Source organism: Apodemus sylvaticus, chromosome 21 (assembly GCF_947179515.1).
Source record: "Apodemus sylvaticus chromosome 21, mApoSyl1.1, whole genome shotgun sequence".
In the NCBI taxonomy this organism is placed as follows: domain Eukaryota; kingdom Metazoa; phylum Chordata; class Mammalia; order Rodentia; family Muridae; genus Apodemus; species Apodemus sylvaticus.
The window spans coordinates 17,714,013-17,851,215 of NC_067492.1; the positions used below are offsets into that span (position 1 = coordinate 17,714,013).

Consider the following 137,203-nt stretch of genomic DNA (forward strand, 5'->3'; position numbering starts at 1 on the left):
TCTGCGTTAAGCTGGCTAGTGACTGCCCGGAGAGAGCTGCTTCTCAGAGAGCAGCCCAGAATGTATACTACAGGGAGCTCTTAAAGACAAGGAACACAAAAAATCTGCATCCTGGTTGGCAGTTGCAGGGGGAAGCAAGCAAACAGTTTAACAAGAACAAGAAGTTATCTGAGACATTTCAACCATGGGTTTCTAGAACAGGGTTGGGTTCTTTCCTATGGGACTTTGCAGGGCAGGAGGCAGAAACCAAAGATGGCTTCAGCCGAGACAAAATGGAGAAACCTTGGTCCTGTGACACTGCCTCCATCTCTTGAGTGCTACAACTGAAGGCTCTGCCTCCACATCTGGTTTATGTGGCGCTAGGGTTTCGGGCAGGCTGTGCAATTATGCTACCAACTGAGATGCACATCCCCCCTTCATCTGCCAAGCTACAGGTCAGGCCACATAAAAATCTATTTCTGCCCCTGCTGACAATATGAACATATTTAAAGCGCTAGTTTTATCTACCAACCAATCAATTAATTTATCTATTATCTATCTATCTATCTATCTATATATCTGTTTTTGAGGTGTGGGGGGGGTCTCTCTACATAGCCTTGGCTGTTCTAGGTCTCACTATGTAAACCAAGTTGGCTTTAGACTCAGAGATCTGCCTGCCTGTGTTTCCTGAGTGGGATTAAAGACAACTAAACCTTAATTTTATTAATGGGCAGCTCGAGAGTGACCTTCACCTACTTAGGCAAATGTAACAAAATGCCTCAGATTGTGCCTGTGTCATTTTTTCTCATAGCTGTTCAGAGAAAGCAACTTAAAAAGGAAGGAGCCAGGACTGGAGAGGCGGCTCAGAGTTTCTGAGATGTGGTTTCATTGTGACAGAAAGGTCATGGTGGAACAGAGCAGTTCACCTCAGGAAACAGAATGAGGGATACTCCATGGGTCAGACCAAGGTACGGCCTTGTGTAGTTTGTGGGCCTCTTCCAGCTAGCTCCTACTTTTGATGACTTTCCGGTAATTCCATCATATTGGGAGTCATTGAAGCTATTCATTAGGTTAGAGCCTTCATGGTCTAATGGTCTCAAATAAAGCCCTCACATTTGTACCCTGGGGTGTACAGACACACCCAGAGGAGTGCTTTACTAATCCCCTACCTAATGCTCTACCCAGCCAAGTTGATCTTGACAATCCATCAGCACAGATTGTGTAATTTATAAACAATCGTAAAGCAGCCCGGGGCGATGAGTCAGTGGTTAAGAACAACCGCTGCTCTTCCAAAGGACCAGAGTTCAGTTCCAGCACCCATGTTAGGTGGCCACTTGTAACTCCAGCAACAGGGAATCTGGCCTCTCTGGGCACCCACACTCACGTGCGCATACATATAATTAAAAGTAATATAAATCCAAAAAAGAAAATAAAAGACACAGTCAGACACCTTCCAAAAAAAGAATACCACTTCCACAAAGATAGCACTTGTAGTTCTGTGATCAGCTTGTAGGAAGAGGTAGGGAAGCTCTCCGAGGCCTATTTATTTTTGAGACTAGAGATTGTTGCATATTAAAATAAAACCCTGCCGGGCAGTGGTGGCACATGCCTGTAATCCTAGCAATTGGGAGGCAGAGACAGGTGGATCCCTGAGTTGGAGGCCAGCCTGGTCTACAGACTGAGTTCCAGGACAGCCAGGGCTACACAGAGAGACCCTGTCTTGAAAAAACCAAAAACAAAAAACAAAAAAGAGAAAGAGAGAGACTGAAGCCCTCACAATGGTCCAATGGTAGGTGTCCCCTCACAAAGCAAGTTTGAAGCTGGATATGGTATGCGGGTGCATCACCACCGCCCGGCTTTTAGTCTACCTAGTTGTCCCTCTACAGTCTGCCTCCTAATGCCACCACCTTGGAAGTTAGAATTTATTCTCGCTAGCTCTCTTTTCTTCTCTGACGGCTCACTATGTTGTCCGAGTCACATGTTTTATTGATGGTGTGATAAGTAGCATACTCTATTCTATATGCTTTCTATAAGATTCATTTTTCTCTGATTCTGGAGGTACTGGGGCAGCTGATTGACCGTGGCTTAGCTTTCTGCCTGGAAAACACCACAGGCAAGCCTTGGGGTGAATCCTGGACTCTTGTACATTGGGCATTCAGAGCAAGGCTCCGGGTGAGTCTCCTGGCCCAGTAGGTTTCAGTCAACCCTCAAAATCAACCCAGATGGGGTTCAGGATAAAGGTTGAAGGTGGCCTGGCTGACTGGGGACAGCAAAGACAAGTCTGGGGACCCAGAAGCAATTATTATCCTGTCACTCTGCCAAAGTGTAGTCATCACTGAACAACAACTCAGCCTTGATTGATTGGCAGTGCCCTGCGAACACTATCAATGATTATATTCACACTCTGCAACATGACTGTAGCTCCTGCTACTAAGAAGATGTGCCTTGGGCTGGTGAGATAGCTCAGCGGTTAAAGAGCACTGACTGCTCTTCCAAAGGTCCTGGGTTCAATTCCCAGCACCCACATGGCAGCTCACAACTATCTGTCACTCTAGTTTCAGGGGAACCAGTGTCCTCTTCTAGGCTCCATAGGGACTCCAACACATAGTATTCATGCAGGCAAAACACACACAGATAAAGTAAGAAATAAACAAATCTTTGGGAAGAATGCAGGTTAGACAGTTCAGTAACTAAACCCATTTGCTGTCAAATTTTGGTGAACTGAGTTTAGTCTTCATCATCCAGGTTGTAGAGGAAGATAACCAATTCCTGAAAGTTGTTCTCTGACCTTCATCCTAATGCTGGTGGCAGGCACACACACACACACACACACACATTCACTCACAGAATAAATTAAAAACAAATAACCAAGCAGGGTGGTGGTGGCGCACGCCTGTAATCCCAGCACCCTGGGAGGCAGAGGCAGGCAGATTTCTGAGTTTGAGGCCAGCCTGGTCTACTGAGTGAGTTCCAGGACAGCCAGGGCTACACAGAGAAACCCTGTCTCAAAAAAACCAAATCCAAAAAACCCAACCAACCAACCAACCAACCAAACAACCAACCAAACAAAAAAACTAAATAACCAAAACCCAAAGCAGCAATTCTCACACCTCTATTGTGATGCAGTTGATATACACCAGTCACACATTTTCATGTATAAAACTTGACTGGCTGCTGGGCTGCTGGGCTGTGGTGGTGCACACTCCTTTAATGCCAGTGTTCAGGAGGTAGAGGAAGGTGGATCTCTGAGTTCGAGGCCAACCTGGTCTACATAGTGAGTTCCAGGACAGCTATACACACCTGTCTGGAAAAAAACAAAACAAAAACCAACCAGCCAACCCAAAAAGAAAACAAAACCCAAAGTACCTCACTGGGTTGTACATTTGCGTATATGAAGTCAAACCACCACATTCAGATTCCAATATGAGTCACTACTATAATTACATACAGTTACATGTGAATTCTTTCCCTATGGCTTCTGGATTTTGTCTTTTTCTCTGAAGTCTTTATCCTGTTCAAGATTATAAACATGCCTTTATGCTTGCTTCCTGGGCGTTTTAATTTAGCATTTCCCACCAGCAGTCATAATGATAAGGGATCATATTCCTGGCCAGAATCAAGTCAGAGGCAGGGTTACCCGACCCTTCCCAAGCAGGAGGCCTTTGTCACACTGCCCTCTACTGACTGATCTGATCTCTTCCTTTTTTTGTTTGTTTTGTTTTGTTTTTGTTTTTTTTGAGACAGGGTTTCCCTGTGTAGCCCTGGCTGTCCTGGAACTCACTCTGTAGTCCAGGCTGGCCTTGAACTCAGAAATCCACCTGCCTCTGCCTCCCAAGTGCTGGGATTAAAGGCATGCGCTACCACTGCCGGGCTGACTGATCTGTTCCTCATGGCCTCTGTTCCTATAGTTTCTTCAGTTTGAACTGGAATTTTCCTGGCCCACACATCTACCCCACTGAAGCAGATTAACAGGACAATTTGTTTGTTTGTTTTTTGAGACAGGGTTTCTCTATTTGGCCTTGGCTGTCCTGGCACTAGCTCTTTAGACCAGGCTGGCCTCCAACTCAAAGGTCTACCTGCCTCTGCCTCCTATATGCTGGAATTGAAGGTGTGCACCACCACCTCCAAGCCCTAACAATATTTTCTTTTTAAACACAGAGCCTCATTGTATATCACTGGCTATCCTGGAATAACCAAGCCGGGCGGTGGTGTAGCATGTAGATCAAATTGGCTTTGAACTCACAGAGATCTACTTACCTTATTTGGTCTCCCAAGTGCTGGTATCAAAGGCGTGTGTTATCAAGCCCCACAAACTATATAGCACAGGTTGACATCCAACTCCTGATCCTTCCGCCTCTGTTTCTTCAGCATATCCTATGAGCATGTGTCACCACAATTGACTCTTTATGATCTCTATGCCCAAATCAGATGGGATATCTTTACCCTTATAAGCTATTTGATTTAGCTTTAGGTACTACTTTCTCCCCAAGGTCGCCACCCCCCCTTCTTTCAGCTTTATTTGAGAGATGGAGAGATGACTCAGTGGTTAACTGAGCACAGGCTGCTTTTCTAGGGGATCTGGGTTTGATACCCAGCACCCACATAGCAGCTCACAGCTGTCAGTTTCAAGGGATCTGACACCCTCCCATGGGCACTAGGCACACATGTGGTACAGATAGGCAAAACATTCATACACATTTTTAAAAAATGCCATTATGGTGGGCGGTGGTGGCACACACCTTTAATCCCAGCAGTTGGAGGCAGAGGCAGACAGATTTCTGGGTTTGAGGCCAGCCTGGTCTACAAAGTGAGTTCCAGGACAGCTAGGGCTACACAAAGAAACCCTGTCTCAAACAAACAAACAAACAAAAAATCAAAAAAATAAAAAAGCCATTATTACTGTGTGCATGCATATGTGTGTGCACATGTGCAGGGGCAGGTGTGTGTGTACACTGTGTGTGCAGGTGTGCGTGCATGTGAGCATGTGCATGCATGTGTGTGTGTGTGTGTGTGTGTGTGTGTGTATACACATTGGTTCATTCATGGTCAGAGGAAAACTTAACATTGTGGAGTTGGTTCTCCTCTTTCACCTTTACATGGGTTCTGGAGGTCAAATGCAATTGAATATGCTTGTGTGACTAATGTCTTTATCCACTGAACCATCTCATTGGCTCACTCTGTAGACTAGGATAGCCCGGAACTCACTATGGAGCCCCAGGTTGACCTCGAACTCTTGGTTTACCTTTCTGTCTATCAGCTCCTATAAATTCCCTTTCTCTCTCTCTCTCTCTCTCTCTCTCTCTCTCTCTCTTTAAAGATTTATTTATTGTAAGTACACTGAAGCTGTCTTCAGACACACGGGAAGAGGGCATCAAATCCCATTACAGATGGCTGTGAGCCACCATGTGGTTGCTGGGAATTGAACTCAGGACCTCTGGAACAGTAGTCAGTGCTCTTAACTGCTGAGCCAACTCTCCAGCCCCCCTTTCTTTCTCTTTCCATTCTTTGCTTTCCCAGTCATTAAAATTCTAGTAATCAAATTGAAAGTAATGTCATAGATAGTCATTGATGGCTCATGCCTAATCTCAGCAGTCAGGAGGCAGAAGTGGGCAGATCTCTAGGAGTTTGAGGCTAGCCTAGTCTACAGAGTAAGCTCCAGGATAGTCAGGGCTGTACAGAGAAACTTTGTCTTGGAAAAAAGATTCTAATGAGCTATCTCACTAAAGCCCTTGAAGGAGAAATGCTGTGTGTTTTGTACATGATGCTTCCTAATTTAATGTAAGTCAGTTCTTCACTGTATAGGTACTGAACCAGTGTATGATTTTACCATCTCACAGGAGACCAAGGTTTTTTTTTTTGTTGTTGTTGTTGTTTGGTTTGGTTTGGTTTTTGGTTTTACCAGACAGGTTTTTTGTTTTGTTTTGTGTGTGTATGGTGTGTGCCTAGTATTTTCCACTGTGTAATTTTTTTTTTTAATTTATTTATCTTATGTGTGTGAGTACACTATCCTGTCGCTGTCTTCAGACACACCAGACGAGGGCATCAGATCCCATTACAGGTGGTTGTGAGCCACCATGTGGTTGCTGGGAATTGAACTCAGGACCTTTGGAAGAGCAGCCAGTGCTCTTAACTACTGAGCCATCTCTCCAGCCTGTAAATTTTTTTAAAGGTTTGTTTGTTTATTTTATGTATAGGTGTACACTGTAGCTGCCTGCATACACACCAGAAGAGGGCATCAGATCTCATTACAGGTGGTTGTGAGTCAGTGCTCTTAACTGCTGGGCCATCTCTCTAGCCCCACTTCATTGCTTTAATGAATAGTTCTCTAGAATAAATGGATTCCTGAGCCAGGGCCATCTCTCCAGCTCCGCACAGTGTAACTTTTGAAGTGATTTTATTGATCTATTTTCTTGTCTACACTAAGCTCTTGTATTTGTGTGTGGGAGCAGGTTAGAGACACATGTGAACAGGTACTGTCAGAGGCCAGTAGAGGGCGTCGGGTCCTCTGGGTAGTTACAGGCTGCTGTGAGCTTCCTGGCAGATCCTCTGGAGGAGCCGGAAGCACACTTGATCACTAAGCTACTTCAGGCCCACTCTGCACTTATCAGTAATCTTCCGATCCCTCCCCAGATCTGAGATTACAGCTATGCTGGGGCCATTCTAATCTCTGCGTCATTCCAATTTTACCTATGTGTTGTGCAACCAGGTTTTCTCTCTCTCTCTCTTTCTCTCTCTCTCTCTCTCTCTCTCTCTCTCTCTGTGTGTGTGTGTGTGTGTGTCTGCCTGTCTGTCTCTCTCTGTCTCTCTCTCCCTGTCTCTCTCTCTTGTTTTTTTTGAGACAGGGTTTCTCTGTGTAGCCCTGGCTGTCCTGGAACTCACTCTGTAGACCAGGCTGGTCTTGAACTCAGAAATCTGCCTGCCTCTGCCTCCCAAGTGCTGAGATTAAAGGCGTGTGCCACCACTGCCCAGCCTCTCTCTTTCTCTTTTAAAAGGTAACAGAAGCCAGACATACTTTGCACAGAAAGTTGCAAGTCAGCCAAAACAACATAGCAAGACTTCTTCACAAAACAAACTAACCAAAAAGGTAATAGAAAGTGTGGGAAATAAGAGAACTGGATGACTAGGAAAGGCAAACAGTCGAAGGCTCAAAATACATTTTCCCTTACAAAATATCGATTCTTTGCCTTCTAGGCCCTTCCACTTTGCTGTGAAATCAACAGATTTTCATTTCTTTATAGGCAATCTACAGGTTGTCCTTAGAGTTCTTCTAGGGACCTTTGTGCAGTTCTGGGGATCAAACCCAGAGCTGAAGTCATATGAGGCAAGGCATCTGTCACAGAGCTATATTCCCCAACCTAACTTTTTTTTTTAACTTTTCTTTGGGAGGGAGATGAACAACATCTGGGCATTCCTTGGATACAGCACATTTATGAGAAAAGGCTGTTGGCATTGTTCACTCTAGCATGTAAAAACAACGATCCTACAAAATCTAAAATGCTGACAAGATGTCTAAATCTACTAAAAAAAAAAACCCAGCTGCTTCAAAAGGTTTTAAAATTATTTATTTATTATGTGTATTACTCTGGATTCTCTAGAGGAAGAGAACTTATTCATATTTATTAATGGATATGTTAAATTATATATATATATATATATATATATATATATATATATATATATGATTTAAAGATGCTTGCAGGCAGCAGTCCAGCTAACCCAATAATGGAAAGCCCAAGAATCCAGTTGTTCAGTCCATGAGGCTGGATGACTCCGCTGGTCTTCAGTAGACACTGGAATCCCAAAACAGGCTCTAATGCCAGTGTCTTAGGGTTTTACTGCTATGAAGAGACGCCATGACCAAAGCAACTCTTTTTCTTTTTAAACATTTTTTTTTTTTTAAGATTTATTTTTTAGCTGGGAGGTGGTGGCGCATGCCTGTAATCCCAGCACTCTGGGAGGCAGAGGCAGGCAGATTTCTGAGTTCGAGGCCAGCCTGGTCTACAGAGTGAGTTCCAGGACAGCCAGGGCTATACAGAGAAACCCTGTCTCGAAAAAACCAAATCCAAAAAAAAAAAAAAAAAAAAAACCCAAAAGAAGATTTATTTTTTATTTTATGTATATGAGTACACTGTCGCTGTCTTCAGACACACCAGAAGAGGGCATCGGATCCCATTACAGATGGTTGTGAGCCACCGTGTGGTTGCTGGTAGTTGAACTCTGGACCTCTCCAAGAGCAGTCAGTGCTCTTAACTCCTTTCTCCAGCCCAGCAACTTTTATAAAGCCAAACATTTCATTGGGGTTGGCTTACAGTTTCAGAGATTCAGTTCCTTAACTTCATGACAGGAAGCTGGGCAGCGTGCCTGCTGGAGAAGGAGCCAAGAATCTTGATCCAAAGGCAGCAGGAGAGACTGTCTCTTCTGCACGGAGTGGAGCTTGAACCCTAGGAGTCCTCAACGCCTTCCTACCCAATAACACACTTCCTCTAACACGGAAGGCCACGCCTCGTCCAACAAGACCACACCTCCTAATAAGTGCGGCTTCCCATGGGCTAAGCCTATTCAAACCAGTAGATGGCGTGGTTCTGATCAAAGGTGGATCTCCCACCTCAAAGATCCAGCTTATGAGTATTCCTACTTTAAATCCCTCAGGGCTTTAGCCAGCCGTTGGGGTTTTAGTTCATGCCAGATGTAGTCAAGTTTACAACCAGGATTAGCCATAGCAATATGTGTGTGGGAACCTGTGCCACGGAGTGTGAAGGTCAAGGGACAACTTGCAGTTATGGGTTCTTTTTTTACCATGTGGGCCCCTGAGATGGAACTACGTGACTAGGCTTGTGAGCAGGTTACTTGCTGAGCCATTTTGCTGGTCCCAGAAGGTCTTTTCATTTCAGCTCTTAAAAGTTTCAACTTCAGTGACTTACAAAATTTCTGGCCCATTTTTAAAGTCTTATTTTTGAGTGTTGGTTGTTTAGAAATTGAACCTACAGTCTGTTTTGTTTCGTATTTGCTTTGGTTTTGATTTCGGCAGAGTTTCTCTGTGTAGCTCTCTGGCTGTCCTGGAACTCTGTAGACCAGGCTGGCCTTTAACTCAGAAATCTACCCCCCTCTGCTTCCTTGAATGCTAGGATTAAAGGGGCACACCATTACTGCCCAGAGAATCTACAGTCTTTGACACGCTAAGCAACTGGGGTTGGAATCTAGGGTATTGTGCAGCGAGGCTGGCTCTCTGTCAGTACATATTCAGCCTTACAGAGAAATTTGAATAGACTATTCGTCATCTCATTATTTATTTATTTATTTATTTGTTTGTTTGTTTGTTTGTTTGTTTTGGTGCTGTATCTTTTTTATACTATTTTTTTCAATTTATGTGAGTGTACGTGTACAGTACACGTGTGAAGGTAGAAAGAGCCAACCCATGGGAGTTGGTTCTCACCTTTCACCGCGTGAGTCCTAAGGATAAAAGGCAAATCCCTCATGCTTGGAGGCAAGCGCCTCGCCTCTACCCTGAGCACTCTCACCGGACTTGTCCTACTTAAAGGTGGCATTAAAGCGAAGTGCAGAGACCAACACACCCAGATGGAGCAGAAGAAACTTGCCACTAGGGGCGCAGCATGTCCGGGGTTTCTCTAATCGAACGCAGCGCCAGGGGGCGGGAACAACCGTTACCCCGCCCCCTCCATCTGCGGCGCCCTGTGATTGGAAGGAGAACCGATTACTATAGCAGCGCCGTTGGAGTGGGTGGGAGAAGAGGGCCGGCCAAAGGTGACGCCGTGGCTGTGGAGGTGCGGTGCTCCACGGCGCTCTGGGCTGTGGATGGCGGCGGGATGGAGCGCGAGGGGAGCGGCGGTGGCAGCGCCTCAGCCGGGCTCCTGCAGCAGATCCTCAGCCTGAAGCTCGTGCCGCGGGTGGGCAACGGGACCCTGTGCCCCAACTCCACTTCGCTCTGCTCCTTCCCAGGTACGCCCCGCCCCGCGCCTGCGCACTGCGCACCTGTCGCCTGCCCTCCCAGGGCGAGGCCGAGGCAGTCCTGGAATCGCACTGGGGCGACGGCTGTCCTGTCCTAGCGACTGCTTGTATCCTTCCTCTGAGAGCCTGTGTGCTGACCTTGTCCTCTGACTCTGTCCTACACCCATCTCCCCACCAGCTTGTCCATGGAGGAATCACTTGCTCAAACCTGTTGCGGGATTCCCCACCCGCACCTTGAAGAACTTAAGACACAACTTCTAAAATGCTCTTAGCTCCTACAGGAGTTTCTCCGCCGCCTTTCTGCTCGGAGGGCTTTTCAAGTTACAGTTACACTGTAGAATTGCTACAGTTCAGAAAGTTGTGGGGAGGAGAATTGCCTCCGCTGGGATTATTAACAAAGGCCTTCAGGGGAGGGTGTGATTACTTGCTTTGGATTTTTGAAGGCAAGATGACAGGCGGAGGGTTGGGGGTGAATTAGGACACTGCAGCAAAGAGAAACTAGCCCAGGGACGATGTAGAAGACGACGGGTGGGACTGCTGACTGCAACCTTCAGCCAGACACCTGCTAGTATCATGTACTTACTGGGCAGCGACTGCCAGGCGCCTCTCGGTAGACACCTGGGACCTGCCTGTGTAGTAGCTGACAAGGTGATTATCTTTTTTGTTTTGTGGCAGCTGAAGATGTTAGCTTGTGATCCTGCCCACCAGGGGAGTCTGGAAGTTCAGATACTTTCCTGAAGTATTAGTGTCCCACCTGACAGTGATTAAAAATAAATACATATATAAATAAATCTGAAAGTGATCACAAGTAAACACACACACATCATTCTGGAGACTCTCCCCCAAAAGATGAAGGGTTCATACTTTTCTAGAATTCAATTAGTCTATTTTTATTTATTTATTTATTTATTTATTTATTTATTTATTTAGGTTTTTTGGATTTGGTTTTTTCGAGACAGGGTTTCTCTGTATAGTCTGTCCTGGAACTCACTCTGTAGACCAGGCTGGCCTCGAACTCAGAAATCCGCCTGCCTCTGCCTCCCAGAGTGCTGGGATTACGGGCGTATGCCACCGCCACAACCACCCGGCTGTTAACTCATTTTCTTATTTCTCTCCTAACTATTTGGGAACTTTCAAACCTGAGAACGTGAAACACAGACTAGCAAGTATCCATGTGTTTAGGTGGGTGGTAAAAGACACACACCTGCTTAAAAGCTGAGGCTCATTAGGCAGTTATGAGGCGGTCATAGGTAGAGTTAGGCAAGCCTAGATGGCAGGCTACTTTAATTATGGGGCCTAATGAAAAGTCAGATGTTGCTGGGTGTGGAGGCTCACAACCAGAACCCCAGCACTCGGGAGTCAGAAACAATCAGATGTCTGAGTTGGAAGTCAGCCTGGTCCACATAGCAAGTTCTGGGTCAGCCAGAGCTACATAATAATAGAACCACACACTGAATTTGGTTGTCTGGCACTTTGGTCTCATTTACCCAAGAACAGCTCTTCTGTTTACTTCAGCTTTGTTTTGTTTTGTTTTGTTTTGTTTTGTTTTGTTTTGTTTTGTTTTGATACTGACCTGGAACTCTCTGGGAACTGAACTCAGGTCCTCTGGAAAAGCAGCTGGAATTCTTTATTTGGAATTCTGGTTATAATGGTTACTTGATGTTTTCCCTGTTTGAGACACTAAGACCCTCTTACTAGGAATCTTATTCAGGGTCCTGAGCCTGGTTCCCTTTTTAGTTTGGTCACATGGAAAAGGTTACCTTGTACTTTATGCAAACTCATGGCAGATCATTGCCCTAAAATATTCTGTGGTTTCTCTGCACTAAAAAGCTTTGAATTGATTTTTTTTTTTTAAATCCGCTTTTGCAATTTGGACATCTAGGATTCTGCCAGATTCTCATTCTAACTTGCTCAGATCTCTTTCGCTGTCTCTTTGTGTTTGTTTGTTTGCGACAAGGTCTCACTGTGGAGCTGAGGTGGTCAGAGAACCTGAGCCTTCCTGGTGCTAGTGCTGAGAGTCTAAACCTGCACCGCCAGGACTGACTTTTAGTTGTCATTTTCAACAATTGGGAATGACAATCATTTTCCGAACATAGGGTTTCACTAAATTAATGTCAAATCAAGCAAACCCAATAGTATTTTGATTGTGCTTTTGCTGATGTCACAAATGCATCCAACTTGGACAAGTCAGTTATTCATTTACTAAATAAGTGGTGTATCTTTTTAAGATTTTTAAAAAATACTTATTTATTTATTTATATGCACACACTACAGCTGTCTTTAGACACACCAGAAGAGGGCATCGGATCCCATTACAGATGGTTGTGAGCCACCATGTGGTTGTTGGGAATTGAACTCTGAACTTCTGAAAGAGCAGTCAGTGCTCTTAACCACTGAGTCATCTCTCCAGCCCTTCAAGTTTATTTTTATTTATGTGTATGAGCATATGTGTATAGATGCCCACAAGGAACAGAAGAGGGCATTGAATCTCTGGGAGCTGGAGTTACAGGTATTTGCACGATGTGGGGTTTGGGACGTGAACTTTGGCTCTCTGCAACAGTAGCAGTGGCTCAGAGTGCTGAGTCTTCTCTCCAGTCCTGTTGTGTTGGGGTGTCTGTTCGAAGGACCTTGACAGACAAAACAAAAGTCCTCCCATATGGAACAAGTGATCCATGGAGACATGGGGAAAAGGAAGGACACCATGTCTGGGAGAGACAGGAGAGAGGGCAGAGGAAGTGGTAGAGCGTGCCAGGGATGGTGTGTGCCAGGGACGGAGTGCTGCTTTCCACCAACTGATCAGGTACGATGGCACACAGCTGTAAACACAGCGCTTGGATGGCTGAGGTGGGATGGTTGTGAATTTGAGGCCAACCATCCTGGGCTCAGGCCTGAATTCAAGGCCAGCCCTGGCTATTGTTTGAAGAAGAATGCCCTCACCCTTGTGGGCTCATACGGTTGAATGCTTAGTCCCTGATTGGTGGAACTGTTTTGGGAAGGATGAGGAGGAGGTATGGCCTTATTGAAAGAGGTATGTCATGGGGTGGGCTTTGAGGTTGCAAAAACCCACATCAGGCCCTGTCTGTCTGTATTTCTATCTGTCTGTCTGTCTGTCTCTGTCTCTGTTTCTGTCTCTGTCTCGGCTTAGCTACTGCTCTAGTGTGCTTCCTGCTGTTGTGATAATGGCCTCGCCCTCTGAAATTGTTAATGTGCTTCCAGTCCAATGCTTTCTCTTAGAAGAGTTGCTTTGGTCATGGGGTCTCTTCACAGCAATAGAACAATGATCAAGACAAGCAGAGTCATCCCGAGAGTAAGTCATTGTTAGGGCCGAGGAGATGGTAGCACCTGGCAGACAGGAGACAGTCGGCAAGCGAGGGGTGCACCATTGACTGACGCAGACTGATGGGCCAGGAGCCTCCAGGCGGCCCAGCTCCAGCAGGAGTCACAGGAGTAGGCAAGACTCTAGTCCTTTGGGGACAGATGTGTTTCTTACAACCCCAGCTTTACAGAGGTTCACCCAGCACGGGAGTGTACCCAGCTGCAAGACCGGGAGCGGAAGGTTGAGAAGAGCCAGGAGAAAGGACGCCCGCTGGCTTGCCTGGCCCTTCCTGTTCCTGTTCTTTTTAGACTGGAGTGATCTTGGGGCCTGATGACCCCGGTTTGGGGGTTAAAGGCAGAGCGCTAGTCATCAGCAAGCCCATTCGTTAATTCAGTATCATCTGGAGGACACAGCTCTCCACGTGAGACTCTGCTCTTCCATTGTCTGAAAGCTCTGTGTATATGTACATGTATGTATCTCGCTCAAGATTTTGATACCACCGGGTCCAGAGTTTGAATCTCCAATTCTGATATAAATGCTGTGTGAGCATGGCAGCCAACTTGTAGTCCTGGCATTTGGGAGGCAAAGAAGGGATCCTCAGAACAAGCTGGCCAACTAGACGGGCGGAAGTGGTGAGGTTTGCATTCAAGAGATTCATCAAAGAGGCACCCAATGGCAAACTTTATCTCCACATGTGTGCCCATACACTTGTGATCTCACACACACACACATACACACACACACACACAGGGAGAAGGAGAGGGAGAGACGGGAGGAGTAAAAAAGAAGGCCCCCACAGTCTTGGACTTCCCAGTTCACAGAACCTTGAGCCAAAAGATTGTGTTACAGCAGCAGAAAAACCAACAATACAGCTGCCAAGGAAGACCCAGCTGATACTGCCCTTCGGTTTGAAGCAGTGAACAGGACATGCCGGAAGACAGAGAAACATTTTTGGCAGTGTGTTGAGCCAGGGAAACAAAAAGCACTCTACATTGATCAATAAATAGCTGTTAAACAGTTGGCAATTTAAGGTGCAGTAGATTAAAAAGAAATCACTTAGGTTTTTTTTTTTAAAGTGTTTTATATATACAAGTTTGTGATAGCTTTTAAAGTCTCATAAATACTCTGATCCTGAGAGTATTTTTAAAAACTACTCATTTAATATATATAATATTTAATATAATCAAGGCTTCTTTCCCCCTCAGAGTGTTTTAAGTGGTACTGAGGTAGCTAACGCATATGGCTGGAGTGGCGGTAACACATAGGATGAGGGTAGTGAGGGGTAGGCAGGCAGGGTTTGGGGGTAAGGGAGGGTAGGGGGCGGGATTTGGGGTTTAGGGAGGATGGGGGCGGGGTTTGGGGGTTTAGAGAGGATGGGGGCGGGGTTTGGGGGTTAGGGAGGATAGGAGCAGAGCTTGGGGTTTAGGGAGGATAGGGGGCGGGGTTTAGGGTTTAGGGAGGATAGGTGGCAGGGTTTGGGGATTAGGGAGGATAGGGGCCGGGGTTTGGGGGTTAGGGAGGATAGGGGCCGGGGATTGGGGATTTAGGGAGGATGGAGGCAGGGTTTGGGGGTTAGGGAGGATGGGGGCGGGGTTTGGGGGTTAGGGAGGATAGGGGGCGGGGTTTGGGGGTTTAGGGAGGATGGAGGCAGGGTTTGGGGGTTAGGGAGGATGGGGGCGGGGTTTGGGGGTTAGGGAGGATAGGGGGTGGGGTTTGGGGGCTAGGGAGGATAGGGGGCGGGGCTTGGGGTTTGGGAGGCTAGGGGGGTGGCTCATCAGGTGTGCTGCACTCCACAGCCTAGAATGGTGCCAACAGGATCCTGATAGCCCGTCCGCGGGTAGGTGCTGTGCTTCTGTGTGGGTGTTTGTTACAGCCAGGCTGCTGTGACAAAACTCCAAGGCTAGACCGTTGAAAGAGCTGGTTGTTGGTCAGTTTTGAGGCTGCAGGTCAGATCTGCGTGCTAACCAGCAGTCAGATTAAGGTGAAGACTTCCTTCCTACCTCTCACTCTTCCTGACTTGTTACTGTGTCTACAAGTCCTATTAATGAGTCTAAATAAGTCCCGCTGTTTAAACAGCTGATCGCCTGTGAGTGGAAGTTTCTGAACCCTTTAAAAACATAATAAAGAGCCGGGCGGTGGTGGCGCACGCCTTTAATCCCAGCACTTGGGAGGCAGAGGCAGGCAGATTTCTGAGTTCGAGGCCAGCCTGGTCTACAAAGTGAGTTCCAGGACAGCCAGGGCTACACAGAGAAGCCCTGTCTCGAAAAAACCAAAGGAAAAATAAAACGTAATAAAGCTTAGCATGGTAGTAGATGCCTATAATACAAGGGAGGCAGGAGGATCAGAGTTCGAGGCCCGCTTCGGATAGGTACTGAGTATGAGGCTATCCTGGGCCACATGATGAGACCCTGCCTCCCAATAACAAAAACAAGGTGCTAGGGAGGAGGCTCATAGGTTAAGTGCTGCTCTTGCAGAGGACCCAGGTTCAACTCCCAGCTCCCAACTGGTGGCTCACAACCATCTGTAACTCCAGTTCTAGGAGTTCCAATGTCCTCTTCTGACCTCCATGGGCACCAAACATGTATGTATGTACATTCGTACATACAGGCAAAACACACATACAATAAAATGAATAAATCTAATAAAAAAGAGGCTTCTCCATCCAACTTAAAAAAAAAAAACCAAATAAAAACACTAATGGCAAAACCCACTATAGACAACTTCCTGCAGACAAGAATGGGAAGACCGGGTGCAGGGGCGGGGACCGGGCCCCTTGGCAGCGCCCCACTGGGAAAGCTGGTGGCTCCAGCATTGCCTTTCTCTCCCCTCACAGAGATGTGGTATGGTGTGTTCCTGTGGGCACTGATGTCTTCTGTGTTCTTTCATGTCCCTGCTGGCCTGCTGGCCCTCTTCACCCTCAGACATCACAAATATGGTAGGTTGGTGTCGGTCAGCATCCTGTTCATGGGCGTCGTGGGACCAATCACTGCTGGAATCTTGACAAGTATGTTAGACGTTAAAACACCATCGAAAACTTGTAATGCGGTTACTCACCTAGTTTTAGGACTCATTTTAGAAATGGGCGGTGGGGGGTGCGGTGGGGCTGGGAACTTAGCTCAGTGGTAAAATGGGTCTTAGCAAGCACAGAGCCCTGGGTTTGGTTTCTAGCATGGGGTTGGGGGGAGTGTGTGTGTGTCTGTTTGTGTTTTCATGTTTACACACACACACACACACACACACACATATATACAAAATGAGTTTTAAAGTGTTAGCTTTTAAGTGTGGATCTTATTTTTTAATATTATTCCTTTATTGGGTTTTAATTTGTCTTTTAACTCTCAAGCTCATTCCCTGGCCAATCTCTTTGACTTTTTCTGAGTCAGATTTTAAATGCTTTGAGATGGGCCACTAGCAAAATAAAAGCCTTTCCCTGTGGGAGTCCCAGCACCTCTCTGGTCCCCGTTCCCTTGACCTGGGCTTGGCAGAAGGGCTCACTGATCTCTTCCACTCTTTCTGGTGTGATTCCTTTAGGGATAGAGAGTAAATCTGTTAAGGAAGATGATTGAGGGCTAGGCGTGCCAAGCAGCAAAGCTGACCTAGCACATCTGAGGCCTGGGTTTGACCCCAGCACCGTACACAAAGGAAGTGAAGTGTCTGATTCGTGTTTTTCAATCCACTATGTTCTCCACCCCAGACTTCCTGACTCGAGACTGGAGTAACATGGAAATTAGAAACTATTTTTAAATCTGCTTCTTTCTTTTGTCTTTGTTTGGTTTGTTTTGTGTTCTTGACAACTAGAGGAAGAAAAAATGATAAATCATTTTTAAATTTATACTTACACAGAACAGAAGCATGTATATTTATTTTCTAGAAATATAACCTTAAAATAAAATAAAAATAAAAATCATACTGTGCATTAGTAGGCACAGGTTGTATTTTGGTGTGTGTGTGTGTGTGTTTTAAGTAATTATTTTTATGTGCATTGGTGTTTTGCCTGCATGTGTATGTCTGTGTGAGGATGTCAGATATTGGAGTTGCTGACAGCTGTGAGTTCTCTTGTGGGTACTGGGAATTGAACCCAGGTCCTCTGGAAGAGCAGCCAGTGCTCTTAATCACTGAGCCAACTCTCCAGTCCCAGCCATTTTTAAATATATATTATATACAATATATTTACATTATAAAATATATGTTTATATTACACAAAATATAATCTATATAAAATTATAAATGTATTTATAGAACACAGGAATGTAACATTCCTAATTTGTCGTCTATTTATTTTTATGGTAAATTTAAACCCTGAGCTTTGAGCAGAAATGTTCATTTATTTGGTCTCTTTGATTGGCTTTCTTTCTTTTTGTTTTTTTCCTTCCTTCCTTCCTCCACCTCTCTCTCCCTCTACTTGATGCTGTAACTGTTTCTCTGTGTTCCGTGTCACTAAATGCTGCAGTATCCACAGGGACTTTCTGGCCCCTGAGACAGTAGAGCCTGGGTGGAGGAGCCAGCCACACCCTTGGGTGCCTAGGGGGAGAGGCCCGTGTCTGAGGACCTGGTGCTGTAGTTGGCGCACAGTAGCTGAGCAGTGCTTCCTTTTCCTGCTCTCCGGGATTTTCCTTGCTTTCTTCCTCATTGACTCTCGGGAGGAGTCAGGTCAAGTTCCTCAGGCTTCTTTCTTTTCTTTAAGAAAGCTCAGTTACAGAGGCTCTATGAGACTTGTGCTCTGACACCTTGGTGACACTGATGGCCCCTGGAGGCAAATATCTAATATGGTTTGCTTCTGAAAACATGAATAACGTCTCGTGTCACATTTTAAGAATGTGTAGTCTTTATTTTGAGGTGCTGAGAATGGAACCCACAGCCTATATCCTAAGGACATGCATTGTCATGGAGCCACACCCTCTACTTCCCTGTAGATAATTGGATTTCAATGACTGTGTTTCCTGAGTATCTGTGACTCTCAAAGGGATATCTGGGTCAACACAGGTCTGGGTGTAGAAGATGAGACAGGGTGTCTGGGTTGGCACCAGTGTTTCTGAGATGGGCTCCTGTTCTCCAGGAGGTTGTAGTGACTATAGAAAGGGAAATAGCAACCTGGGAAACAGAAGGGACCCTGTGTCCTCTGTGACCCGTGTCCTTTGAATCCCATGTTGATTTCTCCCTCTTTTCTTGAGTGGAATCCCCCATTTAATAGCATGTGGAGCTCGGATCCCCTGTGCCCTGGAACCATTTCCTGATCTGTCTCAGTAGATTGTCATCCATCGCCAAGAATGTATTTGGTGACCATAGGCATGTGGTCAGCTAGCAAGAAAAGGAGGGAGGGGTGATGCTGTTCCCGAGAGGGAACTGCTGTCTTGTCATCTCAACTGTCACTTCAGATCATCCAGTAAATAGGAGATGCCCAAGCTAAGGGAGTCCAAATCTAAATGCTGACTTGCAAACCTCACTAAGAAAGTTAGCATGGTTACCAAAAAGCTCAGAGAGCACAAACTTTCCGTTCATAACTAAATAATAAAAACACTATCTCTGGACAGGGAAAATTTTAAATCTTCTATTTTGCGATGTCATTAATCTCAGGTTTTGTTGACTAATTTTTTTTTTCTCTCTCTCTTTCTCCTTCAACATGCTTGAATTTGAACCAGGCGCAGCAATTGCTGGGGTGTACCGGGCCGCGGGGAAGGAGATGATCCCCTTCGAAGCCCTCACGCTGGGCACCGGGCAGACGTTCTGTGTAGTGGTCGTCTCCTTTTTACGGGTTTTAGCTACTCTATAGCATACGCCCTTTCACTGTGATATGCCATCCCTGAGTTTTATAGACTCCTCAAAAGGAATGGACGGTGTCATGGTTTCTTCATTCCTCAAATGGAAGCAACTAGAAGGTGTGAGAGTGTGAAGATCGCCACAGACCTTTCTTCTAGTCAAAGCTCCAGAAACTGAAGACCCTTGTGGACACCAGTCATTCCCAGCCAAAGCAAGCTCCTTGGCGTCTCTTCTCTTGTGGCAACTTAAGAAGTTTTACACGCACACACCGTCACCTAAGCCATCAATGCCTCGGAGTCTGCGTCCTTCCTGTGCAAAAATGTATCGTTGCTGTTTCCTAGCAACAGTGGAGCATGCTGCTTGATTTCAAGGGGCTAGGCTGCTCTGTACTGAAAGCTTAGGTCCTGGCAGGAAAGCCAAGCTGGCTTGGGCTAAGCCAACAGACTGGTGGAATGTCCCAGGAAGAAGTGAAGTAGAGTTCAAAGCAACAGCTTTGGTTCCACTGTCAAAAGTAGGTGACCGCTGAGAATGTGACGTGTTATGGATAACTATCTTGACCTCTGATTATTTAATATGTTTCAAGAGATGTGAATTTTATCATTTGATCAAAATAAGCTAGCTAATTGAGTTTTTTTTTGGTTTTGGGGTTTTTGTTTTTTGTTGTTGTTTTTGTTTTGTTTTAAAGACATGAGGTCTTGTTTTGTTGCCTAAGCTGGTCCAAACTCCTGGGCTCAAGGCATCCTCCTGCCTCAGGCTCCTGAATAGCTGGGACAATAGGCATCACTGTCATGCCTAATCGAGGTTCCTTTTCCCAAAGAATGTCCATGACACCTTGTTATGTTTAATACTATCCATCTTAAACACACAGACTTTCTTAAATGGCTTGACTTGACCTTCAAAACCAGGTAGATTAGGATATTCTTTGGACATTCAGGCACAGATAAGATACTTGCAGGATTCTGTTAGAGTTTTTCTTGGTGGTTTTGTTGATTGGATGAGTCTGTGCTTGTGCAGTGTGCTGAAGGGTTAGTGGCTATTGGTTTTCCTCACACCGTGTTTACCTAGCAGTGGCTCCTCAGCCCGCCCTTGCAGTATTTGAGTATCCATTCCCAGAAAGTGCCTAACACTTCAGACATAACCCCGTCCAGCCTTCTTATTTTTCTTCCAGAGAATTTATGTCCTTAAAGAGTAGTAGTAGTTTTTAACTTGATTTTAGCTATTTTAATTTTTAACTCTACTGCCTAACTTTGTTTTTCCTTAAAAAGGCCTCTAAACTGTGACCTTCAGAAAGGAAAGGGAGTGTAGAACTTAGGCACCTTTCTTCAATTCAACGGTTTTGTAGAAACTACAATAAAATACAACAGCCATGTTGTAACCTGTTTTAAAAGTAGCTTCTGGTGATTAACTGACATTTTTAAAAGAAAATTTTCATTGTGAGATTAAGACTCACAACCTATGAGGAAATAAATTTATCTTAAAGCAATATGCTCTCAGCTTCTGGTTAACAAGCAGCCAGGAGGTCTGGCAAGATCTTCAGCAGGTTCTCAGGGTCCGCGTGATGGATCCTGAGAACCATCTCCTGCCCTTGTCTCTGCTCTCCATGTGCTGTTCACATGTATACATAAATACATAAATGTAATTAAAATTTCTCTTTAAATACCCAAGAGGACCTCTGGCACTTGCACCCACATGCACATACTTCCTGTCCCCCATGTACACGTGATTTTAAAGTTTGGTAAAATAGCTGAGCAGATCAATTTGCCCAGTAATGACATCAGGGGAAACTGTAGGAATGGCTCCAAAAATAATTGGCTCTTTCCTTTTGACCACCGGTTGTCAAAACTGTGGTGGTGATCAGATCAGATTTGGTGGGCAACTAAAATGCAAATAAATGGCTTTTTATAATCCCCAGCAAAAAGAGCAACTCTTTCTTCTGACAAAAGATTTCCATTTTCAGTCTGAGGGACTTTGAGTTTGGAAACCACCCCTTCAGCTGGAGAAACTGGAATGTTGTACTGGGCCTTGTGGGAGCTGGTAGCATCACTGGGAGGAGGCCTTGTGTTACTAAGCATTCTTTGGGATGTAATTTTACACACTAAGCACATAGGTGAATAGGTCGTTGACTGTTGCCCTAAAAAATAACTCGTGAACATATTCATGATTAGAATTTTAGGTTGTATTTACAACCAAGATACAAAAGTTAGGGTGTTTTTGTTTCCATATGTTTCATCAGCTTTAAAAACAAAAACTTGAAATGTATCTTCAAATTACCAAGTGTTTCATCTATCCCAATGTGTGAAGCATTTTTTTGTGTGTGTGGGGGGGTGTTTTGTTTTGTTGAGACAGGGTTTCTCTGTGTAATAACCTTGGTTGTCCTGGACCCACGTTGTGGATCAGGCTGGCCTGGAATTCATACAGATCCACCTGCCTCTGCCTCCCAAGTGCTGGCTAAACGCATGTGCCACCATGCCAGGCTGTGTGAAGTGTTCTTTTGTGCATAAATGTACATAGAGTCTACAGACTGAGCTCTGCGGCTTGAAATGTTTTTCGGAAGAAACCATTTGAACGATAAAGAGTGCGTTCCACTTGGATCGCTTCTCTTCCTCCTCTTGTCTCAAACTCCAGTTATCTGCCTTGGTGTGTGTTGAACACATCACCTTGAGGAATTTCCTCCCAGTAAGGACTTTCTTGGGCCCTGATTCCTGAGTCTGTGTCCCCCCTTCTCATCCTCTTTTAAGTTCTTAGATAGAGAGGCGACCCCCAACCCAAAGCTGATTTCTTGACGCTTTAATGGGATTCTGGGGTAAACATTTAAGTTCATGTGCAAAAGTGTAATGATTGTGAGCAGATGCATCTCTGGGTTGCACACTTCCATTGCAGCAAGACTCCACTTGGGAAATGCTGGGAGCATCGAGCAGCACTTCGTGCGAGTAATGGCGTCCTTCCTGTGTCCTTTAGGTTTTTAAATTGTATGTTGGCTTTCTATTCCAATGTCCTTTGTGACTGCCCTGGTTTCCCTTAAGTTATTGTGACAGTGCAGGCCATGCCAACCTTCCCTAAGGAACTCTTTCCTGGAATGTGAAGCCCCGGTGCCATTAATGGTCCACGCGCAGAAGGTTTTGTGAACTTGTATTTCTTTCTTGTGGACTGTGTAAGGCTGGTTATGACCAAAGTCAGTTTAACTTTTTATATTAGGTTATTGCACTTAACTGCTATAGTCAAAATGATCAAATCTTTGTACATTAGAGATTTATTTAAATATTATTTTTCTACTGACATTTCTAATGCTAGTATAAATGTTTATTATCAATAAAGAATTACTTTGAATTCTTTGAGTTAGGATCGTGATTTTTTGTTTGTTTTTGTTTTTAGATTTTATTTGAGGCAATGTCTTGCTATGTATCCTTGGCTAGCCTCCAACTATTCATGAAGCTGGCCTTCAGTTTGTGGTAGTCTTCCTGTCTCTGCCTCTGAAGTCCTGAGGTTACAGGCCTGCCACCACACTTGGCTCTGGAGTTGCTTCCCTCCCCCCGCACCCCACCTAGTACTATTACTGCTGCTACTGTTACCACCACCTCCTCTTCCTCCTCCTCTTCCTCCTCCTCTTCCTCCTCCTCTTCCTCCTCCTCCTCTTCCTAACTTTAGTTTTGTTCTCTAATTATATTTTTCTGGACAGGACCTACTGTGCAGCCATGACTGGCCTGAAACTTGTTTAAGGCTGTTCTGGAACTAAGATCTGCAGGCCCTAGCCTCCCAAGTACTGGGATTAAAGGCACGTGCTACCATGGCTGGATTCCTTTCCCCCAACCCCCACTTTTTTTGGTTTTTCTTTTTGTTTTGTTTTGTTTTGTTTGTTTGTTTTGTTTTTCTTTTTCTTTTTGTTTGTTTGTTTGTTTTATCGAGACAGGGTTTCTCTGTGTATCCCTGGCTGTCCTGGAACTCACTCTGTAGACCAGGCTGGCCTCGAATTCGGAAATCTGCCTGCCTCTGCCTCCCAGGTGCTGGGATTAAACGCTTGTGCTACCAGTGCCCGGCAAGGACAGCCATTTTTAACCACTGAGACATCTTGCCAAACCCTGGAATTGTATTCAGTTGTAATCTTTTATAATGCAATTCTACATGTTTAACTGTATTTCTCTTATGTTCAACTTTATAATAATTTATAACTAAATTATATTTCAGAAAATGTGGTGAAGCTGTGTGCTTTAAGTGAAAAATCATTAATTCTACTGATCAGGTCATTTATTCATATTAAGAAGCTTTGTAGCCGGGCAGTGGTGGCGCATGCCTGTAATCCCAGTACTTGGGAGGCAGAGGCAGGCGGATTTCCGAGTTCAAGGCCAGCCTGCTCTACAGACTGAGTTCCAGGACAGCCAGGGCTATACAGAGAAACCCTGTCTAAAAAAAGAAGCCAGAGAGAGAGAGAGAGAGAGAGAGCTTTGTATGGGGCCTGGAAAGATGGCTCAGTGGATCAAGGATTTGCTGTGCCAGCAGGAGGACCAGAGCTCAGATCTCCTGCCTCAACTAAATAAATCTAGTGTGAGAAAGACAACTCTGCCAACTTCTGCCCTCCACATGAATATTCGCCTTCTCACACACACACACACACAAGAACATACATGTACACCATATATGTGAAAAAGGCTTTTATATGATCCTATACTAGGATGGCCAAGTAGTATGCAAATAATTTACAATTTCAATGGTCTACTGGAAGAACTCCACAGATTTCTGTAATTTAATGTCCTCAGTGGCTAATATGCCTCTCTTGTTTTTAGCAAGTTTGGTTACTCAGTTTGGGCTAATTTTTTTTTTAATTTTTTTAATTTTTGTTTTTTGGATTTGGTTTTTTCGAGACAGGGTTTCTCTGTATAGCCCTGGCTGTCCTGGAACTCACTCTGAAGACCAGGCTGGCCTCGTACTCAGAAATCTGCCTGCCTCTGCTACCCAGAGTGCTGGGATTACAGGCGTGCGCCACCACCGCCCGGCTCAGTTTGGGCTAATTTATCATCCATTCTTTGTCTTGTAAAAAAAAAAAATATTTTTTGAGACAGTGTCTCACTGTTTTCTTTGGTTGTTCTGGAACTCACTGTGTAGACCAAGCTAGTCTCAAACTCAGAGATCTGCCTGCCTCTGCTGAGATTAAAGGTGTGCACCGCCACACTCGGATGTAATGTTTTTGGATTTTTTTTTTCTTTTTTCTGAGACAGGGTTTCTCTGCATAGCCCTGGCTGTCCTGGAACTCACTCTGTAGACCAGGCTGTCCTCGAACTCAGAAATCTGCCTGCCTCTGCCTCCTAAGAGTCCTGGGATTACAGGTGTGCGCCTCCACTACCCGGCTGGATGTAATGTTTTTAAGCAGTCCGTTTGTGTACAGTAAGGACACGAATGTGGACTTAGAGCTTGGTAAATTTTTACGTGTGTGCACCTATGTGACTAGTGGTCAGATCAAGAGACATGCTTCTGTCATCCTGGAAGGATTCAGGCCATTAGGTATGGATTGTGAGGTTTCGGCCAGAGATCCCCATGTGTCTATGGACCTGAGACATAGGAAGGGATTTCTAGTTTCCATAAGTCACAACCCACACTTGAAAGTGGAGGCTGGAAGATGAAGAGTTAAAGGTGCTGAATTTGGCAAGATGATCCCTCAAATTATTGCCAAGGCAACAGTGAGTCAAGCACCTTCCAAGAGTCAGAGAGTGAGCACTACTCTAACTGTGTTGCCCCTGAGTAGAGGGACGCCTGTTGCCTGTCTCTAGCCTATTTTTGTCCTGCTGGATGATGACGTAATGTTACCATATTTAATCATATTTTTAAAGAGAAGCTGAGACTCTAGACTGTTTGAAATCCATCCATTTTTAAGTGCTGACCCCTTTTCTTTTGTTTTTCTTTTCCTTTCCTTTTCTTTTCTTCTTCTTCTTCTTCTTCTTCTTCTTCTTCTTCTTCTTCTTCTTCTTCTTCTTCTTCTTCTTCTTCTTCTTCTTCTTTTTTTGTGCTATTTGAAAGACAGGGTTTCTCTGTGTGGCCCCGGCTGTCCTGGAACTCACTCTGTAGACCAGGCTGGCCTGGAACTCAGAAATCTGCCTGCCTCTGCCTCCCAAGTGCTGGGATTACAGGCATGCACCACCACCGCCCAGATCCCTTTTCTTTTTTTCTTTTCTTTCTTTTTTTTAAAATACTTATTTTATTTATTTTATGTATAAGTACACTGTCTCTGTCTTCAGACACACCAGAGGCATCAGATCCCATTACAGATAGTTGTGAGCCACCATGTGGTTGCTGGGATTTGAACTCAGGATCTCTTGAAGAGCAGTCAGTGTCCTTAACCGCTGAGCCATCTCTCCAGCCCCCCCCCCCTTTTCTTTTTTTGATCCTTTTTATTTTTGTTGCTAGAGATCAAACCCAGAGCCTTGAACTCATTGGCCTTGAGCTACACACTTGAATGCTCCTAGATGGACTATCGCATGTTTCAGAGCTTTAGTGAACTTGCCAAGCACCACTTTAAAAAAGCATCTGGAAGCTGGGCAGTGGTGATATGTGCTTTTAATCCCAGCACTCTGGAGGCAGAGGCAGGCAGATTTCTGAGTTCGAGGCCAGCCTGGCCTACAGAGTGAGTTCCAGGACAGCCAGGGCGACACAGAGAAACCCTGTCTCAAAAACCCCTCCGCGCTAAAAAAAAGAGAGAAACAGTACAGAGAGCATGACACTGTACAGTTCTCACAGTGAGCACAGTGGTATGCACAAATGGACTCCAAAAAAAAAAATCAAAAGAGTAAGCACTTAAAACTTTATATATAAAAACAACGAAAGTTCGCTGTTTGCTGGTTCAGTGGTTAAAAGCACTGGCTGCTCTTCCAAAGGTCCTGAGTTCAATTCTCACCAATCACATGGTGACTTACAAACAACCACCTATAATGGGGTCGAGTGCCCTCTTCTGGTCTGTATGAGGATAGCTACAGTGTACTAAAATAAATAAATCTTTAAAAAAAAAAACCCTCCATGTAGATGTTCGGCCATACTGCAGGATGCAGTGGGCTAGGTAGCTCACCGTGGCTAACCTGCTCAACTTTGGCTTGCCTCCTGAAAACCAAGGGGCATATAGATGGGGCTTCGTCGGCAAGAGAGGAAGAGTGGCACAAGTCAACATCCAGCAGTTCTACCCCAGGGATTTTGTTCTTATGTCTTGATGGCGTGATGTGATGATTTCCCCCTCCCTATCTGTCTTGAAAATTTGCATTATTTTCTGATTTGTTTCCTGCCTCATTCCTTTATCTTTTCTTTTTTTTTCTTTGTTTTTTTTTTTTTTTTTACTTCTTTTTTAAAAATTGAGTATCACAGCTGGGCAGTGGTGGCACAAACCCAAGTCTTTAATCCCAGCCCTCAGGAGGCAGAGGCAGGCGGATCTTTTGAGTTCACAGCCAGCCTGGTCTACATAGTGAGTTCCAGGACAGCCAAAGATACACAAAGAGATCCTGTCTCAAAAAGTCCTTTACCCCACCCATCCAAAAAGAGTATCACTATGTAGTGTTGACTGACGTGGAACACGTTATGGAGACCAGACTGGCCTTGAGCTCACAGAGATCTACCTGTCCCTGTCTCCTGAGTGTTGGAATTAAAATCGTGTGCCACCACACAGGACTTTCTGTCTCATTCCGTTAAGCATCTCAGTGTAAGGGCCAGAGGAGGTGAAGAGGTTAAATTTGAGGGCACAATCAAGCTTGGGGCACATTCTTTTACGTCACCCTCCCCAGCCCCCTTTAGACAGTATTCCACGCTGATATTTTGGGGGTTGTGAGCTCTCAGTCTGATTCCTATTGCTATCCTCATGGCTGATTCCCACCATGTTTTGCCCACTCATCCAGCGCATTGGTTGGTCCTACTGATTTCTCTGCTAAGGTTTCCTCCACATTTTCCTCCTTCATGTGCTCCAAGACTTCAATTATTTTCAGTACAGTATGCATTGCATTTTTACCACAGTGTATATATATATATATATATATATATATATATATATATATATATATATATATATATACATATACATACATATATTGTTTAGCCCTGGCTGTCCTGGAACTCACTCTATAGACCAGGCTGGCCTTGAACTCGGAAATCCGCTTGCCTCTGCCTCCCAAGTGCTGGGATTAAAGGCGTGCACCACCACTGCCCAGCATGACTTTGCTTTTAGTGACTGACTTTCAGAAAGTAATTCATCGTGGTGGTTTTCTTGTTGGCCTTAAGAAACCCTCCAAAATGAGCTGGACATGGAAGCAAGCCAAAGTTGAGCAAGTTAGCCAGAGTGGGCTGCTAACCCACTGCATCCTGCAGCACTGCTAAACAGCGAGCTGCTTTTTTTTTTTTTTTCTTCGAGACAGGGTTTCTCTGTATAGCCCTGGCTGTCCTGGAACTCACTCGGTAGACCAGGCTGGCCTCCAACTCAGAAATCCACCTGCCTCTGCCTCCCAGAGTGCTGGGATTACAGGCGTTCGCCACCACCGCCCGGCTTGCTTTTTTTTTTTTTTTTTTAAATCCGCCCACTCGGGAAGCAGAGGCAGGCCGATCTCTGTGAGTTTGTGACAAACCTGGTCTACAGAAAGAGTTCTAGGACAGCCAGGGTTACACAAAGAAACCCTGTCATGAAAAGACAAGAAACAAATCCTTTTCAGATTTACTATAAAGCTTCCTTGTGTCCTATGTCTTGAAAGTTGTAATTAGGCCTGGCGAGAACTTGGGGGGCAGAGGCAGGTGGATTTCTGAGTTCGAGGCCAGCTAGGTCTACAGAGTGAGTTCCAGGACAGCTAGGGTAACACAGAGAAACCCTGTCTCGAAAGAAAAGGGGGAAAAAAAAGTATTTATACCTTGACCAAGATGCTGGTTGAGAAAGGTGGTGTTTGAGGCATAACAACGAAAAATTGTTTGCCTTTCAGCTTCACCTTATGGTTTCCTGACAGGCCACCTCACGAATCGACAAAGTTTTCAAGATTTTGTTTATTTTTATTTTATGTGTGAGTGCCTGCATGCGTGTGTGTAAGTGCACCTCGTACATGCTTGGTGCCCATAGAGGTCAGAACCAGGGCAGTAGTGAACCACCATGCTGGGGATGCTAGGAACAGAACCTAGTTTTGCTGCAAAAGCAACAAGTACTGTTAACCTTTGGGCCTTCTCACCAAGCCTCACAAATTTAATTGCTTTTCCATCCATCTTTCCCGCTGTTTCACTTGCACTGTAAGTATCAATTTAGCACTTTGTGCAGTGCCTTCCTTCACAGATAAGCGCATTTCCTTTTCTCTTTTAGGTGATTACCGGATTGTTGATTCATTAATGTTGAACTTACTGCCAACAGTACTTGTAACTCAGGCCTGAATGTAGCTTTCTTAACAGGCATATTTTCTCAGGAAAGCTCATCGCTGTTTTCTTGCGCTTATAATATTAGACAGAGTTTTGGTAGTTCTTGGGATCCATTTTAGGCAGCAAAATCACCCAGAAAAAAACAAAAACGCATGGGTAAAGATACTAAACTGCATTAAAGGACTCGATTCTAGCGAGAGAATTGAATCAAGAAGGCGGAGCCTCACCCTTGCTCAAAAAAGTTGATGGAAATTTTAACATCTCTTCGACTCTCAGCTTTTACTCTCTACGCATGTCCTGGAGTGACATTTTAATCACTAATTTTAGAGTTACAAAAAATATTAGCGAGTGAGCAAATTTGAATATAAAAAGACAAGTATAAAGAGAAAACTATTTCCGCAGATAAGCCAGTCTCCATCAAGGATGCAAAACAGCGTTGAAAACTACAAGCCCCAGCATGCATCGCTTCCGGAGGGTCCGGAATCCCAGAAGGGCCCATGTGTAAACTGACCAACCGCACCAGCCGGAAGTGTCGTCTTTGACCTCGTGGCACTGTCTGCGCATGTGCGCTCGCCTTTAGGGCGGCCCTAGCTGCTGGTCCTGTACCTCTATGGTCTCGCCCTAGAGTTTCGCTATTTTGGGGCAGTGGCCGCAGTCGTGTCGGTAGCAGGCCCCAAGTGACAGCAGTATGGAGGAATTCGACTCCGAAGACTTCTCCACGTCGGATGAGGATGAGGACTACGTGCCGTCGGGTGAGCGATCGGCCTGAGGCGAAAGGAGGGTGGTTCCCACGCTTCACACCTCACTCGGGACTCTCGAGGTCCCCAGGGCGTGGGCCTCGGGGTCGCGAGGCTCCCGTGGCTCGAGGGCTCCGGGGGTTCAGTCCTCAGGACTCTGGCCCCCAGCCGGCCTGGAACACGCGTGTGTCGGTTCTGCACAGCTGCTCTCCCGGGCCGCCGCCCCCTCGGAGCGCGGGAACAGGCGCGTGAAGCTGGCCGGCTGAGCGTACTATCTATCGCTCTGAAACGTTCTGAAGCCGACCCGGACATTGGAGGCTGTTTTAAGGAAATTGCCAGCTTCCTCCACGTCCGAGACTGAATTATCCGCCTCTGGGTTCAGAGGGATCGACTTGTTAGAAATTTCCTGTAATAATGTATTTTGTCACTTTGCAGTAGCTGCCCATTGCCCTCTTTTAAGGACTTTTTTAAAAAGTTTTACTTTTAAAGATTCATTTTATGTCATGTATATCAGTGGTTTTCCTGAATGTATGTCTCTGTGCATCATGTGCATGTCCAGGGCTTCTGGGATTGGAGATACAAGTAGAGCTGAGCCGTCTCTCCAGCCCCTTATTATTTTTATTTGTGTGTTTATGGAGTGTTTTCAGGTGACCAGAGAGGACAGGAGAGGGTATTGGATCTCCAGGTGAAGGAGTTACACTCAGTTGTGAGCCGCACAACTCTGGAACCAAAGTCAGATCCTTTGGCCGTGAAACACACACTCTTTAATGGCTTAGCTGGTTTCTTTTCTTGGGGTGGGGTAGAGGAACACACTAAGAATCCAGCTTATGCGAGGTCCAGGCAAATCTTTTTTGAAATTTTTATTTATTTTATCTGTATGCGTGTCTTGTCTAAATGGACATCTATCTGTACATTACTTGTATACGTGGTGTCTAGAAGAAGGCATTGGATTCCCTGGAAATCGAATTATAAACAATTATGGACCCTTGAACTGGGCTAGAAATTGAAAGTGGCCCTTTGAAAAAAAGCTGCCTGTATTCTTAAACCTGAGTTGGCTCTCCAGTCTGGTACGTCTTTTTTGGTTTTTTGGCTCCCCCCCCCCCCGCCCCCCCCCAGACAGGTTTTCTCTGTATAGCCCTGGCTGTCCTGGAGCTCACTCTGTAGACAAGGCTGGCCTCGAACTCAGAAATCCGCCTGCCTCTGCCTGGGATTACAGGTGTGTGCCACCACTGCCCGGCTTAAGACTTTTTTTTTTTTTTGTTTTTGTTTTTGTTTTTTAGATTTGTTTTTTTTCGAGACAGGGTTTCTCTGTATAGCCCTGCTGTCCTGGAAAGACCAGGCTGGCCTCAAACCCAGAAATCTGCCAGTGCCTCTGCTTCCCAGAGTGCTGGGATTACAGGCGTGCACCACCGTCGCCCGGCTCAGTCTGGTATGTCTTAATTCCAAAAGATAGCCCCTCCTCATCTTGTACCTTGCTCTGGCTTAACCATTTCCTTAAAATTATTTATTCCAGTATAGTTGCTTAGGTGAAACGCAACTCTAGGGGTTGTGGATGGGGAAGCTAGCTCTACAGCTTAAGATCCTGGGTTCAAATGCCCAGCATCCACATGAAAGCTGGAGGTATCTTGTGGGGGCCTCTAACTGTGGTGTGTTGAGTGTTGACAGCAACAATCCTGGGATCTCACTGGCTTAGTGAGCTTCTTGTTAGTGAGAAACACTGTCTCAAAAAAATAAGGTATAGAAAGTTCTCTCACAAAGGTGGCTGAAGAGCACCTAGACACAGATGTTTATATTATAGTTTATAACAGTAGCAAAATTCAGTTATAAAGTAGCAACAAAGATACTTTTATGGTTGGGGGTCGCCACAACATGAGACTCTTTATTAAAAAAGGGTGGCAGCCTTAGGAAGACTGAGGCCCTAGAACAAGATGTCCACATCTTCCTTTAAACACACACACACACACACACACACACACACACACACACACACACGTCATTTTTATTTATCCATCCAATCAAAAAGTTATGTTGTGCCAGTTATGGTAGTATAAGCCTATAATCCAGAAACTTGGTGGGTTCTGAGGCAGGAGGGTTGCTGTAAGTTTGAAAATAGCCTGCTCAACATTGTGAATTCCAGACCCGCCAGGATAATGTAATAAGTTCCTGTCCTGGGAGAGGAAGAGAGTCTGGGAGGATGCTTCAGTTGGTAAAATGTTTGCCTTGCAAGTATGAAGACCTGACTTCAATTTAACAGATTTATGTGGTAAACGTGCCTGCCGCAAATGCTCAACAGTTACATGATACTAGGAAGAGACAGGTAGGAGGATGCCCTTCTGCAAGCCATTCTAGACATTCGTGAGCTCCAGCCCAATGAGAGATCTTTCTCAAAAGAGGTGGACACTTTCTTATGAATGACACTGTAGGTTGGCCTCTGCCACTACAGGAAGGCATGCACATGAATACAGCGGGGTGTGGGGTATGCAGGAGGAACTTTAGCATTTACTTTTTAAATTTCATGCATGTTTGCATGTGCGTGCGTGCGTTCCTGAGGAAGCAGAAGAGAATGTCAGATCCTCTGGACTTAAGAATTACAGGTGGTTGTCATGGGTGCTGGAAATGAAACTCCAGTCCTTTCTGTAATAGCAGCAAGGTCTCTTAACTGCTAAGCCATCTCTTCAATATCTTTCTGCCAATTTTTAAAAAAAATATTAAAATTTATTTTAATTTTTAAATTGCATTTTATGTACACGCGTGTTTTGCCTGCATGTATGCTTGTTGAATGTGATGTCAGATATTTCAAGTCTGTTTAAGGAAACTGCTTTCTCCTTTCACAGTCTGGCTTTGCTAGTTTCTTTTGACTTTATTCATACGTACTGAGTCTCTTTTTAGCACTCAGGGTTCCTTCTCCTGTTTCCACCGTCCACTCTTCAACCCCTAGGCCCTCTCCAATTCTCCTACCTGCCACTGTACCTGTCTTGATTAGATAAGTAGTCCATGGTTTTCTTATTGCCTACTGTATGGACAGCTATGTAATATGCTGTGCTTGCTTTAACTGGACCTCTTTTCTCTGATATTAATGAATGTTTTGTTTTACAAGTTTGTGTGTGTGTGTGTGTGTGTGTGTGTGTGTGTCCAAGTGCATGCCAGAGTGCGCATGAATGAGTTAGAGGATATCACGAGGGAATTGGTTCTCTCCATCCACTATGTGGCTTCCAGAGAGAGAGCTTGGGTTGTCAGGCTTGGTGTCAATGCGTCTATCCACTGTGCCATCTTACTGTTCCCGTTTTAACTCAGCTGCCCATGCGCTTACCACTAATCTGACTCTAGGCTTTCAAAATTTCCCAAAATCATCTCCCAGCATACTTAGGTTCCTTGGGTTCTTATCGCTGTCTCTTGGAAATTGACCTCTGCCTTGGCCTCGCTCTGTTTTGGTGTGGTTTTCCTCTGCCCTTTGGAGCTTTAAACCTCAGGTCTTTCAGCATGGTTCCTACTCTTTCGGGTCCTCTTTATTCCTTCTCTGTATTCCCAGGTTCTCTCTCTGTCTCTGTGTCTGTGTCTTTGTCTCTCTTCGTCTGCTGGCCTGTCTCTGTCTCTCCCTCTGTCTTTCTCTCTCAAAGGGTGTCATGTGTGCCACGCTGGCCTTGCAGTCCGTATGTAACTGGTGTGACTTTTGAGTTCCTGATCCTCCTTCTTCCACCTTTGCAGTGATTCTGGGTGTGTGCCTCCATGCCAGCCTCGGATCTCCTTGTGTCTGACCACTCTCCATGGTCTTGTTTTTTGCTTTGTTCCACCAAAATGAGAAGAGAATATGGAGTGGCTTCCCAAGGAAGGGTGCATTGCAGAAGCATTATTCTGAGACCTGGAATGTCTGAAGGTTACCTCAGGCCAGTTTGATGGGTTGTTGTTAACAGAATTCTAGGATGGAAGCAGTTTTCCATCAGGATTGTGACAGTGTTCCTTCACTTGCTTGATGCCTGTGTTGCCATTAAGTCTGTCTTGTGGTCCGGAGGCAGCTCAGAGACAGAGGGCTTTGTCTAGCATGTGCTGTATCTTGGGTTTGATCACCAAGGCATCTGCTAGTCTCAGAAGGAATCTTCCCTTTGCTCCTATTTTCCTGATGGAAGAGGTCACCATAATTGCCATCACTGGACACTGACTGACTTTGCAGTCAGAGAGCCTGACTTGCCTGGCTTTTGTTTCTGTTTTGTTTCTCTGGAATCTTAGGTTTGTTGTTATTGTTGTTGTTGTTTAAAGATTTATTTATTTTATGTATGTGAGTACACTGTTGCAGTCTTCAGACACCAGAAGAGGGCATCAGACTCCACCTATTACAGATTGTTGTGAGCCACCATGTGCTTGCTGGGAATTGAATTTAGGACCTCTGGAAGAGCAGTCAGTGCTCTTGACTACTGAGTCATCTCTCCAGCCCTGGAATCTTAGTTTGATCACCAAGGCATCTGTTAGGAATCAAGGAATCTTCTGAGGCAGGTTTTCTTACGGCCCATGTGGCCCTGGGTGCTCCTTAGATGCTTGCATGGATTTTGTTGGGCATTGTACTGAATCTGTAGGTCAGTCTGGGGAGAACTGATAACCTAACAATCTTCTCTACTAGTCTGAATGCGGTGTCATGTCCATGTAGGTCTTTTATTTCCAGTTGCTTGTTGGTTGCTAGAACATGAGAATGCAATACTTTGGCATGCTAAAGTATTGCATTCTTCAAACTTGCTAAACTCATACATCAGTTCAGGGGATTTTATAGATTCCACAGGATTCTCACGGTAGATAATGATGTCAAGGTTGAATTTTTTGTGACACTCTTAGGTTTCTTTTGCTTGACATGTTGTACATGGTACTTCTACGATGATGTTGAGTAGGAATGATGAGAAGGAACGTTCTTCTCTATCTCTGCTCTCAGTCGTAAGGAGGCTCAGAGAAGGACCTCAGTTATTCACCATTTAGTAAGAGGTTGGCTAGCTCCATTCGCAAATGCCCTTTATGTGCACATAGCTTTAAAACACTTCAATGATAACTCACTACTAACTCACACAAGCTTCAAGATGTGTGCTTTTGTACTGTCCATTTTACAGATGAAAAGGTGGAGGATCAGAAAGCATAAGCAAATAGTCGAGGGCCACCAGTCTTGATTGTTGCTGAATGGCGGTTGTGGTGGCACATGCCTCTGATCCCAGCACTTGGGAGGCAGATGCAGACAAGACAGGCTCAGAGATGAATTTGACGCTAGCCTGGTTTACATAGTGAGTTCGAGACTAGCTAAGGGTGCTTAGTGATGTCCTGATAGAGAGAGGGAGAGGGAGAGGAAGAAGAGGAGGAAAAGGAGACAAGGAGACAAGGAGATGACACAGCAGCAGCAGCTAAGCTAGCTGAGTAGGTGTTCCCTAGGTGTCTTCCTGTAGTGCTCCTCACAGGAACCTTGTAAAGACTGTGAGGTAAGCAGGGCTGGAGAAGGCCGAGAGCATGTGCCCTGGGGATCCTTTCACTTCCACACACTCCTTGAGCCTGTGAACTGACAGCTTTATGTCAGCCACAGCCATAGATAGCAGCGGGTACCACAGCAACAAGATGAGAAGGGTGTGGAGAAAGAGCATGTGTCTTAGATGACTGCAGACGAGCGGTATGAAGAATATTTATGGGCTGTGCGCCTCTGAACCCCGTTCTGTTGTGGGAGGGCGAGATGAAGGATGAGAGCCCAGCTGTGAACAGTAGAAGCGGGAATGATGGCATGGGAGAGAAGCTGAGGATCCTTGCCTGCGTCACACCATGGAACAAACTCTTGCACCCAGTTTTTAGCCTAATGAGTCCCATTGACGACATTGAGAAGAGTCTATTGTGAAGAAGCTGGGGACAGTGTTACTTGGCTCCCAGGTGTGATAACACACTTCTGTAATCTTAGCATTTGCGGGATAGAGGTGGGAAGATCAGAAGCTCAAGGCCAGTCTCAGCTGCATTGTGAATTGAGGCAAGCCTGGGGTACATGACTGTCTCAAAAACAAGACCAAATCCAAACAGAAATATTCTTGGAAAGAAGGCAAACAGAAAGAAAATGTGTAGCGAGAAATGTGGATTTTATTGTTACGGGACTTTTTGTTCTGCTTCGTGGAGTTCTCTCTTCATTTGTTCTCTGTGAATGACTGTACTCTTTTTTGTTTGTTTGTTTGTTTTCTGTTTTTTGGATTTTGGTTTTTTTGAGACAGGGTTTCTCTGCGTAGCCCTGGCTGTCCTGGAACTCACTCTGTAGACCAGGCTGGCCTCGAACTTAGAAATCTGCCTGCCTCTGCCTCTCAGAGTGCTGGGATTACAGGCGTGTGCCACCTGTACATGACTGTACTCTTAGCCCTGTTCATCATGCTTCTTTGCTGGTTTTATGTCAACTTGACACAAGATGAAGTCATTCAGGAAGTGGGAACCTCAATTAGAAAACTCGCCCAGCAGATCGATCTGCTGGCAAGCCTGTGCACTTTGATGGTTGGTGGGTGATGTGGGTGGTGGTTACTCCTGGACTGGCGGTCCTGGGTGCTGTCAGGAAGCAGGCTGAGCAAGCTGTGGGAGCAGAGCAGTAAGAAGCATTTTTCCATGGTCTCTGCATTGGTTCTTGAACCCAGGTTCCTGCCCTGACTTCCTTCACGGTAGACTGTAAGTTGTAAGATGAAATAAGCCCTTTCCTCTTCAAGGTGCTTTGGTCATGGTGTTTTATTTATCACAGCAATCGAAGCCCTAGTTAAGACAGCTTCCAGGGCCAATCAGAAATGTCTGTCAGAACCTAAGAAGTCTCCTCTGAGTCTGGAGAGATGACTCAGATCAGGAAAGTGCTCTCGAGGTGGCCCCAGGTTTGCTTTCCAGTATCCACTAGGATAGTGGATAGCTAGCATAGTGGATAACTAGCATAGTGGTAGCTAGCAGTCAGCTGGGCCTCCAGCTCTGAGTTCAACAAGCATCGGCACCCACCTATGCAGTAACCCTACTCCCACACACAAACATACATTTTAAAAAATCTTTTTAAGAAGTAATGTGTATGATACTACATCTAGAGCTTTTGTCCTTACTACTTTTTTTTTTCTTTTTTTTCCTTTTTTTTTTTTTTTTTTTTTTTGGTTTCTCGAGACAGGGTTTCTCTGTGTAGTCCTGGCTGTCCTGGAACTCACTCTGGAGACCAGGATGGCCTCGAACTCAGAAATCCTCCTGCCTCTGCCTCCCAAGTGCTGGGATTACAGGTGTGCGCCACCACCGCCCGGCTTATCTAGAGCTTTTGATGTGCCCAAATGCCAGCAATGTTGACTTTTGTCAATGAATAATAAATTTGAAAAATGAGTATGATTCCTATTCATACTTCATATTCACTTTTCTGATTTGTTGTCATCTGACAGCTTGATATAACTGAAAATTTTACTTTTTTAGAATTTATTTGTGTGTGTGTGTGTGTTTGTTTCTCTGAGTTTGGGTGTGTTCACAGCAGTATTGGTTCCCATATGGGCCAGAGGAGTTGATTTCCTCTGGATCTGAAGTTACAGGTGGTTGTGACTTGGACGGGTCCTGGGCATTGAGCTCGGGACTTCTGAAAGAGCCGGCTATGCTCTTAACCCCCGCAGCCTTCTGTCTTTCTAGCCCTCTTTTTTTCTTTTTTTTCTTTTTTTACTTAATTTTGGAATCTGATATGTGATCTTATGATTTTGTTTTCCTTGAGATGTTTTGTTTCCCTTGAAACAGAGTCTCTCTACATAGCCCTGGCTGTCCTGGACCTCTCTCTGTAAACCAGGCTGGCCATGAACTCACAGAGATACACCTGTCTCTGCTTCTTGAGTACTGGGATATAAAGGTGTGCACCACTTGCACAGCCTTGATTTTTAAGTTTTGTTTTGTTTTGTTTGTTTTGAGTTTCTCTGTGTAGCCCTGGCTATCCTGGAACTCACTCTGTAGACCAGACTGGCCTCAAACTCAGAAATCCGCCTGCCTCTGCCTTTCAAGTGCTGGAATTAAAGATGTGTGCCACCCGGCATGTTTTGTTTTTTGAGACAGGGTTTCTTTGTATAGCTATGGCTGTCCAGGAACTCATTCTGAAGACCAGGTTAGCCTCAAACTCATGGAGATCCACTTTCCTTTGCGGCAGGAGTGCTTGGATTAAAGCCATGGGCTGCCACACCTGGGTACAAATATTTATCTTAAAAGGGGGTTTTTGTTTTGTTTTATTATTTCTGTTGTTTTAGGATTGTTTGTTTGTTTAATTAAGACAGGGTCTCATGTAGCCCAGGCTGGCTTCAGCCTCACTTGGTACCAAGCACAGGTTTGAACTACTGAGTCTCTGGCTTCCTCCCCTCCTCCAAAGTGCAGAGCGTCAGGTGCACACACCTGCTTCAGATGTCATTCTTAACAGTTTGTGACAAATCTTCTTTCCAATCCTCTGACTGCCCTGTTCTGTGATTTCAGGTGGAGAGTACAGTGAAGATGATGTCAATGAATTAGTGAAGGAAGATGAAGTGGATGGTGAAGAGCAGGCTGAGAAAACCAAAGGGAAACGGAGGAAGGCTCAGGGCATTCCAGCCAGGTGATGCTGCCCTGAGGGGGCTTTCACGATACACCTGTCTGCCTTGTTTGTTTGTTATTTGAGACTGGGTTTCTCTGTGTAGCTATGCATGTCCTGGAACTTGCTCTGCAGACTTGGCTGTCCTTGAACTCACAGAGATCCATCCACCTATCTCTTCCTCCTGAGTGCTGGGATCAAAGGCCTGTGCCATCATAGTCTATCCTTCCCTCCCTCCCTCCCTCCCTCCCTCCCTCCCTCCCTCCCTCCCTCCCTCCCTCCCTTTCTCCCTTTCTCCCTTCCTCCTTTCCTCCTTTCTTCCTTAACATTGTCTCTGTGCGTGCTGTGCGTCAAACTGGTCTGGAATTCATTGTGTAGCCTAGGCTAGCCTCCAGCTTCAGCCTCCAGAATTTTAGGGATTATAGGCATGAACCATTGCTCCTAGCTTTAGTGCCAGGGTTTTTAACCCCTTCCTGTATGAGGGAATATTTGTTGATACCCTAAAATTAAAATCAAGGCCTTCAGCTGGGCGGTGGTGGCGCATGCCTGTACTCCCAGCACTCTGGAAGGCAGAGGCAGGCGGATTTCTGAGTTCAAGGTCAGCCTGGTCTACAGAGTGAGTTCCAGGACAGCCAGGGCTACACAGAGAAACCCTGTCTCGGAAAAAAACCAAATCCAAAAAAATAAATAAATAAAAATCAAGGTCTTCAACCAATTTAAAAAAAGTTCTAGGCCTTAATTTTAAAATCACTAAGTAAAATGTGCATGTGGTTAAAGCAGTCTTGTTGCTATAGGATATACCCTCTGATCTTACCCTGAAAAGCTGTTACCTTAGATGCTGTTGTACTCAGTGTGGGTACATATATTTCCTGCTCTCTTTGTTTAACAGTAAAAATGGTAGCACACTGTATATCATGCTCATGCTCACTCTTGGACAGGTCTCGCTCTGTTGCCCAGGCTGGGCTACTCCTAAGCCTCTTGACTGTCTTCTGAGTAGGGGTGTGATTCCAGTGAGGCTTTACTGTGTCGGGTCTCTCTTAGCCCTTCGCTTTAAAGGCAGCATGGCAGTCCATTTGACACACCCTGTTCTTTCAGGGACTGTAGTGTTACACTTTATGAGCAGGCCTGGCTAGAGTTAAGCATCCACCTACTAAGGAACAGTTAGATTGTACAGCATCCACCTACTGAGGAATAGTTAGACTGTACAGCATCCACCTACTGAGGAACAGTTAGATTGTACAGTCTTTGCTACAGCAAAAGGCTACAGAAGACAATGTTAGAGCATGTTGTTACATACTGGTACAAGGGTTTTTTGTTGTTGTTGTTGTTTTGGTTTTTTGGATTTAGTTTTTTCAAGACAGGGTTTCTCGGTATAGCTGTGGCTGTCCTGGAACTCACTCTGTAGACCAGGCTGGCCTTGAACTCAGAAATCTGCCTGCCTCTGCCTCCCAGAGTGCTGGGATTACAAGCGTGCGCCACCACTGCCCGGCAGTTGTTGTTTTTAAAATTTTATTTTATAGCTGTCCTTAGACACACTAGAAGAGGACATCAGATCCCATTACAAATGGCTGTGAGCCACCGTGTGGTGCTGGGAACTGAACTCAGTCAGTACTCTTAACCACTGAGCCTTCTCTCCAGCCCATGGTATATGGATTTTTGTAAGTCAGATTTAAAGGTGTAGAACTGTTTGATCTAAGGCTATATAAATTAAATTCTTTTCAGCTGAACTTTTTTTTTTTTTGGTTTTTTGGTTTTTTCGAGACAGGGTTTCTCTGTATAGTCCTGGCTATCCTGGAACTCACTCTGTAGACCAGGCTGGCCTCAAACTCAGAAATCCGCCTGCCTCTGCCTCCCAGAGTGCTGGGATTACAGGCGTGCGCCACCACCGCCCAGCTCAGCTGAACTTTTAAATAACTCCCTATCCCCAAACAGGCCATGTTCTGAATTCATGATGGGTTATAACTCAGATGAAGGCATCTTCTATAGAACTCTTCTTGCTACTATAGTTGCTCTTGTTACTGTCTTGGGCATTGAAGCAGAAAGCAGATTGCAGTTTTTGAAAACAGAGAAAGTGAACATTAAGTGCTATATTATAGCCACAAGTTGGAATAGTAGAAATGTACTCTTACAAGCCCTGGGCCCCATTATCTCTCTCTATGTTAGGATTTTTGATTTTTTTTTTTTTTGCCAGTGGCATGAAAGTGCTGTATTGTTTAGAGTGTTTGGAAGAAAATGGCAACAATGAACTTAAGAGTCTGTAGACTTTGTTTTAAATGGAGTAACTTTTAGAAGTAAAAAATATTTAGCACAGATGTCTGTAGAACCCCCCCCCCCCCGCCACCCCCCCCCCCCGAAAAGATTAATGACATAATTTTAGGTATTTTCTTTTTAGGTGTTGGATTTTTTGTTTTGTTTTTGTTTTTTGTCTGTCTGTTTTTGTTCTTAGTGTGTGTAGCTTTGCTGTCCTGGAACTCACTATGTAGACAAAGCTGGCCTTCAACTCACAGATAGTCAAGCCTTTGCTTTCCTGCATACTGGGATTAAAGGTGTGCACCACCATGCCTACCTTGGGTGCTTTCTTAGTAAAAATACTGGTCTAGACATAGGATACTAAATATAAGTTTCGAATGAACTCAACCACCCCCATTTAATTTACTATGGGAGCAGGTAATAAAAAGACAATGCTTGCTACAGAGTTACCACACACAGTGGAAATGGGCTGTGTGTCATCTAAGTCCTTCCATTCTCTCAAGGATGATACACTTGTAATGCAAAGTAACTCCTTTTTTTTTCCTAAAGATTTATTTATGATAGATGGTTGTGAGCCACCATGTGGGTGCTGAGAATTGAACTCAGGACCTCTGGAGGAGCAGTCAGTGCTCTTAACCTCTGAGCCATCTCTCCAGCCCCTGCAAAGTAACTCCTTAACGGGGAGTGTCCAAATATGAGTTTATGAGGGGCTGTGAGACCTGAATTTTACATTTTCTTTTTTAAAGATTTGTTTATAGCCGGGCGGTGGTGGTGCACGCCTGTAATCCCAGCACTCTGGGAGGCAGAGGCAGGCGGATTTCTGAGTTCGAGGCCAGCCTGGTCTACAGAGTGAGTTCCAGGACAGCCAGGGCTACAAGACAGAGAAACCCTGTCTTGAAAAACCCAAATCCAAAAAACCAAAAAAAAAAAAAAAAAAAAAAGATTGGTTTATTATATATAACTACACTTTAGCTGTCTTCAGAAGAAGGCATCAAATCTCATTCTAGATGGTTGTGAGCCACCATGTGGTTTCTGGGATTTGAACTCAGGACCTCTGGAAGAGCAGTCAGTGCTCTTAACCACTGAACCATCTCTCTAGCCCAAATTTTAAATTTTCATTAAATATTCCTACAGGATATAATTAGACTTTTTTTTACTAGAATCAATGGGTTTTATTATTTAAATAAGAATTTTAGCTATTCAAATTATAGACTGAAGATAGTTAGAAATATGTTTAAAATGCAATATTTAACACTCTGAGAATGCCTAGGGTATTGATTTATTGTTCCTGAGTCTCAAAGAGTAACATGCCAAGAATTTGAAAACACTGAGAAACTTGTGGGTATTATTTTCACTGTATGGTATAATTCTAAATTATACCTTTGTGACTGAATAAACATACTTAAAAACAAAGGTAGTCAGGGCTGCAGAAATGGCTCAGTAGTTAAGAACAGTTACTGCTCTAGCGGAGGACCTGGATTCAGCTCTCAGCATCTCTATGGTGGCTTGCCAGTGACCTTAGTTCCAGGGGAGTTGGCACCCTCTTTTGATTTCCACAAGCTTATGTGTATATAGTGCACATACATGCACTCAGGAGTACACACATACACATCAATAAATGAGTAAATATTTCTTTCTTTTTTTCTTTCTTTCTTTTTTTTTTTTTTTTTTTTTTTTTGAGACAGGGATTCTCTGTTTTTCTGGCTGTCCTGGAACTTACTCTGTAGACCAGGCTGGCTCGAACTCAGAAATCCACCCGCCTCTGGCTCCCAAGTTCTGGGATTAAAGGCGTGAGCCACCATCGCCTGGCGAGTAAATATTTCTAAAAAATTAGATCTCGGTTTACCTTCTCCATTTCTTACTGTGTTGTTAGTAACCCCAGATGTAAACTTTCAGGTATGTAAGGTGATTCACGGATTAAGAGAGGCAGTGGATGACTTTGCATTCTGTCTTGTCTTCCTTTTTCTGGGTGGCTGTTGGTGTATAGGAAGAGGAAACAAAGTGGCCTCTTGTTAGACGAAGAGGAAGATGGCAAGGAAGACTCGGGAGGCAGTAGTGAAGAAGATGAAGAGGAGCAAGAAGGAGGCCTTGGGTCAGAGAATGCAAGGAAGAAGAAGGAAGATGAATTGTGGGCCAGCTTCCTTAATGATGTAGGACCAAAGTCAAAAGCAGCCCCCAGCTCCCAAGCTAAGGTAAGCCTCGCGATTGACGGGATAAACATGTCTTCAGAAACTCCCTCAGCTCCCCAGGAACCTCCTGTTGTCTTAATTTGCAAACTGACTTGAGATTGAAATAAATAAAAAAGCAAACTAGATATCTTTTGATAATGACTTCACTAAGGGAAAAACAGTAGAAAAAATGAGCTGTTTTAATCACGTAAGTTTCCAGCAGACTTGTATAAACTTCTTTTTTGTTTGTTTGTTTGTTTGTTTTCGAGACAGGGTTTCTTTGTGTAGCCCTGGCTGTCCTGGAACTCACTCTGTAGACCAGGCTGGCCTTGAACTCAGAACTATTCAAATTATAGACTGAAGATAGTTAGCGCCTGCCTCTGCCTCCCAGAGTGCTGGGATTACAGGCGTGCGCCACCTCCGCCTGGCTTCTGAGCTTAATTCTTAGCACCCAAGTTAGGGAGTTCACCAAAGCCTGTAACTCTAGCTCCAGGAGATCTGATGCCCTCTGCCTTCCAAAGGCACCTGTATACATGTGGTTTACCATCACACATACATCTAAATAAAAATAAGTAAAAATTTACAAAGATTTGCTTGTTATTATTTTGATTATGAGTATATGTGTGGGTCTGTGCATGTCAATACAGGTGTCTGCATTGGCAAAGGCATCAGCTCACCCTGGAGCTCGAGTTACAGGCAGTTATGAGGTGCTAAAAACTGAGCTCAGGTTCTCACTGAAAGTTTCTAACTGCTAAGTCATCTCTCTCTCCAGCTTCTCCAGTATATCTGTTTTATTTTATATTATCTTTTATGTGTATAGATGATTTACTTGATTGTATGTCCATGCACCACATGCATGTAGTACCCGTGATGGCCAGAAGAGGGTATCAGAGTTTTTGAACTGGAGTTATAGGTGACTATGGGTCCTGGAAATCTAACCTGTGTCCTGGAAGACCAGTTAGTGCTCTTAATCATGTTGTCTTTCAGGCCTTCCAGTAGTGTTGAACTGACTGGAGGTGAATCATGAGAGAACAGCTCTAAGCAGCATGTTCAGACAGTTCTTGTAGTTGTACACACTGGTGAATGTTATCTCTATCCATCTTTTATTTTATTTTTTTCAGGTAGGGTTTCACTGTGTAGCCCTGCTCAGCCTGGAACTCTATGTAGGCCACATTGGCTTCTAGCTTAGAGATCCTTGAGTCTCTGCCTCCTGGGTGCTGGGCTTAAAGGTGTATGCTACACAGGGTTGATTCCATTTCTTACTCTTTTTTTAGGTAGCAGAGGAGACTGAAGAGACTAGTTCAAATAAACCGTTGGTCAAAGCAGATGAGCTAGAGAAACCTAAAGAATCAGAAAAGGTGAAGATTACCAAGGTGTTTGACTTTGCTGGCGAAGAAGTGAGGTAAGAGGATTTCCGTGGTTGGAAACTAGTGCTTTTTCAAGGCAGTGCTTCAAGTTCTGCTTCACACCTGTCCTTATCCCCACTCGCCTTACTGTGTTGGCTGCGTCCGTGCATTTGGAAGTTTGTATTTCCGATGCAGTGCCATGCTTTGTGCTTCAAGTAAATCTTTTATCTCCTTCCATTGCTGTGAGATCGCTTAAGTCAGCCAAGATTGAAAGTACTAGGAGAGAAATTTAGTTTCCTTATTATTTTGTCCCCTTAGTATTGTTTGAGTTGGTTTATGGGTTTATCTTAATTTATAAAAGCAGTTTATTTTAGAGGCTTTTGAATAATTCAGCCTCCTGGATGCTTTGTTTAGAGGCAGGATCTCATTATGTAGCCTTGGCTATCCTAGAACTCACTATGTAGATTAGGCTGGCCTCAAATTCACGGAGATCCACTTGCCTTTGCTTCCTGAGTGCTGGGATGAAAGGCAGGTACCACTAGGGCCAGCTTGTTGGTATTTTGTTTGATTTTTTGGGGGGGGGGATTATTGTGGCTATTTTAGGTAAGAACCACATGCCTAGAATTTTCAGACCCCTCATTTATTTAAAATTAAAATGTAAAAGCTGTAGTTCTATAATTTAGAGGTAATGAGAACAGAATTAAAGTAATAATTTTGTAATAATAATTATGTAAGTTTATTTTCTTTGACAGTAACAGATTAGACTCAGATGTGGTCTGATAATACAGTTTCCTCTGTGTTTATTGCTCTCAAAAGTACTACCTGTTTCCCAGTAGTTGTATTCTTCCCTCTGTGTGGGGGCTATAGATCATAGAACCCCTTGATGATGCTAGATTCTTATGTGCCATATATAAAATGGAGTGGTGTCATTATATAACCTATACACAACCTCTTTTGTACATTAAATATCTGATTTGTAATACTCAATAATGTAAATCCACAAAAGTAGCACAGTATGTAGGGACTAGTGAGAAGAATGATAATGTGTGTGTGTTCTATACAGATATATTTCCCCCTAAATGTTTTCTGCCTGCATTGGTTGATCCATAGAATATAATCCACTAATACACAGTGTTGCCTGTTTTTGTCCAATGAAAATGCTTTTTGAAAAATTTAAGCTTTGTATTTTTGGCTTTATAAATAGTATGGAGCACAACTTTTAAAATTTGTTTAGACTGGGACTCAGTGTAGCCCAGACTGTTCTGGGAATTTACTATATATCCCAAGGTGGATGAAGTTGTGATATTCCATCTGCTCAGCCTCCTGAGTGCTGAGACTAGTGCATAAGCTGCTGTGCCCAGCAACATAATTACTTTACGTCTGGGTGTATGTCTGTGTGTCATGTACATACCTGGTGCCTGAAGGTGTCAGAAAAGGGTGTTAGATCCCCTGGAACTGCAGTTACAGATGGTTCTGAGCAACCATGCAGGTGCTGGGACTAGAACCCAGGTCCTCTGGGCGAGCATCCAGAGCTCTTAACTTCTGAGTTATCTCTCTAGTACCAAAGTCACTTATTGAGAAAATTTTTTTCTCAAAAACATTTTCTTGTGTGAAGTATCTTTAGAGCAGTGTTGTAAGAACAGTATTATAGTGAACACCCACACAGTTGACACTCTGTCACCCATGTTCAGTGTTCTGTGCATCCTTATGTGAGGGTGTGGGCACACCTGTCACAGTGTGTGTATGAAGGCCAGAGAACAGCTTGTGACTGTTGCTTCTCTCTCCATCATGGGGTCCTGGGGAGTAACTCAGTTTGCCAAACTTGGCAACCTTTGGCTACTGAGCCTTCTTGGCAAATCTTGAGATAAATGACTCACCTTGACAACTGGACTGATCTCTGATCTTTTTAATGCAGTGATTATAATGCTAAGTATGAATAATGTGACCTGTTCAGCTGATGTCCCTATGCTCACAGTTATTGTACCTCTTAGGTCAATAACAGGTGGCTTTTGTTTTTTAAGATTTTTTTTTAATTTTCACCAGTAACACGTAGTTTTGAAGGCCATATTTTGAGTAGATCTATGTATGATTCTGCTACAGCCCTTTAGGCCCCAGTTATCCCGTTGATATTCTTTCTAGTTGTTCTTACACAATCAGGACCCAGTTCAAGATTAAATAGTGCACTTAGTTTTTTAAGGGTGCAGATCATTTGTATTGGAGAACACACTTCAATTTAGATTATTGCTTGCCTTGTATGTTTAGTTTCCAGTTAATCACCTTAGACTAGAAGTTCTTGGCCTTCCTGGTGCCATGACATTAGGAATATAGTTCCTCGTGTTGGGGTGACTCTAAGCATAAAATTATTTTGTTGCTACTTCATAACTACTGTTGCTACTTTATGAACTGTAACATAAATATTTAATATGCAGGATATCTGATATGTGACCCTGTGAAAGGATTGTTTGACCCCATCCCCCACCCCAGGGGTTGTGACTCATAGGTTGAGAACCACTGCATTTAACAAAACTATGTTGGCAGCACTAGATATTCTTCAGGAACCCAGCATTAGTGTTGAATTGAAGGACATGGGCAGTGTCTGTCAGAACTCCCCATTGTAAGGCACTCCTGGTAATTAGTCACTTTGAGATCTATCACATAATTATTGATGATGTGAATTAATAATGGATTTTGCCTCCAAAAATCATATCCAATATGGAATTGTAGAACATTGACAGTAAACCATCAATGTTTAGAAATCGGTCCCAGAAGTGGTGGTATATACCTTCCTAGCATTTGGGTGGCAGAGGCAGGCAGATCTATGTGAGTTCAAGACCAGCCTGGGGCGTGGGAGGGCTGGAGAGATGTTTCAGCAGCTAAGAGCACAGACTGCTCATCCAGAGGTCCTGAGTTCAATTCCTAGCAACCACATGGTAGCTCACAACCATCTGTAATGGGATCTGATGCCCTCTTCTGGTGTTCTGGTGTGTCTGAAGACAGAGACCGTGTACTCACATATATAAAGTAAATAAATCTTTAAAAAGAAAAACAAAAAAAGACCAGCCTGGGGTACAGAGTGAGTATCAGTACAGCTAGGACTATGCAAAACACCCTGTCATGGTAAACCAAAAAAGAAAGAAAGAAAAAGGAAAGAAGCAAAATTGTTTTGGACATAGCAGGGCATTTGCACGTGTGAAGTTACAGCAGCTTTGATAGTATGCACATGACCTGCACAGGATCATCCAGTCAAAGTCCCGGCGTGGGAAATGGGTGACAGAGTTAGTTGAACTAGCTAAGAAGCTGTTGACCATTGATGGCTGCTCAGAGAGGGAGGGTCAGTTTTCTTTAAGGACATGGCCCATGTTCCAGTAGGTTCCCCACACCCAGGCTTACATCACAGCCCTGAGTGAACTCTGTGGGTTTTAAGAAAGAAAATATATATATACACAAGGAAATTGGGAGTGGATATGGTAGAGTGGTGGTAAGGGAGATGTTGGAAGAGAGAGAGTGGGGATAAACTTAGTCAAATCACATTCAATGCCTGTATAAAAATGTAGAGAGTGTACTAGCATACTGCAGAAAATATAAGTTAAAAAAGCAAGACATTTAGACTAGGCAGGGTTGAGGGCCAGCGAAGTCTATAGAGCAAGTTCCATCTAGGACAACATGGTGAGACTGTCACAAAGCCTGTACTGGCTTAGATCACTTCCCACATGTAGAGAATCTACAGGACGGTCTTCATAAAGAACAAAATCAGCTGAATAGTTGCTTTGAGAAATCAGTAAATTTCTGATAAAATTATGAATTTCATAAATGTGTTTATAAATATTATCATTTACTATATCCCTGATTAATTTTCTTTTCTGAGATAGAATCTAATGTAGCCCAGGCTGACATTGAACTGACTGTCTGGCCTTTTACTTCCCAAGTATAGGGATTGCATTCATGTGATACTACTCTTGACTGTTTTGTGTTTTCCAAGACAGGGTTTGTCTGTAGCCCTGGCTGTCCTAGAACTCACTCTGTTAACCAGGGTGGCTTCAAATTCAGAGGTCCACCTGCATCAGCCTCCTGAGTGCTGGGATCAAAGGTGTGCTCTCTCATTCTGCACTTTGTAAATATTGATGTACTCAGGGAACCTGCATGTGTACAATGTGTCAGAAGGGGGCAGCACAATCTGTCACATAAAACAGGCTATGAGCACTTTCTTTTCATTAACTACACACTCAAAACATGCATCTTATTATAGTTCTCAGTAAAACATGATAATTTTAAAACATTATATATTATTGAGATATGTAACAGTAAGTGTCTTCTCAAACTCCTTCCCCATAAAGAATACAAAAGCAGGCAGGAGAGATGGCTCAGAGGTTAAGAGCACCAACTGCTCTTCCAGAGGTCCTGAGTTCAATTCCCAGCACATGGTGGCTCACAGCCATCTGTAATGGGATCCAGTGCTGTTTTCTGGTATGTCTGAAGACAGCGGCAGTGTACTAATATACATAAAATAAATAAATATATCTTGTAAACAAACAAACAAAAAGACTAGAAAAGCTTGTTAAGGCCTGCGGTGGCCATACTCCTGTGTATCAGCCCTTGGGAAGAAAAAGCAGGATGGTCGAGGCCAGCCTGGGGCATGTATGTATAATTGTTTATATTCAGATATAATATATACAATCATATGTTATATATGCTATATTATATATTTAAACCTGTTAATAGTTGTTATGTTGGCAAGACTTTGTTCGTTTGTTTTTTTGAGACAAGATTTTTTAGGCTGGCCTCAAACTCAGATCCACTTACCTGTCTCCCAAGCACCAGAATTAAAAAAGTGTGCCACCACTGCCAGGCTATTGGCAAGACTTTTTTTAAAAAGCACATTATTTAAGATACTGTAAGGAGCTTTCTTGAAGGATCTTAGGAGATTTGAACTTTGATTACCCAGGCACAAACTTGGTGGTTGTCTTTGAGCATATTTTTTAGTTTCTTGACATTATTGTTTCTTTCCTTTTTTGTCTTTGTCTCAAGAGCATCACTATATCTTTAGGAAATGTGAAAGAGCTAGTGGGAGAAATGTCTATAAGTGTGAGAATGAGGTAGTGTTAGCATGAAGCTAGCCTTTTTAGTTTCTCTGACTTTGTTGTAATGTTTTGTTTGTCTTTCCTCTGTGAGAGCTATGTAATTTTTTCAGCCTTGGGAAAGGGAGGAAGATGACCGATCTTACCCTTTTCTGTGGCAGAGCCAGCTGACCCTGTGAGCTCAGACTTTCCTAAATGATTCACCTTTTGGAAAACTCCAGTCATGGAAAAGTACCATCCAAATAAAGGCATTTCAGGAAGTTGAGTGAGTGAAAATGAAGTTAAAATGGAATTTCTGTTGAAAAACAGGTGAATTAATTATTGCTAATAATAGGCCTTTTCCTATAAGGAGTCCCTCTCATGCATGAGATGTTTATAACCATTCTCTTACTTAAAAGTACTATGATAGCTAAGTCCTTCACTGCTTCCTATAAGTGAAGTTACTTTCTGGCACCTGGGGAGGCTGAGGACAGGAAAGGGCCAGCTTGGAGCTTATATGAGAGCCTGTCTTGGAAAACAAAATGCAGAAAGAGCGGAGTTGCTCTAGGGATGTCACCAGCAGAGAGCAGTCTACTGTCTCTTTGTGTCAACTGTCAGGTTCCATAAGAAGTACCTCAGGCTACGTAGTGTTTCCTGATGGGTGCTATAGACACTGGCACAGAGATTGAGAAGGGATTTCCCAGGGGTTAGATTTTCCCACGCTACTCTGTGCCTTGGTATGTGTCATGGTTGTCATGTCACTTTTGTTGTCACTGTGTTGCTGGACTGTAAGTTTATAATGGCAGAAGCCTTATCATGTTCCTTTATGTGACCTGTTGCATCTGGGATGCTTTCCAGAACATGTTTACCTAAGTGTGTATCAGAGTCTTGTCAGTCCGGCTATAAAACAAGAACAACAAAGTTTGTGATTGCTGCTTTCTTCTCTGTTACTTGGGCCACTTGTTCTTCATATCCAAGCATCCTTAATGTTCAGCTGTGATACTGATCCTTAAAGTTGACTGTCGGTCAAGCATTATGTGGCTCTTTGCTGAAACTTATCCTTCGGGTCTAGACTTTTTTTTTGTTGTGTTTTTCCCTTTTCCTGAAGTGTGTATTATTTGATTTTAGACTAGACTGTACTATAGTTGGGCAACAGCTGTGCCTCAGTAGCAAACAGTAAAGTGTCTATTTCTTAGTAGTACTGTGACCATTATGTGTTGGTTAGCACTTGGCCTCAGCCCTCTGGCATATACAGCTTTTAAGGGTGACTTTGCACTTACGCCCTTTAATTTCAGGATGGGACTTTGTTCTTCATGCCTGTTCTTCTTTGGTTTTCATTTTCCCTAAATGTATTGGATCCCTCTGGATCCACAGTGGTGCGACACAGCTTGTATTTTGATGTAAGAGAGGCTTTGTGGTTCCTAATGCAGACTTTGAGCTGGTTGTGGCTGCCTGCACCTCTCTCCCACCTTTGATCATTAAATTTAATTAGCCTTTCTAGGGTTCTGTTAAACAAATCAGCTTTCTTGTTGTCATCCATTCCACATGGCTACAAGCTTCTGAGATGGGGGAAACCAAAGCCAGTCAGTCCTTTCAGACTCGCTGCTCTTCTTTGAGTCAGAACTCATTTAGCTGAGGATGACCTTCAACTCTTGCCCTCCTGCTCACTGTCTGAGTGTGGCGATGTCCCGGGTGTACCACCATGCCCAGCTGCTGTGTTGCTTTCTCAAAGTTAGATGGCCGTCTTTCTCTGTTGTCCCTTTACTTACTACTGTTGTGGAGTTAGTCACATATATTTGTCACTGTTATAGGACCTTGGTAGGAAGTGGACAGTAAAGTATGTGTTCTTCATTAACTTCACCAGTCTTCTACAGATTCTGTACAAGAAAGGGAAACCTAAAGGGTCTGCTTTGAGTCTAGTATTTTGAGTTCAGCATTAAGCACAAGATTTTGGTGCAGGTTTCTTTGGGTATTGATTTAGCAGTATAACAGATGACCCAGAAATTTACTAGCTTGTGTGAAGCAGCTAGCTGTTCTGCTGTAGTTTCTCACAGTTCCGGAGGCTACTAGTCCAGGTAGGCAGTTGCTCAGCCTCCCTTGTTCCCTTTAACTAGTGTTGGGACCATCTTAAAGACCACTTCCTTCTGGTCCTGATGCTTAAGAACTCAGATACCTTGAGCTAGGAATGCTTCCTCAGACATCCGTGTCTGTGTCTTTCCATGTGATCTATGCTGTAGAGTGGATGGAGTTCTAAAAATATATTCTCAGAGATGAAAGGCTTCAGAAGGCCTTCAGTAGTTCAGAACTACTTGTACAGCCACTTGCACAGAACTCCCTTAGGTGACACAGTCATAAAACCCCATTCAGTTTGAAGGAGTTTGCTTAAGGTTCTGGAGGAGCATATGGGACAGGAAATGTGTGACAACCAGCTTGGAAAATACCATCTGTTTGCAGAATTTTCACTAGCATTGCTGTGTAGACTCTGGATATTTGAATAAGCCAGTAACTGCTTAGATTTTAGTTTTAATCCTTAGCGCTGTAAATGAGCTTCCTGTCCGATGACAGTGCTGTAGAGCAAACCTGCCCAGTATCAGCTGTAAGCAGCAGCAGGTCAGCATCGGAGGGTTGCTGGTGTGTTCTGCTTTAGCTGGAATTTGGAATTTGTCTCATCTTGGCTCCACACTTAACTTTGTGCCACTTACATAATACACAGTATTAAGTACAGCAGAGAGGTGGCCCTTTGTTAGAAAATTTATCCTTGAAGGTGGTAGAGATTAGTATACCCTCACAGCTGGGCTTTATAGGGTTTATTCTATCATTTTTGGCTAATTTTTGGTTGAATATTTATAATACATTAACTGTAGTTTTGGATCTGCTGACTGGTAGATTGGAATTTAAGCAAAATTCTTCAAATGTTTTTGTTGCTCTGGCATGTCAAAACAGGCATTACATATTTCTCCTCTTCACCTGGAATATGGGGCACCTTAAGTACCTTTATTTCTTCCTTTAGCACTCTTTATCAGATGCAGTTTTTCAGTGTGAAATGAGGTAGGGTTCTGTCACATTCTGCCACTGCTTAGGCAGTTCTAATCTGCCCAGCTTAAAGAAAGGGCATTTGTCTTGGAGTTTTAGGTGTAGAGCAGGAAGGAACCTTCTGTGGAATATTTCCATTTGTTTGCTTTTCTTCTTGAAATGATGGCAGTGTCTTTGTCTGTGTCACATCTCCATCTCACTACTCATTGGCTCTCCGAGTCAGAACTGATCTGGGTCGTGAGGGAGAGTGCAGGCAGGGTCTCTGTAGGTCCACATTAGTAGTTAGTAACCCAGTGGGCTGAGGTGGGATGGGGGAGGGTGGTGCCAGAGTCATCATGCTGCAGATAGAATGGGAGAGTTGAAGGTAACCATTGAAAAACACTGCTGTTTTGTTTGTTAACATCAGTCTGCGAACGTCAGTCTTCGAAAATGCCTATTTATAGAATTGTTAGAGTGAACTTTAATCATCAATTAATCCCAGTGGCCAGAATTTATTGAAAACTCAGTGGTATGTTCCTAGTTTTCATTTATTTCATTTGTTATGATTTTTGCTTCTTTTTAAAATTTTTGTTCATTTATTTTTAATGTTACGTATATTGGAGTTGCCTGCATGTGTCTGTGTAAGGGTGGATCCTCTAGAGCTGGAGTTACAGACAGTGGTGAGCAGCCATGTGGGCACTGGGAATTGAACCTGGGTCCTCTAGAAGAGCAACCAGTGCTCTTTTTTTTTTTTTTTCAACCAGTGCTCTTAACTGCTGAGCCCTCTTTCCAGCCCTCCAATTGTTGCTTCTTATCCCACTTATGAGTTGTCTCTTTCCTTGAAATAGGGTGACTAAGGAAGTAGATGCCACATCTAAGGAAGCCAAGTCTTTCCTCAAGCAAACAGAGAAAGAAAAACCGCAGGCTCTTGTCACTTCAGCTGCCACACCGCTCCCTGCTGGGTCAGGGTGAGTATTTGCCTCAGTCCCAGGTGTAGTTGGCACACTGGGAAAACAGTTCTCTGTGTGAAGACCGGTTTCTAACTGTAGCTGTCTCTACTGCTTTGTGACATAGGGAATGGAGCTCTGCCTTGTCAGAAGTATTTATTTACCCAGATGGAGTTGATAAGAAAAATTAGCATGGACTGCTTATTTAATAATCCCAGCCTGAAGGAAGTTAGTCACAAAGCTGAACATGTAAATTGCATACCTAAAAATTACTATTTTTGCATGATAATATTAGCAGTTTATCAGAATGTTTAATACATTTTGAATTGAGTACTTAGTTTCAGCCCCCCTGATGGCAAAGGATATCAATCAGAAGGTCAGGTGGGCACAGGGATCTACATCTGTAGTCCCAACTACTTGGAGACTGAGATAGGTAGATCACTTTTGCCAAGGAGCTCAAGGCTAGCATCAGAGTAAGCCCCTGTCTCAAAGAAAACAGTCAAAAATTATTATTTTTTTTAAAAAGACACTGTGATAGTTTACCTCTTTTGATCTTTCCATACTTTATTTTTAGCTGAAGATTAGAATTCCTTTCTCTTTGAGAAAGCAAAAGTTCCTGTCTTAACATGTAAAAAGTAAATAAGAAACCCAAGACTGTAGGCTCTAAGGAAATGACCATAGACTTCATCATAAGGGCATTTTTGACCAGCCAACAGAGAGTTCTGGGTAGGCCAGGCTCCTAAGCTGATTTCTATGACCTTTTAGATGGGGGACTGTCACCTCATTAAAAATAGTCACCTCTGTTTTGAACAGGAAAGTTGGTGTTTGTTTGGTTTGTTTTTCTTGTTTTAAGACAGAGTTGTACTACATAGGCATGGCTTTGCTTGGAGCTAACTATGTAGACCAGGCTAGTGTCAAACTTATCAAACTCTCTCTACCTTTTACTCCTGACTGTTGGGATTAAAGGTGTGTGTCACCATGCCTGACAAACAGGAAAGTTTTATTTTATATTTTTTCTCCCATTAAAAATCCACCAGGTTATCTTTTTCTTTCTCTTTTTTTTAAAGATGTATTTATTTTATGTATATGAATACACTATAGCTGTACAGATGGTTGTGAGCCTTTATGTGGTTGCTGGGAATTGAATTTAGGACCTCTGCTTGCTCTGGTCAACCCTGCTCTTTCCAGGGTTTCCGCTCGCTCTGGTTAGCCTTGCTCTCTTAGTCCTTGCTTGCTCTGACCCAAAGATGTATTTATTATTATAAATAAATACACTGTAGCCATCTTCATTTTTTTTTTTTGTTTTTTGGATTTGGTTTTTTTGGGGGCAGGGTTTCTCTGTATAGCCCTGGCTGTCCTGGAACTCACTCTGTAGACCAGGCTGGCCTCGAACTCAGAAATCTGCCTTGTAGCCATCTTCAGACACACCAGAAGAGGATATCAGATCTCATTATGGATGGTTGTGAGCCACCATATGGTTGCTGGAATTTGAACTCAGGACCTTAGGAAAAGTAATCAGTGCTCTTAACCACTGAGCCATTTTACCAGGTTTTCCTATTAAACTTATCTAGGCACATTTTCATCCCTCTTTCTTTTTTTTAAGATTTATTTATTTTTATTTATATGAGTACATTGTAGCTGTCTCAGTTATGCCAGAAGAGGGCATCAGATCCCATTACAGATGGTTGTGAGCCACCATGTGGTTGTTGGGAATTGAACTCAGGACCTCTGGAAGAGCAGCCAGTGCTCTTTTTTTTTTTTTTTTTTTTTTTTTTTTTTATAAAAACTCTCTGTGTCTGTCTGTCAAAGATTTATTTATTTATTATATGTAAGTACACTGTAGCTGTCTTTAGACACACCAGAAGAGGGCATCAGATCTCATCATAGATGGTTGTGAGCCACCATGTGGTTGTTAGGATTCGTACTCAGGACCTCCGGAAGAGCAATCAGTGTTCTTAACCACTGAGCCATCTCTCCAGCCCGCAGCCAGTGCTCTTAACCACTGAGCCATCTCTCCAGCCCTTCATCTCTTTAGCCTGGCTCTGAATAATGGTATTAAAGCGGTGTACACTGTAAGTGACTTAGTAGCAGAATTCAAGACGAAGGTTTACGTGCTAGCCATTTATTTATGTGAGAAGTAATTCCAGGGAGACCAGGAAGTGGGGTGATAGGAAGAGCACCTCTCTTAGATGCTGCTAACTGCCTTTTCAGTTACATATCAGTGGTACTGATTGTCCTGAAGACTGGCTAAGGCAGACTCTTTGTAAGCAAATCTGGGCTGATGGGATACCAGCACAGGACAGTCTCTTTAGATTGACTGAGAAGGGTTCCTCCCAGACCTGAGCTGTACAGTCCTGGCATAGGCAAGTGTCCACAGGAGGCTCTGTTGAGAACAGGGCTGAGAAGCAAGCGTCTGACTACAGGAAGGAGGGGGTCATCCTCAGGCTGCACAAGAGCTCCTAGGGTGGGGGCAGCTGGGAGAAGGTGCTGTTATGGGTAGTTAGTCTAGTGAACTGCTTTTCAGTAGATTAATGACCCACTGACTCCCTTACAAAAGAGGTACATTAAATCTGTGCTAATCAACTTCTTTGAAAGCTTTAATGGAATATACCAGAGTATAGAATATCTAAGTATCTGAGTAAATTTCCATGAGTATGGGTATTTAAAATCTCAAGTAGCCCTTCAAGGGTAATCTCCTTGTTTTTCTGACCTGTGTCTCAGAAAACTGCTTGGAATGCCAAAGGAAATCATCTGTTTTGGGGTTTGAAAGTAGACTCGTTTATCATTGAAAACGTTAGAATCTGCAACAGATTCCACATGTATAGAAGATCTTTTCAAGGGAAGAATTTGCAGGAGTCATCTGATACATAAAAGAAAAGTAATATAGTAAAATATTTATCCTTCCCTCTCCCCCTCCCCCCACTTTGGGAATTGCTTCAGTTTATAGAAACTGTGTGTTTTCATTTTCTTTAAACAGATTTAAGCAATACAGGAAAACCGGTGCAGAAGAGTAAAACATCCTGTCCCACATCTTTCAGTAACAAATAAGGACAGATGCAGAGGAGCCAGTGTTTGTAACTGAAAATGCATTTCCTCCACATGTTTAAAATAGCATGCTGCTTACGCTATAAAAAGCCAGAGTTTGTGTTTCAGGAATGGAGCAACCCTCTTTTAATTAGAGGACAGCATCGGACTGTTACATTTGGTAGCGGAGAGCACAATGCTTACTGTGTCTGAATTCCCATGGCTCCAGCATCCAAGCCTCTTGATCTCTCTCTTCCTCTGCACACTGAATTCTTGCAGCTAGCTTCTACCAGCTGTAGCTGGCTGGACTTCAATGCCACACTTGCTCTTTTCTTCCACTCTAACAGGCATCACTCCTACTCTGTTAGTCTCATCAGAACTCGTAGTCCTTGCTATAAGCACTGAGTTAATTTTCCCATGTGACTTTGTCTTGTCTTGCCTTTGGACAAAAAAAAATCTCAACCTCCTGGTGGTATCAGATTAGGCAGTGTTTGTCCCAAAGACAGAAAAGATTTGTCACAGAGCCATATGAAGATTAAATCTCAAATAGATAAGCTGGGTAATGGACTGTAGTCCTAGTAGGGAGAAGTGAAGGCAGTAGGATCTGGGAGTTCAAGGGCAGTCTTGATGACTCTCTGGCCCATCTGGACAGCCTAAGATTTTTTCACTGAAAACCAATATTAAAAAACGCCTGATGGGCCGGGCGGTGGTGGTACACGCCTGTAATCCCAGCACTCTGGGAGGCAGAGGCAGGCAGATTTCTGAATTCGAGGCCAGCCTGGTCTACTGAGTAAGTTCCAGGACAGCCAGGGCTATACAGAGAAACCCTGTCTCGAAAAAAACCAAATCAAAAAAAAAAAAAGCCTGATGCGGTGGTCTGTCAGTTGTCGGTGTCTTTGACTGTTCCAGGAACCTCACATTTGTGGATAGTTTTCTGTTTAAACAGCTAATGTGATCTTTCCCAGAGTTCTCAGAAGTTGGTAATTATGAACATAGCTTATTTTTAGTTTTTAAATAAGCATAGTCATTGAGTTTTGATAAAGAGCAGTGACCATTTCTCTCAAAGTAATAAAAATCAAACAGCCACAATATTGGGAGGAAATGTTTCTAGAATTTCACTATCTTAGTTGGCTTATTTTTTGTTTTGTTGTTTGCATACGTTCGTATTTTTTTTCTCCCATGACATGTTTACAGTTGAATTAAAAGCCTGCATACACTCCAGAGCTGAGTCCTTTGAGTTTAAGAAGACTTCAGCAGGGTCCCAACAGAACTGTCTAGGATGTCATAAATAAAAGTTTATTGGTACTTACTAATAATAGAGGAAAATAGGTATTTTAGCAAACATGACCTCTGATTATATGAGAGATCAGAAAGTGATTTTCTGTAAGAAAACAAACAATGCATTGTTTGTTTGGAATTGTGTAGTTGGAATATTGATTTATTTATTTTATTTGCAGAATCTTACTATATAGGTAGGCTGCTCTCAAGCCTGTCATCCTCTTGCCTCAGCCTTTGAGTGCTGAGGTTCCAGGTGTGTCTTACCAAACCTGGCCCAAAACAAACAGCAGTGAAAAGCTTTCATGAGACTAAATGTGACACTACGTCATTTATCAATTTGAATGTTACCATTTATTAATTTCTGGCACACACAGAATCTATTCATAGTAATGGGCAGCTGCAGCACTAGATCTGTACCAGTCACTCTGTCCTTATCCTCAACCCACTCATGGGCTGTCTGAGTCCAGGTTTGTTTATTTAGGCATTTCCTGAGTGCAATCCCAATATTTCCTTTTTTTCTCTTTAAAAGATGTATTTATATATTTTATATGTATTAGTCTTGGTCTGCATGTATGTCTGCATGTGTGTGTATCTGTGGGAGCTAGAGTTGGATCCTTGGAACTGGAGTTATGGGTGGTGACGAGCTGTCATGTGGGTACACAGAACAGAACCTGGGTCTTCTGTAAGAGCAACAAGTCAAGCCAGGCGGTGGTTGCATACCTTAATCCCAGCACTCAGGAGACAAAGGCAGGTGGATCTCTGTGAGTTCGAGGCCAGCCTGGTTTTGCAAACAAAACAAAAAGCAACTAGTTCTTAGTGGTTCTCTTAACCACTGAGGTTCCTCCCCAGTCTCTGTTCTGGCTCCTCTGACTTATTAATAATATTTTCAGGGTTTATTTATGTTGTAGCATCTCTCTGTAATTTACTCTTTTTTTATTCCCCTTGTGGATTTATGTAATTGTAAGATTATACTCCATTTTGTTTAATCTTTGTGTATGGGAGTTTTGCATGTATGTGTTTCTGTGTATCATGTGCCTGGTACCCACAGAAACCAGAAGATGTTAGATTCCTTAGTGGGTGGAGTTAAGGAGATGGTTATGAGCCACCTTGTAGGTTCTAGGAATTGAACCTGTGTCCCCTGCAAGAGCAGCCAATGCTTTCAACCACTGAGCCATCTCCAGCTTCTTTAGGTGCCTTTAAACTGTTCTTTAAAGAAACAAAACAAACAAACAAAGACTCTAGCTGGGTGTGGTGACTGAAGTCTTTAATCCCAGGGTTTGGAAGCTAGAGGCAAAAAGGTAGATTGCTACAGGTTTGATGCCAGCTTGATCCACATAACAACTTCTAGGCAAGCCAGGGATGTTAGCAAACCCTGTCTTAACAAAATAACACCACAGCGAAAGATCTGTGTCTGAAGTCTTCAAAAAGTGAAACTAGAGAGCTGGAGAGGTTTCTCTATGTTATAGACTATTTTTGTTGTATTTTTATGGTCTTAACTGTGCTATACTTATCATGGTGTGAGAAATAGTGAAGTGCTTTGGAGCCTTTCTGCATGTGTAGAACAGGCATGTGAATTTACTGCGCTTGTAGGATTCACTCAGCTTTGTGAAGAAGGAGGTGAAGGCCTTCATTAAGAGAGCTATAGTCATCTAGGGATGCAGTAAAGTCTCCAGGTTAGTGACAGCAGTGGACGTTGAGCATGCACTAGAGGGCAGAATTAATCCTGAGAAAGCAAGCACTGAGGCGCACCAAGCAGCTCTGAGACTGGATGGTGCAATATATTTTTGTTTGTCTAATTAGATTAGTCTTTGATAAGAGAGTTCTTTGTTCTGTTTTCTTTATTTAATATATCTAGATATAATAAATTACAGTTTGGTTTGTTTTCAACTCTACTTTGGAAAATTATTTTTCCTTCTCATTTTGTAATACAAACTTTTTTTTTCTTTTTTTTTTTTATTATTCGATATAATTTATTTACATTTCAAATGATTTCCCCTTTTCTAGCCCTCCCACTCCCCGAAAGTCCCGCAAGCCCCCTTCTCTTCCCCTGTCCTCCCACCCACCCTGTAATACAAACTTTTATTTGTGGAGATTTTTTGTTAATTCCATATAGATGTGCTTACAGATAGCACAGCCGCGAAGGTGCTTGGTGCCAAGCCTCCTGAGTGAATGACCCCACGAGTTATCCGGTGGCCTCCATACACAGAAAGGTGATGCTTATGATCGTCTCCCTCTCCCCCAACAGAAATGAATAAATATAAAAAAGAGAGAAATTGTGAGCCACTTCAGGGACTGTATTATTGATATTGATCCTTTAAAAATACTCTGTGCTGGACTGGAGAGGTGGCTCAGCAGTTTAGAGCACTGACTGCTCTTCCGAAGGTTCTGAGTTCAAATCCCAGCAACCACATGGTGGCTCACACCATCTGTAATGAGATCTGACTCCCTCTTCTGGTGCTGTCTGAAGCTAGTTACAGTGTACTTACATATAACAATAAATAAATCTTAAAAAAAATAATCTGTACTGCTTGTTTCGGGCTCTTTGTGTGGAAGTTACTGTTCTCATCTGTTCCCATCTGTTCTAATGTCAGTGAAGTGTTGGAACATGACAGTCTGCATCTATGTTCTAACTAAAATTCTGGTAAAAGAATCTTATCTATTTTGTGGATGGTTATGAGTATATAGCAAGATTCACATTTATTAAATTTGTAATTTCAATTGGGGATTTTTCTTACAGGAGAGGCTGAGTAGTTGTGTTCTAATTATTTTATTTGAGGATGAAAACCAGGCTGACCTGCATTTGCTGTATCCGGTTACATGGTTTGGGGTTCTTGCCAAAACCCTACTACTCAAGCAAAGCTATTATAAATGTAAGATGAAATAATTTAAAACTTTGAAAACAGATGATCTAGAAAAACCTAAAGAAGTGAAAGGATGAGAAGATGACAGAGTCTAAGAAGCAGATGTCTTTGAACTAGGAATCCTGAATGTTTAAGACCATAAAAGCAAAATTTGCTTGTTGACTGTCCCTGACAGTATTTTGGCATGGACTGACTTGAGGATGAGTGGGAGGCCTGTGCCTTGCCCTGCCTTCCATTTTTCAACTGAGAGCCCTTCCCTCACAGCAGCTGTTTAAGAGCGTGGAGGAGGAAAAAGGAGTTTACCCCATAGTCAAAAGTTTGAGGACAGTCTCTTACCATTGTTGGTGTTGGGTGGATCCCTCACTCCTGTCTCTTGGTGAGCCGTGATGTTATGCTGACAGCCTCCTTCCAATCCAGCAGTTCCACCCACCCACCCATCCTTTCTATGTGTTCCGGGACAAGGGGCGTGCACACTGTGCTCCTGCTCACTCGGGCCCAGGCCTCACAGTTCTTCGTCCTCTCTGCTCCACCCTGCACCCAATCCAGTATGGTCTTTTAATTTTGTCCTTTTAAAAATCATTTTATTTACATTCCAGTTATTGCCCCCCCCCTTTCCAGTGCCCCTCCCACTGTTCTTCATTCCCCTCCCCTTCCCCTTTGCCTCTGAGAAGGTGCCCCCCTGCCCCTAGGTACCCCCCTTCCCTGGGGCCTCAAGTTTCTACATGATTAGGCACATCCTCTCCAATTGAGGCCAGAAAAGGCAGTCCTCCACTACACATGTGCCAGGGGCCTCAGACCAGTCCATGCATGCTCTTTGGTTGGTGGGTTAGTCTCTGGGAGCTCCCAGGGAGGGATCCAGGTTAGTTGATAATAGTTGGTCTCCCTATGGGGTTGCTATCCTCTTCAGCGTTTCCAGTCCTTCCCCCAGCTCTTCCATAGGGGTCCCTGACCTCAGTCCAGTGGTTGTCTGTACCTGTATCCGTCACAGTCAGCTGCTGGTAGGGCCTTCTCAGAGGACAGCCATGCTAGGCTCTTGTCAGCAAGTACAACATAGCATCAGTAATAGTGTCAGGCTTTGTTGCCCTCCTACCCCACAATGAGATGGATCCCAGGTTGGCCCAGTCACTGGACATCTTTCCTTCAGTCTATGCTCCATTTTTGTCCCTGTGATTCTTTTAGACAGGAATAATTCTGGGTCAGAAATTTTGATAATGGGTTGGTAACTCTGTCCCTCCACTTGGGGTCCTATCTACTGGAGGTGGTCTCTTCAGGTTCCCTCTCCCCACTACTGTTGGACATTTTGGCTAAGGTCACCCCCATTGAGTCCTGGGAGTCTCTCATATACCAGGTCTCTGGGACTTTCTAGAAGGTTCCTCTCCACCCTCCCGCCCAGAAGCTGCACATTTCCATGTATTCTCCTGGCCCTCTGGTCTTTTCTCCTGTTTCCATCCCCATCTCTTTTCCCCTCCCCCTCCCCACTCCCACCCAGGCTCCTCCCTCCCTCTGCCTCCTGTGATTATATTGTTCCCCCTTCTAAATGGGATTGAAGCATCCTCATTTGGGCTTTCCTCCTCGTTAAACTCCTTACGGTCTGTGGATTGTATCGTGGGTATTCTGTACTTTTTGACTATTATCCACTGGTCAGTGAGTATATACCATGTATGTCCTTTTGGGTCTGGGTTACTGCACTCAAGATGATACATTATTATCTTTCAGCTTGGGTGTAGATTTTGCTAGAAAATTCTCTGGCATTCTGACTATTGCTTCTTTTGTGTTCTGTCTCCTGGTATTCCTGTTAGGCAAGTAGGTTTCCTTTCTGTCTGAATCGGTTAACTTCTTTCTCTTTGATGTCCACCTCCTTATTTCTGAACTGCCTTTTGTTTGTTTCCTGTGTCTTCACTGTTTCTTCAACACAATCTTAATTTCAGTGACTGGTTTTCCTTATTTTAGAAATCCCTGTTTAGTTTTTTTAAGTTTGCTTCTTTTTCGTGGGATCGTAATCTGTTTGTTTTTGTTCGAAACAGGGTTTCTCTGTGTAGCCCTGGCTGTCCTGGAATTCTTCGCTCTGTAGACTAGGCTTGCCTCAAACCACCTGCCTTTGCCTCCCAAATGCTGAGATTAAATAAAGGTTTACGTCACCATTCCCAGCTAGAATCTTATTCTTAAAGCCTTGTTTTCTGTGTGTCATCAGTTTAAGTATATTTCCTTTGTGACTTCTTGCTGAGGGTTCTGTATTGGAAGGAAGTTTACGATGGTGCTCTTTAAGGTGAGGGGTTAATCTGCATTTTTCAGAACTGGGTATAAATTTATGTCTCTTTGATGCCCTGGTTTAAGCTTTGGCTTAGGCTATTTTTGAGTATAAATTTGTAGTTTCAGAGTCCCTAGAACACTGAGGTACTGTAGTTAGGATTATAGTCTTGAATCCCCAATTCATTGCTGACATAATTCATTGTGTCAGAAGAGACACATCTTCCTACAGCCTGAGCAGAGGTGAGCTCTTTTCTGTGCTCCCTGCAACAACTCATGAGCTTTGTCTTCAGTCCGTCTTCTCGCTGTCATCAGGGCTTCAGCTTCAGCTCTCTGGCTCTGTAATACCAAGACAAGTCACGTTTTGATTTGGTTTACAAAACCCAGGCCCGGAAGTTATTAAAACCCTCTCCCAGCCCTCAGTCATTCTGTCAGATCATGTGCACTACTGCGGTTTTCACTTCCTCCTTTGAGTGTATGGGTTCCCTTTCTTTTTGGTGTGTTTGTAAAATAGTGATAGTCTACTATTTCTAGGTCATTATGTGGCAAATGTTTAGTTTGTCTTAGCTGTCCCTCACAGATGCCTTGTTGGTTTTTCATGTTTCTGAGTGTCTTAGGTTTCTGTTCTGTAATGAATAATGTCCTGACCACAAGCACCTTGGGGAGGAAATGGATTGTTCTGCTTATACTTCCATGCCACACTGTATCATGGAAAGCAATCAGGAAGGAACTCTGGCAGGAAACTGGAGGCAGGAGCTGAAGTATAGGTCTCGGAGAAGTGCTGCTTACTGGCTTGTTCTCCGTGGCCTGCTCAGCATGCGTTCTCAAGTTCCCAGAGCTACCTGTCCAAGGTAGCACCGTCCACAGTGGTGTGGGCCCTCTCACACCAATCATTAATTGGAAGTGCCCTTCAGTCTTGTCTACAGCCTGATAGTAGACATCTTCTCAATTGGCATTCCTTCTCTGATGTTTCTGACTTGTATCAAGTTGACACAAAAACTAGTCAGCACACTGAACCACAGTACAGAGTTGTGAATTGCATTTGATGAAATTGGATGTGATCAAAACAATCTCCCTCTCTCTCTCCCCCTTCTCTCCCCCTCTCCCTCTCTCCCTCTCCCCCCCTCCCCGTCTCCCTCTCCCCCCTCTCTCCCCCTCTCCCTCTCTCCCTCTCCCCCCTCTTCCCCTCTCCCTCTCCCTCTCTCTCTTTCTCTCCCTTTCTTTCTCTCCCTCTCCCTCTCTCCCCCTGTAATACATACATATATACATAATCTTCAACATCATGTTTACAAAAAAGCAAGAAGTCCCTGGAGACTTGCTGCTATCCTTTATGAATGTCTAATGAAAGTCTATTCTCCTCTTAAGTGTTGGTCATGTCAGCAGGTTGGTGTGGGTTCCACAGCTTGTGTCCGGCAAGTAGCTAAGTGTGAAACAGTTGGCAGTGCCAGAAATGCCTTGTAACGGCGCTCAGCGTAATCCCGGAGTTCAAGCCTAGGCACGTGCGCACAGGCCTTCTTTACTCGCCGCACAGGCACGTGCGCACAGGCCTTCTTTACTCGCCACACAGGCCTATTTTGCAATTTCTGCTATTTCCCTTCTTTCATATCAACTTGTCTCTGTGGAAGTGTTGTTTCCACAGTAACATTTAAAAATGCACATCCTTACTGGGATTCACAGAAGCCCTGCCATGCGCCTGGTAGCCTTGTTTCCCAGCCAGGAAACACATGGTCTTCCGTCAGCCTTTCCTGTGCTTAACTTGGACTGCCTTGTGGACAACAGGAAAGCCCTTAGGCTGTTTTCTCCCCTTAGCACAGGTTCCAGATTGAAGTGTGCTGAAGGGATTTTGATGTGTAATGCCTCTTTACCAAAGTGTTTAGGCTGTGAGGAAAAAGTCATTGGGATGGTATAGCTGTAAGGGATATAAGCTAGAACCTCATGCTGCTTGGTCTGATGGTTCCTGTCTTATCTCCATTGTATAAATGTAACAGACTGTGACCATCCATCCTATTGGTAGGCTGGCTTATGGGGATTTTGGTTTTTGTTTATAATGTTTTAAAATTTCCTCTCTGCGTGCATATGTGTATATACACCCTTGTGGAAATCATAGACAACTTTAGGGATTTGATTCTGTTTTTCTACATTGTGGGTTCTAAGGATGGTTTTTAAATTGTCAGCCTTACTGGAAAGTGCCTTTACCCACTGAGCCATCTCTCCAGCTCATGGTTATTTTAAAATCATTTTTGGGATGGGGGTGGGGAGTATGGAGATATGATTGCAGGTTGTTTGTTGTTACCTTGGCAGGATAGGCCTTGACTGCTCCTAAGCTCCTGGGGTTCCAGTCATGCACCACCATATTCAGCCTCCTGGTCTTATCTTGTCTTTTCCTTCCTTCCTTTCTTCCTTCCTTTCCTTTTTAATTTATGTATATGAATACACTGTAGCTGTACAGATGGTTGTGAGCCATCATGTGGTTGCTGGGAATTAAACTCAGAACCTCTGTTCACCCGGCCCAAAGATTTTATTTATTATTATATATAAGTACGCTGTAGTACACTGTAGCTGTCTTCAGACACACTAGAAGAGGGTGTCAGATCTCATTATGGATGGTTGTGAGCCACCATGTGGTTGATGGGATTTCAACTCAGGACCTTCGGAAGAATAGTCAGTGCTCTTAACCTCTGAGCCATCTCTCCAGTCCCCTCCTGGTCTTTCAGAGTCACAGTTTTGCTTCCTTTAGATAAATACTTAGGAGTGGGCATGCTACATTAGATTAAAAGTGTTAAATGTTACAGCAAACAGTTCTCTAGGACGCTAGTCCCATTTTATTTTGCCATTGGCCCGTGAGAGCTCTGACTGGCCATATCCTGTCTGCATTTGGTGTGGTCTGTCTTTTATTCCAGTAAGTACACAGTGGTATTTCCTGTCATTTAGCTTGCATTGCCTTGACATTCTGTACTGATGATGCCTGTTCACAAGACTAGCTGCCATGCGTTCATATGTCTGTCTTCTGGTCTTACTCATCTTTTTTATTTAATATTTAATTTTAAAAACATTATTAAATTTTAGTGTTATTTTATGTGTATGAGTATTTTCCTCCATGTACGTATGTGCACCATGTGCATGCCTGGTATTCCAGAGGCCAGAAAAGGGGGTCAAGTCCCTTGGAGCTAGAGTTGTGGGTAGTTGTAGGCTACCTTATTTTAGGCCTCTGCTGTCTGATGTAGTGGTCTCTAAGCCATGTGTGGCTGTGGAGCATTGGGAAGAGGTTAATCTAAAAGAGCCAATGAGAATAAGCAAGTCTCAATTTTTATAGTGATGATATTGTTAATATAATATTTTTAGATGTATTAGGTTAAATAAATAATTAAAAATAAGGTTGTTACTTTAGAATGGCTACTGTCGAATTTTGCGTTACATTTCTGTTGTACATTTCTATTCTAGACCTTCTGTGGTGATTTGAATAAGTATAGCTCTGTAGACTCGTGCGTTTGAATGTTCGGCCCACAGAGAATGGCACCATGAGGAGGTGTGGCCCTGTAGGAATAGGTGTGGCCTTCTTGGAGGAAGTGTGTCACTGGAAGTGGGCTTCGAGGACTCTCCTGTGCTCGAGCTCTACCCAATGTGGCACATAGTTGCATTGTGCTGCTGGTGGATTAAGATGTAGAACTCAGCTTCGAACAACCTGTATGCCTGCTTACAGCCATGTTTCCCAACATCATGACAATGGACTAAGTTTAAAACTGTAAGCCAGCCCCAATTAAGTATTTTCCTTTATAAGAGTTGCTGTGATCATGGTGTTTCTTCACAGCAATAAAACCCTAAGACATCTTCCAATAAGCATTTAGTAATGAATAAATATCTATATGAATTATTTTATTTCTCCTGCACATTAAAGAAAGCATCTAGCCACTCTATTCAGAGAAGGATTCATAGGAATGTGGGTAAGAATAGATGAGGTGAGGGCAGGAAGTGGGCATAGCAGGTAAAAGACCCCCTCTCTAGGGTCCGCATGGTGGAAGGAGAAAACGGAGTCCTGCCGGTTGTCATCTGACTTTCACATTTGCACTGAAGTTTGAGCACCCACAGATAGATACACGTGCAGGCACGCAAGTATGTAATCAAAGAATGAATACAATGAGATTACTTAGATGTTAAATGGGGCCTGTGACCTAGGAAATATGCTTGCTTTTTCTCTCAGCAAGTGTAGCTGAGTAAGCCCAGGTGGGAGGGGCTTTAGAGCAAGCAGTGCGCGTGGACAGCTGAGAGAGAGCAGCGGCTGCAGAGAGGCGCGCCCAGCACAGTCACTGCTTCGCCTCCAAGCCGGACTGTCTGTTCCCGGGTGGGAAATTAAGCCTGTGGTCTGATTTAAACAGTGAGGTCACATTCTTTCTCTTACATTGATAAAGTTAATTTTCATCTTTAGTTAGCAATTTGCACATAGAGGCATTGAAAATAAAATGTTCCTTGCTGGAGATTTTATTCTTTCTACTGTGTATTCTGGTTCTGGTTGGATCTGGAAGCCTTCAGTAGGTAATTGTGCACTACTTCCTTAGAGAACTGATCTGTGTATTTGGAGCCAGCTGACTGGTTTGCTGAGGTTGATCAGCAACCATCTTGTGAGCACTGGTGTGTTCCCAACCTCAGTGTAAGACGGCCATGCACACACAGCTGGTGCTGCCCCTGCAGTGTTGAGTCTTACTCACTGGGTTCTTAGACCTGGTCACTGTCTAGACTGAAATCTTGGAGCTGTTGTTGTGGGCCCCTTGGACCTTACAGTAGAGGGAAGAGTATGCTGTTGCTGCTTCCTTTGGAAGCAGGGAGAGTATAATTTTTATGCTTTGGACTGGATAGACTTGCCTGGTTCAACTCTGCTTGATTTCTTCCGATGAAAAGATGAAATCATAATTCTCTACTATCATAGAACTGTTTTGAGAATAAAATGAGATAGGGTATCTTAATATACATTGTGTTCCAGAAGAGCTCAATAAAAATTTTTTTCTGTGCCAGCAAGATGGCTCAGTGGGTAAAGGGGCTTGCTGTCAAGCCTGACAACCTGAGTTCAGTCCCCAGGAAGCACATGGTGGAAGGTGGGTAACTGACTCCTGACAGTTGTCCTCTGAGCTCTACATATTGCTGTGGTACACACACACACACACACACACACACACTCTCATATGTATGCACATCTATACACGCACAAATAAATGTAGCTACAGGTTTTTTTTTAAAGAATTACTTTTGTAGTTGGATGTGATTGTACACCTATAATCCCAGCACTCAGGAGGCAGAAGGATCAGGATCAACAGTTCAAGGTAATTCTTCACAACATAATAGCTTCTGGCCTGGCTGAAAGCAAAGGGCTGGGGAGGTGACTCAATGGGTAAGGTAAGGGCACTGGTCCCTAAGCCTGAGGACTTGAATTTGAATCACCAGCATCCATGCAAAAGCAGGAATGACCATGTAACCTAGCATTGGTGGGTAGGGACACATAGGCCCAGGAAGCCTGAAGTCACGAGCTTCAGGTTCAGGGAAACCATGTTCTAAGGAGATAAGGGGATAGGGTGACGGGGACGGACTACCAGCACAGAAATCATAAACCACACATTCACATTATTTTTTTTAAGATTTATTTTTAATTTATTTTACATATATGAATGCTCTATCTGCATGTATATCTGTGTGCCAGTAGAGGGCATCAGGCCCCCTTATAGATGGTTGTAAGCCACCACGTGGTTGCTGGGAACTGAACTTAGGACCTCTGGAAGAGCAGCCAGTGTTCTTAACCACTGAGCCATCTCTCTAGCCATATACATTATTTTTAAGAAAGAAATTTTTTTCCTAGTTTCCTGTTTCCTAGTTAACATTAGATAACAAAATTGGGAGCAGAGTTAGTGTGTCTGTGAGGCTTAGAGTAAAACTCATGTGTTTAGTGTTTCCAGCCCCTTCCTCCTGGATTAGGCCTGTGGTAGAGAACACTGTGGAACACTCTAAGGCGCTTGCATTGCCTTTCCTTCCTCTGTTCATTTGTAGCCTTGTTTGAGTTGCTTTCCAGGTCCTTCAAATGTCCATTAGCTAGCATTTATATTGTCTGAGAGGGTAGTACAAACAGGTCAGTAGATTACTGTGTTCACAATCATTTCTTTCTGTACTCTCCCATCATAGAAATGTATTTGATCTTACTGTTCAATCACAAGTTACTGCTTTATGACATAGCTCTTTCTGAGATTAGAGTAACTCTACACATTGAAGCACTGAGTACTTAAGATAGTTTGGGAAAGTAACACAGCAGCCTCCGCCTTAAAACTTGTGTTTATGGACAAATAATGCACAGCACTGTATAGCTGTGGGTAAAAGTGGTTTCCTTCTTAGCGCCTGTTAAAAACACTCATAAACATTACCAAAATGAGGCAGTAGACACTAGTGTTTAGCAGCATTAAAAATAAACAAATGGCCGGACTTGATAGTGCATGCATGCCTTTAATCCCAGCACTCAGGAGGCAGAGGCAGGTGGATCTCTTGAGTTGAGGCCAGCCTGGTCTACAAAGTGAGTTCTAAGACAGCTAGGGCTACACAGAGAAACCCTGCCTCAAAACCAAAACTGAAACAAAAAACCAAACCCCAACTGACCTATTCCTGTTTAAGTGTATGATACAGTGTGTGTACGTGCACCTATGGAACTCAGAGCAACTCGTAGAAGTCACTTTCTCCTTCCACCTTCACATGGGGACCATACTCAGATTGCCAGGGTTATATGGCATGTGCTTTAGACCCACTGAGCCATCGTGCTAGCCTTTCTTTGATGGTTTGGTTTTGTTTGAGGCAGAGTCTCAACTTATAGATCATGCTGTTCTCAAACTCACAGAGATCCACCTGTGTCTGCCTCCCAAGTGCTGGCTTTAAAGTATTGCTTCCCCATGCTTAATTTTTGTGTCTTGACACAAGGTCTCTTGTAGCTCAAGTTGGCCTAGGTCTGCTGATCTTCCTGTCTCTACCCTGAAGTGCTGTGATTACAGGCATGTATGAGGCCTCTTGGCTTAGCATACACGTAAGTGCTTAGGGACTAGGGAGATGGCTTGGCAAACATAAGGATCGGAGTTGGGGGTTTGCAGAAAGGAAGGCCTGCTACAGTAGCATGCTTTTATAATCCCAGCTCATCTGTGGCCACCTGCACTCACACACTCCACACACACAGTGAGTGAATGAATGAGTGTGTGCGTGTGCGTGCATGTGCTCGCGCACCTATAATATAATGCTTAGGTAAATATAAATGCTTAGGTTAGTGGTTCTCAAACTTCTTAGGTCTCCTTTGTATTCATTCATATAGATTGTTAAGGACTCCTATTAGGACACTTACTATATTAAATTAAAACAGGAAAATTTAAAGCATTATTTTGTAATAAAATGGTAAACTCATCCCCTGTTAATGTGGCTAGCATAATTTTGTGTGTATTTTGTAAAGCAAAAAGAACTCTAGTATGAACTGAGGCATTTTATATTTTTAAAATCTTAGTGTCTGTTTGCATAGAGAATAGTTCATTCACAGCTACCTAGCATTTCCACTAGATGTCAGAGTTATATGCTCTGGAAAATGCCAATATAGCTTGTAAGAGAAGAGGGGAAATACTGTCTAATTGTTATAGAAGTGATTTTAACCTTTTCAACTCCTGGGAAGATGTGAGGTCTCTGTGGGTCCCTGCAATACTGAGAACTGTAGGTTTAATGATAGCTCTTGGAGGCCTCATCAAGGTAAAGGGTCCTTCGTTGTTTCAGAGGCAGCAGGGAAGAGAGTGCACACTTCCTTTCAAATACCTTTTGAGTATTTTGTTTGTGTATTAACAGTCATTTTTAAGGTTAATTATTAAATAAACCTTTATCTTCTGGCAAAAAGGTGCTTTAAGTAATAGATTGATGCTTGTGGAAGTGGTACTTTGTTGATTTGTTTGATGCTTTGTATTGTTTTGTTTTGTTTTGTTTTGTTTTGTTTTGTTTTGTTTTGTTCTGTGAGACAGCATCTCACTCTTTAGCCCAAGCCTACCTGTAACTCACTGTAGTTCTGGCTAGTCTCAAGTGTGAGGAAGTCCTCCTGCTGCCCCCTGACAAATGCTGAAGTTGCAACATTGCATCATCAAGCTGGGCTCCAGCCCATTGTGTGGCTCACAATGCTCCAGCCTTTGTTCTTGTTTCTGCCTTGGTCCTAGATGAGCATTCAGGGTTAACTGTTGAAAGTGACTTCTCGTGTAATGTGTGAAGTCTTTCTTCTGTTGTGAAGATTGTATGGTCAATTTTTTTGGGGGGGGGGGCATTGAAGTGTTTTTTCCTAGATGAACACAGTGAACATTTTCCTTCCTTTCACTCTCCTCCCCTTCTCCCCTTCTCCCCTTCTCCCCTTCTCTCCCTCCCTCCCGCCCTTCTTCAGACTTTAGCTTTGTCAGGGCTATAATGCAGAACATTGTTCCTAACACTGTATTCCTGAGTACGGTGGCCTAATGCTCTGTCTTCTTGTGATTCCTGAGTATTCTAGCTGACATTGCCACTGGATTGCAGAAGGTGAATGGCTAGATTTCAGAGCCAACAGTTTGCACATGAACTGTAAGATGTCCATTGCCTCAAGATCTATAGCTGCCATAGTAACAGATCTCAGCTGGACCTTTTGCTGCAGCCTTTGAGGTCCACTGAGAAGGCTCCTGCCCTTGCCGCTGCTTCCATGTAGTATCTTTGTTTAAAAGAAGAATCAGTTAGCACTTGTTTATAAAACGGCCCTGTGGGATAGAAGTTTGGCTCTCAGAAGTAAGTGGGATTTGTACCTAGTTACTCAGGCCCACAATCCCAGCGTTCTGGAGGACCCTCAGTGGAGAACTGACCTGAGTTTGAGGGCAGCCTGGGATACAATAAGACCTTGCTTAAAAACAAACAACAACAGCAACAAAATAAACTCACACAAAAGTATAAAGGTCCACAGCAAGCTACAGTTTCCTAGTAAGTGATTGTTTTGACAACACTGTAGCATGTAGTTGTCTAATCCTGGTGCCTCTGCCTTCCCTCCCAGCTCAGCACCTCTGAATCTGCCCTGGCTCAGTTGCTCAGTTACCTTCTTGCTCAGCACCCTAAATCTGCCCTGGCTTGGTTGCGTTTCTAATCTCCTGTCTGCTACCCCCAGGCATAGTCAGGGAACTGACCAATGGCTACTCCACCTGAGATCTCTCATGGCTGGTGGCTCTCTCTCTTTCTCCCAAGCATGCCAAATCCTTTCTCCTCCTGAGTCTTCTAGCCCACCTGTGGTAACCTGAAAGTCCCAGCTCTTCTGCTCAGCCATTGGTTGCTAGCATCTTTATTTATCGATAAAGAACCAATTGAGGAACAGGACCTTTATCGTTCACACCCAGATTCCCCACTTAAAGTATCAGAACCACACCCTACCCAGCACCATTACAAGTTTGCTTGAAAGGGAAGAAATGAAGTGCAACGGGTATGGAAGGTACTTCAGCCCACAGGCTCAGAGCCTGTGCTATGGGCAAAGACTGGCTTTTTTTCTTGTGCTGCACATTTTCTTGAACTATAGTGAGCATATTTTCTAAAGCAAAACCTACCGGCGTTAACAGTGCCTTTCCCCCATTACTGGGATTGAATCCAGGCCATGCTTACACTAGGCAAGCATGCTACCTCTCAGCTATACCCACAGCTTCCTTCCTTCCTGAGTACAGTCTCACAACGCTGAGCCCAGACTGATCTCACACTCAGATGCATCTACCTTAACACTCCAGAAGATTACAGGCATGTAGTGCTATACCTGACCCAACCATATCTTTACTTGTTAACTTGTTAACTTACTTCCTAATTTATATTAATATCAAAATAATATTAATATAAAAACAAGTCAGCTGGGTGGTTGGGATGGTGTACACTTATAATCATAACATGTAGGAGGGCCATAAATTTTAGGCCAGCCCAGGCTAATTCCATGAGATCCTGTCTCTAAAACTTCATGCTGTTAGTGCAGCTATTAACTACTGGATAAAATTCTACAAGCACAGACAATTGTTAGGAAAGAGTTATTTGAGTTTGGAGTGATGGTATACTAGTTAAGACCGCTGGCTGCTCATTCCGAGGGCACAGTTCAAGTTCCAGAGCCCATATGATGGCCTGTACCTGTCTGAAACTCTTAGTTCAAGGTTCTTTGTATTTCTTTTTTAAAGTGACTTCTTTGAGCTGGGTGGAGGTGGCACACATATTTAATACCAGCACTTGAGAGGCAAAGGCAAGTGGATATCTGAGTCTGAAGCCAGCCTGGTCTACAGAGTGAGTTCTAGGACAGCTAGGGCTACACAAAGAAATCTTGTCTTGGAGGACTTCCTCCCAGAAAACACATACTATTTGATTTAATAAGAGGTGCAGGAATGAATGATTGGGGGTGCAGCTCAGTGATGGAGTTCTTGCTTAACTCACAAAACCCCAAGTTCAGTGACCCATCACACCAAAGTGAAGCTTGGGTGGGTGGGGTTGGTGGGAAATATGTAAGTATTTTAATATTTTAGATGGTGTTTGATTGCTGTTTTTTGAGACAAGAGTCTCAATGTAGCCCAGGTTAGCCTCAAATTCACTGTAGTGCTCTTTTGTTTTTTTGGTTTTTTTCTTAGATAGTCTTTCTATTTCGCCTGAACTGATCTCCAGCTCTCAGGCCGAGTAATCTTCCTGCTTCTGCCTTCTGAGCAGCTAGGACTGTAACCATTCACTGGTAGACAGCTGTTTTCTTGTAAATTAGTGCTCAATCAGGAGGTTTGAGATAACTGTAAACACCCGGGAACCCTGGTGCTCCACACACCAGCTTTGTTCCAGGAGGTGCCAGGGTTGGCTGCCCTTTATTATGAATGCATAGCATTAACCCTAAGAAACCTGAGAGGTTGGCCCGGTGCTGGCAGGAAACATAAGGTAGATGAGCATTAGTGGCTCACACCTCTACTTGCAGGACACAAAGGGCAGAGGCAGAAGATCACCCATGAATTAGAAGGCTAGCCTTGGCTATGTGGTGAGAACTATCTCAGAAAAGCATAAACCAATTTTCATTTTTTGGTTTTATGATGTACGATTGCTCAAAACTGGAGTTAACACAGTTGTGAGCCACCCTGTAGGTGATGAGAATTGAACACTGATTAGTGATGCTCTGGAACTGCTTTTTCAAGATAGGGTGTCTCTGTGTAACTGCCCTGGCTGTCCTGGAACTTGCTTTGTGGAGGCTGGCCTTGAATTTACAGAGATCTCCCTGCTTCTGTTTCCCAGGTGCTGGGATTAAACATGTGGTACTACCACATCAGCCTGAGATCTTTTAGATCTGGTCTAAGGGCCAAAGTACACATACTTTTTACCGGGAGCTTGGTAGCAACCAGTTTCAATCTTCCTTCTCTCGCGCTCTCTCTCTCCCTCTCCCTCTCCCTCTCCCTCTCCCTCTCTCTCTCTCTCTCTCTCTCTGTTTGTTTTTCTCTTTTTTCTTTTCTTTTTTTTTTTTTTTTTTAAGATTTATTTATTTATACATGTGAATATACTGTTGCTATCTTAAGACATACCTGAAGAGGACATCAGATCTCTTTATGGATGGTTGTGAGCCACCATGTGGTTGCTTGGAATTGAACTCAGGACCTCTGGAAGAGCAGTCAGAGCTCTTAACTGCCCAGTCATCTCTCCAGCCCCTCGTTTGTTGTTTTTGTTTTTGTGTTTTTGTGTTTTTTGGATACAGGGTTTCTCTGGGTAGCCCTGGCTGTCCTGGAACTCACTCTGTAGACCAGGCTAGCCTCGAACTCAGAAATCCGCTTGCCTCTGCCTCCTAAGTGCTGGGATTACAGGCCACCACTGCTTTTGTTCTTTCAAGACAGGCTTTTACTATTCTCTCAGCTGTCCTGGAATTAACTCTGTAGACCAGGCTCATGAAGATCCCTGCCTTTGCCCCCTAAGTGCTGGCATCAAAGTGTGTGACACCACACAGGGCTCCAGCCAATGCTCTTCAACACTGAGCCATTTCTCTGGTCCTGCAAAACATAATTTTTAATGGTCCTGACTGTCTAGATTTGCTGGCTGTTGACCCTTGTAGGAGAATCTGGCAGAAAGTGAGTGCTCGTGGTTGGTCTTGGTATAATGATGACAGCTTACAGGGTATAGCTAGGCTGATATTTCAGGGAGAACCGGGTGAATGGTTTTCAAAATGGCCATTTTATCCTTCCCATCTCACCCTCCCTCTCCTCCCCTGGGCCTTTTTGCAGGGCTTGGTGCTAATGCACTGACTAGAATCTAACACTTAATCAACAGCATAGTTGCTTCCACAGAGCTTTGCTATTTCAGAACCTTGGGTGTGAATTATTCCCTGTTAATAGAACCTGGCTTCCCCTGCTAATGTGTGAGAAGCTAATGTGCACATTGCTCTAAATCAGCAGTTCTGATCTTTTGTTCTTTGGGTCTCTTTCCACTCTTCAGAATTACTGAGCAGGTTTATAATTTTATTTTTATTTTTAATTATGTTTATGTCTGTGGGTGTGCGCAGGTGTGTGTGGAGAGCTGCCTGGGTAGTGGGGACTCAGCTCAGGCCATCTGGCAGATCTGTGTGCTCGTCTGACCATTGAACCATCTCTCCACCCTTGGTTGAATTTTAATTTGTTGTTTATTGTAAATAAAATTAGAGTTGAGAAAAAAATTAAAATATTTGATATCTTTTTCTGTTTGTTCATTTTTCAGTGACAAGATCTCACTGTGCATCTTGGCTGGCCTAAACATTACACTTGGAAACCGGGCAGCCCTTGACTTTGCAACAATCCTCCTGCCTCTGCCTTTCAAGTGCTGGCATTTTAAGGATGTGTGTCTATGCTCAGCTTGCAATTCATTTTTTAATAATAATGATAAGCCTGTTGCGTGTTAATGTGATATATTTTTTAATTAGAAGAAAATAGCATTGTTGTACATCTCTTTAATGTCTGGCTGACTACAGCATAGCTGGCCTCACATCTGTGTTAGCATGTGATCTGCTCTGACAGAGTGCATTCTGCAGCTGGGTAGTTGAGAAAGGAGGTTTCAGTGGGTTGGATGTTGGCTGTCCTGAGTTGTTTGTTGTGCTACGATGTGGAGAGTGCTGCTTTCCTCAGGTTTAGTTATATGTACACTCTGAGCCCTATCACGTGATATAGTTTCACTGCAGCCTGAGGAGCTTCTCACCAGCATGGCCTGTGCAGCTCTTCTAATGTTGGCTGACGTCACTGGATAGCTTCAATAAGTAGCACTGATTATTATACTGCTAATTTCCTCAGAAAACTAATGTACTGGGAGACTGTCCATCGCATGGTTATATGTACAAATTTTTCAAAATGCTAAAGCTCACAATTTGTCATTGGCAACCAGTGTTGTCAGTCATTCTTGAAGTGACAGACTTTGTTCATTTTTGACAAATGAAACTATGTCTGTCAAATCTCCCAACTGTGAATGAGTATAGATAGATCATCTGCCAGTCGCTCTATAAAATGAAATGGTGCTCCATTGCCTAAGCAGGTAATTCAACTCACAGCCTAGTTGTATAAATGCTGTCTTTGGAGACCTCTGTTAGCAGCAGAAGTGCTTTTTGGTTACTTTCCATTGCCAAATAGTAAAAGAAAAAAAAAGATACCTACTTAGGAATCACGGACCAGGGCCTGGAGAGATGGCTCGGTGTGTGAGAGCCATTGATGTTCACAGAGGACACAAGCTTGGCTCCCAGCACCCATGTCAGGCTGCCCAAAACCACGTGTAATCAGTCTGGTTCCGGAGGGCTTAGCCCCTTTGAGTTCCACAGCTACTCATTCACACATGTACATATACATATAACATAAACGAGAATCTCACCACACATGTACATATACATATAACATAATCGAGAATCTCACCTACACATGTACATATACATATAACATAAACGAGAATAAAGTAAATCTTTTCAAAAAAAGAACTGTCTCAAAAACAAAAATAAGTTGAAAAATAAGCAAGATTTGAAACAGGCATTGTGGCATAGGCCTTTTAATCCCAGCATTTGGGAGGTTGAGGTGGTGGATCTCTTGAGTTTGAGGCTAGCCTGATCTATACAGAGCAAGTTCCAGGCTAATCAAGACCTTGACTCAACTAAAAAGAACCAAGGTTTAACTAATTGCTTTTTTAAATTTAGATTTATTTTCTTTCAGAAAAAATGTGGTGGATAAGTAAGTATCCTGGTATCCTATGCAGCTGTCACGTTGGAAGGGGAAGAACCCTCACCATGGGAGATGGTGGGCATTCCTGGCGGGAGGATGCTTTTGTTCATTTTCTAAATGAAGGGCTTGTGCCCTGTGTGGATGTCAGTCATGTTGAGAACTAGATAACACAGGAAGGTTGTGTCCTAAAATACTCCTCAGTGGAAAGTACTGGGTGCATCCCAGTGCTCCAGCATATTTTCCTGTTGTAATGTTGATATGAGAGCACTGCACCTGTTTCTGTGGAGACATGGGTGGTATCATTAAGATTCCTTAGGATAATTTCTATGGAAATTCTCGTAAACATAAAAATAATGGCAGCAGAGTGTATAAACGTTCTATTTCAGTTACAGATAGTCTTTTCTGCTCTCTGAAAGAGGCACAGTGCAGAGATTTCAGTAAAATGATACAAAGCTTTGGGGGAAAAAAACCAAAAGCCTTCCTGACGATTTTAAAGTCATTATTCCATGGCCCCTCTTATTCAGAATGTATTTCTATTCAGCTTCAGTACATAAAAATTAAGTTGGTTCTGAGCCACACTCCTATAATTTTAGCACTTGGCAAGTAGGGTCAGGGGTCAGGAGGTCATTGCGGTCTTTCCCAGCTAGAAAGCAGGTATGAGCCAGCCTCGGCCAGGGGACTTTCTTTGTACTGCTGCAGGCATCCCATCATGGTCAGAGAACCCGTGTTGTCAGGTGTTCACTGGCTCTGTAGTTATGTGGATCCAATTCTGTCCATTAAAGATAGTCGCTGATAGTTACTGTGCCTTTGAGCCTTAGTATATATTTATCTATTTACACATGGACTGTATATGTTATAGAAACTAGGTTGTGCTTATCGCATGGGATCACCACATCCTGGATTTTACTGGATACATTCTCAGAGAAAGGATTTTTTTCTGTTTGTGTTTTTGACAGGATCTTAGGTAGCCTTTTTTTTTTTTTTGGTAACATTTTTAAAATTTATTTATTGTTATATCTAAGTAGACTGCAGCTGTCTTCAGACACACCAGAAGAAGGTGTCAGATTTCATTATGGATGGTTGTGAGCCACCATGTGGTTGCTGAGACTTGAACTCAGGACCTTGGAAAGAGCAGTCAGTGCTCTTAACCGCTGAGCCATCTCTCTAGCCCCCCTGTCTTCAACTTCTAAGTGCTAGTATTACAGGCATGTGCACCCACCTGACCTCATGGTGACATTTAATATGTTTCTCTGGCCTTTACATTTTTTATAAATTGGTACTTGAATCTAGAGATTTGATTAGATCTCATATATATCTGAACATATATAAATTTCTTTTATTTGTTTGTTTTGTGGACCACATTTCACTGTGCAGCCCTGGCTAGCCTAGAACTAACTCACTGTGTAGACCAGCTCACACAACTCTGACTACCTCTGCTCCCCAAGAGCTGGGAACAAAGGTCTGTGCCGCCACCCCTCGCTGCCTTACTTTTTTATTACCAAGATTGTATCATGCTTGCTATTAAAAATGTTGAATAACATTTTGCTATTAGGAAACCCACAATGCTTAAATTTTTGTTTCAATTTTAAAAGTCTTTTGTGATATTAGTAGCTGTTGATGGTTCCAAATCTGGTCATTGTTGGAAAATGGCGAGAGAGGAAGAGAAATTGATGTCTTTATAAGTATTGTGAGTAATAATCAAAGACTAACAAAATCTCTCTTCTTTTCTTTAGTTCTTAGTTCATATAGGAGAAATAAATATTTTCATTTGTCTGTGAACTGACTCAGTCATTAACATCTAATAGTGACCAGTTAGTATCTGTATAATGAAGCCAGTAAATTATTTTTCGGTTTTTCTTTTTGAAATCGGCCTGCCTCTGCCTCCCAGAGTGCTGGGATTACAGGTGTGTACCATCACCGCCTGACTTATTTTTCGGTTTTTGATTGTCATTTTTTGAATGTAAATAACTTGGTGTTATTTCAGTTTATTGTAGTTCCTATCTTTACTGATTCTCACATTATTTCATCTTTGTCTGTTACTACTTCATGTAAGTTCACATACTGCCCTTTTGACACTTAGCCCTGTTGTCTTTGATAGTTGCCATCTTATCTGGTGTGGCAAGTAAACCAGACTCATTTTGTGCATTTTCTGCCTGTTGTCAGCTTGGCTTTATCTCAAGTTAACTGAGCTGAGTGCACCTGTCAGGGACTTTGTTTTCCTCTTCTCAATTAAATCATTTGAGGGGGAAGATCCACTTTTAATCTAGATCTTTTGATGTGGAAAGATCCACCTTTAATCTGGGCCACACCCTCTGCTGGCAGCCTGTATGAAGGCCTTGGAAGGAGGACACTTGCTTTCTCTGCCTGCTTGCGCTCACTGGCAAGTCTGTTCCTTTCCTGACATGAGAGCCTGCTTTGGGATTCTGTCATATACTGAAGACTAGCAGAGACATCCAGCTTTGTGGACCAAACAGCTACTGTGTTCATTGACTTTATAGGCAGCCATTGTTGAGCTAGGTACACCACTGCCTGTAAGCCATTCTAATAAATCCTGTTTCTCCCTCTCCCTCTCTCCTCTTCCCCTCCTCCCTTCCCCCTCTCTCTCTTTTGATTTACCAAGACAGGGTTTCTCTGTGTAACCCTTACTGTCCTGGCACTCACTCCGTAGACCAGACTGGCCTTGAACTCAGAAATCCGTCTACCTCTGCCTCCCAAATGCTGGCATTAAAGGCATTTGCCTGGCCTGTTTCTCTATATATGAATTTTGTTCCTCTAGTCACTTAACAGCCTGCTTCCTTTTAGTAGGAAAATTTCGAGACAGTAGGGATAAGAAGCTGCTTCCTAGTTGGTATTACTTCTAAGGCTTTTCAGTTAACTGAAAAAATACCACCCCAGCGTTATTTTCATTTTCTGACTCTGAAAGCAGTCTGGCGCTTCTAAACCAGGTTTGGACACATAAATGAGTCTTTTTCCTTCTTTTTGGTTTTTCGAGACAGTGTTTCTCTGTGTAGCCCTGGCTGTCCTGGAACTTACTCTGTAGACCAGGCTGGCCTCAAACTCAGAAATCTGCCTGCCTCAGCCTCCCAAGTGCTGGGATTACAGGCAGGAGCCACCACGCCTGGCTAAAAAAAATATTTATTATGTATAGGGTTTTGCCTACACATGCAGGCCGGAAGAGGGCGCCAGATCTCATTATAGACTGTTGGAGCCACCACGTGGTTGCTGGGAACTGAACTCAGGACCTCTGGAAGAGCAGCCAGTGCTCTTAACCTCTGAGCCATCTCTCCAGCCTGTCTTTTTCCTTCTTAACTCAGGAAGAGCAGCAGAAAGGATGCAGATCTAGATACACATTTACTTTATCTTAGGATACTCAACTCAAGAGTGTCAGCGTCAGCATCATTCATTGCCTGTGTGGCCAGTCTGTGTTGGCTATGTATTATTTTTGCAATTCTGTTTGCCCTTGAAGTATATTTCACTAGAGATGTGCCAGTGACTATCAAAGAGCTTTCCCGTTTTTATCTTTGTAATACACGAGTGGATACAAATTAGACTCCCTGGCTGTAGTTTTCCTTGTAGTGAGAGAGATGGCTGTTTCCATATAGGCGTGGCTGTATTTGCCTCCACCGATGAACCCCCTTGTGTCATAGAGCTCCCCCACTTTGTTTTCATTCATGTGTCACGTGATCGTCCACTCACAAGTTTTCTTACCCCTTGTTTTGCAACCAAGGTGGCTGTGGTATTTGGGTAATTTTCTTTGTTAAACTTAGGTCCATTTCTCATCTCTTTATGACAAAGTAAAGTCCTGCAGGGAACAGACTTCTACTGTGTGTTCTTGTGGTTTCTGGCAAGGATTTTAGTGTGATTCAAGGTTATCTGGTACTTAAAATATGGCCAGTTAAGATAATAATACTTACTTAAAGAGCTTGCTGTATATAGTTAGAGAGATGCAGATCAAATCACAATGACATTCCACACCACTCCCACCAGAATGGCTGATATAATAATTGGGGACTTACAGGTTAAAAGCACTGGCTGCTCTTCCAGAGGACCTGGGTTAGATTCCCAGCACCGACATAGCAACTCACAATATCTGTACCTTTTTCTGGCCCCATTGGGCACGAGGTACTATGTGGTGCATAGATGTGCATTCTGGCAAAATACCCATGTAAAATAAAATAAAATATAAATAGTTTTTTTTTTTAATTTGTTTTTTTCAAGACAGGGTTTCTCTGCATAGCCCAGGCTGTCCGGGAACTCACTCTGTAGACCAGGCTGGCCTCGAACTCAGAAATTTGCCTGCCTTTGCCTCCCAGAGTGCTGGGATTACAGGCGTATGCCACCGCCACCACCCGGCAAAAAAATTTTTTTAAAAGATGAGCTAGGAGTGGTGGTTCAACATGTGTAATCCCAGTGTTCCATAGACTGAGGCAGGAGGATTGTGTTTCAGGCCAGTTTACACTACAAAGAAAGGCTGTTGAGAGAGAGAGAGAGAGAGAGAGAGAGAGAGAGAGAGAGAGAGAGAGAGAGAGAATAGTAGAGTTAGCTGTAGAGTGGAGATACTGAGATTCTTATTATAATATATATATGTATTTTACAGCCTTTTAGGAAAGAAGTTGGCAGTTCTTCAAAAACAAAAATAAACAATTACTGTCCTAGTTAGGGTCACTGTGCTGTGATGAAACACCATGACCAAAGTAACTTGGAGAGGAAAGGGTTTATTTCAGCTTATGATTCCAGCTAACTTTCCATCACTGAAGGAAGTCAGGACAGGGACTCAAGCTGGGTTTGAACTCGAAATTGAATCTTGGTCCTCATGGCTTGCTCAGCCTGCTTTCTTTTAGAGCCAAGAACCACCTGCCCAGAAGTGGCACCACACACAATGGGCCAGGTCCTCCTCTAACCATCACTACGTAAGAAAACCCTCTACAGGCCCGCCTGTAGCCCAGTCTGTGGAGGCCTTTTCTTATCTGGGGTTCCCTCCTCTCAGATGACTCTAGCCTGGGTCAAATTAACATAAAACTAGCCAGCACAGCTAGTTCCATGCACTGTCCCTGTGAGAAATTACAACAGCCACACAGAGACTTGGTGCACATATGTGCTGAAAGGTAGTTTGTAATTATTATCATTACTGATCATTATCAACCGATAAACAGATAAACAAAACGTATGTTCACGAATGGAATGATATTCAACCATAAGAAGGATGAAGTGACTTTCAACAGTCTAGGGACAGAATAGAATTTCTTCAGAATCCTATTACCAGCGTGCGGACTGAGAAACCTGGTACCTTCCAGAGAGATGAGAATACGACAGGATGTAGACTCCTGCCACTCCTCGCCTACTTCATTCTAAAGCTGTCCAGTGTTGTAGGATCCACATGAATTCTATCTTGTAGTAAGTTGCCAGATCTGGGTCTTCACCAATTTGTGACAATGTCTTTGTTCACTAGCTTCTTTTTTTATTCAGTTTTCTATTTGTAATAAGATATATCACCTTGTGTGGTGGTGCATATCTGTAATCATAGCATTTGGGAAGCTGAGGCAGGGAATTTCTGCAAGATTGAAGCCAGCCTGGGCTATATAGTGAGAGCCTATCCTCAAAGTAAGTATTTAGTTTTGTCAACATGCTTGAGCTCTCAGACTTCACTGTGGCTCGACCGCTTGCTGTCAGGCAAAAGGAGAGATGAGGCCATATGCACTTTCCCAAGACAAGCTAAGTTATCTTTCAGGGTAGGAAGTCGTGTTGACTGACAGGAAGACTTCCAGCTCCTTTGTAAGCAGTGGGTCAGAGAGGTCAGAGTGGAAGAGGTCTATTTCTAGTGCAGGAGGGATGGCATAGACTCTCGCAGGAGTGTTGACTCTGGTGGAAGCCTTTAGAACTACTTTGGAAAAATCACAGTATGACTGCTGTTGCTTCCTGCACCCTGTCTTTTTGTCTGGTATGGCGTGCAGTGGAGGGTTCCCTTGGAGAGCTTTGGCAAATTGACTGATCCTGAGGCTAATCAGTTTGCATTGTGTCTATAGTCACCTGCTTCTTTCCTGTCAAGATACAGGACATAGCTCGTTAGGAGCTGGGTTTTGGATCCCTCTGTCCATCCCTCAGTCTCTTACTCTGGAGAGAAACACCTGGTTTTCTTTTGACAGCATGGTAATTGTGCAATCTTGAATGGTTTTCTCAGGTTAGATGCTGAAATCCAACATTATAAAACAAAGCATTTCTGAACAATATGGTAAAACCAGTTGGGTTTCCTTAATAGCCTTGACAAACAGAAGAGTACCTGACTCTAGGCTGCACAGGTGAATAGGAGGTAATCACTACAACACTCCCTAATTATAGCTATCAGCATGTACACAAAATTCATTAAAAACTGGTGAAGTAAACATAGCGTAGTCAGAACATAATTAACTGGAAAGGGGAGCCTTAGAAAGTACCTGGGGTAGATGCCCATGCTTGCCCATGATGTCTTATGGCCAAATGTAACGCCGGCCTAAGAAAAGAATGGTCATCATGAAAGTATTGTCCTTCCTTCCCAGTCAGGAAGCAGACTCACAATGGAGACCAGGGCTCTGCTGTGCAGTTCTGAGATGTACAGGAAACAGCTAGCCATTACCAGCCGAGCTTTTCCTGCTGATGAATGAACTCTGAGGCCACCACAACCTGTCTTGTTAATGAGCTCTGGGCCTTGCACTGACCCTGTCTTTAAAAGCTTTCTGTAAAGCTGAAACAACATTCCTTTAATTTACGAGTTAACTCTTACTGAGCAAATGAGAGCCAGAAACAGAAAGGATCCACGTGGCAGAGAAGCGACGTCTCCCGAGCAGCCTCTATGTCTTGGAATTTTTATTTGAATTTTGACTCCATTTGCAGGGAAATTTTTCATTCCATTTTTTTCTTTTCTGCAGGTCCATAATAAAACTGACTCGTTCTTTTTACTGTGCAGTGTGTGTGGTGGTCAGACTTAAATGTTTGAGAATGCTGAGGCTAGCACCTACCACTGAGCCTTTGCCCCAGTCCAAACTGCCTTCTATTTTATATGGTGCTTTTATCCCATGGCAGTGATTTTTTTTTTAAAAATTATTCTTTAAGAGTGTCTTACAGTGTATTTTTATTATATTTACCCCTGTCCCAACTCTTCCCAAACCTTCCCCTCCTTACAGACCCATCCAACTTCCCACTTCAAAAAAACGAAAAAGGAAAAAACCAACTAGCATCAGGACCAATTTGTACTGCTCAAATTCTCTTGGATGTGTGGACATCCATTGGAGAAAATTCCTTCTCACCCTGTGGCTAACACATGCCAACATAGCTAAGGGTGGGATTCTGTGCCAGCTCTCCATGCTGGTATTTGGTCTGGTTTGAGCTTGCACGGGGCTATTGCATGCTGTCACAACTACTGTGAGCGCATGTGTGCAGCCGCCCGCTGTATGGCAGAGGCCTGCTCCTGACAGGCATCCACTGCCTCTAGCTCTGGGACTCTTTCTTCCCCTCCCCCCCTTCCTTGATGGTCACGGAGCCTTTGGGGAGGGGAGTGGGGTACATATTCCACTGAGGGACAAACATTATTCAGCCTCCTGTTCTCTGCCTTTGGCCAGTCACCACCCCTGCGGATAGAAGGTTCTCAGATGAGGAGTAGGAGGTGCACTGGTCTGTGAGTACTGATGTTTTGTTAAAGGATTTCTCTCTCACATCATTCAGACAAAAAATTTTCCAGTAGAGCAATATTATAAGTGGTTTGCATTTTGTATAACTATTTCAGTGTGGTAGAGGAGGGAAAGAAAACATTATTTATATATATTAGGCATATTATTAAAGGAAGCAGATCCCATCCTTAGTCCGCTGTACCATAACAGACTCCTTTAAATCAGGTTATTTTTGAGGAACCAGAAATTATTTCTTCCCCCAAATCATTTTTTTTCTCATTGTGACTGATTGTTGGTGGTGTTTTATGATTTAAAAGAGACCATGGGGACTGTCAGCACTGTCTCTCCTCTAGGGTCATTTTCTAGTCCTGCAAATGTAGAAAAACAACAGCAAAATCATTTAGATTCTAATAAACCGATTGTAATACTTGTAAGGCTGGTGTTAACATTTCTTTAGAAACCCAAATAAAGTTGGAGACGACTCCAAGTAATGTACTTGCCTCCAAGTCTGACAACCTGAGTTCAGGTCCCACAACCCACATGGTCGAGAGAGAAGCCAGCTCCCATAGGTTGTTCTCTGATCACACATGTGCATGCACAAATAAAATCAACACAAAAAGAGAAACGCAGATGTTTGGGGCTGTGGATTTGCTTCACATTCTAGAATATTTGCCTAGTGTATACACAGTCCCGGCTTCCATCACTAGCACTAAATAAGCCAGCTGGATGTCGCATGCTTGTAATCTCAGCACTGGGATGTAGAAGTAAAAGGATCAGGTTCTAGGTCTTTCTGGGCTATCTAGCAAGTCTGAAGCCAATGTGGAATTAACTCATGGGACCTTGTATAAAAAATAATGGTACATAAAGAGATGGTAAGAATGACTAAAAAGAAAGAGTAAGGACTACGATTTCAGAAGTCCCAATATCCAAGCAGTGTGAGCTGTGGGAGAGTAGGAAGTGGGCAGGAGCAAGAACTCCACAAGAAGAAAAGTTCCCAGCAGAGGACGAGCCGGGCATGGTGGTGGTCACTTGCCATCCTAGCACTTGAAAGGGCGGGGTCGGTACAGGACTATCCTTGGCTTAGTATGCGCTTGCTGGTTTCATGGTTTTGCTGCTTACATATCATCTTCTGAGAACTGTTCATTCCATTATCTTGTTTAATTGATTGAATCTTTTGATTCCTTGCTGTTTAGTTTTTTGAATTGTGATTTTTATGTATTAATCCTCTGTCTGGTGTATAGCTATATGTATAGATTTTGTCCCATTCCGTAGGCTATCTCTTCCCTTGATTGTACCCTTTGCAGTGGAGAAGTGTTTAAATTTCATGGGTCTTGTCAGTTATTGGCATTATTTCCTGAGTGGCTGAAATCCTATTCAGAAAATCCTTTTTCTGATTTTCCTTTTAACAGTTTGAGAGTTTCAGATCCTGCATGAAGGTCTTTGGTTTCTGTGGAATTGTTTTTTTGTAGAGAGTGGTAGATAAGAACTGAGTTCTACGATGTGTAGATGCCCAGGCTCCCCTCATCATTTGTTGAAGACTGCCTTTTTCTCTAACATAATTTTGATATCTTTGCAAAACAAAATAAAATAAAAAGTGAAGCCAGGTGTGGTGGTGCATGTCTTTAATCCCAGCACTTGGGAGGCAGAAGCAAGTGAATTCCAAGACAGCCAGAGCTATACAGAGAAACTCTGTCTCAAGCTCCCCACCCCCACCCCCCACCCCCAAAAATTAACCTTTAAAGAAATGAGGAAATTTGGGTGAAAGGGGTCTGTAGGCAACAGGTAGGTAATGTTTTACTGTGTTATCTTTTTGCTCATTTTAAAATTATGTCTCCAGATTTCATTTTGTTGAATAGAGATTGTGTTTCTCTCTCTCTCTCTCACTCAAGATTTATTTTATGTCATTTGTGTGTGTGTATTGTGTGTAGACATGTGTGTAGGTGCTTGCCAAGGCCAGAAGGGGTCATTAAATCCTCTGGAACTGGAGTTACAGATGTTTGCTGGGATCTGAACTCCGCAAGCACTCAACGTCTGAGCTGTCTTTCTAGCCCATGGTGAACATAAGTAGTAGAAAAATGCAAGAGATTTATTGTGCCTTTGCTTTGGCTTCTGGTTGCCCTAGTCACCTTGTAGATTGTCTCTTGGGCTCATTCATGCCTTAGAGTGTTAGAAAAGCCAGTGGAACTGCAAGATTCTCTGTACAGATAAGGTTACGGTGACAGTTCTGTCCTCAGCATCATCCTCTTCTGGTCCTGGTACTCATCTTGTTTTATTGGATTTTCTGGGATTTCCTTGGGAAGAGGAGCTTTTAAGTTCTGAGTGGATACAGTGCTATAAAGAGGTGATGGGTGCTACCCACATATGGGTGGAGCCTGCAGTTCTGGCTCTTCCAGAGGACCATGAGGTAACTGATAACCCAGTACTTCTGTTCCACACAGGTTCTTGTAAGGACTTAATAATTAATAAAGCTCTCAGTGTCTCCTGAGATAAATTGGTACCTCAGCCACTGAAGGAGAACATGTACACGAGAGCTTTCTCTAGGGTGGGGGCAATCCATGCAGTAGATGAATTAGGAGCACACCCCAGAAGCCTTCTCATGGTCATGCCTTTCTCTAACCACCATAACTTCCTTCCTTATGCATATCAGCATGTGTGGGAGAAGAGCAGTGTTCGAGGTTATAATCACTGTAGTGAGAAGGCTTTTAAGGGCTTCCATACTTGTCTTTTTTTGGTTTTAAAGCCCTACCACTGTGGTTTGGTGGCCATCTCAATAGCATTTCAGGGCTTCCCCTCTTGACTCGTATCCGACAGAGGCACATCCCCATGTAGCTGTCGCCTGTGGTTTTCTTTATTCCTGAAGCAACACAGCCTGTTATCTGAAAGAGGCAACCATCAAAGATTTAACTTTTTACAATTAGCTTGTGCTTAGGTAGTGGGATGAGTATAATGTTCTGACTTTCCTTAGGAACAATTTTCCTTTTGTGAGGTGGGTCATTGAGACTGTCTTTACTACATGGTGCAGGCTAACCTGGATCTATTGATCTCTCCTGAGCATTGAGTATATACATACAGATATACATCATCTGTAATTTAGAATTTACTTCTAAATATAAACACTGAAAAATATTATTTTTCTTTTTTTAAGTTGTATTTTTGGTGTGTGCATACACGTGTGGGCATACATGCCACAGTGTGTATAGGAGTCAGGGCACAATGTAGTAGAACCAGTTCTCTCCATGCAGCTTTATGTTGGCTCTTGGGATCAAATTCAGGGTGCCACTTTGCACAGCAAGTGAGCCATCTCACAGACCCCAGTTGCTCTTTAAATCTGTGACATTGTTACTGATTCTCTCTTATGTTGATCCAGTAGCCATGTAGGTACCTCTCCTGCTAATCAAGAAGTATTATTAAGAACATAAGTAGGTACTGAGAGACAGGGAATGTTTGTTTACTGGAGATATCTTGACATATGGATACATATCTATGTATATATATTTTGACTGCATAAAACTACCTAATGTTTTAAATAAAAATTGATAGACTTCATAAAAGAAGATAGATAAATAAGTACACAAAAATATGTGCATCACTGAGATTTCAAGGAAGTGAAAGTGACATTCCATGTTGGTTGATGAGATGAGGAACACCGAGTGCTGGCGTGGGTGCAGAACAGCCAAGCGCGGACACTCTGGAGAGCTGTCGGGCATGCTGCTGTGAGGTTTAATGTGCACCTACCCTCACTAGCAGTTCTCCTGTTTCCATTCAAAAGAAATGAGAGGTCTGGAGAGATGGCTCAGTGATTAAGAGCACTGACTGCTCTTCCTGAGGTCCTAAGTTCAATTCCCAGCACACACGGTGGCTCACAACCATCTGTAATGGGGTTTGATGCCCTCTTCTGGTGTGTCTGAAGGCAGTATATGTACTCATCATACATATAAAATACAGAAATAAAATCTTTTAAAAAAAGAAAGAATGAGAATGTGTGGATTTTAAAGACTTCATGCAACCGTTTTATTAATTTACAGTATTTTACCCCTAATAGTATACAAGTGCAAACAGCCCAGATGTCCAGGGATGGGAGATTGGATCAGCACAGTGTGGCAATGATGAGGACTGTTCACTACTGCATGTCACACCCGGGCCTAAGGAGCATTGTGCTGCGTGAAAGACAGCAGTCACACAGGGTAGATCCGTATTGCTCTATCCCTGTATAGTTCAAATGGGGTGACACCTGGGAAGGGAGTCAAAGAGTGACTGCAGGGGACAGGGAAGTGTCAGAGAGTTTCCAGAATGGAAGTGTTCCCTGGGAGACTGAATGCCATAGAAGGATATATTTGCTCAGACTCAAATGATACCTCAGTGTTTTTACTGTGTATAAGTCTCAGTAAGGCCGGGCAGTGGTGGCGCACGCCTTTAATCCCAGCACTCTGGGAGGCAGAGGCAGGTGGATTTCTGAGTTCAGGGCCAGTCTGGTCTACAGAGTGAGTTCCAGGACAGCCAGGGCTACATAGAGAAACCCTGTCTTGAAACACCAAAATAATAATAATAATAATAATAATAATAATAATAATAATAATAATGTCTCAGTACGGGGGTGAGGAGTGTAGAGTGTGGGAAAAGACTCAAGATCCATCCCCCTTCTGCCCTGCCATCAGTGCCTGACTCCTAGGGGGATAAACTATGTGGCCTTCATTGGAACAAGACAGGCACAAAGACACACAGTACAGCTCCTTTGACATTTCCTCCTTTTGTTTTGAGGTGGAGTTTCACTATGGAGCTAAGGCTGGCCTTGAGTTGATCATCCTGCCTCAGCCTCCTAAATGCTGGTAGCACAGGAGTGAACCATCACAGCAGTGGTGAGTGTAATTTTCAAGCTGTCTCCTGGAGCAGCCCTCAGAGCTGCAGAATGGCGCTCCACCATCGCCCACTGAAGTAGCCCTGCTCAACAAGACCAGCTTTGTGCTTTAAGAGCTGGAATTTGTTTCATTTTTCCTGGAGACTGGATGTCCTGCTTAAAGGGCAGCCTTCAAAATAAGAGCAAATGTGTGCTACTTGGATACAGTGTACTTGAAGTGGACCTGATTAGTTGTAGAGGGAGGGTCATTGTCACAGATAATTAACCCCTCATGCTCTGGTTATCAGTTATCTAGTATATAGTCATCTACTAAGAAGTGGGGTTCTACCTGCCCCTCCCGGAAGAGAGAAGCTAATTAACATTCCTCAGATGGGGGGGGGTCACATTCCGAAGGACTGACCATTGGCCACTTACCTCATTCCCTTGAGACCAATTAGTTTAAAAGTCACACCGTTCTGCCAATCATATTGTGCTTAATGTTGGCTGCCCTGAGGTCTGTATAAAGGCCCACTGCCCGGGGCTGTTCTCTCCCCGTGTGCAGGGCGACCCCAGCATGCTGAAGTAAATAAAATTCCTCTTGCTTTTTGGGGAAAAAAAAAAAGAAATGGGGTTCTGTAAAAACTTTTCTGTCAGGCATTGAAAGAATATTCAGCTTCTCACTGTTTTTCATTGCAACACTGTACTCAGTGAGAGTTTATTGAGTGAATTTTGCCTAAAAGCGGATTCAAATCCAGATATAGAAGATTAGCTATCCATCCTGGCCACTCCTGAATCTATACATTCATTGTTTTTTAAACCTGCCTCTTGCTGGCTTAATAACCACACCCAGTTATGTCCAGTTCAGCTTATGTCTAGACTTTGTATGGGTAACTACTTGTGCTTCAGCAAAGAAAGCAAGAGTGCTTAAATGCTGGACCTCACCCCTTAGTATATTCCTAGTGATGTGTAGATGCTGGTGCTTTCCTCCTAAAGGATGTTTTAGGGAAGAAGAAAGGGACTCTAGAGCATGCTTCTGCTTGTGTGCTCACATAGGAAGGTGAAAGGACAGCTTGTGGGGTCAGTTTTCTCCTACTATGTGACTTCTAGGAATGAAACACAGGTGGTCAGCCTTGGCAGCCTTCACCCACACAGCCAACTTTTGGGCCTCAAGTCTGTGTTCTCAGTAACTTCAGGGATTCCAGGGCTTCTAAGGAGCATTAAACAATGTTGCAGTGTTGGAGGGAGAATCGGGCAGTAGATGTTCTTGGTATTCTATTTATCATGCACTGCCAGGAGCCAAAGCTCCCAGGAACAGGAACCTAGGTACACTGTGTCCCTGGCCTCAAGCATGGCTGCTGGCACAGTAGGAAGGAATACAGGACATTGTGAATGAGAAAATGAACCAATTGAGAAGTGATATGCACAGATGCCGTGGAAACAGCTTCATTTGGGAGCTTTGATGCTGTGGAGAGAATTGCAGATCCCTGGTGTTTAGTGAGGTCGAGCAGGATGCTGAGTACTGCAGCAGGAGAGGAGGAAAGGGCAGCCTCGCGTTAGGAAGATGAAGAAGACACACGGGCAGCCTCCCTGATTGGCCTAAGTTTGTTTTAATATAGGTAGGGTCTTACTATGTAGTCCTGGCTAGCCTGGAACTCTATAAATAGACTAGGCTAACCTTATAGATAACTACCTGTCTCTGCATTTTGGGTACTAAAATTGAAAGTCTGTGCCACAAACTCTACATAAATCCCAGGATGTGTGGGTGTGTGTATCAGACATCTGACCAAAATCTGGTTTCTGCTTCCTAAGGGCAGCCACTGAATTAAAAGTTGTTATTTCCACTCTGTCTCTGTCTCTGTCTCTGTCTCTCTCTCTGTGTGTGTGTGTGTGTGTGTGTGTGTGTGTGTGTGTGTGTGTGGCGCTAGTTCAATTCCGACACAGGCTGGAGTTATCACAGAGAAAGGAGCTTCGGTTGGGGAAGTGCCTCCATGAGATCCAGCTGTGGGGCATTTTCTCAATTAGTGATCAAGTGGGGAGGGCCCCTTGTGGGTGGTTCCACCTTTGGGCTGGTGTTCTTGGGTTCTATAAGAGAGCAGGCTGAGCAAGCCAGGGGAAGCAAAGCCAGTAAGAAACATCCCTTCATGGCCTCTGCATCAGCTCCTGCTTCCTGACCTGCCTGAGTTCCGGTCCTGACTTCCTTTAGTGATGAACTGCAACACGGAAGTGTAAGCTCAATAAACCCATTCCTCCCCAACTTGCTTCTTGGTCACGTTTGTGCAGGAATAAAAACCCTGACTAAGACAGTGTGTGTGTGTGTGTGTGTGTGTGTGTGTGTGTGTGTGTGTGTGTGTGTGTGTGTTCCATATTTTAAAATAATGTTCTCCTGTAGTGCCGTTTCTTGTTTTAGAAGTTTTACACATTCTATGTTATTTTCCTCTAGTTTTTAAGAAGCTCCAACGTGGCTAGATGTAGCTCACTGGGTAGAGGCATCTCTAGCCTGCAGAGGCCCTGGCTTCCGTTGTCAAGGTAGATAAAGTTTGCTGCGCCTCCCTTTGAGACTGGGAGGTTAGGTGCTCTTGCACTAGCTTTCTCCCTCAGCACCTTTTTCATAATAGTCATTGTGCGAGCTCTGCTCAGTACCTAAAGGGTGTGTGTGGACTCTGTTTCTTTTCATAAATAATGTAAGTTTTATTATTTGATTGGTTTTCTGTGTTTCAGTTTTTCTTACTCCATCAAAGCTTTACTGCCTGGAGATAGGTTTCTACTAATTTCTACTTGCTATAGTCTTATATTCTCCTACATTGGATATTTTGGGTTTTTATGATGGAGTATCAAAGTCAGGTCCTCACAAATGCCAGGCAAGTATTCTGATGGAATACATAGCGCTAGCTCCTATGTTCTGTAATCTGTCCGTCTTTCTCCAGTCCTTCCTGGTTTCCCGAGTCTTTCCTCCTCAATTCTTTGGTCTTTGTTCTGTCAGCCTTCTTATGCAGTTTTGTCTAGGCCTGCCCTTTACCCCTCTGTGCTCCTTTCCTGTCCCTGCCTGTGACTTCCTCCCTTTAGGTTTGTTTTCCAGGTTGTCATAGACTTCATCTTCTGGTGCCTTCCTGAGGCCCAGGCTTGTGAGGTACAGTGTGCTGAATGACTGCTCCCTTCACAGCACTGCTGCAGCCCTGCAGGTGAGGAGCGCTTACTTCCTCCCTTCTTCCCTCCCTCCCTCCCTCCCTCTCTTCCTTTCCTTCCCTCCCTCACTCACTCCCTCCCTCCCTCCCTTCTTTCCCTCTCTCCCTCCCTTCTTTCCCTCCCTTCCTCCCTTCTTTCCCTCCCTTCCTCCCTCCCTTCCTTCCCTCCCTTCCTTCCCTTTAGAGTGGTGGGAGGACCACTCTGCTAGCCACTAGTCCTCCAGCTCCCAGGGCTGCCCTTGAGAGTGCAGAGCCGTTCAGAATCTGGGGTCTTTGTATATAACTTCACTTCACCCCTCCTCCTCTGAAACTTTCTTTTTGTCCTTTATTTTTGAGACAGAGTTTTGCTATGTAGCTTGCCTAGCCTCTAAGTAGTGATAATTCTCCATGTTCACTCTACCAAGGACTGGGATCTCACATCTTAGCCACCATGCCTGGATCTTAGGAAGTTTTTCAGTCTTCTTTTTATCCCCTAAGACCTGTAACGGGCACCAGGAACCTCACTCCAATGAGAAACACCAGCTTCTTTTTGCACCTTTTCCTAGCTAGGGTCATTGCCTTTCTTGTTCTGCTGTGCACACAGCTCAACTCCCCAAGGAATAGGAAGCTAGCCTCTGCGTGAGCATCACTTTAATGTGGCTGGGCATAGCTAGAGGGAATGTGTGCTTTTCTGCCTCTGTCTTGTAGCAAATCTATAAACTTGAGTGATACTTTCTGGCAGATTCTGACAAATATTATGCAATTGTCTAAGTATTGAGTTAGCTAATTGCTCCGATTATATCCATCAAGTTATATATAACTTTGAAAATAGCCCTGCTTCCCAAAGGCTGGAGGATACAGTGTTAGGGACAGAATGCTTATCAGTGTCCTATTTGTAGGACACTTGATAACACACACCTACATACAACACTCACCCCCCCAACACACATACAAGAAGCCCTAGTGCCCTTCCAAAAACGAGTAGCTCAGCTGTGTTGTCAAAGTAAAAAAACCTGCTACAATAAGGAAATCCTCAGTTGGTTTTATGATTGCTATTACAGAGTTACACTTCACATAAAATGAATCTACATTTCTTTCACTTTCTGTAAATTCTGTCCTAGAAGAAGAAGAAAAAAGATTCACCAGCTTTCCTTTCTCCTCTTTTTCTTTAGTTATTGTCACTTACAGGATTGTAACTAAGTATTTAGGATTAGAGTTTATGACGATAGAACATTCTGCAGATCTCAGGATGGTACAGACCAACTACAGTAAATTCCAAGCTGCTGACGACTATGCAAGAATGTCAGTCATATGTTAAAATAAACAAATGGTTTTCCTCCCCACATTCAAAGTTCACAGCTGCACTGGAAGTGGCTAAGGATTGACAGCCGTGAAGGCTCTAACCAATGCAGTTTTTCTTTTCTTTTTTTTTAAATTATTTTTTAAAGATTTATTTATTATATGTAAGTACACTGTAGCTGTCCTCAGACACACCAGAAGAGGGCATCAGATCTCATTACAGATGATTGTGAGCCACCATGTGATTACTGGGACTTGAACTCAGGACCTCTGGAAGAGCAGTCAGTGCTCTTAACTGCTGAGCCATCTCTCCAGCCCCCAGTTTTTCTTAAATGCATTTCACTTATGGGAGTTTATGCATGATGTACAAAACTGATAATGTCCCAAGATTTATACCTTCTTTTGTTTGTTTTTTGTTTTGTTTTGTTTTTGTTTTTGTTTTTTTTTTTCCAAGACAGGGTTTCTCTGTGTAGCCCTGGCTGTCCTGGAACTCACTCTGTAAACCAGGCTGGCCTCGAACTCAGAAATCCTCCTGCCTCTGCCTCCCAGAGTGCTGGGATTACAGGCATGCGCCACCACCGCCCTCATACCTTCTTTTAACAAATATGTATGGAGTGCGTACCGGGAAGTATGCCAAGTGTGTGGGTCACTTCTAACAAAACTCACTGGGACTCGCACTTCAGTGCACCGCTTATCTCTAGCGCCTAACTGTAGATTTGATCCTCAGCAGCAGCTTGGGCAAGAAGTTGGTTCAGCCCTTGTGGAATTTCCAATCCTAGAGGGAGATAGAAAGTGTGCAGTAAATACACACTGGATAAGTCAATACGTGCTGTGTAAACATGAGTAAGTGTGGGCTTCGCAGCAAAGTGCTCAGTGTGTGGAGAAAATAGGGATAAAGAGAAATGGCGGATCTGGAGCTTGAGAGTGAAAGCTAAGTATTAACCAGCATGGTCAGTGTTCTCTTCTTGAAATGATTTGAACAAAGACTTTAAGGGAGGTTAGAAAGCTAGCCAAAAGGATACCCAAGAGGACAGGAGCCTGGGGCGAAGGGGCAGCTTGAGACCTGGCTCATGTGGGCTGGTACCTGAAGTAGAAGTCGGGGAAACAAAAGATGTGGTAGGTTTCCAGTAGAACATGTCTTGGAGACTGCAGTGAGCAGTTGAGTGTGTGATACTAAGTTATGGAAAATAGTTCAAACTGAAGATAGAGAGAGCATTTGTGTGTCGTGAGAGCTTGCTAGTACTTATGCCTTGGAAATGACATCATCCACTGGAGTGAGTGTTAGGAAAAAATGTCCAAAAGTTGACTGTTAGAAGCTCCCAAAGATCTTCAAAGAAACTAAAATTAATGATCAAACCAAGTCCACATAGAAAGGCATTTGGGGGTTGGGAGGCTGTTACACAGTAGATCAACTTTTCTTGGTTGAAATTCAAGGGTTTTTTTGGGGGGTGGGGATAAACAATAACTTGCTGCCAGAGATGACTTCCCTCCAAAAAAGCAGAACAGGTGACTCTTAATGCCAAGTCCATTGATGTTCCTGGCAGTGACAGTTTAAATCTGGGGACTGGAGACACTTCAGTGTTTAAATATACTTTCTGCTCTTCCAGCGTCCATGTCAGGTTCACAGTTGCCCAGAACTTCAGTTCTGTGGGATCCAACACTCCTCTTAGAGCCCCTCAAGACCTACCCAAAGTGTGTACAAATATACATACATATAAAATAAATATTTTAAAAGTTTTAAATGGGTGTGTGTGTATTTTAGAGTGCACTTTTTACAGACACATGGAAACATCTGGAAATGGCGTTTATGAGACACTGCTTTCTTCTCAGCTTTTCTTCCTTGTCTCTTCAATCCCTGTTGTGCTCTGCTGCACTTCCTGTGTGCAGTTTTTTAAGAAAGTACCTGCTTATTTGCATATCTGCCTCCTGTGACTGGGTTAAAGGGGAACTCTGTGGGGGGAGGGGTGGGCTCACTACAGCATTCCATAGATAAGGGTTTATCGGATCTCTGGGTTAATTATCACCCTTCAATGTGGTTATTATTACTCTCATTTTACTAATTGATTACTTGAAATTCAAAGAAGTTAGCTTGTCCTGAGTACAAATAAATGTATTAGAGGGTAAGGTAAATTCTTTTCGTTGGCTGCGAAGCCATAGTAACCAGTTTCAAAAGCATAGATCCAAGGTAGTATTGATAACACTAGAACTTTGCTACACAAATAGTTCTCAGGCATCCTGTCATCCTATCCACACCATGAAAGGTTTTGTGGTGATGACAGAGTATTCTAAAATTTGATTATGATAATATATCAAAAACTATTGTGTTGACTATGGTGGTACACTCCTTTAATCCCAGTACTTGGAAGGCAGAGGCAGGCAGATCTCTGAGTTGGAGGACAGCCAGGGCTACAGAAGGACACCACATCTTGAACCTCTCCCCCATCCACTCTCCCAAAAGACCACATTGAATTGTATGCCATAAGCGGGTGGACTCTTTAAAGTATTCTAAGAACAAGAATTGGCTGGCCATCATACTTTCTGGCTTGGTTTCATAGCATAAGCATAGTAGCTTGTATTTGGATGATTTCCATCATTTTCGTTCCCAGGAGAGTGATTGCGGCTATGCTTGGGTTAGGTTCTGGTTCAAGAGCTCTCACATTGAGCTGTATCATTCAGGTTGCTGTGTCAGGGGCCATGCTCAGTCCCTTCCTGTCTGGACTGTGAGAACATGGATGGTAGAGTCACTAGCTCAGCCTCATGGTGGCAGGGAGGGCAGGTAGCACCAAGCCACTGACTGATTGATCCCCCAGGGAAGGGAGCAGTCAGATTCCTTTAAGGTGCACTGGGGCTTTGTAAGGAGAAGCCTTGAGAGCTCACTGAAGGAGCGCGATGCCAAGCTCCGCAGAGCATGTGGCAGGTTCGTGGGGACAAACGGGAAACTGATGCTCTGCCCTTCTTTTTTTCTTGTTTGTTTGTTTGTTTTTAAGACAGGGTTTCTCCGTGTAGCTCTGGCTGTCCTGGAACTTGCTCTGTAGACCAGGCTGGCTTGAACTCACAGAGGTCTGCAAAGCATGTGCTGCTACTGCAGGGTCTCTCACTTTTGAATTTTTTAATAGCAGCCTCTTAGTTGACTTAGTTGTCTGGTGGGTCTGCTAGCTTTGTTTTGTGGCCTATCAGCCAGTGACAGCCTGTGATTTGTCAACACCTTTGGAGATGTTTTGACTATGAATAGAAAAGCAGATGCACTGAGGTGCCTAGATGCGAATGGGACCATCGTTTAGCATGTAGGATTTGTAAGGGAACCTCAGAGAACCAGCTGCTTTAACATCAATGACTGGCCAGAGGCTGTGTTTAACCAATTTCTCTTGCTTTAAAGTAGGAATTTGGGGGGCGGGGGGGGGGTCACTGATGCAATGAGTAAAAATCTTCCATCCATTAAAGAAGCAGTGTTGTGGTTTATAGGTGGCCTGGCTATGAAAACCATTCCTGCATTCAACAAAGAGGGGAGTGGAGAGAAAGAGGAGAGTGAGGGAGAGAAAGAGTTTTCTCCTGCCAGTCCCAGCAATAAGATGGGCCTTATATTTTTGTTAAAAAATCCTTTGCATTTCCTCAGCAGAGTGACTTGGAATTCCAGCTGCCTTCCTGGAATCAGGTGCATAATAGATCTTTGCTTCTCAGGGATCCCTTACATTCTGCCTCAGCAGGGGTGGCATGACAAAGCAAAAGGCTGCTGGTGGAACCTCCAGCTTTCTGAGGAGAGATGGGAGCTGCCTGGGAGGCAGAAGGATGGGGGAGGGGAACTTCATTACTTTTTTCAGTGAGGTTTTAGCAGGGTTATGTCTTCTCTGAGACCAGAGACATTAACTACTCTAGCAATTAAGCAAGCCATGTTGTGGATGCTGACCAAAAAGGGATTTCAGAGATGGGCCCCCATAGGAGGAGGGCCAGGGGTTTCCTCATCTAATAAAGGACATCTCTCTGTGTGGTACTAGGTTACACCTTAAATCCCAACTGGAGGCAGAAACAGGTGATTTCTGTGAGTTCAAGAGCAACCTGGTCTACAGAGCAAGTTCCAGGACAGTCAGGGCTACACAGAGAGACCCTGTCTTTTTTTAAGAAAACCAAAAAACGGGCTGGAGAGATGGCTCAGCGGTTAAGAGCACTGACTGCTCTTCCAAAGGTCATGAGTTCTAATCCCAGCAACCACATGGTGGCTCACAACCATCCGTAATGAGATCTGGTGTCGTCTTCTGGGGCGACTGAAAACAGCACAGTGTTCTAACATAATAAATAAATCTTTAAAAAAAAAAAAAACAGATGTCACATTCCTTCCCAGACAGAGATCCATCTCCTCAGTTGGAATTTCACATACTATTTAGTAGCAGTGAAAAGTTTAGTGAAAACTCAGGGAAATGTCTGCAGAGTGTATGTGAGCCGGCTCATGTACGTTTCATTTAGTGACATGTGGTTGTGTGCCTCCTGTTCCTAATAAGGGGCAGACTGGCCCATTTTAAATAAAATGCTTATGGTATCGAGCTGAAGGGATTGTTTCTGCACTGATGGAGGCCACCTCTGTGTCCTGACATTTAAACATGACCTCAACCTTGGAGATGCCTATGAATTTTAAATTTATCTTATGTTGACATCCACATTTTTTGTGTTTTTACTGAGGATCACCTGCAGTTCAGGCTGCCTCAAGCTGCCTTTATAGATGGGATTTGATGTTGAACTCCTCACCCCTCTCTTGCCTCCGCATCCCAAGCCCTGAATTACTGGCACGAACCACTAAGCCTATCTTTTAAAATATTGACCAGGGGTTGGTTGTTCAGTGTTCTGTTTTGAGACCGTGTCTCATGTATCCCATGCTGAGCTCAGACTCAGTGTAGCTGAAGATGACCTTGAACTTCTGATCTTCTGCATCCACTTCCTGAGTGCTAAGATTATCGGCATGAGCTGGCATGCTTGGTTTACTTGGTACTGAAGTTAAACCCAGGGCTTTCTGCATTCTAGGCAAATGCTGTGTCAGTTGAGCTCTATCTTCAGCTTCCTCAGGCTTAGTTTGTTAGGAGGCAGAGTTGGGGAGGAAGGGGTGCTGAAAATTCTGGAAAAAGCAGAGCATCAGGGCTTAGGACATATGCCAAGTCCTCACTAAGCAGATAGACAAACAACCCATCATAGAGATACATATGTCTTCTGTTTTGCTTCTCACCCTGGCTAGTTTAGAGGGGTGCTCAGCCGTGTTGCCCTAACAGGAGTAATAATTGTGTCTGTCCCTCAGACCAGCACATGCCTGACCTAGGCAGGATCCTAGCAGAAAGCTAAGCACTGTTGTTGAGAGAGATCATTTCCTTTTAAATGCCAGATTCTGAGTCTGCCTGGGCTCCTCTCAGCTCTGTTCAGAGGTTGGCAGCCCATATGGAATCAGTATCTGGAAAATGAGCTGCGTCTTTCTCCACTGAGCTTCCAAGGCTGTACATAAAGCAGATGTCATCATGGTCTTTCTTGGAAGCTGTGTTTAATAATTTGTTTAAAATCCCACCTCAAGTGAAAATGCTCTGTTGTGTCCAGCCTAATGTGATAATACAAATGAAAGCAACAGTGGTTTGCACCTCAGGGACAAAACACACACACACACACACACACACACACACACACACACACACACACGCACGCATGCATAATCCTCTTCCCATTAAACAGAGTATTTCCTCCCAAAGACCTCACCTCTCCCTTCCTTTCTTACTGCCAGGAAACTGTGGCGTGCCTTTCCCTCTTTGCCATGAGGCTCCCCCCGCCCCGCCCCCACACCTTGGGGATGACTCCAGGAAGGAAGCTGCTGGAGCAGAGTCTGGAAGGGCTGTGGAACTACCTTTCCCTGGGAACAAGGAAAACTACGTCTGAGAGTCAGAGGCTCTGCCTTCCCATCAGCTCCATGTCACTTACCCCTCATGGAGAAATCTAGGTGGATTTCTCTTGCGTTGGCCTGAGAGGCCCTGTCCTTACTGATGCACTGTTCAAACTAGGGTGCTGTTACTAATCTCATAATCTTTTGCCATTCTTTAGTACTGCTCTCATTTGTTTAAGAATTTCTCATGCCAGAGCTTATCCTAAAGGTCTTCTGTATGTTTGTCCTTCAAGTAGGATCCTGTACTATTCATTGTATCACGTCTGTATATAGACATGGCTGAGCATTATTACAAAATGAGGTACTAGAAGAAATAAGCAACCAGACTTTCTGGGTTTCTGAGAACACTAATCCTCGATAGAGTGAGGCAGTGTAGCTATAGTCATCCCTGACCATGGGATCCATACTTAACATCTTCAGTCTGTTCTGACCTCAAGCCATGTACCTCTGAGGGTGGTGCAGCAGCATATCAGCCTTATAGCAGCATGCTTGGCAAAAATGTTTAACCTCAATCTGTCCCCAAGAGACAGATAAACCCAGTGAGCTACAGTCTATGAGACAGCCAGAGAAGACTCTTAAAAATTAATAATGACACCAAGGCCAGGAGGCAGAAGATGTTGGAGATGAAAATGTGAAAGGAGATTAAGATACCTCCAAATGCTGGGAAGCATATGACCAGGAACTGTCACTGATGAAAATTTAGAGGTAGCTTATATCAGCATTAAGTTTCTTCAGTATAAATAAGGTGTTGAGTTTATGTAGGAGTGTCTTAGGTGTAAACTGAAGTATTGAGAGGTGCCGTGGTGTAATGATTATTGCTTTAAAATAGCTCCATACTCTCCCCCCAAAGTAAATGTATGCGTTAAAAAAAGGCATATATGGCAACATGTTAATTGGTGAATATAAGTGAGGCTTATTTAGATAATGACAGTGCCGTCTCTCACTTTGACATTTTCAAACTGGAAAGTTCTATACTATTTCCCATGACCTTTCTAAATTATCTTATTGTTATAAAAACAAGAGGTGGTGTGGGGGTGGAGGGCAACAACCAAAACCGCTGACTAACACTAGTTCCTGTTTCTTCCTTCCAAGAACTAGCCAAGCCTCCTTCTTAGCATCGAAGATTGAGGTCAGGGAAGTATGAATAGAGACTGGTGCCCATTTCCTCATTAAGTATCATTATAAACGGTGTACCAGAAAGCCTTTTGTTTCTTTGGTTGGCTGGCTGGCTGGCTGATTGATTGGTTGGCTGGCTTACTTTTAGGACAGGATCTCACTATGTAGCCTTAGCTAGACCAAAACTCACTAGTAGACCAGGCTAGCCTTGAACTCAGGGAGACCTGCCTGCCTCTACTTTCTAAGTGCTAGAATTAAAGACATGTGTCACCATGCCTGGCCTGAAAGCCTTCTGACTGGCCACATGATAATTCAATTTTAAGATACTTTTGACTGGGCAGGAGGATTTCTGAGTTCGAGGCCAACCTGGTCTACAGAGAGTTCCAGGACAGCCAGGGCTACACAGAGAAACCCTGTCTCAAAAAAAAAATATTTTTTTTATTTCGTTTTATTTTTCCCTGAATGATGAGAATGAATTAGACACATAAGTTAAGTGTGTGTGTATAGAAAAGGTTGCATTTTCCAGAGTAGCTTTACTGAGGGAGGCTGGCCGCACTGAGAGTCGAGCCAGCTGGCTTCTGCCAGCTTCTCGGGCTTTGTCTGGCAGCACAGGTTTAGAACCAGAATCTGGAAAATGAGCCCTGTCTTCCAGCAGCTCCCTCGGAACACTGCAGGAGAAATCCATTATCCCAGGACGGATTCCTGCACCCCTTTGCTCTATTAGTCAGCTTTTGTTGCTGTGCACACCTGAGAAGAACAGCCTCAAGAAGGAAAGGTGTAAGGCTAAGACACTGTTTTATATTTATATGTTTAAATGTGTACTCAGGGGTGATAGATCCGCCTAGGTTCAGGGGTCAAGCAGCAAGTTCCCTTGTCTACTGAGCCATCTTGCTGGCCCATTATCTTTCTAATCTTGGAGTTGTGTGTTTTCCATCGTGGTTTCAGAAGTTCAGACTGTGGTCAGCTTACTTTCAGATAGACACGCTTAGTTTTCTATTGCTGCAAGAAAACACTATGACTAAAAACAACTAGGGGAGGAAAGGGTTTATTTCCTTTATACTTTGACAACACAATCTGTCATCGGAGGAAGTTAGGGCAGGAGCCTGGAGGCGGGAACTGGGGCAGAAGCCTTGGAAGTGTACTACTCACCGGCTTGCTGCTTTCTTATACCTTCTAGGACCACCAGCCTAGGGATGGCCCTTTCACAGTGAGCAGGCCCTCCCACATCAACCATCAGTCAAGGAAATGTACCACGGGCTTGTCCACATAACAGTCTGGTAGGGACATTTCCTAGTGGAGGTTTCCTCTTCCAAAATGACTTTAACTTGTATCAGGTTGATATCTTAGCCAGCCAGCACACTGGCAAAAAGGCATGGTGGGACAAACTGCCCACCTCAGTAGCCTTGAGCAAAGAGAAAAGAAAGGAAGGGTCCAGGGACAAAGACATGCCTGATGCTAGCACACATCTGTAATTCCAGCGCACAGGAGGCTGAGCAGGAGGAACATGAATTTGAGTCCAGGCTGAGCAACATAGCAAGTCTGATCAGGTTTTTAAAAGTAAATGAAGAGTGTGCCTCCAGTGACCCTGTTCCTCTGACTGGACTCCATTTCCATAGTAGCTCTTTCTGCTATGAATAGATTGATCCATTATTAGGTTAGTGGTCCACTTACCTGTCAACAGCACCTATCTGGAAACCAAGCCTTTTTAGTACTTGAGCCTTTGGGGGAGAGGCTGTGGAGAGGGAGGGGCGGCAGTTCATATCCCAGCCACAACAGTGGCTCTCCGGCCTCTTCCATTGCCCTCTGTCATGGAAATTCTTAGCCTTCATGGATTTGCCTGTTTTAGACATTTCATAGAAATGGAATCATGGCTGGGCGGTGGTGGCACACGCCTTTAATCCCAGCACTTGAGAGGCAGAGGCAGGTGAGTTTCTGAGTTTGAGGCCAGCCTGGTCTACAGAGTGAGTTCCAGGACAGCCAGGGCTATACAGAGAAACCCTGTCTCAAAAAACCAAAAAAGAAATGAAATGGAATCATGTAGTCTGTAGTCTCATGATTTTTTTCTTTCATCTAGTGTAGTGTTTATATGTTTCAGCCACGTTGAAGCATGTATTTAAGGATTCCCTCCCTCTAAGTCCTAGGGTCACAGGTGTGGGCCACAGTTCTCAGGCTCTTTAGTTATTTGACTTGAATGCGTCTCATTCAAGTTGCAGTTTGGTTAGGGGCAAGTTCAACAACTCAGCTTTGAAGCTACAGCCCACATCTATTTTATACACTTCAAGCATTTGCATGCAAACAGAAACACTAGCTTAGTGGAATTTTGATTTCTGAAGAACCAAGGTGTGCTCTGTCCGTCATAAACTTGCTCAGAAGTGGGAATGGCAGGAAGGTGAAGGGCCTTATGCTCATGCTCTTGTTGGGAAGGTGTGCATTTTTCTTTTTTTCTTTTTTTGGAAAAGAGACTGGCTGTGTAGCCGGGCCGGCTGGCTGTCTTCTGCCCTGGTTACTCAGTGCTGAACACAGGAGCATCCCATCACCTAGCTTACCCTTCTGTATTAAATATATGAAACAGGCATGACAGGCGCTATGTGTACCAAGAAAGAAGCAAAAAGGGTCCCAGTCTCCTATCACTTGGTCAAACCGAGACACCCCCCAAAAGCTCTAAACTAGGCAAGTTAGTAAGCACACATAATAGATCACTCTTTGTATAGACGCAAACCTGCTGAGTTGCTTGGTCTCAGAACTGGAGATCAGCAGAGGACTCCTGCACTGAGAGGAGCATTAGTTGTCTCCTGGAGTGTAGTGAGAGTCCAGCAAGCCAGCCATGTTGGTGTCACTTGAGAACACCCAGGTCCTGTTAACTGCCCCCAAATCAATGGCCTGGTTACAGTAGAATCTAGAGACTGTGGCTAAAGCATGGTTGCTGCTTTGGGGAGGGTAATTCTTGTCTTACTGGCTGCAGTTGGGTTGCTCTTACCTAGGGGTCACTCCTTATCCCAAATGATCCCCAGCCAGTTACAGTTACATTGTTCTCTTTGGTATTGCCAGGTGAGAGTCCACAGCAGGACAGAGCAGACCTCCACACTTAGCACATGGAAAGGGGCTCACAGCATTGTTTTTTTGAAGAGACAAAAGTTCGGGGCTTTTGCCATCAAAATAATCACATATTTTAAAAATCTGAAGCCAGCCTGGACTACATTGCAAGACCCTATCTCAGGGAGAAAACCAACCTGAAATCAAAGCACACCAACAAACGCCCTTCCTCCTGGAGTATCACAAGGGCAGTCTATCTGAGGAACATGTGGCCAGTGTAAAACTGAGGCTGCAGCTGCTTGCTAGCATTCATTCTCGCCATTCCCTGACAGGAGCCGCTCTCTTCCGGGTGTTCTCTCAGCTTCAGTAATGCAGAGGGCTCGGGGTCTGAACCCACAAGGTTCTTTAGGACTTCCTCCTGAGTTTCTGCTGTCCAACTCGGTGGTGAGGCGTGAGGGTCTAGAGGCATGACTCTGGCTTCAGTCCTTTCCTGGAGTGCTCTGCTCCCATGCTGGGCTTTGAGGAAGTGAGTTAGCAGGTGGGTAGTAAAATCAGCCAGGGATTGGTTTGTACTCATTCTTACTGACTTCAGCTAAATCTGAGAACACCGAAAGGACCAGCAGCCCCAAGCCCTCCACACTGGGTTCTCAGCTCCAGCTGCCCTCACATTCACACAAGGCCAGACCTGTGCCTGGCCCTGGGAAGGAGTTCCTGTGTGCACCCCTCCCTTGTAAACAGATGACAGACACTAAGGAAAGCGAGAGTCTGCCAAAGATTGTAGGTGCAGATGATTTGCGGGTTAGTGGTTCTGCCAGTTTTGATATGAGAGGTGTAGACTTGAACCCAGCTCTGCTTATTGCCAGATGAGGAAAGGTCACTAGTGCTTCCAAACACCGTCCTGCCCTTGCTGGTCTAGTTTTGGAATTAATGTCCTAATCTGTCATTTCAAGCATACTATTAAGTCTTTTTGTTATGAGGGGAAATTTGTTTAACTGTGCTGTCACATCTGGGACTTGGTCAATTAAAACTCTTAACACTTTTTCACTCTGAGTAAGCTTTTTGCTTCCCTGTGGGTGAGACACAGTGAGTAAGCTGGCAGGGTGTGGTGGCTCACGCCTTTAATCCTAGCACAGGCAGGTAGATCTCTTCAGTTCCAGGTCGGCCATGTGTAGATAGCAAGTTCCAGGCTACCCAAGGCTACACTCACACTCAGATAGAAAAAGGGAAGACATGAATCCTGCACACAGTGAGCTCCAGGACAACAGGGAAGGTAGACTGAGCAGTAGTAGACATTGGTGTGTGCATGCAGCTGCAGGGTCTGTGTCCCTGTTCTGTGAGGTCAAGCACAGCAGTCAGTGTGAGGAACACTGAACTAGTCCTGGGCCCACCACTGGACTGTGGCAGCTTTCTATCTCCCTGAAGTGGAGTGTGATTAATGCAGGTGTGAGATAAGATTAAACAGCCCCTCAGCGATGTCATCTTTGGGGTCTTTTAGGAAATGGTCACAGTTTGCCTATTGGTTACGTACCCTTTTTGCTAATTCCTTTCTAATCATCACCAAAGATCAGGCCTTGTAGCTTTTTTGTGTTCCTAATCCGGAGCACAGTGGAGCTGCTGTCTCGGTCAAATGATTGTAATCAATGGATGAAAAGATGATTCTAAATACCTTTCAGCCCAGAAACTCTTCTGGGGGGTGCCTGGTTATTGAAACTGGGGTTAAAGATCGCAGGGAATGACAGTCTTGTGCCTTCTCACAACCTTACTAACAAGTTCTACCAACCTCTTTGTTAGGGGCCTCCTCTTCAGTTCTTTTCCAGGTTTCTTATAAACAGACAAGTAGCCCAGGGCCTCACAGAGGATACGTAGCAGCAGACACTTTCTACAGAGAGCATGAGTCACAGTCCCTCCCACTGAGGGCACAAAGCAAAGTAGAATGTGAAACGTGTATATCCTTACCCAGACAGCACTTGCCACTTAGTTATAGTGAACTTTGTCATGATTACAAAAGGTCAGGACTGCGGCACACATAGGACTAGGATCCCTTATGTAGATGCATACAATGCATTTGTCTAATTTAGAATTATCTTAAGCACAATAAAATTGCTCACAGAAAACTCTCAAACAGCTTCTCATCTTGGAGATGCTCAAGTCCTGAGATCTTGCTTTGTCCTGAGTCTGTATTTCTGCTGGTTTGACCTTTGTTGTATTTTTTTAACCTCTCTGAACTTTGCTTATTTATCCAGCTCAACACAAGGACAGTGATGCCTGACTATCAATTCAGAATTGATCTTAATAGTTAATGAGTCCACTTTATTAGGGGGTGTGTCCTAGACAGGGACATCCTCTGGACCAGTATCACAGAGTGAGAATGTACCACTCCCAAGTCTTATGTCTGGTGTGGGCACTGACCTGGTGGCCCAGGACACAGGTAGCCCATGGTCCGTGGTTTCATGATGGGTTAGAATGGCACCAGGTCAGCTCAGAAACGTTCCCTTCGGCACTAACCTGAGCGGGCCACTGTAGCTACACTTGCAGTGACTCACACTAACTATAGCAGGCCAGACTCAAGTCAGACGGACAGAGGCTGAGAAAGCCTGCGAGAGGAAGCGTGGCATTGCTGGCAGCGCTGCTTGAGTGTCTCTGCTCTTGCCCATCTCTGTGACGCAGAAAGGAACCTCTGGTTTCTCCTAGCAGAGAACTCATTTACTTGCATAAAACCAAAAGCAGGCTGGCAAGATCGCGTGGTGAGCCAAGGCCCTGGCACCCACAGCACAGGCCTGGAAGTCTGGTGATAGTGCCAGAGAGAGGGAGAGGAACAAGACCACGGAGCTGTCCTCTGGCCTGCATGTTCCTGCTCCCAACCCACAAAAGATAGGTTGTTTGTTTGTTTGTTTGTTTGACCCATGTTCTTTCTATGGTTTCTAACCCTCATATCACCTTCTTACAAACTCTAGCCGCCTTCTCTTTCTCTTATCTCATTCATGTAACACTGCCTGGAAACATTTGACCTGCCAAGACTTGACTTTGGCATTTGGGCTTTCTCCCACAGCCCATGATAGATAGCATCAGCAGCAAGTAGAGCACAGGCTGTACACTCTGCTTTCGGGATGTTCTCCACCTCCTGGGAAAGCACAGGCCCCAGCTTCCAGGAGTTGAAAGACCGTTCCTTTAAAAGGCCCTTACAGTGCTGTGACTCCTTGCTCATATGTGCTGGGAACTGTTTTTTACTCCGTGGAAGAGTCCCCCGGGGCTTCAAAGCACAAGCGAGGACAGTGATTCACAGTGACCCACAGTTAGCTGCACCTTGACCCTGTGCCGGATGCTGTTTTGGCCGCTTGCATGGACGGTTCCTCACCATCCATGAGTAAGCATTCAGTGTAGATTGAGAAACCAAGGCACATGCCCTTGAACAGCCAGCCTTGAGTCATTGGGGCAGAGCTGGAATCTGGGCCCGTGCTTGTGTGTGTGTGTGTCATTTCAAAGCCTTGCCTGAACCCCACCATTCCCCTCCCTCCCTGCAAGCAGAGACCTGCCACACAGCTCAAGGAAGTCTGAAGAGGCAAGGGCTTCCTGTCAGCTGTGCAGCTAAGCAGACATGTATGTTTGGCAAGAAAGGCAAATGTCCTGCCTATGGTTGCTACACAACAAGGAAAACGCTCTAGGTACAAGCATGGTTTCTGTTGAGACAAATGGCTTCAATCCGGGATCCTCATGTACACATCATCAACAACAAAATGCTGTTAATGCTGAAATCAGAGTTCTCATATTCATTTTTCTTCCGTAGGATAAAAAGAACAAGTGGTATGAGCAGCCTTTTAGGGAAAATTGGAGCCAAAAAACAGAAAATGAGCACCCTTGAGAAATCCAAGTTGGACTGGGAGAGCTTCAAGGAGGAAGAAGGGATCGGTGAAGAACTGGCCATCCATAACCGAGGGAAGGAAGGGTAAGTGGTGGGTCTGAGAGCTCCCGGAGCCTGAGAACCCTGCGGCAGTCTCTCAGGCGGCTGAAGGGATCGATAGGGCTTTGCGCACTCAGTTCTGGGGAAGCTCTGTTCTAAAACAGCACATCCTATCCGTGAGCAGCAGTGTCCCCGGGACTGTTAGTGAGGTACAGCGTCAGGGGACTAACTCTAAGTCGCCTGGTTTATACACAAGACAAGGTCTGGCTCGCCATGACTGGCTTGTCCTAATCTGAGTCACTTGGCCTTCAGATAATCTGGGCTAGTTCAAGTGCCTGGATGCTGTCGCAGTATCATGAATGTGTTGGCGCCAGTTCATCCCACTGTGTCCCTGAGGTCCTGGGCATGGTAGGACTGTTTGCTGCAGCCTGTATGATACGTAAGAGGCCATTGCTGTACCGTTTCCCACCCACTATGGAACACAAAGAGGATATTCCATAAGCCAAAAATAATCTTTTCCTTGTTAGTGTTTATTTTATTTTGTTTTCCCTGTGGGGTTGTTGAGAAAGGATTACACTCTATAACCTAGTCCTGCCTCACAATCATGGCAATCCTCCTGTCTCAGTCCTCCCAGTTCTGGGATCACAGGCAAGAGCCACCACATCCAGCTCTCATGTATGGGGTGTTTGTTTTGTTTTGTTTTGTTTTGTTTCGTTTCGTTTGGGGTGAGTAGAAGAAAATGGAACTCATTAAGTGTTTAGGGAGTACAAAAGAACATAAGGAGCAGAGGCCAGCATCTCCCACCCCTGAGGTAGTGCGTGGTTCTTTACATAGTTCAGGCCTCTCATCCACCCTGCCCCTCACCAGTAAGATCTTCTCTTTCACCACAGTAGTTATCTCAACTCCTTTGCAGTAAAACTGGGATAATCTTACATCTTCACTCCAAATGTACAGATATTATGAGAGAATGTATAATGTATGTATCACTTACAGGGATGTGACGTGCATAAAGCACTTTGACGAATACCAGTCACTCACAAGACCTACATAATAAGTACATGTTAAATTAGCCTTTAATCTCAGCATTTGGGAGGCAGGGGTAGATAGGTTTCTGAGTTTGAGGCTAGCCTGGTCTACATAGTGAGTTAGCCAGATGAGACCCTATCTCAAAAAAAATTAATAATAATCAAAATAAATAAATAAATAACCAAATAGGTGGGTAGGTAAATAATTGCACATCCTAAGTTATAAGAAGAAGTAGAGGGTGCTAATTTAGGAACTGTATTTCTTTTTCTTGAGGTGAGGTTTCAGTATGTAGCCCCAAGATAGCCTGTACAATCCCCTGCCTCAACCTCCTTAGTACTGACTGAGATCATAAGCATGCATCTCACACCCAGTTCTTAGTCTTCAAAATAAGGCCATAACATTATTTGAACCAACCTGGGAGCATTGTGGTTTCCATTTTTGTTTGTTTGTTTGGTTTGGTTCTTTATATTTACTTAGGGAGAGGGGACACACGATGGGTTTCAGGCCCTTCCTTGCAGAGTGGGTCCCAGGGATTAAACTTAGGTCGTCAGGCTTGGAGCAAGCATCTTTACACAGTGAGTCATCTCACTGGCCCTGGAAGTATTATTTCTAAATATGCCTTAATATTATTTAAATCATGCTGGATGCTATCTAATATGTTTTACGTCTTAAAACAAATTATGAGGTTGCTTCACCACTAGATCCAGGTCAGACTATTTAAACTGTTCAATTTTGCACAGGGTTCTAAAATAGCAGAAGGGCCAGAGTGTACTACACTGGCTTGCCTCTCCTGAGTATTGATTATGTGGGTTGAAAACATTCACTGTGTTCAAGCAGATAGAGGTCTGTTAGAGATGAGGGACCGTTAATAAAATATAGTGGAAGAGAAAAGATGATTTAAATTGAGATCTTAAAAAAAAGATGTAAAAGACCCACACAAAGGCTGTTCTTCTAGAAAACCTAGTTAAATTCCTACCTGGCAGCTTTCAGCAGTCTGTAACTCTAATCTCAGGGGATCTGACACCGTTTCTGGCCTCCACTGGCACCCAGCACACATGGTGCACAGATAAGGTTATACCCAATTGGCTAGACCCCCAAGAAGACCACCAAGGACTCAGGATCCAATGTAAACACAAGAGGGTTTATTTGCAAGCTCACCCTCAAACCAGGATCAGCCCTGACACAGCAGGGTAGGAGAGCCGTGGCTAGGCTCAGAACAGTATCAGGGTCCCGGGGTCTGTAAAGGAAAAGACCTTGGCTTTACGTGATTGGGAAAGCGTATGGGGGAGTAGACCAAACCTCAAGGGGTATTTCTAAATTTAAAAAAGAGAGTTACAGAATTGGGTATTGATTTTCTGACTGATCAGCGGTAAGTGCAGGTGCAGTTGATTATTTTGGGAAGATACATCTTGTGGTTATTCCTTGAACTGGAAGTTCCCTGGATCTGAAAGGGTGGGGAATTGGAGTGGCCTTGACAACTGCCAATTAAGTTGTCTAGGTAGTGAGGTTGTTCCTGAAAACTGAGGCGGGGTGTAGCTCATTCCGTAGAGCACTTGCCTATTTGGCATGAAGCACTGGGTTCAACCCCCAGCACCACATAAACTGGATTTGGTAGTGCGTGCCTGTGATCCCAACATTTGGAGGTGGAAGCAGAAGGATCAGAAGTTCAAGACTGCGCTCTCATCGCTCTTGCCTCTTAGCACTCTCACCTCTCTGCCCCTCTTGGGCTCCCCTCCCCTCCCCCCTCTCCATGTGGTCATGGCTGGCCTCCACTCCACTCCTCTCCTCTCCTCTCCTCTCTTCCCATCTCTTCCCCTCCCCTCCCCTCCTCTCCTTTCTCTCTCCCTCTGTCTCCACTTCACATTAACTCCCATCCTCTGCCTGGAATAAACTCTTTTCTATTCTATACCTTCCCCCCCCCCCAAAAAAAAAAAAAGAAGAAGAAGAAAAAGAAGTTCAAGACCATCCTTGGTTACTTAGAGAGTTCTAGGCTAACCTGGGAACAGCAAGAAAAATAGCACATAAGAGGATGGATACGTTTAGGGTTTTTGTTTTATTTTTAATTATGTGTGTTTCAGATCCTCTGGAGCTAGAATTACAGGCAGTTGTAAGCCACCCAGTGTATGTAGGTAGGAACAGAATTTGGGTCCTCAGCAACAGCAATACTGGCTGAGTGGTTACTCCAACACATAGGGTGGGGGATTTAGACTATGTTTATTAGATTATTCATCTTTTTTGTTTGTTTGTTTGTTTTTGTTTGTTTGTTTTTGAGACACGGTTTCTCTGTCTGGTCCTGGATGTCCTGGAACTCACTCTGTAGACCAGACTGGCCTTGAACTCAGAAATCCACCTGCCTCTGCCTCCCAAGTGCCAGGATTAAAGGCATGCGCCACCACTGCCCAGCGATTATTCACATTTTTATTTAATGTGAATAAACCAAATGTTCCAGTTAAAAATCAGAAATCAACAGATTACATTTTTTAAAAAAATCAAAGATTGCTGTTTTAAAAAGATTGATGTGGAATGAAGAAATGAATGTTGAAAATAAACAGATTAGGAAAAAGACTAATTATGCAAGTACTAACCAAAAGAAAACTGATATAATGACATTCATGTTAGATAAAGTAGATTTTAAACAAGAGCATTACCTGTCATTAAAAAGACAGTCTCTGCCGGGTGATGGTGGCGCACGCCTGTAATCCCAGCACTCTGGGAGGCAGAGGCAGGTGGATTTCTGAGTTCGAGGCCAGCCTGGTCTACAGAATGATTTCCAGGACAGCCAGGGCTATACAGAGAAACCCTGTCTCGAAAAAACCAAATCCAAAAAAAAAAAAAAAAAGACAGTCTCCTCACATGATAAACATCTGAGAGGTAGATGGTTCAACTGGAAAGCGCCACTTACTGTGATCAGCTCAGGATTCTTAAAGTTAGTCATGTCTATAATAATGATAGTGTTCACAGTTCAGTTCACTTTTAACTTTATTCCCTTGAGAGCTGCAAGTATGTACCGACAATATGAACACCATCCAAAACAAGAAACAACTCAGGTCTGTCAGTAGTGTTACAGTTAAATCAAATCTCATCTGTCTGTACCATGGGCTACTGCCTAGCAGTGGGAATGGATATAGAAAATCACAGAAGCATCAACACATAGAGTAGGAGGCAGCCTGGGACTCTACTTAAATGAAGGCAGAATCATAGATCAGTTTTGAAAGAAGCAGATCACAAAAGAGTGCACAGAAGTCTATTTATGTCAGAATCAAAAATAGCAATAACAACAAATAGAGATTTTTAAAAAAAGTAAGTAAGAACAGAGCTGCCTCTGTGGTTTAAAGTACCTGCTGCTGCTGCTCTTCCCAAAGACCGAAGTGTAGTTCCTAGCACATTCACTGGCTGCTTATAGCCACAAGGCCACACCTATTCCAACAAGTCCACACCTAATAGTGCCACTCCCTGTGGCCAACCGTTCAAACACCATGAGTCTGCGTTCAAACACAATGAGTCTGTGGGGATCATACCTATTTAGCCCCCCACTACCCTCACTCCCACCCCTTCACCCCTACTCCCACCCTCTCACCCCCGCTCCCACCCATACCCAGAGTAATCCACCTTTAATGCTAGCACTCTCATTCAGTTCCTGCCTCTGGGTGCCTACCTTGAGTTCCTGCCTTGGCTTACTCCATAATGGACTAGCAGGGTAAAACAAATAAACCTGCTGTTGTGGTTTATATGTGGTCTTGGTCAGTGTTGCCTCACAGCAACAAAGAACTAATGAGGACAGTCACTAGCGCCAGTCAGTCAACTGTACAGTGGAAACCTTTCCCTGTGCCTCTCAGGGTGTTAGGGGAACGGAGCAAACAGGCAAAATGCCTGCCTCCTCCCAGGCCGCTGCTTGTGATTCTTTTCTCCCACTTGCTATTAACTGATCATCCCCAGACTGAGACCCTACTGGAAAGCTGGACGCTTTAGGAGTATTTTCCACGGTGATGTCAGCAGAGCTTTGAGGTGTCCCCAAGTCTCCCGGGGCCTTTTCACTTTCCCCAGCCCTCCAACCTGGCCAAACACTGGTTCTAAGACTTACCCACCATTTTCTGCCAGTGACTCAAAGGGGCCTTTCCTGCCCACCTCTGTCTGCTTCTTCAGCCTTAGAGACCCTCCCTCTGTGTAGTGTACCTCCCCTACGAAGGCTAAGGGCTCTGCTGGGGGGTGGGGGTCATATCCCTGTTAGGTTTTATTAGTGTGCAGTAGGCCCCAGAGCAGACTGTTCGCTGACTTTGTTCAGGTGTTGAGCATGGCTTCCTCCGGCTCTGCTCACTAACCACACAGATACCTTTCCAAATACTAACGCTGAGGCAGAGGCCCCAAGTGGAGGGAGAGGATGGATATATAAAATGCAGAGAGACAGAAACACAGGCGCAGTCTTGGCTGCTGCTCTCTGTGCAGTTAGGTGAAGGTCGCACAGCTTGGGCATTTGGGCACCGTGAAGGAGGGTCCGCTAAAATACTTCTCATTCTGAAGAATCTGTCAGGAGTCTGTCCCCTGCACCATCGCAGCCTGTGGTGACAGAGATATGTTGGCTTCACGGCCAAGCCTGGGCCTGCCAGTTTGCATCTCTCAGTTACATTCCCAGAGTGGAGGAATCCTGACTGGTCAGGGCTACCCCAGGACGTGCTGAGCCTTATACTTCTGTTGCCCACCAAGAGCTGAAGCTGATCGATACTGAGGTTCGTGTGGCACCAAATATGCGAGTGACAGTGCCAGCCCTGACACTGACCAGGCGCAGGTCTCTGACGAGAGATGTTGACGTCTTCCCTGGTAGTGCTCCCTGCTCTTCCTACCCAGTCCTGAATCTCTGGGAAGAATGAAAAGTGGTCAGAGCCTACTGTGTGTAACCTGGCCTTGAAAGGGAATTTTTTGATGCTATTAGCATATTTTAATGATAGTAAATATTTGCTGGCTTTGCCAGGTTTGGTAATCCCAGCACCGGGGAAGCAGAGGTAGTAGGCTGATCTTCATGAGTTTGGGGCCAACCTAATCTATATAGGGAAAGCCTCTCTTGACAGACAGACAGAGGGTAGAGAGATGGTTCAGCAGTTAAGAGCACTGACTGCTCTTCCAGAGGTCCTTAGTTCAATTCCCAGAACCCACATGGTGGCTTATAACCAATGGGATCTGATGCCCTGATGTCATGCAGACATACCTCCAAATAGAGTACTCATATGTATAAACAAGTAAATCTTAAAATCTATTAAATAAATCAATAAAATAAAAAATCTGCCAGGCAGTGGTGGTACACGTCTTTAATCCCAGTACTTGGGAGGCAGAGGCAGGTGGATTTCTGAGTTCAAGGTCAGCCAGGGCTACACAGAAAGACCCTGTCTCAGAAAAATAAATAAATGAATGGATGAATAAATAAACAGATAAATAAAAATATTAAAAATCTGCTGCTGCTTAAATGGGCCATGAAAGCATCGTAGCAGGAGGGTCGACACACCCCTCAGCCCTAGGCTTCCTTCTGGGTCAGTCTGAGGGTTGAGCACTGACCAGCAAACAGCAAGGACCATAATTCCCATTGTGCTTGTCAGCCAGCGGCTCTGTTCTGGAACTGTGACCTAGTTAAAGTGCCTGGAAACCCCACGGCCCACTTGAAGTAGGTGAACCCTCAGGTGGCCTTCAAGGCAGCCTTGGGAGCATTTCCAGCCTTGGTCTCTATTCCAAATAGCCCGTCTGAGGCCTTGCAGGTAATGGGTGTGATTACATTGCTGAGAAGCGAGAACCTAAACCCAAAGCTGCACCTCTCAGTTTCATTGCACCCACAGAAGCGCATTTACGTTTTTATTTCTGCTTTATAGGAAAGGGGAAAAAATCACAAAAGGTAAAAATTAATACCTCTCTCAAAAGCACCAACAGTAGATATCAAAGTCACTCTCCTCCGCAGCACCGTACTTCATTCAGCAAGTCCAGGTCCAGTGGAAGGTTTGTCTGTTGTCTCCTCTTGGGTACACCAAGCTGTCCCAGGATCCTCTCAGCAGCTGCCAGTGACTGCCCTGATCTTCAGTGGACTTTCTGAGAACTGAGTTATATCTCTGATTGTAACGTGTTGCTGCTGCCCCTTAGCATCTGTTCTGGACTTTGCTTTCAGCAGACTCCAGGTCTTTTGGACACACAAGCCCTTATCCTACGTGGTAAACATCGCAACATAAGGATTTCTTCTCCGTCCTGGTCTCCCAGCAGATAGCCTGAGAACTCTGTCCTCAAACACCCACACGTGATGTTCTCAGCACTATCTCCTCTGTGTTCCCCTCTCTATGACTCTTCCAAGGGGCAGTTGGCACACCTGCCACCAAGTCCCCGATTCCCATGTGTCCAGATCCAGGTTAGACAGGGTAGGGGACAACTGATACAGTTGGTGGGGCCCTCAGTTAATTTTCTAAGCAGCCGTGCCTGAGAGCCTCAGGCTGCCACATTGTATTGTGTGTCCACACCTCACCCAGGTCCCCTTTCTGTGCCTTTATCTGAAGGAGCATGCAGTATCTGTGGCTGCTCTCTCTGCCCGGGAATCTGAATTTCAGATCTAACTGGGTCTCCTTTATTCTCACTGACTAAATGTGACAACTCTGACCCAAGAGATTTGTGTCAAACCTAAGCACAGCATTATTGTGTGTTCCTGCTATTCTGGCCTCACTGACAGTTTTGACACCACAGCCTAATTCCTGATCCAGACCAGATGGTAGTTACTGGTTTCAGACAGCACACATCCCAACTTGGGCCATCTGCTGTCCTCAGGACCCTGATGGAAGCTGGCTGCCTAAATCACAGTGAAGGTGTTAGCTCCCACTCTGTCAAGCTCCTTTCCACTTTAAGCATTGTTAATGCACATGTTCATGAACTCCTCACGGCAGCCCCTCTGATTAGGAGGACTGATCCTTAGCTTTCGTTCTGGGTTTGGGTGTTTTGTTTTGTGCTGTTTTCTTAAGACAGTATTTTGGGATCTAGGGATATGGTTCAGTTGGTATAGTGTTTGCCCAGTATGTACAAAAGCCCTGGCATCATGTAAGACAAGCACAGGGGTTCACATAATCTTAACCACTAGGACTGTAAAGACAGAAGCATGTGGCCTGACTCTCGGCCTCAGCAGTTAAATGGGATGTGAATGTGTGTGTGTGTGTGTGTGTGTGTGTGTGTGTGTGTGTGTGTGTAAACACTATACATATATATCTTTGTTGTGCTCCACTCCCTTTTTTATAGCTAGGAAACTGAGAACAGCTATGTTTATACTGCACAGACAGTGAGTGACAAGATTCAAATTCAGCTCCTCTGGCCTGAGAACTGTTTCTGACCAGTCCTTGCGTGGAGGATTAGTAGCCACAGGCTCAGCTGGCAAGCAGATGGGATGGACCTGGTTTGCTTCAGGGTGCTGAAGGGCAGGCAAACAGGGCCTGAACTCCGTGAAGAACACAGGTTCCTGGAGCTGATTACATTCTCACCGTGAATGTGATACCCTTGTAGTGACAGATGCACATTTTCCATGGTGCAACAAATTAAAATTAGTGCAGAGATTCAATTATGTCTTCCATTTTTAATGACAATTTTACTCCCTCAGTAGATTAATTAGCAGCAGAGAGTTCCTCCCTGAAAGCAAATCACAGCACACTTTATGGCAAGAAAAGGTACATTAAAATGCAGCTGTGTCTAATTAAGCAGCCAGGCTCCCTCTGACCAGCATGCCTGCCAGGGTAGGCTGACCTTCCTCCCACCCAGTCTGGGAAGACTGAGGGAGATCTCCAGAGAGGTCTCTGAACTTGGCCTGAGAGCCAGAACATAACCAGAGCTCCTGCTTCCAAGCAAACCCTGCGTGTGACGTGCATGCAGAGGTGTTGAGTCTCGTTGTCCAGATTAATTCAGGAAAGGATCTCTTATGCCACAGAAGCAGCCTGGCCCCAAACAAAGTCAATACCTAGGGAAAGAGCAGAGGAAACGGACCAGCCCTGCAGACCTCAGCTGCTTCCACTCTCACAGCAGCCCTTGGGGGTCTTGGAACTCACTCTGTAGATCAGGCTGGCCTCAAACTCCCAGAGCTCCACCTGCCTCTTGCTCATGGGTGCTAGGATTATAGGTGTGCACTACCGCATCTGGCTCAGTCTGTCCTGCTTGTTCTGTTTTTAGGAGTAGTTTTTTTTTGTGCCTTTTGAGATACATAAAAATATAGACATAAAAACTTTGTAAGATGACTCACTGGGTCAAAGACACTTGTTGCCACAACCTGTGTTCTCAGTCCCCAGGACCCACGTGGGGGAAGGAAAGAAGCAACCCTGCAAGTTAGTTGTCCTCTGACTACCACACGTGCCCACCCACACATAAATATACATAAATACACAAGCACAAAATACATGTCTTTGTTTTGTTTTGTTTTTTCAAGACAGGGTTTCTCTGTATAGCCCTGGCTGTCCTGGAGCTCACTCTGTAGACCAGGCTGGCCTCCAACTCAGAAATCCACCTGCCTCTGCCTCCCAAGTGCTGGGATTAAAGGTGTGCACCTGGCAATACATGTCTTTTAAAAGAGTATGTTCTTTTACCTGCCAACTCAATGTACACTGAGGCCAGGAAATATGTCATCCTGTTGCTGTGGACATCAGTGAGGCTCAGAGAGACTCAAACTTTGACCAGAATTGCCCAGGTGATGTTTACCAGTATAGCACTAAGATGGCATTATTTCTCCTTTCCTCCTGTCCTGTGACAGCACTACTTTCCTAACTCTTGTCTACTTTCTCCTTTTAAGAAGATGTTATTTCTCCTGGTGTGAAATAACACCTTCTTAAAGGAGGCAGGGGCAGGCGGATCTCTTGAGTTTGAAGCCTGCCTGGTGTACAAAGTGAGACCCTGTTTCAAAACAAAGAACCCATTCTTTTCCAGTTTAGTTTGACTCGTGTCTGAACAGAAGCGTCCTTCTGTGGACCAAATGGAAATGGTTTGGATGGAGTGAGAGAATCCAGAATAGTCCTCCAGACACCAGCCTGGCTCACCGACTGGTTTGCCAAAACTTCACTTACCTAACTGGAGTTGGAACTGTGCAGAGAAGGCCTCTCCTGCCAGATTGAACTGACATTGTTTTTGTCTTCATCCAGGTACATTGAGCGGAAAGCTTTTCTGGATCGAGTGGACCACAGGCAGTTTGAAATTGAGCGAGATCTCAGGCTGAGCAAAATGAAACCTTGACATTCTGGGGAGAATTCCTAGCAGCTTAATCCTATTGACAATGTGAGCTCTTCTCTGTGTTTGTGAAATGTTTCCAGTGTTCATCATGTTTCCAGCAAGCCCCTTTTTCTACGTTGCAGTTTGTTTAATGTATCTTAATCTCACCTGGTTTCATTAATTTTCCTTTTTAAAATTTGTCTTTAAATAAACAAATAGAACCCACTATAAGGTTGGTGGAAGTAAGGATGCCGCGCCCCCTCCCTTGCTCTGCTTCGAAGGCCAGCCAGGGCCAGCTGCCACACCTCAGGCCTGCCCGCGAGGGGCACAGCCTCGCTAAGATCCGCCCTTTCTTAAGGGCGTTTGCTGGGTTGGGCAGATACTGAGTCTCTGGGCATTAGTTCTCAGTGCATTCAGCCTTTCTCTTGTGTGAGGTTCTCATGTGAGGTGGGGGACATTGGGATAAGTTAATGCTGAGTGGCTTTTTGTTTTGTCCTACTCCCCTTTCTCCTTTAAAAAAAAAAAGTCTACTTCAGATGTCTTTTCTACCTCGGTAGTTCTTCAGGTTTTTTTTTATTTGTCAAGGGATATTCTTGCCAGTAATGCTGGCACACACCTAGAATCCCAGTGCGTGGAAGGCTAGCAAAGAGCTGCTGCAAATCTGAGGGCAGCCTGGGCTGGAGAGTGAGGAATGGGGATGCGGATTATTTAAAGACCTCGTGTTCTTTGTGCTCCTTAGGAGACGTCCCAGCCACCCATGCCAATACAGCATTAAATTCATCACCTGGGGGAAATGTGGGCTTCAAAGACTGCATTCCATTTCCTGCTCAGACACAGCTCTGTGGCCTTACCACAGCTTTGTTTCTGCGCTCACTTCAGCCCTCTGAAAGGCTGATGTGACTCAACGCCACCCACGGGCCCAAGAACACTAGGTCACAGTGGGCTTCCCGTCTAGGCCTTGGATGTAGGGGCAGGATTTGTAGCCACCAAAACTGAATTGGTGGCACCAGATGGCTAGCATCTCATTACCCAAAAGGAAGTTTACAAGCTGCATTTGAACTCATGGTCTGTTCACATCCACCTGTGAAGGACTGCACAGGTGACACAGGTGACACCAAGCTGGCCTCTCGACAGATGGTCTCTACAGAGACGTGGAGGATGAAGGAAGTTCTTTAACTGGAACCAGCAGGAGGTCCTGTTAGGATAGGACCTCCATGCCTGTAAGACAGGGGCCCATCTGTGGTCACCTAGCATGTCACCCGCTGCACTGGCCTGATACTTCTCCTGTGTTGTGTTGCGGTTCTGTGTACCCCCGCATTCCATCTGTAGCCATAGTATCAACAGCTCCTGAGACAACTCTGCCCATCTATGCAGATGCTCTGCAGTCCTTAGGATAAAGGGCTGGGCGCTCATGGTAACTTGGGTTTTCCTCTTAGCAAAGGCCTAAGAGATTAGGAAGTCAGTGGGTCAGTGAGACTGTCTATGAGTGTCGGCCCTGCCAGCCCTCACATAGGCTTTTCCATCAGTGGCCTGTGGTCAGTGTTGTCACCTCTCTAGAAAAGGCTGTCTCTTTCTCCTGGGTGTGTCTGTCTATCCCCAGCTGGGTATATATGACCTGGGTGATACTGGTTTGACTGACTTAGGTACATGCACAAATCAAAGTGCAGGTACCAATGTGTGTTAGCATCAGTAAGATTTAAAGTGGCCCCACAGCAGACCTGGGTCATCATACCACTCTGGCTGCAGGGGAGACTGCAAATGTAGTCTTTCTCTCTCATAAACTGACAAGTCTTTTCTAAAGCCGTCCCAGGAGAGTCGGGAAGTCGGAGAGGAGAGCAAATGGCCACGTGTTGGTAATCACTGAGGAGTGTATACAATCCTTCTGTTATTCAAAACTTGGATATGGATTTCAATTTTTCATAATAAAACATTTTCTAAAGTTGTCCAAGAGACACAGAATTGTATTCTGTATAAGGAAGGATTTTGAAGTGCTTCAGGCTGAGCCAGAAGAGGGTAAGCAGCCTCCCAACACACAGCCATCTCTCAGGCCTGCAGGAGCACAGGAGAGGGGCTGCCCTTTGGGGAGAAGGTCCTCTCTGCTTTAATAGCCCAGAAACCGCACTCTGCCACTTTTGACAGGGAAGAGTCAGTGGGGGGACAGAGAAACTGCCAGCAAGACAGACTGCCCAAAGTGGATGTGGCTATTCTCTAAACAAGTGGCTGTTTCTCAGAGGAGCCAGGAGCCTGGCCACACACTGGCTGCGTGTGAAGACCGCAGAATGGGGCAGAGAACTACATGGGCGGGCCACCCACGGGGACACCTGAGGCAGACGTGGGCCACCTGTGAATTACACAGGCGGGAACCCACGGGGACACCTGAGGCAGACATGGGCCACCATAAACTTTCTCTTGGTCAGAATGTACTAGTGAGTGAGTACATCAGAGTTCTTAGTGGGAATTGCTTTCTCAGCCACATTGTTAGCTGCCCTGCCTCACTTTCGAAGGACTAAGCCGCCTTGGCCAATACCTTTCTCGGTTTACCCTTGGTTCAGACCCTAGAACCTCTCTCCTACACCACCACCACCATCACCAAAAAAAACCCTTCTTTTCTGACAGTTTGAGCAGTGGCAGAACTTGGTTCCCATAGGAGGTAGTGCCCTGCATTCAGGACTTAGGAGTTGTAAAGGAAATGTCTGTGGGGATGTGTAAAGAATGAGCCCATATTTGTGGCTGGTTTGGCCTCCTTTGTGGGTCTAATGGTCCAGCTCTGTTGGGTGGGCCGTCACAGTGGCCCTTTTGGCTATAGATGTCTAAAAGCACTCATTGTTTGGCTGCTCTTATAGAGCAGAGACTCAAGAGCTAAGTTCTCTGACCCTGCCCTGGCCTATCAGTCCTTTGTCTTCTCTATGTCCCCGATGGGTGTGTCAGAATTCCAAAGCCTCTGGTACCTTCTAATAGGGGAGGGGGTGGGCAGAGTGCCCTAAAGTAGTTTGAGGTCAAGTAATAAAATAAGTCTCTTTCTGTACTCTGCTCACCTATTTCTTGGGGAACTCGGTGCTCTAATTAAAAATTCTGCATAGGGCCTCTGGGGCCTTACAGGGACACATTAAGTGTGGTATACACAGCTAAGGAGGAAGAAAGACACTGAGGCCCTGGCCAGCACAGGTCCGTCGGCCATGAAAGCTGTGCCGTGAGGCCAGTGAGCCAAATAGCCAGACAGGGGACCAGGACATCTTTGGAGAGAAATAGAGTCAGGGTGCATCTGGGCACAGTCAGGACTGGGAAGATGACATGACAGGCTCTCCTGATACTGTGCTGTCTTGTGGTTCGTGTGGCAAACTGAATGTGTGTAGCTTGATTAGTCTGGCAAAGGGGGCACAGAGGAAGGTTTACACACTCCAATGAGTGTGGTGCAAGTTCTCATGAGAGCTAGAAGTGCTTAGGTATGCTCGTAAGACACCTGAGAGCTTGCAGCACACAGAGCTGGACAGACAGAAGTGATTGAATATGATGGGCCAGCAGACCATTGATGGTGCCTTACTATACCATATCAGTCACCTGTTCTAACACACATGTACATATTTGCACATGACCTCTTAGTACTGTCCCATTTTCCACTGGAGGAAATCTACCTGCAGTCGCCAGGGATCTGTCCAGAGTGTCTGCACATCATAGGGCTTCACAGCACACCGAACAGCCTCGGTACTGTTTGGCTCCTGCAGCCATGCTGTGGGTACTGGGGAATTCCTACTGTGAAAGGAAGGGTGTCAGGACAGAGGACGCTCTGGATATAGACATGTCTGAAGTGAAGGGAACTGGCTGCTGACACAGCAAAGTCAAGAGTGTAGGAGTCTCTGCCCAGGGGCCTCCCCAGCCGGCTGGGCTGGGCCGGCGAGCATCTGAGACCCTGCTGAGGAGGTGTGCTACTGAGAGTCCTCTGGCTTTAGCCTGGGCTAACGGGGATGGCCAGGCTTGCTCTCATCCGAACTCCGCTACGCTAAGGGTGGGAGTGCTCCTTCACTTCTGGATGTTGCCTGGCTCCAGAGAGTCAGGAGGATGAGAAGCTAAGGAGAGCATCTCCCAGTGCAACTGCATCCTGCTGCCATCCTTCTGGCTAAGCCCCTCAGCCATAGAGTCCTCCAGTTCAAAAAGTAGCTGAGAATGAGTATTAACTCTGCTCTGCCCACCTTATACTGTTGTATTGAGTGAGATCCTCCCCCACCCCCTCCCGGGAACTAAATTCCTGCAGGTTTGCACCTGGCCCCTCCTAAGAAGGCCAAGATTAAGGGATATCAGTTAATACTGCTATGAACACTGCGAAACTGCCTTTGATATGTGACTCTTGGTTTTCTAATCCCAGACAAGCACCAACACTGACACAAGAAGTCAGGATTACTGATAATCATAAAACCTAGAAACAGGAGAGAGTTCAGGTACCTTGACTGAAAGAAGGTAATCCTCCACGGTGGGTGTATTTAAATTTTCTTTCCTTAACTCTGCTACCCAGGGCTCAGCCAAAGGATGCACTATGGTGAAAGAAGCAATGATCTGTGAATTTCACTTCAATGTATAAAGGTTTTAAAAATGTTAGATTAGTGAGGAGCCAGTCAGTGGTAGTGAATGAACGCCTTTAATCCCAGCACACCCGGGAGACAGGCAGACAGATCTCTGTGTTCAAGGCCATCGCAGCTGACAGTGAGTTCCAGGACAGCCAGGGCTACATAGAGAAACCCTGTCTTGAAAAAACAAAAAAGGTAGCTAGGTAGAGTGGCACATCCCAGTACTGAGAAGGCAGAGGCGGGTGGCTCTCTCCGAGTTTGAGGTCAGTCTGGTCTACAGGACAAGTTCCAGGACAGCCAGGGAATATAGAGAAACCATTGTCTTTAAAAACCTAAAAGAAAAGTGACCTATCAAATTACACACACACACACACATGCACACACGCATACATACACGCGTACACTCACTCATGCACACTTTTTTTTTTTTTTTTTTTTTTTTTTTTTTTTTTGGTTTTCCAACACAGGGTTTTTCTGTATAGCCCTGGCTGTCCTGGAACTCACTCTGTAGACCAGGCTGGCCTCGAACTCAGAAATCCGCCTGCCTCTGCCTCCCAAGTGCTGGGATTACAAGTATGCGCCACCACTGCCCAGCTCATGCACACTTTAAAAAGCAGATGTGAGGGGCTAAAGAGATGGCTAATCGATACTTGCTGCTGTTCAGAAGATCCAGATCCAATTCCCAGCACCCACATACATCTGTGGGTCAACAATCATCTGTAACTGTAATTCCAGAGGATCCTATGCAGGCACCAGCCATGTATGTGGTGTGCAGACATGGCATGCATATAAAACACCCATTCACATAAAATAAAAAGTAAATTTTAAAAAATGTGAAAAGCAGATCTGAGGGGTTGGGCAGACAGCTCAGTGGAGAACCATAAGGACATGAGTTTGAATCCCAGCACTCACATAAAAGCCAGGTAAGACAGCTCATATCTGCATTCCAAGCATGACAGACAGGGAGGATCAAACAATTTCTGGAACCCAGTGGCTAGGCTGTCTTACGTTGGCAAGTTCAGTGAAACTCTCAAAAAAAAATAAGGTGAGAAGGAACTGAGGAAGATGTCAAATGTCAACCTCTAGCCTCCCTACTATGTGAGTGTGCACACTAGAGTACACACAACATGCCCACAAGTACACACATACATATGCACACATAAGCACACAAGCAGGTTTAGGGCTGGCTGGGGATGCTGCACAGACTGGGCCAGGCCAAGAGCCCCTTCCCAGAACAGCTGTGTTAGAACTTGTGCTAGTCAGTGGTGTGAATCCTGCCGAGTTGGCCTCCCTTGCTGACAGCCGTGACAGATGTACAGAGATGGGTCATGAGCAGCCCATATGTTAGAAAGACGCTGTAGCAGGCCCCGGCTTGTTAGATGCAACATAAATGGTTCCTGACCTGGATAAATGAGTTTCAAACCTGCAGATACCGACATGAATCACAGTCTGTCCAGTTTTTCTAGCAGAAGTTCTGTGTGGAATGGTCTACATTCAAACCCTACCTAGTATCCTAAGCTGTCCCCAGGCCCCTAGGCCCCCAGAATGACCTGAGGCTTCAGTGGGTGCCCGCTCTGGCTCAGTGGGAGGTATGGCTGAGGGGACAGGAATGTCGCCTGTCCTGGGTAAGAGGGTGAGAAGCTGTGCCCCTCCTCCACTGAGTACAATTGCCCTGTGAAACTGACCAACCGACGGAAGAGCCTTCTGTTCTCTGCTTTGGTTTTGGTTTTCGAGTTTTTTGTTGTTGTTTGGTTTTTTGGATTTGTTTTTTCGAGACAGGGTTTCTCTGTATAGCCCTGGCTGTCCTGGAACTCACTCTGTAGACCAGGCTGGCCTCGAACTCAGAAATCCGCCTGCCTCTGCCTCCCAGAGTGTTGGGATTGCAGGCGAGCGCCACCACCGCCGGCTTTGTTTTTGTTTTAAAGATTTATTTATTATATGTAAGTACACTGTAGCTGTCTTCAGACACCCCAGAAAAGGGCATCAGATCTCATTACAGATGGTTGTGAGGGGCTGGAGAGATGGCTCAGTGGTTAAGAGCACTAACTGCTCTTTCGAAGGTCCTGAGTTCAAATCCCAGCAATCACATGATGGCTCACAACCATCTGTAATGAGATCTGACGCCCTCTTCTTGTGTCTGAAGACAGCTACAGTGTACTCACATATTAATAATAAACAAATCTTAAAAAAAAAAAAAAAGCAACAACAGATGGTTGTGAGCCACCATATGGTTGCTGGGATTTGAACTCAGGACCTTTGGAAGAGCAGTCAGTGCTCTTAACCACTGAACCATCTCTCCTCCAGCCCCTTTTCTGCTTTTGTTTGTTTGGATTTTATTGTGTTTTGTTTGAGACAGGATTTCCTGTAGCCTAGGCCAGTCTTGAACTTGCTATATAGCTGAAGGTGACTTTGAACTTCTGATCCCCTGCCCCCACCTCCCATGTGCTGGAATTATAATTATGTGCCACCGTGCCCACTTTATGTGGGGCATGCTCATCAGACCTAGGGCTGCATGCCTGCTGGGTTAGCACTCTACCAGCTTGAGGTACACTTTCCCATAACTCCCGGCGGCAGTCCTGAAACTCTCTGACTGTGTAGTCAAGGGTGACTTTGGACTCCTGACCCTCTGGCATCCGCCTACCAAATACTAGGATTACAGGTGTATATGTATCATCATACCTCAATAGAAGGCATTTTAAAATTCTGGGTGTCTGAAGTGAAGGTGTCATCTCAGACTACCCTTTTACTGCAGTTAAAAGGTCTTATGCAGGACAGCCAGGGCTATACAGAAAAACCCTGTCTTGAAAAACCAAAAAAAAAAAAAAGGTCTTTTATGGCCCTGCCTGCCAGCTAACATCATCATGGGATTTCTGAATGTGAGATTCAAGCAAAGCAAGAACGTCCCATAGCCAAGATACACCCCTTCTGTCCTTCTTAAATCAATATGGTCTGCCGTGTGACAGCCAGCTGGAAACAACTGGCCACCTGAAGGGCTTGGTCAATCTTTCCAAAGCCAGTGGTGTTTATGAACACACACAGCTAGCTAGCAAAGACTATCCCTAAGTGGCTTAACAAACGAAACAGTATTTGGTTATTACATTCCTGTAACAAGAGTCCCTGAAAACCTTGGAACTTGCCCTCTTCTGTATGCTAATGAAGGGCCCATGTGATTGGGAACTTTGAACCCTTCTTTGATCTCCAGACAAGAGAGAGTGCCTCCCCCACTTAGATATAGTGCAGTCACCAGTGACCCGTGGTCTGCCCAGTCCTAACAGAGTAGTAAGATCAACATTAAAAACTACCGTCATTAACAAGGTGCTAGAAGCTGGTGGCCATTCTCATGCCAAGAGAGTGTGGTACTCCTGGGTGTCTGGGGAGCCTGTGCTGACGACCTAACAAGCTCTTACCTACTTTTTTATTTGGCTCTTTATTTGCATTCTATATAATAAACTCCTTATTTGCATTCTATATAATAAACTCTAACTAGAGAAGTTTCCTAGAAAAATTATCAAACAATAATTTCTAAAACAAGTTCTACAAAAATTATCAAACAATAGGGAAAGGGGTCATGGGAACCCCCAGATTTGCAGTCCACTGGGCAGAAAGTGCATAGCCTGGACATCTCATTTGTGGCTGGCATTTGGGACAGTCTTGTGGGACCAAGCCCTTTATCATGTGGGTGGTCAGGGTCAGAATTGAATCAGATCGCTGGATATCCAGTTGGTGTTGGGAGAACTGGTTGGTTTGGAGAAAACCCACAAACACCTCACTTTTGTCTAACTCATCCCTTAAATATTACATCCTTCTGGGGGAACTCTGTGATAGGTAAACACACCTAGACTTAAACTTGACTGACAAGCCTTCTGCCTCTCTTGACCACATTTCTGCATCTGTAAAATGAAGGGGTGCATTGAATAATCTCTAGGTAGAGTTTGGTTTTGTGGCTTGAGTTTCTGATTTTTGTTTTTTGCTTAAGAGACAGGGTACTAAGTAGGTACCCTGTCTTATTGGGCTCCAGTCATCCTTCCTCAGCTCCTCAGATGAGACTACATGTGTAGTACTGCTGTTCAGCCCATCTTGGAAATGAATGTATGGGCAACCGGATGATTTTTAGGTACACCAGTGTTTGAGAAACACTACCTATGGCCTTATTACTTGTATAAAATATTTCAAAGCCTTCAGGTATATATTTGAGAAAATTACATCTCCGTTTACCCTTACCATTTTAAATAATCCATGCTGTTAAACTCCTGCCACATCAAACAAAACCACAGTGAGTTCCATCCCTGGTCCCTCCTACATCTGCAGAGACTCATCCGCAAGAGGAATTGGTCCTTTCCTAAATCCTTGGAGTGCCAGCAAAGAGCTAAGCTGAAGCCAGGCTGGGAAGCAGGCAAGAGATACCAGCCACAGAACTGAGATTCCCAACCAGCACAACCGACAGGGAGATGCTTTGCTGCCAGGCTGGCAACAGACAGTAAGACCAACGTGTGTGCACCAGCTAAGCTGAGTGCGTAGTATGTCTGCTAGGTAGCCCTGCCATTTGGAGAGCGACCCAACCACCGGATGCTGGCCACCCCTGTCAAATGAGCAGTGCTCGGGTTCTGCTCCTGGCTGCTGCCCAGATGACCTTTACCCTGCTGCTTTGCTGTTCTGATTATAGAAGGAATCTGTTCATGGAAACTCTGAAGATGGGGTTGGAGCAATGGCTCAGCAGTTAAGAGCACTGACTGCTCTTCCGAAGGTCCTGAGTTCAAATCCCAGCAATCACATGGTGGCTCACAACCATCTGTAATGAGATCTGACATCCTCTTCTAGAATGTCTGAAGACAGCTACAGTGTACTTACAGTGTATTATATAATAATAAATAAATCTGAAAGAAAGAAAGAGAGAGAAAGAAAGAAGGAAGGAAGGAAGGAAGGAAGGAAGGAAAGAAAGAAAGAAAGAAAGAAAGAAAAAGAAAGAAAAGGTCTGAAGACAAGGGCCTGGGGCTCTATTAAGTCATGTGCTTAGCATTCCTGAGGTTCTAGATTCAATCCCCAGCAACCCCTCCCCTGCCCAAGAAAGACTGAAAACAAAAATTAAAGAATATAAACTCACATTATCTTGTGACAACAAAAAGTCTACAGACTTTTGGACACTTTTTCCTGTGCTTTCCATCCTTTTTAATGTAGTTGGGGTTTGCTGTCCTCATGTGACATAATACAGGCCGCAACAATCACATGTGGCTATTTACATTTTTATTTATTTTATTTTGAGTTTCAGTTTTATTTTTAATAATTTACTTATTTTCACTTCATGTGTGTTGGCATTTTGCCTGTATATATATCAGTGTGAGGGTGTTGGAACCCCTGGAACTGGAGTTACAGTTTTGAGATGCCATGTGGGTGTCGGGAATTGAACCCAGGTCTTCTGGAAAAGCAGCCACTGCTCTTAACCTCTGAGCCATCTCTCCTGCCCTCTCTTTAAGATTTCAATACATTAGGGACAGTGAGATGGCTCAGTAGGTAAAGGGCTTGCTGTATAATCTTGACAACTTGAATTCAATTCACAGAACCCACATTGGAAAGAGCCTGAAAGTTGCCCTTTAACTTCCCCGTGCATGCGCCTTGGCATGAACAATAATAAACATTTAATACATTAAAATTACAGGCTGGTAAAGTGGCTCAGAAGGTAAAAGCTCTTCTCAAGACTGAAGAACTGAGTTAGATCCCTGAAATGCATTTGGTAGGAGAGAACCATGTCCAGTGATGGTTTTTGAAATTTAATACTTAAATAAAATGCTGAGAGTCAGGTATGGTAGCCTATGTCTTAGTTTTTGGAGTATTTTTGTTTGTTTGTTTGGTTGGTTGATTGGTTTCTTTTGATAGCCCTGGCTATCCTGGAACTCACTATGTGGACCAGGCTGGCCTTGAACTCACAGAGATCCAGGTGCCTCTGCCTTCCCAGTGCTAGGGCTGAAGGTGTACACCACCACTTCTGGCCAACTGCGCATTCGAATTCCAAGACTTGGAGGACAGATGCTGCTGGATCTCTGTGAGTTTGAGGCCACCCTGATCTACACGGGTTCCAGACTTGCCTCGGATGCCTACTGAGAAACTGTTTTGAAGCTAAATAAACTGAGGATGTGGTTCAGTTGGTAGAGTGCCTGCCTTTTATGCACAAAGCTGTAGTTCAGCCCTACAATGATTTAGGAAGATAAAGGCCATCCCAGCAGCAGACTAGACTGTCCAGTTTTGAGTTCCAGAAACTTCTACTGCACCAGCAAGACTGGGTTTTTCTGTATAGCCCTGGCTGTCCTGGAACTCACTCTGTAGACCAGGCTGGCCTCAAACTCAGAAATCCACTTGCCTCTGCCTCCCAAGTGCTGGGATTAAAGGCGTGCGCCACCACTGCCCGGCTAACAGCTCAGATCTGTGTCTTTGAAAAGACATCTGACTGGGGCGGGAGCACCTCACCAGCTTGATTGTGAGACCCATTGCCCAGATCACACCCCAGAACAGGCAGAGCCAGACTTGACCCAGCCTTTCCCATAAGGCTCAGCTTTCCTAAACACATGGTAGGGCTCAGGCCGCTGGACTCAGAGGAAAGCCACTCCCTAGGCGGACCCCTGAACTCATATACTCTCTAAGCTCCCATTGCAAGGCTGCCCCCTCCGGAAACCCCGCCATTCCCAGCAGGCCAAGAGGAAAGCAGGGGCACCTGTGTTTCCTGCATCAGGATCTATCTCCTCCTATCTAGGCTTCACAATCACAAAGTCACCACTCCAGAGATGCAGGACGCGCCCTCCGTAGCCAGCACTCTGGGAAACGTACAGCTTTCTAGAATCTTCCCTGGACATTCCCCTGGTTAAACTTCGAGGATTACTTGAAGAACTTGCCAGAGGTCACCCAGGGATGCCTCTGGTCCTCATTAACCTCGATTCAATTAACCCATCAGTAAACACAGGGCATCTTTCCAGAACGCACAAAGTGGAAAGTTGAGGGTGCCACGGGGCAGTATAAACAGAGAAACTGAGTCAAATAGGACTCTGATCATGTCTCCTGCCGCCATGCCAGTCCACACTCGGTGTCCTAGTGGTTCCGAGTGAAGCGGACACTGCATTTATTTATTCGGACCTGGGCTACCGTGTCCCAAGTTATCAGAGTGCATCAGGGATGGAGCCCCCTGCACTGGTGAGAGACCTGGGTGACTTATGAAAAGCTCATCTGACAGAAGGGGAAGAAACTAGCCTTTGAAAGTAAGATCCCGTGCAGAAGTTCACACAGAGACCAAAACCCAGGCCGGCCCCACCCCATCCTGCCCTGACACTGGAGGTCAAGGCTGACGAGCGCCATGAGTTCTTGCCAAAATGCAGACCTTGCTCTCTACATAGAATTCCTTCCTGTTTTCACAAAGCGTCTCATTCCTCGGGAGTATCAAGACTTTCCCAGTGCCCTGCCCCCTTCCTGGGGAAGACCCTTGGCCTTGGACAACATCACAGACCCTCTGAAGGAGGTGCGTGGTGATTCGCCCTCCCCGAGAGCATGACCCTGTGGCTTTGAGGAGCAGGGACCCCAATGTGGCAGCTCTGTTTGGGGCCCTTTAATTATGTAGGGAATGTATATTGTTCAGCTCATTGGCTCCATTTCTGAGTTCAGAGATGCAATGCCCCGAGGATTGTTTCCACTTGTCACAGTCACTATAGGTGGGAGCTGTTTCTGGAGGTGGCTGTGGTCACCCGGGGCTTGCAAACATTGTAGAAGAATAGGAGGCCAGCGGACAGTGCTCGGGGGTCTGCCCCGCTTCTCTCGTCTCTTGCCTGCTTAGGAGGAGGGGGGCTGACATGTTGAGTCCGTGTTTTGTGGCTCACTGCTCAGTTACATTCCCTGTACATTAACAGTGTTGGCCCTGGGGAGAAGACCCCCAGACAAGGTTCCAGAGGATTGGTGGGCTCTTCCCAGGGCAGCTTGCAGTTCTTAGAAATCAGTAATTTCCTGTCTCTCAAAACTTGTTCAAAAGTATCTGGTTGTGATGGTGAAACTCTGTAATCCCAGCACTCAGGAGATGAGAGGATTAGGAATTTAAGGTCATCCTCAGCTACATAGACAATCTGAGGCCAGCCTGGGCTACATGAAACCCTGACTCTTAACTTTTATTCTGTAATAATTGTTGTCTCCAAGGCCTACTGCCTCTGTCTGCTGACCTAGGTCGAGTCCTGGAAGCTTCTAGCCTCTGTACAATCTAATCTAAGCCTAGAATGTTTTCAGCCTCTGAGACTTGATGCTGAATAAGCTCACCCTTTCTTAGTCTTCCTGATCTCTGGCTGGTTCAACTCAGCTGATCTGGCTTAAAACTCCTCTCCCTGCTAACTGATTTAGTCTAGTCTAGCCTCTTCTCTCTCTCTCTCTCTCTCTCTCTCTCTCTCTCTCTCTCATTGTTCTACCCGAGATACGCTTGGGGTTTTTTTTTGTTTTTGTTTTTAAAGATTTATTTATTTATTATATGTAAGTACATTGTAGCTGTCTTCAGACACACCAGAAGAGGGCATCAGATCTCATTACAGGTGGTTGTGAGCCACCATGTGGTTGCTGGGATTTGAACTCAGGACCTTTGGAAGAAGAGCAGTCAGTGCTCTTAACCACTGAGCCATCTCTCCAGCCCACGCTTGGGTTTTTTAAAACCTATTTTTTAAAAGATTTTCATTTCCGTATTTTATATATATGATGTGTACACTGTAGCTGTATTCAGACCACCAGAAGAGGGCATCAGATCCCATTACAGATGGTTGTGAACCTCCATTTGGTTGCTGAGAATTGAACTCAGGACCTCTGGGAGAGCAGGCAGTACTGCTGATTCATCTCTCCAGCCCTAAAACCTATTTTTAATAAGGGTTTGGGGTTTTGTTTTTTGTTTTTGTTTTTTCAAGACAGGGTCTCTCTGTGGAGCCCTGGCTGTCCTGAACTCACTTTGTAGACCAGGCTAGCCTCGAACTCAAAAATCTGCCTGCCTCTGCCTCCCAAGTGCTGGGATTAAAGGCATGCACCACCACCGCCCAGCAATGCTTTGGCACACAAACACTCACACACACTCACACACACACACACACACACACACACACACACACACACACACACACGCTTCTCCTCCACCATACAAAATAGGGGAGAAAAGATGGTAAATAGGATAAGGAGATGTGGACCTGTTTAGAAGTAGTTTCTTGGGCGATTTCAATCTCTGATGGTCAGTATACAAACAGCCTGGTTTAGTAGCATCAGGAGAGCAAACACGAATCAGCAGCAGTGGCAGTCCTCTGCTGCAGAAACGGTACGAGTCTGAGGCAGCAACCAGGACCAACAGAGACGACAGGAAAAGTTCTCTGCTGTGCCTCTCTCAACAAAGTGAAGATCAGCAGAGAGGAAGACACAAAGCCAACAAAGCATTGCACAGTTAGCTGTGCAAGTGCACTGCCCCGGCCTGTCAATACTCTCAGGATGTAACGCATTCTCCCAAGGGTCTGGCCTTAGCAAATCACCTCGTGAGTCTGTATCACCTGGTTCATCCAGAAACGTCCACTTCAGCTCGACCTCAACCTAACTCTGGCAATTTGTTCTAGTCTATCTCCAGGCTCCTTCTCACTCTCTGGCTTCTCTCTTCAACCTGTCTCTATAAAACTCTCTCAGTAAAACTGCCTCCTTCTCTCCCTCCCTCTCTTCCCTTCCTCCCTCCTCTCTCTCCCTCTCTCTCTTTAAAAAAGCCATTTATTTCAAAAAAATTGGTTTGTCAAATCACGTACACGAGCAGAAGGAACACAACTCTTGGAGTGGCTCTGGAATACAGACACCAGTGGGGCGTTCACACAGTGCAGCTAAAAAAGGGGTCCTCTGAGTAGAGAGCTTCAGGTTCCTACCTGACTCTTGTTGAATGGCTTTAGTTAGCGTACAGTGAGAGGTAGAGTCCCAAGAGTAGTAGCTGATGCCTCAGGGCTCCATTCAAATAAAACAGAAATGAAACTCCCTTCCCCTCGGATGGGGAGGCCCCGCCTATCATTTATTTCCTGGGTGCAAACAGAAGCCAAGTTTCCCTCCCCAAACATTCTCCCTCTCTCTCTTAAGTAACTTCCCTTTCCTCCCTCTTCTCCTGAGAGTTGGGTATTTCCTATTCTGTCAATTCCTTCTCTCATTTATCTTTTTTTTTTTTTTTTTTTTTGGTTTTTCCAGACAGGGTTTCTCTGTGTAGCTCTGGCTGTCCTGGAACTCACTCTGTAGACCTGGCTGGCCTCGAACTCAGAAATCCACCTGCCTCTGCCTCCCAAGTGCTGGGATTAAAGGCGTGCGCCACCATCGCCCTGCATCACTCTTTCTTTAATAAGATTTATTTATTTATTATATGTAAGGACACGTTAGCTATCTTCAAACACCAGAAGAAGGCATCAGATCTCTTTACAGATGGTTGTGAGCCACCATGTGGGTACTGGGATTTGAACTCATGACCTTCAGAAGAGCAGTTGGTGCTCTTACCCTCTGAGCCATCTCTCCAGCCCCAGATTTGTCAGTCTGTCTACAATTTAAGTTGATCCCCAACTAGCTTACAAATCTATGAGACTCACACTACAGTTATTTTATTTGGCTTTGACAATTACTGGAGTCACCCCTAATCTACTCTTTTTGTTGGTATTCTAAGCTCCACCCCACACTTACCTGGCATCGGCCAGGTATGCCCCGCCCCATAGACCTGGCCCCACTATAAAAGGGGCTGCTTGCCCCCCCCCCCCCCCCGTGCGAGCGCTCTCTCTCTCTCTCTCTCTCTCTCTCTCTCTCTCATTGCTCTCTCACCTCTCTGCCTCTTGGGCTCTCCTCCCCTCCCCCCATGTGGTCATAGCCGGCCTCCACTTATCTACTCTCTTCTCTACTCTCTTCTCTTCTCTCTCTCTCTGCCTTTCTCCCTCCACTATACCATTAGCACCCATCCTCTGCCCTGAATAAGCTATTCTATACCATGCCTGTGTGCGTGTGGTCCCTCAGGGGGAAGAGGTGCCTAGGCACCCCCTTCCCCCACACCGCTGTGCCACACTCCCTAAACCCCTCTCTTTCTCTTTTTAAGCCCCCTTCACTTCTAACTGCAGGCCTGGTTCCCCACCCCACCCCCCACCCCCGTGTACCCCAGATGCTTGCTGCTTCTCCTGGCCACTTGCTCATGGTTCCTCCTCCCCCCTTCCGTTATCCTCTGTCCTCTTCCAACCAGGCCACTCCTAACCACACACCTCTAATCCCTCCAGTAATTGGCTGTAGCCAATTTTATTTAACCAATAGTTTTAAATCAAGGTTTGCCCAGCAAAAGCTTGTAAACGTGAGAAGTCACTTGTAAGTCTAGACCTTTGGGTATAGAATTTGGCATTATTATACATAGCAATAGACCAAACCTCAACAGTTTGCCTGTCAATTAGACATCACTTTCAGCCGCGCGGTGGTGGCACTTGCCTGTAATCCCAGCACTCTGGGAGGCGGAGGCAGGTGAATTTCTGAGTTCGAGGCCAACTTGGTCTACAGAGTGAGTTCCAAGACAGCCAGGGCTACACAGAGAAACCCTGTCTCGAAAAACCAAATCCAAAAAACAAACAAACAAACAACAACAACAAAAACAAAAAAAACAAAAAAAGGCATCACTTTCAGACATGGCTGCTTCCTTCGACAAACTAACCTTACCTTCATTGTTTGGGGTTAAAGGTGAGTACTAAAGGTGTGTCTGTATTCCAGCCAGAGGGATTAATGGTGTGTGCTAAGGCTGAGCAACACAACTAGAAACAGGTTTTTCAGTAATAACACAATCTCAGGGTTCACAGTGTGATCAAATATCCTGCAACAGCAGATGGATCTCTGAGAGTTTAAGGCCAGCCTGGTAAACATATCAAAATCCCAGCCAGCCAGAGTTGTATAGTAAGACTTGACCCTGCCTCAAAAAAAAAAAAAAACAAAAAACAAAAAAAAAGAAAGAAAGAAAAAAGAAAAAAAGAAAAAGAAAAGGAAAGAAGAGAAAAAAGAATTGTCCTTAGAAAGTTACACTTGGAAGCCAGATGTGATAGATGACACACACCTTTTTTCATCCCAGCACTAGGGTGGCAGAGGCAGGTGGATGTCTGTGAGTCGGAGGCAGCCTGGTCTACAGAGAGTTCCTGGACAGCCAGGGCTGTTACACAGAGAAACCTCGTGTCAAAAAGCAAACAAAACAGTTACATTTGGGGGTCCATAACTCAGGGATTGAAACCATCCTCTGCTTTCTCAGGTGTGAGGCTAGACAGATGCCTCGGTGGTCAAGAGCACGAGCTGTTCTTCCAGGGGACTTAGGTTTGTGTCCCAGCACCCACACACTGTGGTCCCACCCATCTGTAACACCAGTTCCGTGGGATCCGAAGCATGGACACTGGGCACAGGTGAGGTGCACAGAAACTCACGAAGGCAAAATGTCCATACACAAAAATCATAAAATAAAAACGATAAGCTTCATTAAAAAAAAAAAAAAAACAAAAAAACAAGCTGGGTGTGGTGGCGCACGCCTGTAATCCCAGCACTTGGGAGGCGGAGGCAGGTGGATTTCTGAGTTCGAGGCCAGCCTGGTCTATAGAGTGAGTTCCAGGACAGCCAAAGCTACACAGAGAAACCCTGTCTCAAAAAAAAACCAAACCAAACAAACAAACTTACATTCAGGCTGGACACTTGGCTCAGTGGTTAAGACACTGGCTGTTCAGCAGGGCGGTGGCGCACTCCTGTAATCCCAGCACTCTGGTAGGCAGAGGCAGGCAGATTTCTGAGCTCGAGGTCAGCCTGGTCTACAGAGTGAGTTCCAGGACAGCCAGGAATATAGGGAAACCCTGTCTCGAAAAAGCCAAATCCAATCAATCAATAAATAAATAAATAAATAAATAAATAAATAAATAAATAAATAAAGTGTTGGGCTGGAGAGATGGCTCAGTGGTTAAGAGCACTGATTGCTCTTCTGAAGGTCCTGAGTTCAAATCCCAGCAACCACATGGTGCCTCACAACCATCCTTAACGAGATCTGACATCCTTTTCTTGGCACACCTTTAATCCCAGCACTTGAGAGGAAGAGGCAGGCGTATTTCTGAGTTTGAGGCCAGCCTGGTCTACAGAGTGAGTTCCAGGACAGCCGGGGCTACACAGAGAAACCCTGTCTCGAAAAACCAAATCCAAAAAAAAAAAAAAAAAGAGGATAGTAGAGGCAGAGAAAGGCAGCGAGGGAGAGAGTGGACAAGTAGAGGCGGGGCATGACCACGTGGAGAGAGGGGGGAAGGGAAGGGGAGTGAGAAGAGCCCAAGAGGGCGAGAGAGAAACAAACAGGAAGCAGGAGTAAAGGGGGGGGGGGGGAAGGGACAATCAGCGCATTTTATAGTCGGCCAGGCCTACCTGACTGTTGCCAGGTAACCGTGGGGTGGAGCTTAGAGTGCCAACACCCACCTTCAACACTACCGCAGCCGGTCTCTTCTTGTTCCTCCTCTATCGCTTTGCCCAGCGCAAACCCACGACACGAATGTCAATTTCGTGCGAGCGTGAGAGCTTATTTCCTTTTTCTCCTGATAAAGAAAACAGTTTCGTGCCACGCTGTTCTGCGCTCGGGACCTCGAGCTCGGGGGTCCCACTATTGGAGCACGGTCCGCGTGAAGGTTTGAGACCCTGTGAGAACTCCACGTAAACAAGAGTCCTGTGGTCTCTGTTCCTTCACAACACGGGGTTTTCTTGGAATGTGTTTTTGTGCCCTTCCCAGGTGTAGCGGATAGAGGTGAATTTACTTCCGACTGTTGTTATTCAGATTCCTCTATGGAAAAAAAAAAAAACATGTTTTTTTGCCACCTGTGGTTTGTTCTTAAGGGTTTTAACCTTTACTGTCTTGGGTGCTTCTTCTTAACCCTCAGAATATAAATGCTCCCATGCTCCCAAAAGATTATTTATGGCCAGGCGGTGGTGGCGCTCGCCTGTAATCCCAGCACTTGGGAGACAGAGGCAGGTGGGTTTCTGAGTTCGAGGCCAGCCTGGTCTACAGAGTGAGTTCCAGGACAGCCAGGGCTACACAGAAAAACCCTGTCTCAAAAAAAAAAAAAAAAAAAGATTATTTATTATGTGTAAGTACACTGCAGCTGTCTTCAGACACGCTAGAAGAGGGCACCAGATCTCCTTACAGATAGATGGTTGAGCGCAACCACGTGGTTGCTAGGATTTGAACTCAGGATCTTCAGAAGAACAATCAGTGCTCTCTCTCTCTTTGTTTTTTTTGTTTGTTTGTTTGTTTGTTTTTTGTTTTTTGTTTTTTTTTTAGTTTTTTGGATTTGGTTTTTTTCTGAGTTCCTTGAACTCAGAAATCCGCCTGCCTCTGCCTCCCACCCAGAGTGCTGGGATTACAGGCATGCACCACCACCGCCCAGCTGCAATCAGTGCTCTTAACCCCTGAGCCATCTCCCCAGCCCGGAAGTTGGCTACTGCTTGAGACATTAGTCCCTCTCATTTTTAGGCCCCTCTCTCCCAGGTTCACGTTGGCCACCAGAGTGGTCAACAGCCACGATCTGTTCAACTGAGACCCATTCTTGATCATGCAGATGCTAAAGTTTCCATGTTCATATCCCATGGCTTCTTGACAACTTGTGAGGATTTCTGAAATGTAATAATTCTGGATTGGGGTGTCAGAGAACGGTTCATACGGGAAGTCGGGTCTCTTGTCAGACTGCCCATTACAGCCCTTTCTTTTGTAGCTACTTCCATGAGCAGGGAAGATGATACTCAAATTAAGCAAAGGATTTCTACACTGACCAAACCAGGGTAGGAGTTCAGGCATGCCGCCTAGTGAGGGAGAAAGGACTGCACTGTGCCTGCCACTTGGGCTGCTTGGGAGTGAATCATTTGCCTCTTAGTCAGACCTGTGTCTGGGACAGGTTTTCTGAGGGGGCATGGATGACATACTGAATGAAAATTGGTCTTTGTCTGCAAGAATGGCAGGGGCAAAGCCTATGCCTCCCAGTGCTCAACTGAATATGACCCTCAAATTAATCTTCAACCTGATCTCTAGAATCTATGACCTAAGAAAGGAAAAGGCACTTTGTGTATGTGACGAAGGGTTTTGAGATGGGAGGAATTTCTTGAATTATTGAGATGAGTACAATGGAACCACAAAACACGGATGAAAATGACTAGTTTGGGGTTATTTATATTTTGCCATGATTTAAAAAGTGTTTACTGCAAAAAATAACCCAAGAAAAATTAGAAAATAGGAACGGAAAAGATGCGGTGGTTAAAAGCACTCGCTGTTCTCCCAGAGGACTGGAGTTTCCAGCAACCTGTTATCCCAGCTCTTGGGAGGCAGCAGCAGGAAGATCAGGAGTTCAAGGTCATCCTTGGCCACATAGCAACTTTAGGGCCAGCCCAGGACACAGGAGACCTTGTCTCAAGCGACACTCATGGACCCACAAGATAAGTCATTGAGATAGATAAGAAGCAAATTCTCTCATATGGAAAGTAAATTCCAAGTAATTTAAATAGGAG

The 137,203-nt window shown here is 44.5% G+C and overlaps 2 protein-coding genes across 4 annotated transcripts; both read left to right on the forward strand.

Moving 5' to 3' along the window:
- The first annotated feature begins 9,711 nt into the window (after nt 1-9,711).
- Nucleotides 9,712-22,345, forward strand: Tmem170a (transmembrane protein 170A). Of its 2 annotated transcripts, none has more exons than XM_052166849.1 (3): nt 9,712-9,936; nt 16,095-16,265; nt 18,901-22,345. In XM_052166849.1, exons 1-3 carry the CDS (start codon nt 9,804-9,806, stop codon nt 19,029-19,031), a joined length of 435 nt encoding a protein of 144 aa, XP_052022809.1. In that variant the 5' UTR covers nt 9,712-9,803; the 3' UTR covers nt 19,032-22,345. The 2 variants fall into 2 exon arrangements, with proteins under 2 accessions (XP_052022809.1, XP_052022810.1); XM_052166850.1 differs by having other exon boundaries at nt 16,095-16,196.
- Nucleotides 22,346-28,918: 6,573 nt separating this feature from the next.
- On the forward strand, nt 28,919-117,344 carry Cfdp1 (craniofacial development protein 1). Of its 2 annotated transcripts, XM_052166237.1 has the most exons (7): nt 28,921-29,118; nt 37,543-37,660; nt 41,874-42,078; nt 43,329-43,456; nt 52,315-52,434; nt 106,788-106,946; nt 117,053-117,344. In XM_052166237.1, exons 1-7 carry the CDS (start codon nt 29,055-29,057, stop codon nt 117,141-117,143), a joined length of 885 nt encoding a protein of 294 aa, XP_052022197.1. In that variant the 5' UTR covers nt 28,921-29,054; the 3' UTR covers nt 117,144-117,344. The 2 variants fall into 2 exon arrangements, with proteins under 2 accessions (XP_052022198.1, XP_052022197.1); XM_052166238.1 differs by lacking the exons at nt 106,788-106,946; nt 117,053-117,344 and adding an exon at nt 74,541-74,736 and having other exon boundaries at nt 28,919-29,118.
- Nucleotides 117,345-137,203: the final 19,859 nt, after the last annotated feature.

What these genes read in the sequence shown, in the direction of transcription:
- Tmem170a (XM_052166849.1), top strand. Translation starts at nt 9,804, where the DNA reads ATGGAGCGCGAGGGGAGCGGCGGTGGCAGCGCCTCAGCCGGGCTCCTG. An exon ending in TTCGCTCTGCTCCTTCCCAG is followed by an intron (nt 9,937 to 16,094) that starts GTACGCCCCGCC and finishes CTCCCCTCACAG; the next exon opens with AGATGTGGTATGGTGTGTTC. An exon ending in CACTGCTGGAATCTTGACAA is followed by an intron (nt 16,266 to 18,900) that starts GTATGTTAGACG and finishes AATTTGAACCAG; the next exon opens with GCGCAGCAATTGCTGGGGTG.
- Cfdp1 (XM_052166237.1), top strand. Translation starts at nt 29,055, where the DNA reads ATGGAGGAATTCGACTCCGAAGACTTCTCCACGTCGGATGAGGATGAG. An exon ending in CCCCCAGCTCCCAAGCTAAG is followed by an intron (nt 42,079 to 43,328) that starts GTAAGCCTCGCG and finishes CTCTTTTTTTAG; the next exon opens with GTAGCAGAGGAGACTGAAGA. An exon ending in TTTGCTGGCGAAGAAGTGAG is followed by an intron (nt 43,457 to 52,314) that starts GTAAGAGGATTT and finishes TCCTTGAAATAG; the next exon opens with GGTGACTAAGGAAGTAGATG.